General features: G+C 34.1%; 1 protein-coding gene across 2 annotated transcripts; it reads right to left on the reverse strand.

Annotated features, from left to right (window-relative positions):
* Positions 1-13288: 13288 nt before the first annotated feature.
* GABRG1 (gamma-aminobutyric acid type A receptor subunit gamma1) lies at positions 13289-98147 on the reverse strand. 2 transcript variants are annotated; one of them, XM_005554807.5, is made up of 9 exons: positions 97948-98147; positions 68750-68898; positions 55598-55665; positions 38829-39049; positions 37914-37996; positions 31145-31282; positions 30876-31028; positions 26282-26496; positions 13289-15867 (listed from the first exon to the last, which is right to left on the reverse strand). In XM_005554807.5, the coding sequence occupies exons 1-9, from the start codon at positions 98049-98051 to the stop codon at positions 15601-15603; spliced, it is 1398 nt and encodes a 465-aa protein (XP_005554864.1). In that variant the 5' UTR covers positions 98052-98147; the 3' UTR covers positions 13289-15600. The 2 variants fall into 2 exon arrangements, with proteins under 2 accessions (XP_005554864.1, XP_045248242.1); XM_045392307.3 differs by lacking the exons at positions 55598-55665; positions 68750-68898; positions 97948-98147 and adding an exon at positions 50810-50942.
* Positions 98148-144179: the final 46032 nt, after the last annotated feature.

The following is a 144179-nucleotide window of genomic DNA, read 5'->3' on the forward strand; positions in this document are numbered from 1 at the left end:
CTGAATAACAGAGAAGGGGAAGACCAAACCTGAAATTCCAAAGATTGATGTTACACACCAGCCTAGTATATTCCTTAAGAAGCAAGAAAAAAAAAAAGTGGTCTGTCTTTAACAGAAAGACCACTCAGACACTTTCTAATATCTTGTTCATTAGACCTGGGTCATATGATCACTTTTTGACTATATACAAATGTTTGGTACAATACTTTTTCTTCCTTTGCCTCTATAGTAGAGAAAAGCTAGGGACTGTGTGTATGTTAGCACCTTGCAGTGTCTGCTGCACATCCTCTATGATCAGGGCTTTTATTTTTATCCACATTTTACAGTTGGGAAGAGTGTGGCTTGGAGAGCTTAAGTAGTTTTCCCAGAGCTATATTGTCACTTACTAATGGAGCTGGACTAGAAACTGGGCTTGTGAATGTAGAGTCACATTTTCAATGGGTACACAGTATTGCTTGTTATTACTGTTGTGGATCCAAAAGTCATCATTACAAGAAAAAGGGTTGAAAAGTGCACTTCATGCAAATGGGTACCAAAAGAGAACAGGAGTAGGTATCCTTATTTCAGACAAAAAAAAACTTTAAGGCAACAGCAGTTAAAAGAGACAAAGAGTGACATTATACAATGGTAAAATGTCTTGGCCAACAGGAAAATATCACAATTCTAAACATATATGTACCTAACCCTGGCACTCCCAAATTTATAAACCAATTACTAATAGACCTAAGAAATGAGATAGCAACACAATAATAGAGGGTGTCTTCAGTACTCCATTGGCAGTACAAGACAGTTCATCAAGACAGGAACTCAACAAAGAAACAATGAATTTATAGTACACCTTGGAACAAATGGACTTAACGGATATATACAGAACATTTCATCCAACAACCGCAGAGCACACATTCTATTCAACAGTGCATGGAACGTTCTCTAAGGTAGGCTATATGATAGGTCACAAAATGAGCCTCAAAAATTTTAAGAAAATCAAAATTACATCAAGTGCTCTCTCTGACCACAGTGGAATAATACTGGAAATCAACTCCAAAAGAAAACTTTAAAACCATGCAAAGACCTGGAAATTAAATAACTTGCTTCCGAATGGCATTGGCTGAAAAATGAACTCGAGAAAGAAATTTAAAAGTTCTTCAAACTGAATGACAATAATGACACAACCTACTAAAACTTCTGAGGCCAGGCACAGTGGCTCACACCTGTAATCCCAGCCCTTTGGAGGCCGAGGCAGGTGGACAACCTGAGGTTGAGAGTTCAAGACCAGCCTGGCCAATATGGTGAAACCCATTCTCTAATAAAAATACAAAAACGTAGCCTGGTATGGTGGCAGATATCTGTAATCCCAGCTAGTTGGGAAGCTGAGGCAGGAGAATCGCTTGAACCCGGAGGTGGAGGTTGCAGTGAGCCAAGATCACACCATTACACTCCAGCCTGGACACAACAGAGTGAGACTACATCTCAAGAAAATAAATAAAAACAACAACAACAACAACAAAAAACTTCTGGGATACAGCAAAGCTAGTGCTAAGAGGAAAGTTCTTAGCCCTACACACGTATATAACAAAGACTGAAAGAGCACAAACTGAAATTCTAAGGCCACACCTCAAGGAACTAGAGAAGCAAGAACAAACCAAACCCAAACAAAGCAGAATAAAGGAAATAACCAAGATCCAAGCAGAACTAAATGAAATTGAAACAAAAAAAATTACACAAGATAAATGAAACAAAAAGCTGGTTCTTTGAAAAGAGAAATAAAATTGATAGACCATTAACAAGATTACCCAAGAAAAGAGAGAAAATGCAAATAACCTCACTAAGAAACGAAACAGGAAATATTACACTGACACCACTGCAATACAAAACATCATTTAAGGCTAGTATGAACACCTTTATGCACATAAACTAGAAAACCTAGAAGAGATGGATAAATTCTTGGGAAAATACAACCCTCCTAGCTTAAATCAGGAAGAGTTAGATACCCTAAACAGATCAATAACAAACAGCAAGATCGGAATGGTAATTAAAAATTAGCAACAAAAAAAGTCCAGGACTATACGGATTCACAGCAGAATTCTACCAGACTTTCATAGAAGAGTTGGTACCAATCCTTTTGACACTATTCCACAAGACAAAGAAAGAAGGAATCCTCCCTAATTTATTCTATGAAGCCAGCATCACTTTATTACCAAAACCAGGGAAGGACATAACAAAAAGAAAGAAAGAAAGAAAGAAAGAAAGAAAGAAAGAAAGAAAGAAAGAAAGAAAGAAAGAAAGAAAGAAAGAAAGAAAGAAAGAAAGAAAGAAAGAAAATTACAGACCAATTAATAATCTTGATGAACATAGATGCTAACATCCTTAACAAAATACTAGTTAACCAACCAAATCCAACAACATATCAAAAAGATAACTCACTATGATCAAGTGGGTTTCATACCAGGGATGCAGGGAGGGTTTAACACACACAAATCAGTAAATGTGATACGCCACATAAACAGAATTTAAAACAAAAATCACATGATCATCTCGATAGATAAAGAAAAAGCATTAGAGAAAATCAAGCATCCTTTATGATTAAAACTCTCAGCAAAATCAACATACAAGGGACATACCCTAATGTAATAAAAACCATCTATGACAAAGCAACAACCAGCATAATACTGAATGGGGAAAAGTTGAAAGCTTTCCCTCTGAAAACTGGAACAAGACAGGATGCCCACGTGCACCACTGACCTTCAACATAGTATTGGAAGCCCTTTTGAAAACTCTAAAGGTTCCTCCAGAAATCTCCTAGAACTGATTAAATAATTCAGCAAAGTTTCCAGAAATTAATGTATACAAATCAGTAGCTCTTCTATAAATCAACAGTGACCAAGTGGAGAATCAAATCAAGAACTTAACCCCTTTTATAAGAGCTGCAAAAAAACAAAAATACTTAGGAATATACCTAACCAAGCAGTCAAAAGATCTCTGCAAGAAAAACTACAAACACTGTTGAAAGACACAGATGACACAAACAAATGGAAACACATCCCATGCTCATGGATGGGTAAAACCAATATTGTGAAAATGACCATACTGCCAAAAGCAATCTACAATTTCAATACAATCCCCATCAATGTACTACTAACAGTCTTCACAGAATTAGAACAAACAATTCTAAAATTCATATGGAACCAAAAATGAGCCCACATATCCAAAGCAAGACTAAGCAAAGGAAGCATTACACTACCTGATTTCAAACTATACTATAAGGCCATAGTCACCAAAACAGCATGGTACTGGTATAAAAATAGGCACATAGACCAATGGAACAGAATCAGAGAACCTAGAAATAAGCCCAAATACTTACAGCCAACCAATTTTCAACAAAGCCAGCAAAAACATAAAGTTCAGAAAGAACACTCTTTTCAACAAATGGTACTGGGATTATTGGCTAGCCACGTGTAGGAGAATGAAACTGGATCCTTAACTCTCACCTTAAACAAAAATTAACTCAAGATGAATGAAGGACTTAAATCTAAGACCTGAATCTATACAAATTCTAGAAGATAACATTGGAAAAAAATCCTTCTAGACATTGGCTTAGGCAAGGATTTCACTACCAAGAACCCAAAAGCAAATGCAATAAAAACAAAGATAAATAACTGGGAACTAATTAAACTAAAGAACTTTTGCATGATAAAAGGGCAGTCAGCAAAGTAAACAGACAATCCACAGAGTAGGTGAGAGTCTTCACAATCTATACATCTGACAAAGGACTAATATGCAGAATTTACAACGAACTCAATCCAGTCAGTAAGAAAAAAAGAAACAATTCAATAAACAAGTGGGCTAATGACATGAATATAGACAATTCTCAAAATAAGATAAACAAATGACCAAAAAAATATGAAAAAATACTCACCATCACTAATGGTCAGGAAAATGCAAATCAAAACCACAATGCAATACCATTTGACTCCTGCAAGAATAGCCATAATAAAAAAAATCACAAAACATTAGATGTTGGCATGGATGTGGTGAACAGTGAACACTTCTACACTGCTGGTAAGATTGTAAAATAGTACAGCCACTATATAAAACAGTGTGGAGTTTCCTTAAATAACTAAAAGTAGAACTACCATTTGATCCAGCAATTCCACGACTGGTTATCTACCCAGAGGAAAAGAAGTAATTATTTGAAAAGTATACTTGCACATGCACGATTATAACAGCACAATTCACAATTGCAAAATTGTGAAACCAACCCAAATGTCCATCAATCAACAAGTGGTAAAAAGCCTGTGATTGCGATATATATATATATATATAAATATGAGAAGAACTACTAAGCCATAAAGAGGAATTAATTAACAGCATTTGCAGTGGCCTGAATGAGAATACTGGAGACTATTATTCTATGTGAAGTAACCCAGGGATAGAAAACCAAACATCGTATGTTCTCACTGATATATGGGGGCTAAGCTATGAGGATGCAAAGGCATAAAAATAGTACAATGGATTTTGGGGACTTGAGGGTAAAAGCAGGAGATGGGCGAGGGATAAAAGACTACAAATATGGTGCAGTGTATACTGCTCAGATGATGGGTGCATCAAAATCTCACAAATCACCACTAAAGAACATACCTATGTAACCAAATACCACCTGTACCCAATAACTTATGGATAAATAAATAAATAAATTAATTAATTAATTAATCTGTAGACCCAGTTTAGTGATTACCGCTTTGTCTCCAATTCATCCCTGCAATCTTGTGCTTGGGCATTTAACATGTGGCCTTTGATTTTCCAGTTATATGGATTAAAGTAAATAATGTTGTTTATCCAATTTTTCAGAACCTTAATTAAATATTCTGTTTTCAGTCTTATACTGGACATGTGTATGCTGCTGACTCTGCACTCCAATGTTAGTGACCACAACAAAATATGTTCATAATAATGCTTTAGGGCTTAGTCTGGGTATGTGGAACCTGGATTCGTAGAGAGGCAATTTGGTAGAGTGCTCATGAGAATAGGCTCAGTCTGGCATGCCTGGGTTTAAACCCAGTTGTACCACCACAATCGCTGTCTCTGTGTCCTTGGTAGGCATGTCAACCACTACGTCGCTATCTCTGTGTCCTTGGGTAGGCATGTCAACCACTCTGTGGCCCAGGTTTCTCCTGTGAAAATAATAATGGTAGCTATTTCTTAGAGATGTTGTAAGGATAAAACTGGTTAATATAAATACAGTCCTTAGGGCACTGTCACATTTTTATTCAGCACTGGCTATGATTATGTTTTCTTATTGTCATATTAATTTTTGTGTTCCCATTCTTTATTCCCAAAAACCATTCCCTCTCATAAGTCCTCATAGAAAAACATATCTAACATGACTTCTATTCCCATTTCAATTTCATGTATTACAGTTATTTGTTAAAAGTGGCCAAATTAAATTTAAACTAGGATGTGTGTATGTGGTAGGTAAATGTTCAATTGCAGGGCCAATCGATAATATCAGCACACTTTGGTACATGCCCAATTCTGTTTTCTAAATAATTTTGTGCATATAGTAAAAACTCAGTACATAATATTTTACTCTATAAAAATTAATGATTCTTCTCTCACTTGAGTGTCTGTGTGCACATGCCTCCATAGGAAAAATTGAATAACTATGCACCAAAGTGAGAAATGAGTTGTATTACATTTATACCGAACTACATAGTCATCTTAGTAATTCTAGAACTTTCCATAAACTTTTATGAAATGCATCAAAGTTTCTATTTTAGTGTCAAGACAAGAAAAAATTAAAAAGATTCTATTGTATTTAGTCCTATGATAGATCATAAGACTATTCATCAAAGTAAAATTACTAGGGCTAACGAAAGCCAACCTTTCAAGAAATGATCTGCCTACAGAGTTCAATCCAGTATCTATACACATAAAACCAGTTGCAAGATAAGCAATACAATTTAAAACAGTTGTTACAATTTCAAGTGAAATTGGTTGCTTCCAATAAGACTTCCTTTTGTATAGAGGGGAAACGTACAGTGTGGCAATAAATTCATATTCATTTAAATTAGTGCCTAAATATAATGTGAGTAGTCTGCCAAGCACTCTTTGTTGCAATATTGGCTAAGAGGTGTTTAGAAAGTCTGGGAGGGTGGGTAGTAATCATGGGTGATAGATACTGTCAAGAACTGAAGACAATAAGAAACACATACAGTTAAAGTTGTAGGGAGAATACATTTTTAAAGGAGTTTTTTGTAGGAAATAGTACAGAATGCCCAATTACACATTTAAAAATAAGGAATACTGCCTTTGAGACTCTGATGAAAGAGGATAAAGAAGCACTAAAATTAAAATTATCACTTTTTATACTCTAGAATATTCTCTTGCTTCCCGCCATACCATCACTTAAATGGCTTACTCCTAATAATCTTTTACATCTCAGGTTAGCTTCTGATTAGTTAAGCCTGGATTTTTTTTCACCCATTTGGGCTTCAATTAAGTTCCTCTGCATAGCTCATATCAGCTGGTTCATAATATTCTGGTTATTATTTGTTTTTTTATTTGATTCTAAATTATTTAACCAGAAACTATGCCACTGTTATTGTTATACTCCTAGCAAGAAAGGAACAGCCAGGAAGACCAGTTTTTTTTTTTCTTTCCTACAAATTGTCCAAGAAGGTATGTAATGTAGACCAAAATATATATTCTTGGCTAGCAGAACCTTTGGCAACACATGTAAACTTAAGAAATCTAGTTAATTAGTTTTTGGCTCTTACAACAAACATATGTCTCAAAATTTACTACATCAATGTGCCAAAAATTTTATTTGCCAGTATCCGAAAATACAGAGCCAGAGGGAAAAAGAACAGTCTTCTTTGATGCACCGGTCAAGCTTGCCAAGTCATCCTGGCTAAGCCATGGCTATAGGACCCTGTAACATGAAGCTGAGAATTGAGATTTGCTAGGGGTGCCTCTAGCTCCTGTTTTTCACGTAGGAGGAAAGTATATATGTGACCATAAAGTACACTAACTTTAATCTGTTCTGAATCCTAATAATATCCTGACATACTCTAAGTATTTCCATTTTCCCCTCCAAATCTTCTCTCCACCCTTCTGCCCTCTGTACTGTGTTCCAGAAAAGAGATGTATGGCTTAGATCAATGGTCCCCTTGCCATCTGGCTTCTGCTTAGGGTGTTCCAGTGGGAAGGACTAGCAGAAGAGCAGAGGGAGGAAATGAAGTCATGCCACTGGAATATTTGCTCCACAAGTTCCCTCCAGCAGCCTTATTGGAGCTGCCTATATCCTTAACTGATGAAGGCCACACTTCCTGTCAGATGTTGTTTTGCAGACAGAGTTTTTTGTTTTTGTTTTTGTTTTTTTTCCTGAGACTTAACTCTCCCTGACAATGGCTAGAGTGTAGTGGTGCAGTGGCGCACGATCTCGGGTCACTGAAACCTCTGCCCCCTGGGCTCAAGCGATTCTCCTGAGTCAGCCTCCAGAGTAGCTGGGACCACAGGTGTACACCACCACGCCCTCGGCTAATTTGTGTGCGTGTGTGTGTGTATTTTGTAGAAACGGATTTTCACCATGTTGGCCACACAGCGTTTTATAGGTTTTTACAACTACTCCCTTCCCTTGGTCCTTTATCTCTACCTCCTCCTTTTGTAATTTGCTTCAGGTTTCTGAAAGAGCCTAGGGGGATAACCCAACTGTAACTCTTTCCTATACTTTTGTTAAGTGTCCTTTCATTAAACCCTCCTCTAATTACATGACTTGCATGTCTGATTCTTCTGGGATCTTTACTAAAAAACACATAAAAAATATCTTGGGATGAAAACAAATTTTCATACCTTCTTTACTCATCCTTAAAGAGACAAAGTCAAGGAAGATGGGAGATATTATGCATGTGGTATAAATCATTTGAATTCTTTTATAATATGCCATAAAACCTGGGGTTTGCCTTGTAAACACAGAATATATAAGCAAAAGTCTTGGGCTTGCTATGCGTAATATGGTGTAGGTCACCCAAGTTCCGTGGCTCAATAGTTTCTTCTTTGTCAGATGGAGGGCTTAATATTGGTACCTCATATTCCATAGACTTTGATAGTGGCCAACTGATATCACTAATATGAAAATGTTTGTACAGTAAAACAATATGCTAATATTAGTTATCAATGTTAACACAAACAGAGATCTTCAGTTTCAAATCTTTTTTATTATGATAGTAATTTGAAAAAATGATAGACTAGGTAATAATTGAGATTTTAGCTCAAGTATTTGAAGGCAAAAAGTAAAGAGAATTAAATACTAAAAATCAAATTCTCAGTATGAATGTAAGAAAATTTTAGTAGTGACTTGAATCAACCTTCAGATATTTTATTTAAGGTAAACATTCAGTATAGCATGACTAAACTTCCTTACTCTATGGTGTTGACTTTAAGAGGCTCTCCTATTTTATTCAGAGTATACAATTTTTTTAAACAAACTACTCTTTATGACTATTTTAAATATAAATTTTAATAGTTGAAATGCACATGCTGAAATGCAAAAGGAAAGACTATAAGTAATGTACAAAGTGAATTAAATATTTATTCTGATGAAATTATTCATAAAGGGCTGCTTGGGTTTTAGTGCTGCATAAAAGTATTGTTAAAAGCAAGATTTCATATTGACACAAACAACTTTAATGGGAAAACATACCTTATGCTGCCTCAAGAGGGAAAACATTAAAATTACTTTAATATTTGCATTTCTCACTTTTCTTTCACTTAAAGTATCTTGTGTCAATTTTAGTGGTGACAACAACCTTCTCTCTAGATTAACCTATTTTATCTACTTCAAATAATATTGAAATAACTAGGAAGCGTATATTTTCATTAATGAAACAGATTTATAATAATTTTTTACAGGTCTTAAAAAAGAGGGCATAGCTTTAATTAATGTCTCTTTGAGAGAAGTTAAGAGTACAGTGGATTTTTAATTGCATTACTTCACACCTTCAACGATGATCTTTTTCTTTTAAAGTTAAAAATTAAAAATATTAAAAATGCACTTTAAATACGTGGTGCTTGTTAATTAGTATAGTAAAATTTTTCTAAAACAATAGTTGGCAAACTTTTTTCTGCAAAGTGACAATGTGTAAATATTTAGACTTTATGGGCCATTTAATTTCTGTTGAAACTACTCAGCTCTGTTGCGATAACAAAAAAGCAGCCATAGACAATAGTGAATGAACAAGGTGATTGTGTCCCATTAGTCACTGCTATGGCCATAGTTTGCCAATATCTTTCTTTAAAAGTGAGTTCTCTATATTTTGAGTGAATATCAGGAGTAATTTTTAAGAACAGATCTAGTATATGTTGAAAATGTTTCAGCTGAAATGAAATCCACTTTAGAAATAAAGGATGAAAAGAGCATGCTACTATGCTGTTACTGAATAATATCGTGTTTTATGCTTTAGGCAAATAGAGTGGTCTGTTTTTCAGGTCTTTGCTTCTCTTTTGTGAAGGAAAGATGTTCTAGTGTTGGAATAAGTGCAGTCACTCTACCATCAGAGTCCTTCCATGTAAATGAAAGAGAAGGTCTTTACGGCTACAGGTACCTAAATCTAATTTTAGGTTACAGGTATATGAGCTTGGAGAATGTGTCCACTATACTGAGTCTTGGTCTTTTCACCTGTTAAATAGTGTTCTCTGCTTTGAAAACTAAGTTATTAATATATAATGCATTTGTAGTTCCAGACGTACAGCAGGTACTGCAGAAACAGCAGTCATCCCCTGCCTTCTTCAGTGTTATGAAAATAGCATATCTGTTATTTTGGACCTGAGAGAAGAATCACAAACTTTTAAAAAATATTGTACTGTGGCAACAGGGAAGGGAGAACTAGGAGGATGAAGCAGAAAATATCTTATCTCTTGATTTTCTGACTTTTAATTTTCTTTCAGTAACTGTTCCTTCAAGTGGAATAGAGTTTTTTATAACATGGGATAGTTGGAATGATCTAGATATTCATCCTAACTAACATATATTGCTCTCACTGACACACCTACTGAAGAATACCTGGTCGTTCAAATCAGGGTAAAATCACAAATAGCTAGAGTAATCCATTCATAGAACAGTGAAAATCATGCATAAGCTTCAATTATCTTTACCTCAGATTTTCAAGTTAAATTCCTTTTCAAAAGTCTCAGTCAAGAAGAAACTTTTTAAGGCTCTTAATTGAAAAACAAATGTGAAATTACATGGATCAGAAATGAACTTCAATACGAAAGCTATGATCACATACTCTGAAACAGTGAAGGGATATATCTGTATGAAAGCTACCAAGAAAGACACAATTTAAGAGAATGTGACTCTTTATTTATAACAAGTTACTGTTATGTTTTTGTACTATGGATCATGAGAGTAAAGAACACTGAAAAATTGAGACACCTTTGCCACAAAATTACAAATGTTCCTCAAAACAATGATGCAGTAGCAGAATAACAGAAGCCATTATAATCACAAGCCATAAAACTTTATTATACGAAGTGACTACACGCACTTAATGGATGCAAATAAGTGTTATTACAGTGAAGGATTGAAAACCAAACTATTTCCATTTAGGTAAATCATGTCTTAAAAGTCCACTAATTAGCCCTTTTTGCTTAACTGCATTTCAGTTATCACAGCCTTTACTATTCACACACTCAAAGGGTCCAGGTATGTTTTATTGTCAAACAACAACAATTCTTTTATTTATTCTGACAGAAATATTTCAGAAATTGTTTGAGGATGAGAAATCAACTTTCTGGATTTGTCTACACACAGTAGACTATTTCTACCCGCAATTATCTTGTTCTCTTTGTCCATATATATATATATATATATATATATATATATATATATATATTTCTCACTTAGAAAACTGGAAAACGTTATTTGAATAGAAAACCGTTTTAGTGAGGAACATTTTTAAAAAATAAGAATCTAGACAGATCACTTATTATTTACATTTCAGATTATTCTTCTTCATCTTTTTTGTGTGGAAAAGATAAATCAATAGGAAAAAAGAAGCCTTTGATCAAAATGGAACAGGAAACAAGATTGTATGGCATCCAGAATTTCCTTGTGGTGTCTTTGTGCCCATCTCCATGCCAACAAGTGTCTACTACTGGATCCCTTCCACCCAATACACCATGTCTCTCAGTTATGTTATCTATTAGTCAAAGCTTAATATCTGCCACTTTTCTTTCTATTTGGGGCTATCTTCCCCCGTCTCCTCTGAAGACTTCTGTCATGAGAGTACTGATTTCATCCTCATATTAGCCACTATAAGCCTATATTTTTAACTGGCTTGTTATATTCCAAATGATCACACACAAATAAGATGAAACTTCTGCAGAAATTTTAATACTGTCTCTTTTGTACTCAAGTATCTCTGTGAACTTTTTATGACTTTATAATTTCCCCTAGTCTTCTGAAGTCCACATTTGTACTTCTCAGTTTACTGTTCTAACCTAACCTTTCATTGTCTTTAAATGAATCTTAACTTCCAATTACAATAGGATTTTCATTTGTGCCCATGCTTCTGTTTCTTTTTTCAAGCTGTTTACCCAACTGGAAATTGTGATCTCTGTCCCTCTCGCCTATTAATTAAATCTCCAACTCCCATCTCTGAACACATATCTTCCACAAAACCTTCCCAGAGTTATCCTCCCTTCCTTAAATTGTACAACTAATCCTCTCATCTTTCTGACTACATTATATGTTCCTTGAAAGTTCATCTTTATATTCCCTTTTGTATTTAGAACAGTACTTTGTACACAGAAAATGCTGTATAAATATTTGAATGAGGTTACCTCACTTCCGAAATGCAAACACAAAAAGTCAGAGCTGACCTTACATTAGCTAGAGCAATGTGGTCAATAGTGTTTGAAAACTCCATTTGGAAAGTCCTTGATAAAGATTTGGTGATGGTTTTTGTAACTGTATAGAAGCCTGGCAAGATCTCCCTAGCAGTAAAAAGCAATATAGAATGTCCAACAGAAATGGCAATACCAAGTATGTCTGGCCATCATACGGTATAGCACGGAGAAGCTGAATAAATTTGATGATATGAAGAAAACTAGGTAGGTCAGAAATAAATGTTTCTAATGAGACAAACAGTAAAGCCTTAAGAGTCTACTGGGTAACTTAAATCCCAGTGCTAAAACCAGCGAAATAATTTCAAATGTAGTATTTTGCTATAGGAAATTTTGCAAGAGTAAAAATAGGCACTGGTATAGAACTTTGAAAATATTATGCATGTACTTATTCATTTTGTTATACATTTACTTAAATACTGGTTGTTTATTTCAATCTACTAAAATCATCTTATTTAAAGCTCCTCTCTTGTAAAATCAAAGTATTTTGTTTATTTTTCACAAATTTTAACCTGGAACATAATTTCACATTTATAACTATGGGGCCCTTGGTGTGAGAGAACTGTAGCCCATTATTTTTGATGCTGAATTGGCATGAATGCAGATTTCAATTTTATTCTTGTTCTTGAGACACAAACGTTGTCTATTTTATGATGATATAGTAATGCCAGAATATAGAAACACAAACAAAAAAATCCTTATGATTGCCTTCATATTTATACACATTTATTGTGCTTTAATTTAAAGTTGATCAATTTTAAAAACTTATTAATGAAATATGTCTTTAACTTAAAATGCCTCCAATGAATTGTCTAATTCTCACTTATATCAAAACTTTAGACTTACCGGGAAATTTTTCCCTGACCCTGCTAAATTCTCAAGTATTTTATGTACTTTTTACTTTTTTTAGAACTTACTTGGGTTTACAAAAATTAATTTCAAATAAGCCTAATTTTGTCCGTGGAATTCAAAGATGAATAAAATGTTACCCTGTCATCATAAATCCAAAAGAATCAAACTATGCCAATCACATTTTCCCCTCTCAGAATTTCTAGATCCTGGTCACATATTTAGAGGTTAGGTTTATATGAACAAACAATTTTACAAATGATCCTATTTCTTGTGCTCCAGGTATCATTCCCATTTCTTTATATCTACTTTTGGGGTCTAAAAGTAAAAACATTTAAAGCATCCAGGAAATTCAAGTTCCAATTAATTCAAGAAATTATTATATAACTCCCCAGAGAAAAGAGGAAGATTTTTTAAAAATTATTTCTCAAGGTGGTGAAACTTATACTTGGAAGAGAGGAACAGGAAATGAACTGAATCAGCTTTGGAAAAAAAAAAAGCTGTATTTGATCTCTTGAAAAAGAAGTCTAAATGTAGTTTTACCTTTTTATTCTTATTTTTAGAAATAATAACATTTGTACACCATTCTTTCTGATCACACATTTAAATGAAACAGATCAAAGTACCACTTGCTTTGAAAACAAAGTGCTTTCTTGATGGTATATACAAGGAAAGGCATCTTTACAAATTTTATTTCCACTTGTAAATATTGTCAACATTTAAAACCAAGTTAATGAAACACCAATGAGAAAATCAAAGCTATTTTTTTTATATTACATAGAGTTGCGGTTCTGAAGGCAAAACTATTTATATCAAGCACTTTTAAGTATTTTAAAATATAGTCATGCTCAGATACACTTGAAAGAGTCCCAAAATCAAAACTGTCTCATGATAATGAGTAAGCTATAGCTTCAAACATGAAAATAGCCACACAATATTTTAGTAAAGTACTTTATTCTTTATGAGTACTTTATTTTTTATTTATCCTTAAATGAATGCTCACTTTAAAAACATCCATCAGTACTCAATGTTATTAAAATGAATGTATGGATAATCTGTAAATGAATATATACATGGCCAAAGTTTAATTTGGCTGTTCATTCAAGAAAAAGCAGGGTCAGTGGATATTGGGCATTACCATTTGATTCATGCTTTTTTTTTTTTTCAGAAGTTTATGAGCAAGTGAAAAAAATTAGAGTTAGCTGGGAACACACAGTAAACTATAAATAAATAAATAAATAAATAATTTAAAAACTATATATTTCTAATACATGTGTATAATCATGCCAGACATTCACTAACCATGTAGCAGAATTATAACATTAAAAACTAGAGTGACAATTGCAGAGGTGACAGGTTCCCTCTCAAACCTTAAGTAAGATAGGCTGTGATCATAAAACTCTTCATCATGATCATTGGTCTTGGCAACAGAAACAACATTTAAAGGTTATTTCCAGGCAAAACCTGTTTGTTCTCCAGAAATTTATGTGATGAATCTTATAAACAATTGCTATGTCAAGCTACTTACAGGATTATAATGATTGAAGCCTAAATTTAACTCTCTGTTTAAAAAAAGAGGCATTTTTAAAACTATTAACTGATAGATTTTACATCCAGTGAGATGCTAAGAATTTAGAGAGATCTCACACTCATGTTCATAAAGATGCCTCTAACAAAACTCCCTCTTTAAGATGATTTTGAGGCTGCCCCCAGTTTCTAGAAAAAAATAATATAATAATAATGTATAATGTAGTTGCAAAACTGACAGGGTCCAAAACTTTGGAGCTGGAAGAAGCAATATGTAATGCAGGCCAAAAACTGTTTTCTGAATATTACTAGTCTAAAAACAATGCTAATAGCACATATTTAAGATTTTGTCCTCAATATGACCTGCAATTCAGTTTTCCAGGTAATAATTTTTTAACCACATGAGTAAATACAAGCACCGTTCCTCAATATTTTTATTTTAGGGACTGCAACACTTTCATAAAACATAAAGAAAAGAAAATTTCTCTCTGCATTTAATTTGCATTAATTTGCATTTGCAGATTTTAATATTTCATTGTTAACCTCATTATACATTATAAATGCTATGAAGCAGAGAATAAAATGGTTAGATTTTACCTGATTTTTTCCATCTTACATTCTTAAAAAATGACTGGTGGCTTCTTTCCAAGTTTGCAAATCACCAAAGTAAATGTAACTGGAGTTCTGTTTAATATTGTGCCAGAAAATGGACTGGACTAAAAGACAGGTAAAAGTTGACCTTTTCATAAGTCTTCTGTAATTGATAGGTTAAAAATAAATCAATTTCTTCTTGGGAATACAGTATCTTGGAAGCAAATCCAAGAAAACTATGGCTTTATGTTATCAACTAACTGTATTTCAGGCAGGGCAAGCAAAGGAAAAGCAAGAAAAAACAAATTAACAATCTTTTTTCTGGCAAAAAAGTTGCTACATAAATATTAGTCATTAGTCTCACATTACAAAACAATTATAGTTTATATTTAAACAAAATATGTATTAAAATAATTCCATCTTTAAAACATGAATCATAGAACTTAAACATTCAAAATTATAACAACATAGAAGTAAATTAAAGAAAATTTAAATAAAAATAGGTGAGTATTTTAATCTACTGCATTTTGCAACTAATCAGTTTCATGTAAATTAGCCTGAAACCTGCTACTTTATTTACTTCTGAAGGCCTTAACATAGTTACAATACTACTCACATTTTAACCATTGTTTTCTCTGCATTTTAAATTTAAACTTCAAGTTACTGAAGGACAAAAGATTCTATTGAATTTAGTCAAACTTCTTTTGACTTTTGCTTATGAAGTAGATTTTATAAGTAAAGATAGCCAACCCAATAAACCAAGTTGAACAAGGCAAAAGCTGTTGGGAAAAATATTCTAGAATAAGAGTCAATTTTGGCAATGCGTATATGTATCCTTCCTTCCCTCCAAGATCCTGTTCTGCAGTCTTCAAAGCAACAGAAGAAGCTGGCACAATCTTTGCCCTCCAAACACTGATACCCATAATCTTCTTCTTGTGGCACAGAAACACTATTCATTGGAATCAGAGTGGATCCAGGATGGAGACCGGGAGTCATCTGGTCAAAATAATAAATGAATGTTTGACACCAAAAAAGTAGCATAAGGAAAGATCAATTTGCTCCCTTAACACAAACTCTGGGAGACTGATAGGTAATGAAAATAATCTTGATTTCAAAAAATCCAGTATTTTCAATTATAACAAGTTTTATATTATAATTTGCTTTGTAACAGAACATTTGCTACATTCTAGTATGCAGAAATGAAACACCTCTGAAAAATAAAATATATTTTTATACCTTTAGAAAGTTGACCCACCAACATATCATTTACCTTGGATCTGATTCTAAAATAAAAATGAACCGTATATTCTAGTTTACATTAAAACATTAACACTGCTATACACGTCTTTTTTTTGCTATTATATATTATTTGTTTTCTTGAATAAAAATGAGAATAAGTAGCAAAGAAAACATTTTGATAATGCAAAAGTTTTGTGAAGATATGAATGGACAAAAAAAAGTTATGGGGTTTGTGATGGGTAAGCACAAGGCACCATATTTGGGAAAGAGGGATGTGTAGTAATTAAAAGCTCAGACTTGGGAACAATTGGAGTTCAAATTCTGCTCATTCTACCAATGTAGCTGTCTTCACAGCTGGAATTATATTTGCACCTAATTTCTGTGACAGTTATGATAAGCAAATTTCATGGCTTATGTAAAATGATCAATGCTTCATCATGCTCAGTAATAACAGTTACTATTATTAACAGCTTTATTTGGAACATGTTAAATTTTTATAATACTTGATTTTGAATAATACTTAAATAATTAAAGAGTGAAAGTATTATTCTTTGACTTCTATGTTTTCTTCTGTACAAAAGTGGCATTAAAAATATTGTAGGTTTGCTTGATTGTTAAATTGGATGATGGACATAAAACACTAAGTAAAATACTTGAAACATAGCAAGTAATCACCTGCCAGTAGGTAACAACATTACTGTTGTAGTTGTTACTGTTTATTCCTGATGAGGCTATATCACAATTAATTATGAAATTCATGCTAAGATAAACATACAAACATTAATAATAGCAACAACAAAAAAGTCCTAGACCACATAAAAATGTTATTGGAAAAAAATTAATGACTCCTTTAATAAGCTGGCAAGTAATATATGAATATTTCAGCTTTAGTAATTCTTCATTTTTCAGAACTCAACATATTTTGAGGGTTATCTTAAGATGTGAATCTTACAACTTACTGTATTCAGCAATTTCACTATCTAAACACTAAATCAGTGCCAATTTTATAAAAATTGTTTTAACCGGATCTTACATCTTTTCTCATGCAAATGTGAGTTACATGCTCTCATCCTAAATTTTGAAATAGTCAGGTCAACAAAATTAAATATTTTCTGAAAAACATTTTTACATTTATATACGAAAGTTTAAAATTTCTTACAATGTGAACCTATATTCATGTCCATTTTATTTCTAAAAAGAAACATAGAATCCAAGTCACCAAATATTAAAAATCCAGTAGATGCAAAAGGAAGCAAATATTCACATCTAGTGATACTTTTAAAAGATTAAAACATCATGCGGGTCACAATATTCATATTAGAGACAAATGTGCACCTTGAGGATAAGGAGAAATGACCTAAACACAAAAAAGTTCATGATTAAACTTGCTTAGCTATATCATAAAGAGCAGAGGCAGTATCTTATTAAATGTTAATGACAGATCTTTTGTGGATGGAACTTGGGGATAGTTGACTACATCCCTAAGTTTTAATGGAGCACTAAAATCATGTAAAAAAAAAGGGGGGGGGGAGAGATGAATCGGTACCTATTTCCTTGTCACTTGATACTTGAATAGCATTGGCTCTTATGCTAATCAGAATGAAAATTAATTTTAAAAAATTGTTAGGAGGCAATTTTAAGATTATGTGGTAGAAAACACATTCCATATATGAAACAGCATAAATGGAAATATCGTGTGTTTTTCAGAGGATATTAGTTTTTCATGAGAGAAATTATGACATTTTTAAATGCACTAAAATGAAGAAAAACTGCAAGTGGTTTGTTTAAAAAAAGAACTAATCTCTGGTGAGCAGTGTCATGGAGAGTTCTATTGCAAATACATTTTAAATTAGCAGTTTTCTAGATTTTTGCCGCCTCCACCCCCATCCCCTCAAAATTCAAGTTCACGAATTGAAATAAACTACACATCAATGAATGATGAAAGTAAACAGAAATGGACATATAAATGCTGAGAAAAATAGCCAAAAATCTAACACAATATCAGTAAAACAAAATATTGATGAAACCCAGATTTCTGACCTTTAAAACACTGAGAAATTAATCAGAAAAATACATACATTCCAAGTCTTATTTATCTGAAATGCAACTATGCCACCCATCTTTTAATTCCTCAAGTATAGACTTGCTTTCCCCAAAAACATTAAAAAATTATAAATATTAAAAGATAATTAAATTTAAAATAAAAAAATAAACACTAAAAAATAATAAATCAGTTAAAGCAATTTAAAAAGTAACAACATAATTGAATAGAATATTCTACTTTAAATAAGTTTTTAAAATATACTTTTAAAAAATTTCAAAAATTACTAAGAATATAGCTTAGCTTGCTATTTTGAGAAATTCATCCCATTTCCACTATTAAGGATATATCTTAAAGCACCAAAATATACTAATATCAAACAAATGTGAAGTGATAAATAAATCAGTATTTACATACAATTACTTATGCCATCTGCTAATTATTATACCATCTGCTAAAATTACTAAATATTAGTAATATGAATAGCAAATATTATTTGATGATTATATTATTATGAAAGACTGACTATATAATATTACTAATTTCCCATTTAAAATACTGCACGTGAAAATGCCAAACTAAGCACTGTTTATTCCTCCTTCACAAAATCCTGTTTAAGTTGGATGTTCAAAAATTATAGATTATACCATTAACATTGAAAAATCAACAGGAGAAGGCTGGGCACATTGGCTCACATCTGTAATCCCAGCACTCTGGGAGGCTGAGGCGGGCAGATTTCTTGAACCCAGGAGTTTGAGACCAGCCTGGGCACCATGGCAAAACCCTGTATCTACAAAAAGAGGAAACAAAAGAAATTTAGCTGGGTGTAGTTGCATGTATTTGCAATCCCAGCTATTTGGGAGGCTGAGGTGGGAGGATGGCTTGATCTCAAGAGGATGAGGGTGTAGTGAGCTGTGATTGCACCACTGCATTCCAGCCTGGGTGATGGAGTGAAACTTTGTCTTAAAAAAAAAGAAAAAAATTCCAGGAGGTGAAACTTGGTGGTGAGGAGCTGCCAATCAGCATTTAGAATTTCTGATAAATTTCTGAAGTACCAAAAGCAGACGGAAATAGGCCAACGGATAAAGCAGACCGAAAGAAGATACATCTCACAAAGGCTCAGTAAATGAAAACCTGACTGTGAAATCTACTCTTCCCATCAAAATGTCAGAGACTCTTAATATAAGGAAGGAAGAATGGGAGTAATGAATAGGATGGAAAACATGGTGTTAGCTAAATGTCCACCTCCAGATCAGCTGCACTCCTTTGAACTATAGCTCACCTACTGTGCATGTAGAGAATAAAGATGACGATGGTTGGCGTTCACTCAGTCTAAACTCTATAACTTCTAAAAATGAGAAGAACCTTCCACTATCCCAGGAGAAAGGTTAGGGCTCTTGATGTTGGAACTGGAATGTCCTAGTATTGTGCCATCATCTTATTATTTAGAATGTATATGTGTATATTTGGAAGGAATCAGATGTCATGCCCCACAAACACATGTATGAAAGTAAAATCCAATGGCTACAAACTTGACAGTTACATACCAAACTTACTGGGCCTATTTGAGGAGCAATCGTGAAGACGTTTTGAGGTAAGTGAACAATACAAAGGAAAAAAGTGAAAATGAACAGCCGGAATTACTGATTCTAATATTTTAATAAATATGAGAATATATATCTAGTTAGTCCACTCAGAACTACTTGAGGAAGTAATACATCCACTTAAGGAAAAATGAACAAAAAACAGTTAGAAAATAAGACCTCTCTGAAATTCATAAAGTTATTGTAAATTTTTAATAAGCTAAAAATTTTAAAATGAAATCTTGAAAAAAACTGCTCATAGTATGGAAAAATGGCTTAAGATATGATAAAAAGAAAATCTGGAATATATGCTGAACCTAGGAAGTCTAAAATCTAACTACCAGCAGTTTCCAAGGAGAAAATAGAATTAAATTGGAATGAAGAATTGATAACATTCTCAAAAATAACACATACGAATATTAAGTAATGAGGAAATGAAAGAGGTCAAAACACAGAAAATATATGAATCCTTAAGAATTTTTTTACACTGTATAAAACGCGATGAAGAAAATTTTCAGGTAAGAAAAGAAAAAATTTTATCTGTAAAGAATAATAAAATTGGCACTACAATTAATCACAATAATGAATTCAGAAGTAGAGATTTAAATATATTATTTAAAGTTTTAAAATTAATCAAGTGCCAGACTAATTTTTTGTATTTCTGTAGAGATGGGTTTCACCATGTTGGCCAGGATGGACTCAATCTCCTGACCCTGTGGTCTGCCCACCTTGGCCTCCCAAAGTGCTGGGATTACAGGAGTGAGCCACCGTGCCAAGTCAGTAACTATTAATAGCAAGTTAAAATACTGAGAAGGTAATTATCACAAGAATGTGAAAACAGAAATGGTTACAATGTAGTTGCTTCTTAGATTTGGTTCAAAATGTTCTAGGTAGAATATTTTCTTTATTTGTACATTTATGAATTGTTCTATTTGTTTATTAGTTTCAACCGTGCTCCACTATTACTGTTAAAATTCATTTTTTTTAATGGGAATTTTACTCAATGATTAATCTGGTCCTTTTCGGCTGTAATAGTCTATGATGTTTTAAATAGAAATATAAATATTAAAGAGTGTTCTTTGGAAGCCAAGGTAGAAAAAAGAGCTGTTGTTGGTGGTATCTATACACTTCAGGGAAGCATCATGTGGCCATTGTCACAACTGGTACTAAATGATTATTCTATCTATTGAAAACATCCCACTATGCACCGACTCTTTACAATTGTTTAAGTAACCTTCTTGCTGTATTTCACATTTCACCAATATGACATAATCCTTCCTGGGAGCTTTGCCAAATATTATTATAAGAAAGAGTCTTTATAAGTTGTGAAACTGTGGATTGATACAGCTTTTCATTATTTTAGTACTCTGAGAGGTAGACAAATGTTTATTCAATAGGCATGCACTGACTGAAATGAAAATCTTCTCTGCTGAAAAGGAGCTGTGGGTGAGGACTGTGGTATGGGGCAGGGCCAGGGAGAACCAAACACTTGCTATGCATTATTTTCATCCCAATATCTTGATTTCAGCTTTTAGTATTATATTACTTCTGGAACAATTGCAATAGTCTTCAAATTTATCTCCCTGCCTCTTTTGTCATCCAAGTATATACTGTATACTACTTCTAATTATCCTCTGAAAACATACATAGAAATATACCATCCTGCTTAAAAACGTGTATAACTTGCCAGTGCTAACAAGACAAAATGTAAATTCCTAGCATGGCTTTAAAGATTTTGTAGTACCTGGCCGTAAACCACTCTTCTATCCTCAACATAGGTTATTTTCTTTCCTAAGATTCCTATTTTCAAGACAAAGATTACCCAATAGCACTTTCTGTGATGACAATGTTCTACATCTACACTCTTCAATATGATAGCCATAAGTCACATGTGTCTACTGAGCACTTGAAATGTGACTAGCGTTACTAAGATACCGAATATTATATTTTGTTTAATTTTAATTACTTTAACCCAACCTATCTATATGTGGTTAGTGGTTATTATATTGGACAACATAGCTTGGGACGTATACTAGTGTACTTTTTTGTTCTCACATGTAAGGCTCAGCCCAGCTGACATAGTTCCCTGTATCTTAAATGTTCTTCCTAATTTGCTATCTTAAAAACTGCAACTATTCTTCAAAAAATTACTTCAGTGAAGCCATACTTTCTCTGGAATTTTCCCTGCCAAACTTCCATTAGCTTACATGCTTTATGAATGAATTATTTACACATGAAATGAAAGGAATCCTCTCCTCTCCACAAGATTCTTTTCAACACTGTGTGCCTGTTCAGTGTTTCACAGGCCATATTACATGAAGTCTGAAGACTGCCTGGGATGCTAGGCATAGGCCACATAGGTCTGGGTTTATGATACTTGTCTGTTTCCACAAGAACAGTTCCTTTAAAAATACATTTTATGTTTTTATAAAAAATAAAAAAATAAAAATATTGTTATTTAAAAATAATAAAACATCATATATATATATATATGTTGTAAAAATACCCTGCTTCTGTAAAAGTATGAGACATTATTCATCTAATTGTTAATTCCCTCACAGAGTCTTTGTTTAATTTTGATTTTTATCTTGGACTGTTATTTATATTGCATCTTATTATATTTGTATTTGCGATGTATTTTTTCACAACTGGATGTAATCATCCCTCAAAGCAAAGAACACGTTCTCTTTTTTGTCTCCATAGTGTCTTAGCTGGAGAAATAAATTTCTATAATTTCACATCTTAATAAAATCAGGAAACTAAAAATAAGTAAGTTCCTCCTCAAATCGCTATAGCAGAACTGTGAAGTAGGTGCAACATGGTTTTCTGAGATTTCTGATAGCCTATGGGCTGAATATTCAAGTTTCAACATAAACTACTCTTCAATTGGCAATGGCTGGTTTATTACTAGTGCCTTTCTATGGCCTTTATCTCTTGCATAACATGTCTTGATTCCATAGTTCAACATATTTAAGTTAACTTTTTAGATTTTCTTGAAAATAAATGTTGACACAAATACACCTGAATTACATACTTACCAATTAGTAATAAAAATATATATTGGATGGGCGTATGAAACAATCCAAAATGTCATTGACATGTACAATAAAATAGAAGGAAGAAAAATATGATAACAGAATAGAGAAGGAAGGAAGGAAGAAAGGAAGGAAGGAAGACAAGAAGGTAGGAAAGAAGGGAAGAAAAGGGAAGGAAGAAAGGAAAGGCAAGGAAGGAAAAATAGAAAGCGAGCATAACAGACAAATGAAAGAAAGAATGAGAGAGAGAGAGCAAGAGAGAGAGAGCAAGCTGGTTCAATATTTCATGTGGAGAGTAAGTTTAAAAGGGTGTTTATCAATTTATATTTTAGGGTGTTCATTGAAGGTAAAAATCTATTTTGTTCAAGTATTATCTCTTCCAAAGAAAAAAATCTGAACATTCTGAGATTCTCCGTTAAGCAGTCAACAAGATGTCAGGAAAAGGATTTTAATTTTGCTTAATAACAGACATGTTGACCTTTCAACAGCTCTCTAGCCAAAATATTGCATCCCAGCCTGACTATAGCCCTAAACAATTTTTTTTTAAAAAAGAGAAAATGCTGGATTTTAAACTACTCTGAATTTTATTTTTTGTGTGTGCCATAAACTGTAGCTTTTATTTTTTATTTTTTATTTTTATTTTTATTTTTATTTTTTACTTTTGAAATCAATTTATACAAGCATTATTAAAATAGATTATTAAGCCTACAAGTGCAGACAAGGTTCAAATGAGATCACAGAAGGTCAGTAAAATTGCTGATGTTTTCTTGTTTTCTTACATTAAAAGAGTTTTTTTTCCAGTTATATGTGACATTCAGTATTTGAGGATTAGAGACAAGACTGTACACATTTTTTTTAAATTATTATTATTACACTTTAAGTTCTAGGGTACATGTGCATAACGTGCAGGTTTGTGTGCCATGTTGGTGTGCTGCACCCACCAACTCGTCAGCACCCATGAACTCGTCATTTACATCAGGTATAACACCCAATGCCATCCCTCCTCTCTTCCCCCTCCCCATAATAGGGCCCAGTGTGTGATGTCCTTTGTAGGGACATGGATGCAGTTGGAAACCATCATTCTCAGCAAACTATCACAAGAACAGAACACCAAACACCACATGTTCTCACTCATAGGTGGGAATTGAACAATGAGATCACTTGGACTCTGGAAGGGGAACATTATACTCTGAATTTTAATAAAGAAAATGGGGATATTAAAGAAAAGACAAAGAGGAAGAGAGAGAGAAAGCAGGGAAAGAGGGGGTGAAGTCACAAATATTTAACACAGGCTTAATGGCAAGATGCTACAACATCTTGCATCCAAAGAAAAATGTGGATTCCAGAAGCTCTTAAATAGAGAATTTGAGACAACAGCAAACAGAATTGCCTATTCCTTCTAAAAGTACATTCTGATTTACCTGATTAGCAATACCATATGGCTGTACACTGAACCATGCAAGGAGTCAGATTTGATTACTGATCCTGGTTTTTCACTCAAAATATCGTTTAGGACTTAAAGAGCTCATAAAGCACATAATTGAACAAAGAAAAGAGACTATGAAACTTCATTATGAATGGCAATAAATAAAATATTTTTGGTACTCAAGTAGTCAATTATAATATGTCAATTTAACTGTTGCTATTTGCCATTTAGTACTTCAATATTATCATTTGATTTTTGTTCTTTAGCTTTCCATAATTAGTAGTTTGCGACCTGGGCTTGATGCTAAATTTGAAAGACTTAACATATGGATTAAAAAAAATAACTCTTCTAGAGCAATTACTAGATTATGGAAGTCCTTAATAAATAGTTGATGAATGACTGAATGGCATCATAAATTTAAAGTCTACACTAGAATAATCCAGCTCTCTTGAGTACATGTGCCATTGGAACTGTGGCTGAGTGTACATGATCTGCAGTCAAACAGATTATCTACTGTCCTAGAGTAGCCATGTTTTGGTTGTGTCCCTCAGTAATATAATAGTAGTACCTAAATTATTTATTCTTAGAATTAAATTAGAGAATGGATGTGAGATTGTACATTGCCTGGCCTCTATCTTAGTTATTTTTATTCTAAACATTTCCATTGAAAATTTCCAGAAATAAAACTTTCAAGGCAATAATCCAACATAGATGTAGATGAGTAAATGATAAAATGGAAAATCCAGAGAAGATGCATAGCTTTCATGAAAGGAAAATAGTAGAAAGCATTCATTTTTCTTTATCTGAAAATTTAACAATAGATATTACAGTTGACTTCTGATTTGTCCATTCGGGAGACAAAACATCCTATGAACAAAAATGACGTGAAGTTGATGGAATCATGGGCTAATTCTACAATGCAAATTATCAAATTTGTACTGCTAGCAATGTGCTCTGCTTTCTTGGAATATTGTGGGTTTCTGAAAGAAAAATACACCAGGTTTATCTCTTGGAATATAACATGAAAAGTAAAACATAACTTAAAAGTATAGCAGAGTTTTATAAAGAAACCAATGAAAAAAGATTAGGGAAAAATGCATTGACTCCTAGAACTTTAAAAGCTAGATAATAGGGAAAATTCATTATATATATTAAGGGAGGCTTACAAGCTTGCCACTAATGCCTGGCTGTTTGATCCATTTCTCACTTATTTGAATATTTTGAAACAAATCTTTGAAAGAATTTACTGAAATTAAATGTTTTCTTGTTAATTTTAGAAAAATAAATGTCTACTTTTCTAAGCCCTATGAGAACAGGATATATAAAGGAAGGGTCACAAGCTTGAGCTCTGGTCTGTGTCTTGGATCTTTCGCTTACTAAGGCTGTTCTTGTGCAAATCATTGAACCTCTACTTAGAGGGTTGCTCTAAGCATACATGAAGTCATGCATGTAAAATGCTCTGCAGAGTGTCAGGAACATTCAACATGTGTTAGATATTACTTTCATGTTGCTATAATTGATAATATAAAGCATAATCATAGTCAATAATCCCATACATTAGTATATTAGAATCAGTAGAATCCATTATAACAAATTAAACTTGATGTAATATAAGTTAAGATAATCATTGGATTGAGATGGGAGATTAAAATAGTACAAATATACAAAAACAAAAAAAGAACGTTGTGATCATGACTTTTAAAAACAGCTGGATACTACCATTAAAGAGGAATCTTCATCACTAAAAGTAAGGTAAGTTTGTTAGAAATGCAAATCCTAACACAAAAATCGAATCAAAGGTAAATCACAAATAATGTTTGAGGTACAAAGAATCTACCACTGTGGGAAAATTTAGGCCATAATGAGCCACTCTGTACACAGGGGATCCAATGGGAGATATTTAAAAAACAGAAATACACTTTTTTTGGTGAGCGATGTTAGGTACTCCAGTTTCATCTTAACTTTATTTGTCTTTGGTTATGGGTCTCAAGTGTCCCTATTTCTGTAAACAAACACATAAATATTCAAAAGAGTATCTCTAAGTAAGTCAAGGTTTATAAAATAGAAATTTTTCTTTTTAACATACCGAGGCTTTATTTTTTAGCTTTCTGTCTTTAGTAGCAGTCTTTCCTTTTTTGTTGCTGGTAAAATAATGCAAGGTTCCATATTCCATCAAGGCTGCAAAAACAAAAATGAAACAAACAGAAACAAAGAGATCCATCGCAGTCACATAAGAAACCTTAGGTAAAGACTTCCTGGCAATTGTACTCAGGGTTGTCATAGTCAGAACTGTAGTGATACCTATGGAGAGAGGAAACAAAATAGGAAATGAAAAATAATAGACCACATTTATTATTCCATCTGATTTGGCAATTTTGTGAGTGAAATTAAACAATGGAAAAAAAATATGATTACTAGTAATTTACAGAAATAATTATTGGTAGCCATAGCTACATTGTGTCCAATGTGCTCTTTGTTTCTGTGAGTTCTAATCATTTAAATTACTGCGGAGAACAAGTTGACTCCCAATATCCTTTCTTCCCTTCCTTCATTGTAATAGAATATCAAATATTTAGCTGGCATGTGGTTGCCCAAAACAACTTTATTTGCCATCTCTCTGCAGCTGAGTGTGGCCACGGGCTGAGATCTAGTCAAAGGGAACCAAGTCAAGAATGTAAGCAACACACAATATCCTAAAGACAGCATTAAAGAAACAAGGAATGTCTTTCTTTCCTTCTCATTGCCTTCTGCTGGAATACAATCGCCAGACCAACCGCACTATCTGAAAACATTAGATAATATTGGGAATTTAAATGACTCACAATACAGGAGAAAGCTAGAAGGAGCCTGAATTTCTCATACTGTAATGCATTGTATCACCTTGAAATACCTACCCTTAGACTTCACATAAGCAACAGATATTCTTCTATCTAATTGAAGTGACAGTGACTTGGCATTTCCCACCATACATATGCAGTCAAAATTAATCCAAACTAACATAGCTTTTTGTTATATAATAACTTGAGTTAAACCTACTTTTTAATCTCAATGTTTAAGTGAGGAATACTGGCACAGTTATATCAAGGGAATACTGCTTTGAAAGCACAGAGTAAATCCTTTTATTTTTGAGAAGTCAGCATGTATAATTGGGATTTCCCCCAGGACCCCAACCCTGCATGTGTATCCTTGAAGGGATCTGTTTCTCATCAGTCTTCGTGTGGTTCTTACCACTATTAATCTTAGGTCTCCTACATTACAGATGCACATGCTATATTTCTTTTAGCCTAAACTTCCATAATCCTCATTCTTTTTCGCAGCAAATATGGTCCCATGAGCAGAATTGTTTACTCTCTTAAAAGTACTAAATATAATGCTAAATGCTTCTTAATTTGACCAATATTTATAGAGTGGCAACGTCTATGATGAAAAGTAAATCAAAAACAGCTGCAGCAACAGTCTCTTTGGTATAGTGAAAGCAATAACCACCTCTTCCCCTCATGTCTCCACTGAAACATACCCTAACAATTCTACTCACAAGCCTGTCGTTTCACTTTTATAATTTCTTACGATTGGAGAAAATATTAAAGTCAATACAGTTGTGATGAATTTGGAATTATGAGACAAATTTAGGTTTAATCTCTGACTCTTCTACCTATTAGCTCTCCGATCTTAACAGTTTTTCAACTCCTTTGTGCCTCTCATTAAAAAAACAAACAAACACACACAGTAATATCTTGCTTTGTACTTGTAGTAAATATACACAAAAGATACTTAATTTAATTATTTGTCTATTTTTTTAAATTTCCAAATATACAAAGCCATTATCAGTTATATTATTTTTATTAATTTTTAATTTACTTCCTTTTTGGTTAGAAAATATACTCTGAAAATTTTAGTGTTTTGAATTTTAGTAATATCTTGTTTAATGATCCATATGCACTTGAAAATATTGTGTGCTCTGAAGTTAGGTGTAGTAACCTATAAATATCAATCAGGTAATGTATTTATGATAATTTCAAAGTTTCTATATCCTAATTAACTTTTTCTTGTAATTCTGACAATGAATGAGAAAACATTAATGATTGCAGATTTGCTAATTTTTCCCACTATTCCTTACAGCTTTTACTTCAATTATTTTGAAACTAAATATATATTTTAAAGGCTTTGTTATGGAAAAGGCTTAAAAAATAACATATACAATTCTTCCTTTCCCTCATCTCCCACACAAGCTTATTAAATCACATTGTTACCATCGTCAGCCCAAATAGGTTTCCAAAGTGTTTCTTGCATCCACAATTATGTCTTCTATCTAAAAAGTCTTAAATCCTAAGCGTGGTTTCATGTTATTATCCATGACTGCAATAAATTTTACTTTATTAAGTTTCTGTTACATTCTTTTTTTAATAAGGCAAACAAAACTAACCAGAACTTTGCTTTCAGACATTTATTTAATTTAGTAATTATTATCACTGCCATTACCTTGAGAAGAACATGGTGGATTTTCTATGAAAATATTTCTGAGTCCATTAGAATAAAAAACATTTAGGATATTAGCAGGATATTGAGAAAACATTTTGGATATCATTGTTATTTTCTCCATGGCTTCCCCTACTCAAGATACTACAATAATCTCCCATCACATTTGAAATAAAATTTAAAGTCCTTAAAATGGCCGACAAAAATTTACATGATCAAACTATTGGCCACTTCTCCAAATTCATTTTCTGTGACTATTCATTCAGCTGCAACCATATTTGTCATCTTTCTGAACCCCAAAGCATGGCATAGCAGGAAGATCTGGCTTCAAAACCATACAGTTCCCACTGCCTGGAATATCTTTCTGCCCAATATCCACCAGGCGAGCACCACACTTCTTTGGGTCACTGCTCAAATGCCACATCATCGGAGGTATCTTGCAAGACTCCACGATATAACATAGCAAATATCACATCACTCACACCCTGTCATTTTCTAAACATTGATTTTGCTATCTCTTCACAGCCTTCATGACTCACTAAAATTTTATTGTATGACTTTTATATTTGAACATTACCTGTTTTCTCTACTAAAATGTAAACACCATAAACATGAACTTTTTAAAGTTTTTTCACTGTTAACACTGCAGCACCAAAAACATTGCTTGTTTTACAGAAAGCATTTGATATATTTTAGTAAAATGCAAGGTTGAGTTCATTGAGTTCAGGAAATTGTCCTTCAGTGATATGTGTGTGTATTTATATTTAAAGCAATTGTAATTCTCTATCTTAGGGTCCACAATTACAAAAGATATTTGTCAAGTTGCATCTGGCTGTGGTTATCTTTACAATTGATGTGCTAATATTGAATAAAAATAAATTTATGCAAAAATGACTTCACAGTTGGCTCTTCTCTTCATGACACTCTAGCTTATAGTTTTATACAAACCCAGTGGTATAAATAATCCATTCAAATTCTCTTTGAGAAACTTCCAAACTGTTATGCATAGTGATTATACTAATTTACATTCCCAGAAAAATATGGAAATAGAAACAAAAATACTCTGTTTAAGTTATACTTATAGTAGCATACAAACAACCTAAAATAATTTATATGACTTAGAATATAAAATAATTGTAAACAATGAAAGGAAACAAAATTAAGGTATGAATGGATTTTGTCCACTAGCTATTTCAATACCCCTGTTTAGATGCCCAAGAGAACTTCATTTTCAAGTATAGACCCATGTGCCTCAAGCATTGTTGTTGCCACTTTTATGTGACCTGCATTTTACTGTATTTATTAGATGGAATCATTTATGAGCTATCATAGAAACCACATAAAATCTTCTTTGTGGTTAAAAACAGAAACCGTCTCACCTTTCTTTACATATTTTTAAGACACAATTATGAGCAGTGCGATTCATGTGTCTTTCACTGATTTGGCGGGTGAGTCAATTGATTAATAAGTTTTCTTCATGCATCAATACCTGATTGCAGGTTATCATTTTCTTTTAAACAACTGTATCATAATTAGTCACTTATTTTGTTATATGATTTGATTATTACAATAGATTGCTGCAGAAAAAGAGTGAAAGTCTATTTTGTCAAGTATTAATCACAATTACCCTGTTAATCAACGTTATTGTACAGGCAACTCTCAAGCATTCACAGAATAAGTACACACTGTATACACGACAGAAGCCATAGAAGCCAGGGAGCTTCTTGTTCCTTTCAGCTGCTTGCCCTTTGGAACAACTGACTTCATTAGCAATGTTATAAAACAGGTTATTTTAAAGCCATCCACATACCCCAGCAAATAAAACAATGGTTATTAGTGACTCAGCTATAACATGAAATAAAATCTTGATGAAAAGTGATAGAAAAACTCAACCAAAATAAGATTTAGGAATTATGTATGATTTCAATGTATTAATTCTTGCTATGTATCTATGCTTCCTTTGGTCTTCATTAGCAGAAAAAAGAAGGAATTTTCTGAAATTTCAAGTTCTTTACAATTCCATTTTCTACTTTTCTTTTTTTACATATCTCTTTCAACATGGTTTTGTCCTTTAGTTTCTGTCAATTTTTTTCCTGACTGTATTCTAGAAGAATATATTTAATAAATGTGACTATAAATTTTTATTACATCAAAATGATTTTTTAAAGTTCTATGATATTATAGCATAATATTATGTGTCATACCCAGTGATGTTCTTGCAGGCACTGCATCTTTATTGATCCAAAAAGACACCCAAGAAAGAACAACTGTCAGAATGCATGGAATGTAGGTCTGAATAGTGAAATATCCCATTCTTCTGCTCAGGTCAAAAAAAATTGTCATAATAACATAATCCCCTGGAAGAAAAAAAATGTTTTATTTTGGCCATATAATATAAATCCCAATCCATATATTTAAAATAAAAAATGTCATTTAATAGTAGCATCATTCACTATTTGAGTATTCTCTTTACCAGAGATTGTGTGAGAGATTTCAGTTGAATTTCTCAACCCTACAAATGCAAACTGATATAATCTCCAATATTTAGGGTCAGCCACTTCTACGGAGGGCTTTTTCCACTTATACTCAATTTCATTTTTAGGGTATCCATCTATAGAAAAAAAAATACATAGATTAGCAAGATCCAAATTTGATACCATTACAATACCAACATTATCCAAAGGTAAATTCTTGGAACTTTTTCCTCCTTTTTTTATTATAAGATATGCCAAACATAGAACATTTGAATACAATAAATATTAATAAGCAGAGTTTAATGACTAATCATACATGGATCAAATAATGATAACCCATGTAATCTACTTAAATTAAGAAATAGAAACTTGCTAACATATAGAAAACTCCATATGTCCACCCCAAAATAGTACTCCCTCTACAATCTAGAGGTAATAACTATCCTGATTTCTGCAATGATTGTTTCTTTTTAATGTAGATTTTTCTTATGCATCTCTGAAAAGTATAGGATAGTTTGGGTTACTTTGAATTTTATTTGATCATTGCCATACCTAAGGCATTCTTTTGCATATTATTTTTTCTTCTTTTTCCTCATGCTACCTTGTCTAAGAATGTCTTTTTTAATATATCGTGATAGTCATCAATGTTGTATGTAGCTAAATTTCTTCCATTGTAAAAACACACCAAAATTTATCCATTATACTGTTTTAGACATTTGTGATATTTTCTGTTGGCTATCACCAACATTGCTACTAGTAATATTATTATACATGCCTCCCCAAACGTGTATATGCAAGGGTTACTCTAGGATATACATCTAGGTATGGAGTAGTTAGGTCATGGATTACACATAATATCAACTTTATGAGGTAGTGCCAATCTTTTGTCCGTGGAGAGTATACTAACATATTCTCTCTCTCTCTTTTTTTTTTTTTTTTTTTTTTTTTTTTTTTTTGAGACAGTGTCTCACTCTATTGTCCAGGCAGGAGTGCAGTGCGTGATCTTGGCTCACTGCCAATGTCTGCCGCCCAGGTTCAAGCAATTCTCATGCCTCAGCCTCCCGAGTAGCTGAGACTACAGGTGCTCACCAACACGCATGGCTACCTTTTTTTTTTTTTCTTTTTTTTTTTTTTTTTTTTTTTTTGTATTTTTAGTAGAGACAGGGCTTTACCATGTTGGCCAGGCTATTCTCAAACCCCTGACCTCAGGTGATCCGCTCCCGTCGGTCTCCCAGAGTGCTGAGATTATAGGCGTGAGCCAACATGCCTGGCCACTAACATATTCTCTTATCAGCCAGAGTGTGAAAGTTCACATGAATGCATATTCTCATTAATTTTGATATATGCAGTCTTCTTCAATTTTACTCGTCCATGAAGTGTATTTTATTTCACTTTCTCCCGATTAATAATAAAACCTAGCATTTAAAAAGTGTGCTTATCAGGAGGCTGAGTCAGGAGAATGGCGTGAACCCGAGAGGCGGAGCTTGCAGTGAGTGGAGCTCCCTCCACTGCACTCCAGCCTGGGCGACAGAGCGAGACTACGTCTCAAAAAAAAAAAAAAAAAAAGTATGCCTATTAGACTCTTGGATTGCTTCTTTGAGGAACTGCTTATTCAATTGCCCAGTATTTATTTTTTTACTTTCTCTTAATTTTCCTCTATTTTTATATTAATGATTTATGTATTCTAGATACCAGTCCTTTGTTAGTTATTTGTGTTGGAAATGTTTTTGTCTACTTTGCAGTTGTCTAGAACGGAAGTATATCCTTTCATCTTTCTAAAAAATATTTTTGTTTCTGCCTTGTGTCAGGAATATATTTGAGGACTTTTTGAAGCAACCAAGTGAAAGAAATTTGGGCTAAAAATCTATTTGAGGGTAGACATGTAATCAGATTCTCTCAAGAAGAATCATTTCACCCTGTATGCTGATTTCAGAGGGAGGCAACCTCCCTTTTAGCTTTTGGTGGTTTGTTTTTTTTTTTTTTTTTTTTTTGTGTGTGTGTGTGTGTGTGTGTGTGTGTGTGTGTGTGTGTGTAGCAGGTAATTCTTCATGTGCTCTCAACTGGTCAGGCTTTTGTATCCCAACTTTATGTGGAGATTATGTTATGCCATCTTACAATCCCATCAAAGCAGAACTTGAAGGAAATCAACCACGTTTTGTCAATGTCCTCAGGTCAAAATCGGCTGCAAATTTACCTTTCCGTTATATAGTTTTCATGTAGATGTTTGTAGCTAAAAAGTTCTTTCTATGTGTGGTCACATGCGTGTTTTAGAATATTTTAATGGTATAAAATTTTTGCTTTCAACAGATAGATTGGTAGCACATTACAGAAAGAGAATTCACTAACTTGAAATTTCAAAAATAGTATATCCAATATTTCCCAAAGAACATGTATGTTGCACCAGGATTTCTATTAGTCATGCAATGAAACAGTTATCATCTCTGCTGATCTATTTAAATCTTTCCTTTTCTCCATCTTCTTTCACTTGCTCTCTACAGTTGAAGCCATTTTGATTTCCATAGTTTCTATCTTTACTTTTAAAAAGTTTTAGAGTCAATAGAGTATAGGCATAGTATATAGTAGTGTGGGCACAAATAAACATGTTGGCTAAATTGTCACTCTGAATCTCATGATATTAATTTTTAAAATTGGGACTATAATGAAATCTCCCACACATATTTGTTGTGAAATATTAGATACAGAGAGCTTAATTCTCTACTGGACCCATGTAGAGTGCCTGAAAAAAAATAGCTACGATTATTATATGTTTGTTATTGACACCCAATTAAACTCACAAAGATAAATGATTAATTACCATTAACAACAATCAAAACCGGAGAGCTGTCACACCAAAATTTAAGAATGGCTTCTAGAATGAAGTACAACAACTGCTATATCAATTATTTACAATGAACTTTTCCTTGAGTTCCTTGAATTCTATCAATCAAGTATTTGTTGCTATTTGGCTGTTTAATTCATTACAAAGTTACTATTTAAAAATCAAAGCAGTGAGATAGATCATTAATATAAAAGAATGCTTTAATGAGAATATATCATTAAGAAAATTCAAGAACATCGTTAATAAAAGGCAAAAAATATGTGGAAATTTAGTAAGTGAAGAAGTAGAATTATACTTATGAATGAATTGTCATATTACACTCTACCACATTCTAGAATGCCATCTGTTAAAACAACAACTTTCAAAAGAAAAAGTTTGGCATTAGACAATTTGTGGGTAAAGGCAACCACGTTTTTATAAGCCATTGTATTTTTTAAGAAAATTGTGTGTATCTAGAAAAACACTGTTATAAAAATACCTGTGATGATACATATGTTAACAAATGTAAAATAAAATTAGTATAGCTATGGAAAGGTTATAATAATTTCCTTTAAAGAAAATGCCAGGTTTTTCCTAGAAGAAATGGATAATTTCCTGGCACTTACACTCTCCAAAGACTAAACCAGGAAGAAGTTGAATCCCTGAATAGACCAATAGCGGGCTCTGAAGTTGAGGCAATAATTAATAGCCTACCAACCAAAAAAAAAAAAAAAAAAAAAATCCAGGACCAGACGGATTCACAGCTGAATTCTACCAGAGGTACAAGGAGGAGTTGGTACCATTCCTTCTGAAACTATTCCAATCAATAGAAAAAGAGGAAATCCTCCCTAATTCATTTTATGAGGCCAACATCATCCTGATACCAAAGCCTGGCAGAGACACAACAAAAAAAGAGAATTTTAGACCAATATCACTGATGAACATTGATACAAAAACCCTTAATAAAATACTGGCAGACCGAATCCAGCAGCACATCAAAAACTTATCCACCATGATCAAGTGGGCTTCATCCCTGAGATGCAAGGCTGGTTCAACATTCACAAATCAGTAAACATAATCCAGCACATAAACAGAACCAAAGACAAAAACCACATGATTATCTCAATAGACGCAGAAAAGGCCTTTGACAAAATTCAACAGCCCTTCATGCTAAAAACGCTCAGTAAAATCGGTATTGATGGAACGTATCTCAAAATAATAAGAGCTATTTATGACAAACCCACAGCCAATATCATACTGAATGGGCAAAAACTGGAAGCATTCCCTTTGAAAACTGGCACAAGACAGGGATGCCCTCTCTCACCACACCTACTCAACATAATGTTGGAAGTTCTGGCTGGGGCAATCAGGCAAGAGAAAGAAATTAAGGGTATTCAGTTAGGAAAAGAAGAAGTCAAATTGTCCCTATTTGCAGATGACATGATTGTATACTTAGAAAACCCCATTGTCTCAGCCCCAAATCTCCTTAAGCTGATAAGCAACTTCAGCAAAGTCTCAGGATACAAAATTAATGTGCAAAAATCACAAGCATTCTTATACACTAGTAACAGAAAAACAGAGAGCCATATCAGGAATGAACTTCCATTCACAATTGCTTCAGAGAATAAAATACCTAGGAATCCAACTTACAAGGGATGTAAAGGACCTCTTCAAGGAGAACTACAAACCACTGCTCAGTGAAATAAAAGAGGATACAAACAAATGGAAAAACATATCATGCTCATGGATAGGAAGAATCAATATCGTGCAAATGGCCATACTGCCCAAGGTAATTTATAGATTCAATGCCATGCCCATCAAGCTACCAATGACTTTCTTCACAAAATTGGAAAAACTGCTTTAACGTTCATACAGAACCAATAAAGAGCCCACATTGCCAAGACAATCCTAAGTCAAAAGAACAAGGCTGGAGGCATCACGCTACCTGACATCAAACTATACTACAAGGCTACAGTAGCCAAAACAGCATGGTACTGGCACCAAAACAGAGATATAGACCAACGGAACAGAACAGAGTCCTCAGAAATAATACCACACATCTACAGTCATCTGATCTTTGATAAACCTGAGAAAAACAAGAAATGGGGAAAGGATTCCCTATTTAATAAATGGTGCTGGGAAAATTGGCTAGCCATGAGAAGAAAGCTGAAACTGGATCCTTTCCTTACTCCTTATACGAAAATTAATTCAAGATGAATTAGAGACTTAAGTGTCAGACCTAATACCATAAAAACCCTAGAAGAAAATCTAGGTAATACCATTCAGGACATAGGACTTCATGTCTAAAACACCAAAAGCAATGGCAACAAAAGCCAAAATTGACAAATGGGATCTAATTAAACTAAAGAGCTTCTGCACAGCAAAAGAAACTACCATCAGAGTAAACAGGCAACCTACAGAATGGGAGAAAATTTTTGCAATCTACTCATCTGACAAAGGGTTAATATCCAGAACCTACAAAGAACTCAAACAAATTTACAAGAAAAAACAAACAACCCCATCAAAAAGTGGGCAAAGGATATGAACAGACATTTCTCAAAAGATCACATGCATACAGCCAACAGACACGTGGAAATATGCTAGTCATCACTGGCCATCAGAGAAATGCAAATCAAAACCACAATGAGATACCATCTCACACCAGTTAGAATGGCAATCATTGAAAAGTCAGAAAACAACAGGTGCTGGAGAGGATGTGGAGAAATAGGAATACTTTTACACTGTTGGTGGGATTGTAAACTAGTTCAACCATTGTGGAAAATAGTATGGCGATTCCTCAAGGATCTAGAACTAGAAATACCATATGACCCAGGCATGCCATTACTGGGTATATACCCAAAGGATTATAAATCCTGCTGCTATAAAGACACATGAACACATATGTTTATTGCCACACTTTCACAATAGCAAAGACTTGGAATCAACCCAAATGTCCATCACTGGCAGACTGGATTAAGAAAATATGGCACATATACACCATGGAATACTATGCAGCCATAAAAAGGGATGAGTTTGTGTCCTTTGTAGGGACATGGATGCAGCTGGAAACCATCATTCTCAGCAAACTATCGCAAGAACAGAAAACCAAACACCACATGTTCTCACTCATAGGTGGGAATTGAACAATGAGATTACTTGGACTCGTGAAGGGGAACATCATACACAGGGGTCTATTATGGGGAGGGTGGAGGGGAGAGGGATGGCATTGGGAGTTATACCTGATGTAAATGACAAATTGATGGGTGCTGACGAATTGATGGGTGCAGCACACCAACATGGCACAAATATACATATGTAACAAACCTGCATGTTGTGCACATGTACCCTAGAACTTAAAGTATAATAATAAAAAAAAAAAAAAGAAAGAAAATGCCAGGTTTTTATACTCTAATTATTCACCTCTAACCACTTCTCTACGAATCAATCTTTTTTAATTAAGTCAACTTATTTCTACCTTTTTTTTTCTGAATTCTTAAAGTAGTCTCAAATATTTTCTATTCATATAGTAAATACTATTTGCCCAATGAATTTTTGAAACACATTTCAAAATCTAATATATTAAAGTTAAATCTTGCCTCCAGGAAGATGAATATAATTTGAATCACCTTTTTTTTTTGGTGGCTATGTAAAAACATTTGAATAAAAACCTATTTTCAATACTCCTTTATTTAATAAAAATAAGCAAATAGCATTGGAATAAAACTAAATGTTATAAAGAATGTTTTAATGAAACATATGCATTCACTACACATTTATTGTAATCTTTTAGTTTAAAAACAAGAAGCAAATATATTATTTGTAATTATTTTATCTAAAAGAATTGAACATAATGTACACTTTTGAAAATCTTATTTTCTTTCATTTCATTTTTAAATAAACAGCTTCTAAGGTTAAAATTCTATGAAATTATCAAGTGTTTTGTTACTTACAGCTTGAAAATTCCAGTGGACAGGAATGTTCATCCATAGGAAAGTTATGAAGCTGAAGATAACATTCTGCATTAATTGTCAATCTATTTAGATGGAAAAAAAAGTATTAAATAAAGATAAATAATTTGAAGCATTAAAAATTCCCTGTCTAATTTCAAAACAAGAATGTGTCTTATGATAATAGTTTGTGATGTATTAGAATATATTAATGATTCTAAAGTCTCAAAGTCTTAAATAGCGATATTACGTTTATATATGAGTATGAGAATTCTAACAATTTCCTCTTCATTCAACTAAGTTACCTCTGTATACATTTCAATATGATCTCTGCGTTTACACGTAATAATTCATACTTCAATATATCAACTAACACACATGTGCAAACACAGCAGATTAGCAGATTATAAATGGTTAAGTATGATAATTTTTCTCTTAATTTATTATGAATATATTTCCATGAAGAACGGTTCTTAATAAGCAGATATGTTCAAGGCAATGAGCTAAATAAACTTGAACCTTATACATCAACCTTCATTTAATCCTTTCTTAGGGATGTTTTACTATATCGTTGAAAATTAGAGTATTATAAAATTTTATAGCAGAGTGGGTTTTAGAGGAAATCTTACTCAATTATTTACATGGCAGGTTAAGAAAACAATAATATTTATGCTGCAACCTCTTCTGCTTCAAAGGAAGAAAATCAAAGAATTTTTTCTATTTGCTTTTAGTCCTTTTCACATAATAATAACTGAGCTTAAAAAAGTATTGCCAAAATATTTCACATTATATTTCAGCATGTGAAAGGAGCTCCATACTTTTGACTTTGCAACTTTGAGAAATAAAAAATTTAGAGTTGATTAAATATTAGTATGGAAAATAAATGAGAGCAACTACAGATTTTTAAACAAATATTACCTTAAAGTATATAGAACTCGACCATCATTCCAAATTCGAAGCAGACGATTAGGAGTTGTTATCCAGTGAGCATCAGATTTTCTTGAGTTTCTGAAGAAAGTGTCAGGAATCCAAATTTTTCCAACCATATTACTGTTAAGCATAAGCACTTTCATGGTACTATTGAATTTTAAACGACTGTCAAACCAGGTTTGGGCAAAAATTATATCTATTGTGTATTCCTAAAATATAAGAAGAGTAACAACATATTAATAAAGCTACTATTTTAGTTGTTTTTCTCAGAAGTTTGAATTTTTATATTGTAAAGTTTCTGCAAGTAACAGTTAAACTCAGTCTTTTTGGAGGAAAAAAAAAATGCCATTATTTTAAACTTTTTTTTTTTTTTTTCGAGACGAAGTCTGGCTCTGTCGCCCAGGCTGGAGTGCAGTAGCATGATCACGGCTCACTGCAGGCTCCGCCTCCCGGGTTCACGCCATTCTCCTGCCTCAGTCTACGGAGTAGCTTGGGACAACAGGCGCCCTCCACCACGCCCAGCTAATTTTTGTATTTTTAGTAGAGACGGGGTTTCACCGTGTTAGCCAGGATGGTCTTGATCTCCTGACATCGTGATCCTCCCGCCTCCCAAAGTGCTGGGATTACAGGCGTGAGCCACCGCACATGGGCTAAACTTTCTTTTTGTTTGCATGAATCGTGTAAAATAAAATCCAAGATTTCCAGTAGTTATTGTTGCCCAGTGTTACTTTATTCTTTTTAATTTTTTTGTGTGAATTTTACTCAAGATTTTGTAGTATGTAGGATGTACTTATTAAACGTAAAATCAAATTATCTTAATGTTAATAATTATATTAATTTATACAGAGCTTAAATCACAAAAATCATAAACAAAAGAAAATCTAGATGCAAAACCCAACCAAATTATTTAAGAGGCTTTACATTGTTTTTTGTCTAAAAAGTTAATTCCAATTATTTATATTTACTAGTTTTAAATGTTTTAAAGCAACCACAAACTAATTTACTGAGCTATTATAAGATGCCAAACATATTTAAGAGCTTTGCATGTGTCATGTCACTAAATCCTTATTGCAACTATGTGAAATATAACCATTATCTTTCAGTAACATGTATTAATAGAAATATAAAATAATAATTCTCACATCACAGAACTAATAAGCAGTTGATATGGAAACTGAGCCACTGCAGGCTACATCCCAAGTCCACACCCATAACAAATGCATATAATGGTGGTTATAGTGATGTCTGATGCGTTCCAAGGTTGGAGCAAAACCTTTGTCCATAGTAACTGTAATTAGGAAATTTCATTTTTAACAGAGAACCTTCAGGAGTAGATAATCGGATGTTATCTACCTTCGTATACTGACAAAAAGTCTGCCATATTATAGGCATTTAAAATAAATAAAATGAACAAGAATGCAGCAGTAATCAATGCCATGGGGGAAAGGAAGTAAATATACATATATATAAGATATATATATACATATATAAAATATATATACATATATAATATATACACAATATATATGAACTATGTGTGTGTGTGTATGTGTGTGTGTATATATGTGCGTGTATGTATGTTTGCATGTATATGGATATACTTTTGATATTTAAAAGAATAAGTAAATTGAAAAATATGAGGTATTATATAAGTTACTTCTGGTGAGAGAGATTGATTATTTGCACTTGATGTCATATTAGCAACTGGCCAATTTTCCTGAAGGAAAATATTTAATATAAGAAATAGAAGTATAATTGAGGATATGGTGAATAAATGAAAAATGGAAACAAATTATGAGAGATTAATAAGTAAACAAAGTAGATTCAACTTATTTATAGGGAAGTTGGATCAATTCCTAGGTTCCAGGCAGACTACTTAAAATTACAATTTGCTTAACTAGAATATAAAAATAAATTGAGAGGGTACCTCATTTTATCTATGTTGGATGAACAATGTTACAATTCTGGAAAAGCCTATATATAATAATTATTTAAAATACAATAGGGACCAGAAACTATGTAATTGAGTATGAAATGTATGTTTTATAAAGTGCTTAAAGTATATACACTTATAATTCTGAATAATTTATTTATATAATGAAGTAATGTGTGATCATTCAATAATCTACCTATTTAACATCTATATTATGTCAGTTGTTGTTTTTAATGGATTTAAAATACGAAGTTTTGTGCACAAAAATGCTTGCATCATCACCCTCTCTTTACATAATTTTGATTGCCGTGCTAGAGTAACTTAGGGAGATAAATAAAATTTTATTTTTTTCAACTTAATATGGGATGGCACGGATCAAACTGTGCTGTGGAATATAGACTGAAAGTACTTTTACAACCATGTAAGCCTTATAAATCTGATAGCCACAACCTTGCTTATATACTGTGTTTGTAGGTCAGGCTGAGTCATAAGGCAAACCACATCCCATAATACATAATAATTCATATTTATGCTATAGATGTTTAATCATCTTATTGAGTAATATTAATGGGGTAATGCGTAAATTGCGCAAGCATTTAGGAAGTCCTAGAGAACCTTATACACATTATCACTGGTGTATCCTTTATTCTTTAAACCTTGTGAAAAATTATTGAACACCTTCACTGAAGTTATCATTGATCCCCACTCTACCTGCCTGTATCTCAGGTCAGATGTCTTGTCTTTGGAATCAGTTATAATTTATCCAAGCAGCCTCTTCACCTGCCACAAATGACTAACTATTCAGTCTAACCATGTAACCTACGCTAATGACATGGTGTCTAATTTTAATGGCAAATACAAATAGACAGAAGTCTCATAATCCTTCTATGGTGAACTAAATGCCCTGGAAAGAGCATTTAGTCAACTTTATTCACCAGAATTATGTTGTACTTTTATGTGGGATCAAACAGCAGAAACTACTCAAGATACTAGTAAGGATTGCGGCTAGGCAAATATTCAACACTAGTTGGTAGAGGGAATGTAATGCTACCTGGCAGTTGTACTTAGCTGCAGTATTCCTAATTCACAGGACCTTAAAGGTGGCACTTGAGAACCAATTTGTCTAAGGCTGGGATTTCCAAAGCAGCTGTCAATACTGCTTAGCAGCTGCAGGACCTTTTTAAAATCCCTGATTCTGGAAGTGTTAATCACTGTTGGAAGGCTTATGATTTCCAAACGATCAGAAATGGAAAAAGTTTTCTACTCACAGTTGTTCCCTCAATCCAATATCAAGAAGAGAAAGACTCAGAGAATATGTCTTGATAATCCATCCATCCAAAGCCCTTTGCAGAAGCTAATACTTATAAGTCCTTTTAAATTGCTAATTGTTAATAAATGCCTCACTGAAATAAGAAGACCATTAAAATCTATGCCATGTTACACATAGTAAAAAAATCCAGTTTTGTTTGCCCATTTGTATTAGTATAATTTCCAGAAAACGACCAAACTACTCTCGTACTTCATGTTCCTGTTCACAGGTTATAATATCTACACAAGAAATAAGCAAAAGCAAAACATAAAATGGAACTTCTATTTACTCAGAACAACAAATACAACAGCTTCTAAGATAAACATTTTGAGATAAGAAACAGTGCATTTAAAATTTGACATCCAATGCATTTTACAAAATGTACTGTATCTCCTTGCAAGTTAGCTGACAAAACAGCATTAATGAATAAATGTGAAGTGAGCCATTTTGATTCCTAACTTAATAAAATCAAATCATAATTGATAAGGGTGTAGTGCAGTCTCATTACTACATTGTCAGTTTGCAATTAAGCACTATATCTCACATTTCAAATTACTAGTAAATTCAGTATTACTGTATTTCTAGTAATGGGAGAAACTTCACACAAAATTCAAGACCTGCCAAAGCAATTAACCTAGTTACATAATTTCATCACAAAATTTGATGGATCCTGATTTGTTCTTCCTATATTGGCATTAATCTCTTCCAAAACTGTCTAGTCACATGGCCAAAACAGAACGGTAGACCTAATAATTTTTAGCAGTAATGGAGCTATGGACATGTGGAGAAAAAGTACAAGTACAGCTAATCCACAGGACAAAGAAATACCTTTAGTGGTAAAATTTTACAAATATCAGCTCCAGTTTGCTTAATTATTGTAAAAGCACCAGCTTCTGAATTCTAGCAGGATGAGGTAAATAAAAAATTTGGTGTTATTCTAAGTTTGAAATATAAAAAAGAAATAGGGAGCAAAGAGGTTATGCCAATTGCTTAAATCATTGAAATCATCAGCAATACATGAGGGTGATTCAAAAATCAGACACATGTTCTAGATTTACCTACTAACCCTTTGTGCTCTCTTTTTATGTCTATGAATGTAGACTTCCAAAGGCACATAATATCATGTGCATTCATCAATTAATTTTTAGCAAATATTTTTTCAATGATCTTGTTACTTTTATAATGTACTGGATTCACAAAGATGAAAATGAAGCCTTCTTGGTATGAACATATACATAATAAAATTGGAAAGTAATAAAATGTAAAAGGGGTATAAAGAGAAATAGAAATAGTAGAGATTGTTTTAGTTAGGGGAAATTAAGAAAGACTTCATGACAGAAACTGCATTTAACCTGAAACCTGTAAGATTTGGAAATATTTTGATTTATGCATCAACTAGTAAATGGTGGAGGGAAGGGAGAGGGCAAAGAGGCAGTAAAGTGCAGGGCAGAATGGAAAATAAAGAATGCAAGTCATATACAATGAAAAAGTAGCACATTTTCTTTATGTCAGGGAATGTGCATTCCTCAAATATACAGGCTATCCTACATCTGGAAGAGCTTTTTGGCAACTATTATCTAAAATTACCAATTTCCAATGACTGACCCTGCAACCTAGAAACAGCTCTGAACACTGCACTGAGAATAATGAACTGAAAATCCTAGTACTTCATGTGTTAATTTTCTGCATCGTGCTCAATCAACATTTCCTTCTGGAAATACATAACTATATTTCCAGAATATATATTATATAATATTCTGTTTACAAGTTCAAAGAGTAAAATATCAAACATTATATTCACAGAACAGTTAAACTCTATAGAATAGAAGATGAAATAACACAATCCGTAGGGTTTTATAAACCCTATGAATGAACTCCCGGTTCTTAAGAAGTTACAATAAAATAGAGAGGACAAGGTCAGCTTCCAGAACTTGGAATAGATATAGTACATGCATACCTGAATTCTGGGGTGGGAGAAAGCTATTCTTGTGAGCTTGTATTAGTAAAGGTACTCCACAAAAACACAGCCAACAGGATAAATGGGTAGACGTATAGATGCTGACTGATAGCAGGATAGATAGATGAGAGAGAGAGAAAGGGAAAAGAGAGTCGAATCATATAATATGTAGGTGCTGGAAAGTGCAAAATGTGCAGGGAAGACTAGTAGGTAGTGAGTCAGGGAAGAGTTTACGTTTCAGTCTTCAAGCCAAAGGCAGGCTGGAGCCTGAGTCTCTTCTTCCTAGAGGGACCTCAGTCAATCTTTTTAGTGTTCATCTGATTGGTTGAGGCCCAACTACATTATAGAGGGTAATCTGCTTTACTCAAAATCTACTGATTTAAATGTGAATCACATCTAAATAATACCTTCAGAGCAACATCTCGACTGCAATTTAGCCAAATACAGTCATGCACTGCATGATGTTTTCAGTCAATGATGGGCCACATGTACAACGTTGGTCCCATAAAATTACAATGCAGTTGAAAAAATCCTATCACCTAGTGATGTTGTGGCCATCCTAACATCCTAGAACAACAGATTGTTTACATCTTTCTGGTGATGCTGATGTAAACAAACCTATTGTGCTGCCAGTTGTTTGAAAGTATAATACATACAATTATGCACAGTACATATTTGGTAATATTATAATATTATAATATTTTGGTAATAACTAACTTACTACTGGTTTACATGTTTACCGTACAATAATTTCTATCATTATTTCAGATTATACTTTTTCTACTTTATACACACACACCCAAAACAAATATATATGTTAACTGTATTATATATACACATAGCATGTATATATGTTAACTGTAAAATGACAGAGTATAGCATAATAAATACATAAACCAAAATACACACACATATTATATGTTATATATAATATTATATATAAATATATTGTAATGTATATTATATATTTATGCATTTCATGTATTTGTATACAATTTGTATATGTACCATTATATATGCTAACTGTAAAACAGCCTCAGGCAAGTCCTTCAGTAGGTCTTCCAGATGACGCATTGTTATCAGATCAGATGACAGCTTTATGCATGTTATTGTCCCTGAAGATCTTCTTGTGGGACAAGATGTGGAGGTGGAAGGCAGTAATGATAATGATTCTGACTATGTAGGCTAATGTGTAGGTTTTTTAGTTTTTAACAAAATGTTGAAAAAGCTTAAAAAAAAAAGGAAAAAGGAAAAAGAAAAGCTTACAAAATAATGACACGAAAATACTTTGTACAGCTGTAAAATATTTTTAAGTTGTTATTATGAAAATGTCAAATTTATAACAAATTGATAAAAAAAATCAGTAACCAAATAATAATTTGTTATGAAGAAAGAAATTTTAAAAATTAATTTAGTGTATTCTAAGTGCACAGTGTTTATAAGGTCTATAATAGTGCACAGTAATGTCCAGGCCTTCACATTCACTCACCACTCACTCACTGACTCACCCAGAGCAACTTCCCTGACTGCAAGCCTTCAGTAATAAGTCCCTTATACAGGTATACCATTTTTATCTTTTGTACCATATTTTTACTGTATTTTTCTGTGTTTAGGTATGTTTAGATATGCAAATGCTTATTGTGTTACAATTATCTACAACATTCAGTTCAATAATATTCTTAACAGGTTTGTGTCCTAGAAACATTAAGTTATATTATACAGCCTAGGTATGTAGTAGGCTATACCATGTAGGTTTGTGTAAGTACATTCCATGATGTTTCTACAATGATGAAATTGACTAAAGATGCATTTCTTATAATGTATCTCTGTCATTAAGTGATACATAACTGTATTTGGGGACCATAGCCTGACCGAGTTGACATGTAAAATTAACCATCACAGAGTTATTAACAGTAGGAATAGACACCCATGGATTCAGAGCACTTTTCAAAAATTACCCATGTGTTTCTTTTCCAGACAAGGGACAATTTATACTGCGGCAAGAAGGAACATATTCCTCCATCTCATGTTCTCTATGAAAATCTGTGTTCTTGTCATTTTGTCCCATCTCTTGGTCTGTCAGTGAAGTTTGCTTCATCATTTCTCAATTGAGTGGATGTAATATATTAAATATCCATTACGTACAGGTTATTGTCTCTATTTATTTCTCTGCACATTGAACTTGACCTGAATGACCATGAAATCTGGAAAGAAGTGATCTACACTGAAAACATGAGTATTGAGTGATGTTTCAAGAAAATAAGGACAAAAAATCCATTGTGATGCTAGCTTCGCATGTGCAATGAACTTCTTAATTAAATGAGATATGTGTTTACCTGGTTTTTATTTTTTTATTTTCTGACATTTAAGTGCATCTTTACTGTTTTTTTTTTATTATACTTTAAGTTCTAGGCTACATGTGCACAACGTGCAGTTTTGTTATACACGTGCCATCTTGGTGTGCTGCACCCGTTAACTCCTCATTTACATTAGGTATTAAACCTATTTTAAACTCCCTTTGCCTCCGCTGAGATTCAATACTGATTTGAAATGGAGCAGTTCTTAGTAAAAATACTAATATTTGACAGATTTTAGATATATTTATGATAATATAATTTTTATTTAAAATCTAGCAATCTGGCAACAGAGTAAAGTATTTCATGAAGTTAGTTTATGCTGAGTTGTCATATGCCATAACATAATTTTAAAAATAATTATCCAAAAACATGTAAATAACTGAGCCTAATATTTTTGATAAATTAGACATGTTTTCATAAACCTTTATTAAATTTAATTAAAATATATATTTGATAGCCTTTCATTTAAGCAGAGAAAGCTAATATTTTCCAGATTCCATCAAATTGTTTTTGCCCAGTGACTATTCTATACTGCCAAGCTCTATCTTCTCATTTCTTTTCCTGCTTTTCCCTGATTGTAATTGAGATAGAAAGAAGCTTTTTCAAGATCATACAAAGTGTAAGAGATTCTGATCATGTACTCCACAATATTAACTTCTTTACCATAACTCAGGTCATCCATATGAGGCAAAAATTTTTAAACCACAGAGATGAAATTTATATGTTGACAATTAGTAGTTTTGGTCACTTATTTCATACTTACCTTTCTTTCATCTTGCCTTTTACTTTCATGGCATTTGTATCTATGTTATCACTGTGGGGTATTTGGATGAATAAATGATTGAATAAGTCTAACCCGCATGGACCACGCTTCCTAAGTATGAAACATAGTATGATAACAAATATACAAGAGATCCCCTTTATTCATGAGTATGCATTCTAAGATTCCCATTGAATACCTGAAACCCTGAATAGTTGGGAAGCTTATATACTCTATGTTTTTCCTATACATACGTACCTATGATAATGTTCAACTGATAAATTAGGCACAGTAAGAGATTGACAACAATGAATGATACAATATAATTTTAATAACAAAATACTGTAATGAAGGTTCTATGAATGTGATCTCTACCTTCTTCTCAAAATAACTTATTGTACTGTACTCACCTATTTTTGGATCATTGTTGACCATGGATAACTGAAACCACAGAAAGCAAAACCACAGATAAGGAGGGACTGGTGTATAAACACACTCAAACTATACTTCCCCATTACAGTTTATTACCAGCTAACAGCATGGTAAGAAGTTCTCTGTGATAAATGATTGATATTCAGATGAAGGTTCTGCTTCCTAGAAAAGCTTCATCGCCAGTAGGCAAACATGCTTTCTATCCACATATGCAACATTTGTTATAGATTGGTTCAATGCTAAATAGCTAGATTAATTGCTGGATGAGCTGAGTGGGAAAAGTGTTTCTACATCTGTGACTGCCCTGTACTACAAATGTTGTATTGATGTCTGAATTAGCTTGTCTATCTGAGCAAGAGAGAACACTGTATTTGGAAATGATATATTCAGAAATAGTCCACATGACTCATGTTTTAAATTATTTATATTATTACCAGTTTATAAAATGCTTACTGTTGTCCATAGCCCAGCTGCAGAAAATGAAGAACTTTCCAACATTGTATCGTGCTAGTGGGGCATTATTTGCACTTGCTTCTTCTGTTTACCTCAGGAGTTTGAATCCTATTGCGCCTATCACAAAGCTAGGTACCTCTACCAGGAAATCCAAGGCTTATCATAAGAGTTTTAACAATTTCAATTATGGTAATTTGTTACAATTTTTATTATAACAAAATGTCAAAAGTCAAGACATTTACATAAGTTTTCTCTACTGCACTTTTTAATTAAACTGAAGAGCAGCTGGTGTTAGTTCAAATTCATTGTCAATCTAAGACGAAAACCTTTACTACATTATTTTAAGCCTTTGCTGTTCTAGATGTAAAAATAGCACATTGAATAAGGGATAAGGTATTGTCTTTTAATTACATACATAATTTTAAATAATTTCCAGATAATCAATATAACAAATACTAAATATATCTAAAGTATGCATAATAGTAAGAGTAATGTGTAGTACAAAGAACACTGACTGGATGGAATGGGAAAATTTTGTCATAATTCTGAGATTTACTAGAGTAGGGTGCTGACCAAGTCACTTATACACTCTTACTGGCAAAATGTGGGCACAAGGCAAGATCGTAATTACTATCTTTCCCAGCTCTAAGACTCTATGATCATGAAAACATTATAAAATATTAGATTAATGTATTTTTTAAAAAGTCCTACCTATAAGAGGGGTAAAGTCTGAGGTGAACATGGTTTCTTTCAATGACTTTTCCTCATAAAAATACTTTCAGTCTGTAAGTACCATTGGTACCTTCCTTTAATCCTGCCTAATCCCTACTAAATTTATAGGTGAAAATGGCTTGGACTAGTAACCTCCAAACCTGGTTGACTAGAGTTCTCTGATAAGCATTCTCACAATTCTTTTTATTAATTTTAATTTCTAATTTTATTTTTAACATTTTATTTTAAAATTTTACTTAAAATTTTATTTTAAAAAATTAGAGGCAAGAGCTCACTCTGTTGCCCAGGCTGGTTTTGAACTCCTGAGCGCAAGTGATCCTCCTGCTTCGGCCTCCTGAAGTGCTAGGAATACAGGCGTGAGCCACTGTGCCCAGCCAGCATTTTCAAAATTCAACGTGCAACTAATATATGTAGCTCTACACAATTTTACAATGTAATCTCCTAACATGAAAAAATATGAACTGCCTAAATGTGCCTTAGGTCATATTAATATATGTGTGTGTGTGTGTGTGTGTGTGTGTGTGTGTGTGTGTGTGTGTGTATGCTAAATTACTTTTTCTTAGATATGTATGTACTTTTTCTTAGATATATATGTTTTTATATTATTCTGTGTGTTTTTATATTATTAGCAAAGTCACTCTTCTCTGATTAATAAATGTGTAAATAAAGGTGTAAAAAATTAGGAATCATAAGAGTATGTTTGAATCAGCTATAACATGTGAGATTTGGAATAGTGACTTGGAGCAGCCGGTTAAAGGCCAAAAACCAAGTTTTAAGTACATTTATGATAGTCATGAGCTGAAGCAAACTAGACATTCATTTTGTCAGAACATTGGCCACAAACCTACCCTGAGGACAGAATTACCAAGCAGTACATTCTACAACACTCTATGATTGCTAACCCATAAAAAACTAAAAAAAATAGTAACCAATTCAAGACTGTCTACCTTGAGGTATCTATCTTGAAGTGTCAAAAAATTCAAACAATTTTTGAATTTGTTTTCTAAAAATTCAAAATTTTCACTTTCAATATTTGACCAAAATCTATGAGAGGTCTAGGGTATGTATACATATAGCCTGAAGAAATAATAATGGTGGCTAAAATATTTAATAATAATATTACTCAATTACAGCAAATTGGAAATATTCCACATGTAAAATAATTCATTACTAAATAATATGCAACATTTAATTAATTTTTTAAAAGTAATGACGCAGTATAACACATAGAAAAACATAATATTATAAAATAGTGAGGTTAAAAAAGCATTGGGTAAAACGGTTACGATCATAACAATGGTGACCACTAGATATAATATTTCAGTATATTTTAAATTTTTTTTTATCTAAGTTAAATTTCTAATTTTCCCAGATTGAGTATGTATTACTTTTATTATAAAAAACTCTTTTTATGGAAAACATTTTTAGAAGAAAATAGCATTAGGATCACCATTTACAATTTAAAATATGTATAGATTCGTACACAGCATTTTTCCTGCCTTTTCCCTTCTGTCTTGGTCTAATTTGCATTTTTAGTCATCTTCCCTGCTAGGTTTTATGCTCTTCTGAAGAAAGGATGACATATCTTTTCCGATATCTTTTTTAACAATGAACCAATTGTCACTATAATAAATGGTAAATAAATATACGACAGACAAATAAAACAATGAAATATATATATAATTGTATTTGAATTAAGAAATAAAATTATTTTGATAATTTTTAGAGATTCTAAGGTCAATTTAACATTAAGGTTGGATACTTGACCATTTCACTTAAGTGAATGAAAAATGATTATTACTGAGAAAAATCCATTATTTACATTCTATAATAAATAATAATTGTGATTTCTGTAGCTCTACATACATTTTTGTTTAAAAAGATATTTTTTCCTTGTGTAGAGAGCAATTAGATTTTTGTTTTCTGTTAAAAAAATTCTGAAAATGGACATTCCTGTTACATATTTCTGCGCAGGCCAGAAAGAAAGCATTCTGTCATTTGCTAAGTCTGCCTGATCCTCTTTGCCTACTGCTCACCCTCTTGTAGTCCTCTCCAGCAGGCAGTTATTTTGAAGCACAGCCCAGGTGACTTCCCAGCTCCTTTTTAAATTGTCGTCTTCGTAGCTGGTGCCCTTGTTCCTCAGCCCTGTCTCCATTACTAAGACAAATCAGAATTTCCAGCAGGAAGATCCTGTCCTGTTTCAATTCCCAGCAGGAAGATTCTATCCAGTTTCAGAAGTATATTCTAGGACTGTGTGACATATCACTCTTGCAGTTAGAAAATATTTAAATTAACTTCTGCAGGTGAGAACTGGGATCTAAGTAGTTTTTATTAGTTGTTCCTTGTCCCTTACTTTCAAAGTATCCATATTAGTCATCTCTTAATATTGGATTATATAAGGGTATACCAGTTCCTACAATTAAATTCATGTCCAAATTATACCTGGAATTTTTAGTTGTAGCTACTTTTGTACTTACTAATCTTATGCTGTAGCCTCCTGTTAGATACCCATAATATCATCTTGAATTTCCTGGAGCTCTTACTGATTTTGATTTGGCTTTAAAGAATTGCTATGGCCCTTGAGTGTTGTACTTGCTAGTCAGAGGGCAGCCAACATCGTGAGATATTTACTCAGAAGAGTAAAGATACATAATCTCCCCCAAATCTGAAAAGTTACGAGGTTATAACTATTTTATCTAATAATCTCTAGTAACATATTCTTCACTTCAATTCTGATTGCATATTTTTGTTCTGCTTATATTGAAGATAGTTTTAATCAAACCATATATAAAATTGAACAGCTTCTTTCCAAGTTACTCTATTTTCCCCATCTTCATTAGTGCATCTGTTACTCATTTTGACTGTAAAAAGAAAAGCATATTCCATTGTAGAATAATGTCATTTTAAGCATTATTCAGAAATCTATGGAAATGCTATTTTATGTATCTAAGTTTAAAAAGAAACACCCATTTTGCAGCAAAACAAATTTTGGCTAACTTAAAAAATTAAACTAATATATTAATTTTGTTTCTTACTAGTAAATTAAATTACATGAGTACTTAAGGCAGTGACACCCTCTTGCTTTCTTAATTATGCTTAAATCTGCTTCCTCGATTACACTCACATTCAAAACAATTTTGCTCATTTTATGAAAAGTGAATTCTAATTTTCCTGCATTGTTTAGTTAAAATAATCTTCTACATAACCTATTTCTTATTCATCCCTAGTATTACAATGCTTTTCTTTTTAATAAACATTATCAAGTGTTCCGTGGGGTTCTTTTATTTATTTATTTTCACCTGTTTTAGTATCACTAGTTTCAATAGTAATTTTATTTAATTAAGTTTTTTTTAAATGATCACTGTTGAAGGGTGTAAGTGTGTAATTTGCTCCACTGGGGAAACTAAATCATTAATACATTAATCTTTTATATAGGAAGATCATTGTAGAAGCCTGTTGATAGTCATTCTTGTCAAAGTGTTTCTAGAATACTAATATATCCTTGAATCATGTTTCTCTTTACTTTAATGACCATGTTTTTATTTAATGTATTCATGCAAATTGAAAACATAATCCCCAAACAAAAAATATACAATTCAGGAAAATGCAGATTTTCCCATATGCTCAGTCTTATTTTCTCTAGGCGTTGGTTACTTAGAAACTAAACATTACAATATTCCACCAAAAAAAAAATAACATTTTAGCAATGTATTACTTTATGAAATCTGATATTTGCATATTGTTAAAAAAATGCAACATATTACACATATATATTAAAAGTTTTCTGTTTGTAAAAATCAATTGATTATATACTACTTTGTTTTGGGTAGAACTAATACTAAAAAGATTTGTTGAAACTGCCTCTTCCCTTAGTTTCCACAGCATTGTTTTGTCACTTTCTTGTCAACCTTGATGTTTCATTTACTATCTCAGCTTTGTCTTTCAGGTCCTTAAATACATGCGTTCCCTAAGGTCTGCTATTTGTTTCTTTGTTCTTCTCTTTTCACTTTAAGGCTGTTTTCCCCATCTCACAGAGGTTTGGCAAATTCCTGACAAAGATTTGGCCCCAGCCTCGACTTTTCCCTGAATGTTAGCCCCTAATTTAAGACTAACTTCTAGGTCTTGGAACATTACTTTATCCTCTCAAATTCAATTTTATCCACAGCCAGTTCATATTTGCTTGTACTAAGGTGACAAAGATGTCACTTATGGCATGGCTAAAATGTTGTCACTACAATAATCAGTGCAGACAGCTGTAAAAGTTAATGAGAGTCATGTGAAGATTGCATCAAGTAAGAGAAAAACTGAGTGTGACTGTCACACCAGAGGAGTGAGCAGACATAGGTAACCGTTAGGCATACCAGAAAGGTTCCCCAGCTGTAAAGCAATAAAACCTGTAATAAAGAGAAGACTTAACTGTTGTAATATTGAATAGCTAAAATGAAGAAGAAAATCAGCAAAATACTTGAGAACTATCTTTAGATGTCTTACGGGCTGAAGGGTGTTACCCCCTAAATTCATATGTTGAAGACTTAATCCCAAGAACTTCAGAATGTGACTACATTTAAAGGCAGGGCCTTTAAAGTCAACATGCGGCTTTTAGGGTGGGCCCTAATACAATATGACTTGTGATAAGAAGAGAAAAGTTAGATACACAAAGAGACACCAGGGATGCACAGACACAGAGAAAAGACCATGTGAGGACATGGTGAGAAAGCAGCTGTCTGCAAGCCAATGAGATAGACCTAAGAAGAAACCAAACCAGCCAAGGCTTTGATCTTGGACCTCTGGCCTCAATATCTGCAAGAAATAGATTGTTGTTGTTTAAGCCACCAGTCTGTGCTACTTTTTTATGGCAACCCTAGCCAACTAATACCAAAGGCAAAAGCGAAGGAGAGGAGTACAAGACGTTATTGAATGCATTCAACGGGACTCAGTAGTCTGACTCACAGAAATGGGATCATTAGCGTTTGGAACTGAACATTGTAAAGTCTTTTTTAAAATAATGCCTGTTGCTTATATTGGCATTGTTAATTTTGTTCTTCATTAGTAATAAAATACTATTTATTCTATGTATATAACATAAAGAATGAATATTATACATTCTCAATTTTTATTCTAAATTGTTCTGTCTTGATATTTTCTCATATTCTCTCTCCCTTCCTTATTTCTCTTCTTCTCTCCTCTACCTTCTCTACCCCCATACTCTTATCTCATCTTCTAAGCCATGTTTCTCAAAATAGTAGTTTATAAAATTAAATCTACATTCCCACTCACTCCCTAGCTCCCAGAAATCAGCACTTGACTATATGACTATCCCTGAAAGAACCATATATATTCTCAGGGCTCCATGGCAAAAAGTTTGGACATGAGGCCACTTTTGAAGATGAAGGAGGGATGTACAATCCAGTTATCCCTTTCCTGCCTTGGCCATTCCAACTGAATTTCTCCTAACAAAGATAATTAACACCACCTACTTGCCAATGCCAGTTATCACAATCTAATCCATTTTATTGTATTTTCATGTGCATTTGTAATTCATTATGATTCCCTCCTTCTTTATCGTCTTTACTCTCTCAGATTTTGTAATACCATCTTCTCTCATTTTTGCTCCTACCCTTCTGACTTTTCTGAATATGTCCCCTTTCTGTGCTTCTCTTTCTGGCAACTATATTTCATATACATTCATCTCATTACACCATCTGGTCCTCAGATCTGCGATCGTCTTAATCTGAATCTTCTCTTAGATCATCTCACACATTCTTGATGTCTTAAGCTTTATTATATTCTTCTTGTCTTCTTTCTCTTTCTCATCTACATCTATATTTTGTGTTAACATCTTCCCTGATAGCAGATCTATAAGGCAAAATGCTGCTGGACAGTTCCTCCCGAATGCACCATGAGGATTTGGGGCACATAAGCCTACACTGTATTCCTACGTGGGATAATAACTCTACCATCTTCAAAGTATCTTCGTTTCTACACCTTGGAGCCAGGTTACACATAATAAGTCACCAAATTCTCAAAAAATTACCTATTTTTTTAATGTATTATTGTCATCTCCAACTTGATTGCAACTGCAGTAAGTAAGCCCTTGAAGATCTCTTGTCCGGACTAATACAATAAACTGTAATGGGTCTCTGTAACCCTAACTTGGACTCTTACCTCCATCTTCTATATTACTATAAGAGAAATGTATTAAGCAATGTAAATCTGCCTTTGACACTCCCCTGGTAAAATATTTCCTGTCATTTCTCTTATCCCAAGGGATATAATTTATACATAATACATTTTACAAGCTTCCTATTACGATGGCTTACAAGACTGTCCTTAATAGGATCCTTCAATATCCCTGTTGCCTCAATTTCTTACTTTGCACTTTGTATTCCAGTAACATCAAATTGCTGGAAGTTCCCCTGATCTTATGAGGCTGTTTCATTCCTCTGTGACTTTATGCATGCTGCTTTCTCTGCCAGTAAGTCCTTTGTTTTCTCTCTCTGATTGACTACTTTCCCCTCAGGCTTTCTGATTTTTTTCTTTCCAGATTTCTTCAGGGACCTCTTCTTGGTGGATCAGATGATAATCTGTTATGCCCTTGCATAGTTCTACCAAACACAGCACATTGGAATAACAAGACACTGATTCTTAGATACAGGTGTAGTTTAGCTCCAGTTGCCAATACCTGGCACAAAGTAATTGTACATGTTGATCTGAATTCATTCAGAATTAAGTATAAAAAATTACTCATATACAAATTCTATTTTGGAGGTATACACTTGAGAGATCTCAATGACAGATAATTATTTTTAGTATTTCTTACTCACCATATTAATTGGATCAACTGGTCCAATGCTGTTTACATAAACATCAGTTTCAATTACTGTGGGCCTCACTGCAAAATACCAACAAGAAGAATGGTCAAAGATATGATTAGACATTGTTTTAAATAAATCTTATTTTTAAAGAAATCTTAATAACTACTTACATCTTACCATTTCAATCATAAAACATATTTTATTATGAAATGTGAAAATGTAGCCATTATAAAAACAATCTTTACATTTTGCAGATCAGTCACAGATAATTATATAGAGATAAAGCACATTAGACAATGCAGAAAAATGACATTGTAGACTGAAAGTTTCTGTTATTGTGGCATGTTTTTAGTCATTCATGCTCAGTTATCTTTTTCAAACTTCATCCATGTTTCCTATATGACAGGGTACTTCTCACTCATAATCGCAACGCTGTGATTGACCAGGCAAGGTGTACTTATTCTTTAAATACACACACAAGTCTGCCAGACTGAATATCTACTCAGTCTCAGTCTCCAGATCTTGGCATTTTTCAATCTGACAGAGCCCTCAAGCTACCAAACTTCAGTGAAAAATGTGAAGCATTTTGCAAAACAATGTCTATCAAATTTTAGAATACTATTTTTACCCCTTGCAATTAAAAATACACTTAATAAAACACACGACACTTACAGAGTTTGTTTTTCCTCAAGCAAAAATTTTATTATATGGCATACATATTTAATAACACAGATTTAATTTTAGTATACAAAACTATGTTTCTAGATCTACACAATACTTGAAAATGCAATTCCTTTGCTAGCCATCAATTAGATATCTTAAATAAAAGTAGGTCATACGGTTTATGGAAGGTTTTACAATGTAACATAGACTGATGACTTCTGAGATGAGTTGCTTTAACTGTTTCTAATTTGTTTCTGACTAGCTATGAATTATAGCCAATAAATATAAAATTAAGCTAATTATAGTTAGATTAACAGAATGATTTTTATGAAAGTCAATTAAAAACAAGACAATAGATTTATTAGTTCCATTTGTAAGTATATTGATTATCACTTATAAGTGATTATAACTGATATAAACAATATACCATTCTTATATAATAAGACTTTTTTTTTCAGTTAAACTGATAAATCAGCAAATGTCAAGTGCCTACTTTTATTTTACATACTCAAAGCTGAACATTGTCTACATTGAGAGAGAAATTGTTCCTGGGACAATTTTCTTTAGAGTATAAATGTTTTCTACATTTATGATGTCGAAGGTTATAGATATAAGTTAACTGTCTTGGTTTCCTGATATCAACGTTTCTTAGCCAATTATAAGATAAACATATACGTTAGAAAAACATTAACTTTGGCATTTTGGCATGAGTTACATAGAACGAGAGACACTGAAGTATTTTATGATGTGCATACAGCAAGTGCACCCAGAATGAGACAAAAGAAGAATCACATCAGTAAGTCCAATACTGCTACTAATATAGATGATACTTAGTTAATAATTGTTAAATATGTATTTGAAAGCTCTGACAAATCTTTTTGAGTTATTCTGTTTACCATTTTGTAAACTTGACATGCTATTTGATCTGATCCTTGACTCTGCAGCACCAACCCACAAAGACGAATAAACCGGAAAGTAGACTAAAATATTTCGTATTAGTTTTGAAATCACGACTGGTGACATGCTTTAAAATATAATTAAGAAAAAAACCCAGAAATCTGTAATTGCTTCTTAATAATGACTCATTGTTGCTTTGATTCATAGTATGAACAATACTTACGAGTAATATTACATAAATATTCACTTCTTGGAAATGACTAAGTAATCTTTCTTAGTACTATCATTTTCTCAATCCAAAGTTTATTCAATTGCAAGATATGAGTGATGTTCAAAAACTAAAATATTATATTTTAATTTAAAACTAGAAAAATAAAACTAACAGAGAATTGTCATTCCAGACTCTAAATAACATCTTGAAAGTAAGCACAGACTATGTTTAATTCATCAACACACATGGAGATTAAAGATCTCTTTTTTGCAATAGCATAACAATGCATGGGAAAACCATGTACTGCCACGGCAAATCACACACACACACACACACACACACACACACATATGTGTGTGTGTGAAGGCAGGTAGAGATGGCACTGGATTATTTTTGCAAGGTTTCTTTCTGTGCTGTTATTCTAAGAACTTTGCTTTAAGTTGCTCCACAGGATATAAGTAGATATTCTCCCAGTGGGAGTCAGTATATAGAAAGAATAGAGGTTCAGGGCAATTTAAAGACCATCCAGAAAATAGAAACAGGTAGAAAAATTTAAAATTTTAAAAAGAGAAAAGCAGTGTGATCAATGAAGTTTCAGCATTCAAATTCCAAGTAGCAAAGGCAATAATTAGGAGAGCCAAATGTAGAGGTGGGTAATTGGTATATCAGTGAGAAAAGATAAACTACAATAGATTTAAAAAATATTTTCTTTCTAATTGATTTTAATCATGCTTTCTTGGACACACTATTCTAATTTAACTAAGATACCTTTAGCAGATTATGTAGATTTTCGGTCACTTTTGTATATTAAAATTAATTTAGGTCAATTAAAAACTCTAATCCTGTAGAGTTTTATAGGTTTTCTTACTGTCACAGAATAGGCCTTAAAAAAGAGAAATAGTCCCACTTATTCAGATATTGAAGTTATCATACATAATTTTTTTCTTTATTTTATGTTATATAAATTTTACTTCAAATTTAAATATTTCATTCAACCGAGTATATTATTGTTCGTAAATGACATACGTACAATTCCAAGAAAGGAAGCAACCACCTAGGTGAGCACTCTTACACAACTGGTTGTTTTTGAACCGTCTTCTGGTCCTTGCCCATATACAGATTACTTTTTATCTAACTACTCAAATTTCTATGAATATTTTCTTTTATTGTGAAAGCTAGTGTTTTTTGTTGTTGTTGTTGTTGTTGTTGTTTTTAAGAAAACAAAGGAATAAAAGAATGGCTACTCCATAGGCAGAGCAGCCTCTATGAAGATCTTCTGAAAGTTTATTCAGGGAGACAACTGTTTTTATCTGCAAATAATCACTTCTCATAAATGTACCAACTGTTTCCTTCAACTGATACATTCATGAGAGATATGAGTGTATAATTTTTCTTCTAGTAATATCCCTGTCTGGTTTAGTTATCAGGATTTTGCTGGTTTAATAAAATGAGTGGAGTATCCTTTCTCTATTTCTTTGAAAGAATTTGTGTAAGACTTATAGTAGTTCTTTCTTCTATATTTTTTGAAATTCACCAGTGTAGCAACAAAAATTTGGTATTATTTCTGAACTGAATCATCCTTCTGTGAATATGTTATTGAGACAATTGGGAAGTGGGGCCAAGTATTCACTGGTAGTAACATATCAATATTATCTTCCTGGTTTTGATTATTGTATCATGCTTATATAAGGTTGAAATAATATAAGTATATTCTCTGACCACAACGAAGTTAAAATAGAAATTATTAACAAAAAATATATATTTAAAAATCCCCAAATATTTAGATATTAGGTAACATTACAAAATAATCCATGAATCAGGAAAAAGTCAGTAGGAAATCAATTTTTCAAAAGTAAATAAAAATGAAAATAATGTTACAGGTTATAAAATTGAGAAAAATAAAATCTTGATCTAGTTAACAGAAAGGCTATAGTTATTAAATGGTAGAGCTTATAAACATGTCCCAAGAAGGAAAACTCCAGGCCCATATCACACATAGACTTTGAAATAAGTATGATTAACACATTCCAGTTTCCCTAGACTATACAGCAGAAGTCCTTGACCCAAAGATAGATGCCAAGCTTGAGTTTAGATACTTCTGAGGCCTTAAATAACAAGGAAATGTCAAACACCACTTGACAACCTTCCCAGGTTACATGTAGATATATATGGATGAAAAGGTGCATAGGGATAAGTAGATTCTTACGGCTGAGCTAATACTATAGCTAGTAGAAACATATGGCTGTTTAAATTTAAATAGAAATTAATTGCATTTAAATGAAATAAAAATATTTCATAAGCACACTGATCACATTTCAAGTACAGAACAGCCACTTGTGGCCAGAGATTACAAAAATGGGCAATGCAGAACAACATTTCTATCATTTCAGTAAGTTTTACTGAACAATGTTCACCAGTGGTTCTCAATGAGAACACCATGTCTCCTGTAAATTATTTTGAAAATTTCTGGGCAGCTGTTTGTGTTCGTCACAAAAATTGGGATTATTAGTAATAGTGTTTAGTGGATGAAGTCCTAGAACTTCATAAAACAGTCATATGCTATGAAAAATTGTCCCATATTTAACAAGATTTTGAATATCCTGTCTTGCATTCTTATAGGTAAAACAGTATAAAACAGTATGCCTTATAGTCTGAACCTAGAAGATAAGTTTCTTTACATGTAACCACGAAGTATTTTTGTGTTTGCCAGGAATTCCTGAAAAATAAAACACAGGAAGATGGTATTTATTTTGTTCTGAATTTTACAAAATGTTTTACACCATTTTACCTAGCCATATCACCAACTACAATGTTGCTCATAGTACTGGAGTCACTGATAAGACACACTTATATCTCTTGATTTATGTGGGCTTTCTAATATACAGTCATTCTTTGTATAAATGCAAGCATATGGCAGCTTCATAATTTCCTTCAGTGTAGTTAAACCTGAGCATTTTCATATAGAATGTCAAATATTTCATTATAAATTACTTTTTGCACCTTAAATACAGGTGTCATGTAGTGTATATCCCACTACAAAATACACACAAACAAACCCCATATATCTATATTTAAATGGCGTGTATGTGTGTGTGTGTGTGTGTGTGTACTCCCTAGAATGTCTTCTCAGGAAAATTGAAGACTGGTTTCTCATTCTCTACTTAAATATACATTTAAGCAGCAGATTTGGCAACCTGCTCTTGCTCCCATACCTGATCGGGGAAAAGGAAACCTAGAAGTGATAGGACTTAAAGAAGAATAAGCAGAGGAAGAGCTGCACATCTACTCTTCAGCACTTTTAGGATATTTTGTTTTCTTGTGGCTATAAAGCATGCCAAAAGAAAATAACTTGGTTAGCAGCATCTCACAGGATTTTTGACCTCAAGAGAGTTGTGCAGCAGCAGCACGTATCTTCCGACTAGATTGCTGCTGAAAGGAGTTAAGGCAGGTGGAAGATACAGATAAGCATCCAGATTTCCTAAGCCAGGGAATTGAGCCAATAAAATGCCTATGAAAAACAACAAAAATTATTTATACTTCCTAACCATAAAAGTCATTATTTACACATCTAGCCCTTAACTTACACCTAAGGCCAGTTGGCGTTATCCCAAAAAGAAGTAACGAGTAACAAGACTAAGGTTGCAACTATGCCCAGTTAAAACATGTAGACTAGTCTTCTTTATATCTCCCCCATGTCCCCATCACTAGAAACACAGAAGAGATAAAGAGATGGAATAAAACAACAGGCCACACTACTCCCTTTCTTACCATCCTCCGACTCCCACAGTGTCACCCTAGTGGGGCTTATCTTCCCTGCGTCTCAGGAGAGGATGTCTTTTAATCTGGATATTAAATTTTTTATATTAGGTTGAACTATTTAAATAACTGAAACTGTTTGGAAAGTCATAGAATCTACTTGAAAAGTTGTTAAGAAGTAGGAAAATAGGCTGGCCATGGTGGCTTACGCCAGTAATCACAGCACTTTGGGAGGCTGGGGCAGACAGATCACTTGAGCTCAGGAGTTTGATACCAGTCTGGGCAACATGGTGAAACCCCTTCTCTACAAAAAATACAAAAATTAGCTGTGCGGGCTGTGGCATGCTTCTAGTCCCAATTACTCCACAGGCTGAGGTGGGGGGATCAGCTAAGCTAAGCCCCAGGAGGTTGAAGCTGCAGTCAGCTGTGATCATGCCACTGCATGATATTCATCATATGATATTCATCATCATTTATGATATTCATCATAAAGCAATAGAAGCTTAACTGGATGAACAAAACCTTTTTATGTTAATTCTCCATTAAGTTTAGAAGACCTCAATAAGTTGGTTATATGAGTTTTCATAGCAACACCAAAGACAAAGGTTACTAAAACATATTTTGGACAGAAAGCTATACATACAAAAATTATTTCAACATTAAGTCACCTATGATGTATATACAGTCAGATGCACAGAAAAAAATGCCACTATGCATGATACAGTTATCAAGGTATCCAGGACATATTTAACTTAATGTATTAAACACAGTGATGCTATCCCAAGTGGATATAAAATTTGAACATTTATAGCTTGATCTGAAATAAATGTACTTAAACTGCAAAACTCATGGAGCAGGGCAACTATCAAAATACATACACATGGACTAAAAAAGACTATATACAATGGATTCTATTCTACAAATACTTGGTAAATATTAAGAGAACCTGGTTTATATTTTAAGCATTGATTTAGCAATTAAGAATACAGTGATTTATAGTTTTAGGGAACTTACATTAGAGAAAACAGACACAAAATAATTATAGTAGAGTATAAGGAGTAAAACAGAAATACAGACTTCTGATGCTTCCTTTGTTGTTTAATTGATATCAAAATATCCACCACCATAAAGACAACTATAAAATGCATTTTTTAAATAAAAACACACAGATAGTGAAGAAAGCACAGCAAACCAGATAGCTAGAATTTGATGTAACAGTTTCCCGAAAATAATGAAAATGAGATGAGTTCTACATTATTCTTTGGCCACTATTTCCCCTTGATATATTTGCTGTTTGACAGCACAGCAATAGTGACTGAACAGAACAGATCAGCTTAGAACTTTTAGCTCTTTTATTTGGCTAGAGAGACAAAACTTGAAATTAAGGGCTATCAAGACAGCTAGGATTTCCCTGGAATACACACACACACGCGCGCACACACACACACACACACAGAATTTAATCGAACATTCTACATGTGATTTCCCCTCAAGGCATTTTTTGTTTTCTAAATTGTACATATGTGATGTTGACAAACCAAATATAAGCAGCTCCTAAGCATCTAAAACAACATGAAGAGAGTTGAGCTATTTTAGGGATGTCTAGCCAACCAAGAAGAGAGGATCCTGGAACAAACCTCAGGCTGTCAGTCCATGTATCTCAAATGGTTGGGTCTTAGGCAAAATAAAAGTTTTAGCAAGGAACTTATGCTAGTTCTGACCAAATGACAGTGATTTTCTTTACTCAATCTCACTATCGAAACAACATTAAGTCCTCTCTGGAAGAAAATAATACCATGTAGAATCTCCATTATTTTTCACATACCCTACTCACATTCAACATGAAATTAAGAAACATTCCATGAAATACAACCACATAACCTTAAACAGAGAGATACAATGGAAAATAAAATTTTATAAAGTTACTCAAGTTATAAGACATTGTAATGATCAAAGATTTTAAAATAACTTCAGTTAATATATATATAAGAAAATAAATGAAAAGATTGCAAATATTATAGAATACCTGAAAATGATATAAAAATTGGGTGTAAATACTACAAATGAGAAACACTGAATGGGAAATGAGGTCTGTAATAAAGAGCAGATTGAAACACAAATAGAGTAGAGAGAAAACTATAGAAGAGCGTATGAGATGTAATGACACAGCAGAGGTCAAACATACCCGCAGTGGAGTTGCAGAGAAATTGAGACAGAAGAAAAATGTCTGACGAAATACAGGCCAAGAATTTCAAAAGCAGCTATGTTTCAACCCACAGATTCAAGAGGTCCTATAAACTCCTCAATATAAATATGAAACAAAACAAATCTAGGGACACTAAAATAAAACGGTAGAAAATCAAAGACTAAGAAAATGTTGAAGTTATCCAGAGATAAAATACATTTTATCTTCAAAATATCAAGATTAATGTTGAAATGTGACTCCCCAACAGAAATAGTAAAAGTCAGGAGAAAATTGAGTGATATTTATGAAGTTTGGAAAGGAGATAACAGGGTTTCCATATCCATTGGAAATATTCAAAATGAAGGCAATACAAAATAATTTTCATATGAAACTGAAATATTCCATTTCGAGAGACTCGCACCAAAAGAAATACTGCAGACAATATATTTATAAGTGGAAATAGGGTATTTAAGAAAGGAATTAACACCAGAAAGCATAATTTATTGGTATAAGTTAATTGCTTTTAAACACCTAAAACCAATAATAATCATGTCTTTTGGCATTTCAGATAAATATAGAATAAAATATATGGACATAATAGCAAAATGATTCTGTAGTTTATGGAAAAAGGTTTGAATTTTCTTTGAATTATGATAATTACTGATTTCTGATTAAATGTAATAAAGTGCATATTTTACTGACTAAAACTTATAAATGAATATGTATACAATGCAACGATAGAAGGATAAAATAAAACTACAAACATTTAATTAATTCAAAAAAGGGAAAAATAGAGAAAAATATAAGCAGTAGAGAATGAATTAAGCAGATTAACAAAACAGAAAACAATAGAAAGATAGTAGATTTAACACAAAATATTCAATTATTACCTTAAACATATCTGCATTAACCACTCTATTTAAAAGAAAGTAATTGTCAGACTTGATGACTAGGAAACGGAAGCAATATACATATTTCCTAAAAAGAAATTACTTAATGAAGGACACAAAAATGCTGAAAACTAAAATATGAAAAAAGATTAAAAAGTCAAATCGGCCAGGAGTGGTGACTCATGCCTGTAATCCCATTACATGCCTGTAATGCCAGCCTCTTTGGGAGGCTGAGGCGGGTGGGTCACCTGAGGTCAGGAGTTCGAGCCCAGCCTGACCAACATGGAGAAACCACGTCTCTACTAAAAATACAAAATTAGCTGGGCGTGGTGGTGCATGCCTATAATTCCAGCTACTCGGGAGGCTGGGACAGGAGAATTGCTTGAACCCGGAAGGAGGAGGTTGCGGTGAGCCAAGATTGCACCATTGCACTCCAGCCTGGGCAACAAGAGCGAAACTCCATCTTAAAAAAAATAAATAAATAAAAGTCAAATCATAACTCAAAGAAAACAAATGTAGATATATAATATCAATCAAATTAAATGTTACAGCAAAATGTATTCTACAGACCAGAATGATTGTTTTCTAATGATAAAACTGTTATTTAACAGAAGGTGTAACCATCCCAAAGAAAATGTGGTGTATGTATGCAATTGATTACTATTCAGCCACAAAAAAAGTATAAGAGTCTGTCATTTGCAACAACATGGATAGAACTGGATGACATTACGTTAAGTGAAACAAGCCAGGCACAGAAAAACAAACATCACATGTTCTCACTCATTCGTAGGGGTTAAAAATCAAAACAATTGAACTCATATAGTTAGAATAGAATGATGGTTACCAGAGAGTAGTGAGGTGGGGTAGCAGGGATGGTTAATGGGTATAAAAATATAGTCAAATAGAATAAATTAGATCTATTATTTGATAGCATAGCAGGATGACTACAATCAATAACAATATATCATACATTTAAAAATAACCAAAAGATTATAACTGGAATGTTCGTACCAAAAAGAAATTATAAACACTTGATGTGAATACCCCATTTATCCTGTTGTCATTATTACACATTGTATTTGTATATAAAAATACCTCACGTACCCCATAAATATAAACATCCACTATGTATCCATAAAAATAAAAGTTAAACTTCTTTTTTAAAAAGAGATATAACAGTCCTAAATTTGTGTGTACCTAAAACAATTTCAATATGTATAAAGCAAAATCTTACTGGGCTAAAAAAATTTTAAAAGGCTAACTCAACCATTGTAGTCAGAGATTTTTAACACAATTCTTTCAGTAGATGTATAGATTATTTGAGCAACAAGAATTACAAATCTGACTTAAGTATGTTTTCAGACCCAGATTAAATTAATGTAGAAATCAATAACAAAAATATACATAGAACACCGGCTAATTTTTAAAATTAAACAATATTCACTAACTACTGCATACGACAAAGTAGAAATTACAAAGAAATAAATTGTAAAACTCTAAAGCAGTACATGAGAAAATTTACATAAATTCCCTGTGTCTTCATCTCCCAATATTTCCTTCAAAAAGTATAAAAAAACAAAAAAACGGAAAAATAGAAGTAAACAAAAATTAAGTCTTCAGCATAACTTGAAGAAAAAAAATGCCCACACTTCAAAATGAGCATAAAAGTCAAATAAGCAAACAAATAAAATCCCAAATACCAAATCGTAGAAATAAATCTTTCAAACATTGTCTCACCTCTACTCTAAGGCAACAGTTTATGGTGGGCACAGCAGCCTGAAATAGGCTTTGTATAAGACAGAAGCAAGTCAGTGATGGACCTAAGGTAGATCCCAAAGTCCACTGAAGAAAGTAAGTATACCATTAATACGAAAGTATTTAAACATATTGGAGATCAGTACAAGAACTAAGAGGAAAAGGATCTACAAGTACGTGTGATATAAAAGAGTGATATTCAAAATAGGTTGTTTCTGGGCCACGAAAAATGTCAAAAACAAAAACAGAAGTGAGCTTAGGAAATTGTATAGTGACAAGGAAAAGTCAAGGGGACTACCTCATGCTTCTACAAGTAACAGAAGAATCAATGAATTGGAGGTAATAGAATTTCTGCCCGACCACAGTCAAATCCACAGTCTGAACTTTGCTATCATTACATTAAAATACATCAATAAGATAAGATCTTGTAGAACACCCACAAACCACAAAATTAAAAGGACAAAATAGTTATTGCAGAAATAAGATATCAAGATCTAATACAAATCAATTGTGGAAAATTCCTACACAAAATAATAAGCAGAAGAAACTGTAAGAAAATACTCCCCACAGTTAAGTATATTCAAACAAAAATTTAGGAATAAGAAAAAAATCACCTTGAATAAAATAATTCAGAAACTCAGCAAGATAAATACATTTCTCACCCACACACACATACACAAAAAGGAAAAAATAAATAAAGAATTGGTTGAACTTCAAAAAAACAGAAGAAAAAGACAAAATTATGATGGTCACCAATGAATCAACTAAAACAGCTTAATAATAGGCAGGAAAAAAATGAAGAGAATACAAATGACATAAAGAGAAGTCAGAAAGTCACAGAGAATATTGTGCAGATACAAAGCAGGCAAAGTGTGACTCACACACCTACAGTGGGAATTCATGAAGAAGAAAACCAAAACAATGTAACAGAACAAATATTCAACTTTATATTCCTAAATAAATACATACATACGTAAGTAAATGCCTTTTCCCAAGGTTGAAAAAAAAACCTGAAATTACATTTTGAAAAAATTTAACAGTGTCTAGAAAAACGGTTACCCAAATTGAACAACTCTGAAATATATACTAAGAAAATACTTCATTTGAAAGGTTTCTTAAAAAATCTTAAATGCTTGCAGGAGGAAAAAAAAAAGATTAAGTAAATTACAAGGACTGAATAACAGACTGGCATTAGACTTTTCAAAAATAACACACAAAGCAAGTTACCAGTGTGATTAGGCTATGAAAGTGAAAAGTCAGTGGAAGAAAACATAAATTGAGGATTTTCTATATAGCCACTAAGCCCTTCAAGTTTCAAATCAATAGAAAAATAATTTTTACATATAACAACTTTCTGAAAAATCTACTAAATAAAGAGCTGACTAAAATAACTTTAGCAAAATAGACCAATGATAAGAATTTTTTTTATTATTATTTAACTTGGATTTTAGGTTCGGGGTTACACATGAAGGTTTGTTACGTAGATGAATTCATGTCATAGGGGTTTGTTGTAAAGATTATTTTATCACCCAGGTATGAAGCCCATTACCCAATAGTTATCTTTTCTGCTCCTCCCCTCCTTCCCACCCTCCACCCAGTGTCTGCTATTCCCTTCTTAGTGTTCATGAATTCCCATCATTTAGCTCCCACTTATAAGTGAGAATGGGTGGTATTTGGTTTTGTGTTCTTGTGTTAGCTTCCTAAAGAATATAGCCTCCAGCATACATTGATAGAGCCCAAAGACTAAAACAAAGATTGGGAAAATGCTGTTAAACAAATTTGCAAATAGTACATATTGTGACAAATATGTAATTAAAAATAATAAAGCAAAGGAGAAGGAAAAAAAGAAAACAGAAAAAGATCATTAATTGTTGTATGGACAGTATGTGGGAGTTAAATAATATCAATAACAACTGAGAATCCTGAATAAAGAGCTAATAAATGAAAGACTAAGGCTATTAAAAGTACGAAGGTAAAACTAGAACAAAAACGTGAAACTTCCAAAATACTAAAATAAACCAAACATTAATTAAATGCAAGAAATTCACTGCCCATATAGATACATAGCAAATACTACTAATATATGATGCCAGGGTTGAGCACAAAATTCTCCCTTTTGTTTCTTTTCCCTATCACCGTTCAGTTTCTTAAACACATTTCTCTCTAGCTTTCTGACATTTTTATATACTCAGAAAAAAACCTGTTTTGAAGACTGTGTTTTCACATCACACATACTTGTAGATGTGTAGGGAAAGAAAGAACCCTAGCAAAATAAGAAGAGAATGTAACAAAAAAAAAGAAAAAAACTGTCCTTAAAAAAGACGTTTAAGCAAACATCATACCTACTAGGGAAATAGGGATTGCTTTACCAGGTATCAGAAACAATTTGAGACTATTCAACATTATACTCTAGTCTTACCCAGTGCAATATGGCATGAAAAATTATAATTTTGGAAATGAGAGTGTAAAATATTCATTATTTGTAAAAATGGTCATTATTCTATATCTTATCTTTCAAATATTAGCTCTTTTATGAAGTATTTCTCAGTCTTAGGCAGTTTTATCAAAACTCTGTCAGATATTGTTGTAGCAGTTGGAAAATAATTACATTTTTTTTCGTTCTTCTTATTTCAGACTGTGAACTCCTCAAAACATTAGTGACCATTCCAACCAATAATCCTCAAATTCAGCAGATTTTCTGACATACACCACACACTCAAAGAATAAGAAAAAATGATTAAAATAGTACCAGTAATGATATGTTTAATAGTCATCAAATTCCCAGAATGGTAACTCAAACTTACCTCCTATATCTGGACGAAGTTTATTGTCATAGCCTTGAAGCAATGAATTCAGAATTTGTGTGATATCTCCTTCATGAATTTTTGGAGCCAAGACCCAGGTTTTGTTCACTGTTAAATCCTCATCATCTTCATCATCTGCCTTATCAACACTAAATAATTCAAAGAAAAAATGGATGGTAGAAAGTTCATTCAAATCATGTATGAAAGTATAGTTTAAGGATATTAGAATTGAGTAGGAAAGTCATAATGGCAGACAAAAAGGTATTACACAATAACATTATATTTAGTAAGACCAACACATTTGTCATACAAAGTGCCCTGACATAATACTCAAAAAATGAGAATTCTGTGCCAGAAATACACAATATTAAAATAATAAAACACATTTTTAGCACTCCCACAACTGTCATTAACATTCATAAAAACTATTCCCCCAAAATATGACTGGTGTCCCCTAAATTTGCATAGCGTACAATCTGTACACCCATATGTGGTGACCTTAAACCATCACAACCAAAATAAAAATTAAAAGGTAAAGAGTTACAGGAAAAGATGTAATAATTAGTCTGGTAAAATGTATAGAAAATGGATGGGTAGAAAAGAAGACTTAAGAAAAATTGAGTAAAGACAGGTTTGAATAAAAAGGAAAACATTGTTGTACATACTGTTGCTCATTTCTTTTAAGTCGGAAGAACCCAGCCATCTTTTTCCAAGAACTTTGTCAAAGATTTTATGATCATCAAATTATCAATAGGTGACTCATCTTGCACATATATTTGGGAGGAAGCATAACTATCACATTTTACTAGAAGTGATAAACATCTCGGACTGGCCTGTTCTCTTGTATTCAAATGCTTGATGTATTTCTTAGCAATTCAAATCAGCTTGATAGGTTAAGGATAAAACGAGTGGGGGCTATATTTGCTAAGGTGTTTAGAGTCAAAGCAAAAGAGTTCTGAATAGGTACTGTAGAAAGCATTAGGTATTTACTGCTAGAGGGAAGCACATCTTTGAAATATATGCGAATAACCTGGAAAATTACAGATTTACTTGATTTTACCAATGTTATTTTTATAAATGAGAAAACCAAAGACCACAGAAAAATAGCAAAAACACAAATCTGTTTATCAGCAAAACTGAGACTCAAGTATTACCTCTCCAACGATTGCTTTCTTATACACCTGTGTGCTTAAAAGTGAAAAGATTCAGCTGACTTCTGAATTATGATAGAAACATCCAGTAATAAAGGAATTCATCAAAAGTAATAAATTACTCTTCTCTTTATTGCCCATATGTAACTCCATCTTCATTTGAGTAAGGTCATTCTAGACTTAACAACACACCTATTTTAGGAAATCTCTCATTCTCCAGTGAAAAGGGGTCCGAAAAACTAAACACTAACACTGGTAAAATCAAGTAAATCTGTAATTTTCCAGGTTATTCGCATATATTTCAAAGATGTGCTTCCCTCTAGCAGTAAATACCTAATGCTTTCTACAGTACCTATTCAGAACTCTTTTGCTTTGAATCTAAACACCTTAGCAAATATAGCCCCCACTCGTTTTATCCTTAACCTATCAAGCTGATTTGAATTGCTAAGAAATACATCAAGCATTTGAATACAAGAGAACAGGCCAGTCCGAGATGTTTATGTTGGACTACCCTGGCCTTGAGAGAAGTGTTATTACTTTTGATTGCCACCTCTTTGGTATTTTTTTAGTGCTGTCCTCTCATTTTGTGAAAGAAAGTGGAGTGGTCAAACAAATCCTGAATTCTCAGTTCCATTTCCCAGATATCAGCTGTAACAACCTGGGTATCACATCTGCTTTGTTGGCTATCTGTGCGATGGTTGGTGGACTTCATTGTATCATCAGATTCACATTGCCCTCTATTTGCTTTTTGTGAAGATGTTTTTGTTAAGATGCTTATGCAGATGCTTGTGAAGTTAAAATCTTTATATTGACATAAAAAATTTTATGAGATTTTAACAGCATAAATTAAAATTTTACTTTCAAAGAATTTACTATATTATTTCATCTTTATAATAATTATATTAATAGTTATCTTCCACAGATTAATAACTGTACTATTAACAATGTTTCTCCTCTTCTTGTGAAATAATTATGCTTGTCACCCCACTAACTTTTAACTTTCCTGTAATCGGTAATAATCCTTCCTGCAGGAGGATTATACATTCCTGTCCTGTTGAACTCAGGTCTCACCCTGTGATTGATTTGGGCTAATGGTATATAACTGACATGCATCACTCCCAAGCAGTGGGTTTAATAGCAGTGAAGTTTATTACATCTCTCTTGTCCTTCTGCCAGGTGATACGCAGTCATACTCAGAGGCTACTCCATTACTTCACTCTCAGAGTGAAGGTGACATGGACAGAGCCACAGCTGAACTAAAATGGACATGTAATCTGAGTGAGACATAAACATTTAGGGTTGGAAGCCACTGGGATTTGGAAGTAGTTTGTTACCACAGCACAACCTAATGTGTCTTGGCAGATAGCCTCCGGATGGTCAATTTTATTTGTAATGCTTTGAGAATACAAATCGAGAGATGTTAAGTAACGTATGCCTCAGTTCCGCTATTCCAAATTTCAGCAGTTTCTCCCACCACCAACACCTTAGTTAAACAATCTTAGCAAAATCTCTGCCAAAACAATTCTGGCCCCCTCAAGTAAATATATCACTAAAGCACATAGAATGTGCTATTTACGCAACCTCAAGAAAGCTTTCTAGTAGTCAGAGGCCAGCTCTCAGACCCCAAACCCTATGGTCCTTCTATTACCATATTGCATTACTTTGCAAATGAAGAAAAACTCTGTAAGAAGTGGATTAACTTGGTAAAATCAAGTAAACTCTGTAATTTTCCAGTTATTCACATATAATTCAAAGATATGTTTCCCTCTAGCAGTAAATACCTAATGCTTTCTACAGTATTTATTCAGAACTGGGATTCTGATACCTGGTAGAACTGGCGCTACTCTGGTGGAACTGGGGCTCTGATACCTACACTACACAATGAGCACACTATAATATTGTTTTCAATTTGAGATACACTTATATATGAGTAAAAATGCTTTGAGCTTGTACTTCTAAGGATGCATTATTATAAAGTAATTACAAAACTTCACTTATAACCCTATATAGATTCCTGGAGAACAGATCAGTTAACATATTTTTACTTAAGTACATCATTACAGTAATTATTTTGCTCTACTAAACTTGTGTATAGTATAGAAATGTTGTTATATTATTTCCTTCCAATAATTTCCTATTATTTTCTCTAAGTAAATAAGTACATATAAGCTGAGGAATTAGAAATACTGAGTTGTCACATATTCTCACTTATAAGTTGGAGCTAAATGATGAGAACACATGGACAAATGGAGAGGAACAACACACACTGTGGCATATCAGAGTGGGGAGGGTGGGAGGAGGGAGAGGATCAGGAAAAATAACTAATGGGGCCTGGGCTTAATACCTGGGTGATGAAATAATCTGTAAAACAAGCCACTATGACACAAGTTTATCTAACAAATCCTTACATGTACCCCTGAACTTAAAATAAAAGTAAAAAAAACCTGAAGTATTAAGAATCCCTGTTGGTGTGTGCTTCTGGAATGTTTGATTTCCTAATTGGACTTGTTGAGATATTGGCAATAACTTAAATTTTAGGTTTTCATTCACCTCCAAATTTCAGTTTTATGGAATGAAATATCTAGTAGGTATGGCAAACCACTGCACATATAAGCAGTTGATCTTTCCTTGAATAACGACTGAATCAAGTGGAAGATTTTAGAAAAAAAACAAAAGCCTTTTCTGTTTTTTTTTTAATACTAGCAATATTTTGGTAATCTAAAATCCACATGCTGATAGTAATTTATATTGCCCTCTTCTCAGGCAGTAGAGAATATGAAAATTGACCTCAATAATACTACAAAGTTATCTTTCCTCAGTTTTGACAATAACATAAGAGAAATTTCATTATAGATAATTTATCTACATCTTTTCTCTAAGCTATCTAAGTTATGTTCAGAATATTCATGAATTACTTTCAATATTACATTGGCGTTATTTTGGTGATTGAAAAGTACATCATAATTTTAAAAACATAGTACTTACAGTGTGTTTGATGTCCTGATTTTTTTTGGAAGCTGGGAGATTTTTGCAGCAGTTACACGTTTTGGATAACTATTTATTTGGAAAAAACAGGTATGATTTTTTAAAAAATAATAATTTGAGAATTTCTTAAAAATTAATATACCTACCTTAAAATGAGAAAATATAAGATTATAGAATTTCCAGGACACACAACTATTAAACAATAGACTCATAATTTAAAATAATGCTGATTTAATTTGAAGACATATTTTCTGCTTCCTTAAAGTTTTCCTGGCACAATGTATACTTTTATTGAATAATCTAGGGTGATTCAGTTTTGAATTTCCTAATTCACAAGACCACAACAAAACCTATAGTACATAGTCAGCAGACACATTTGGATTGTATGTGGCTAGGGTAGTCTCAGCTCTTGACTCCTGAGAAGGTAGAATAATAAACTCAAGGAGTTGCACACTGTATGACAAAAAGAGCACTGTGATATCAATCTCTGACCCAGTGTTTTTATCCATCTGTAGAGATAATACCGGGTACTAAAAATGTGCCAAGTGCTAGGACTACAAAGACAAATGAAATTATAATCTTGATCTAGATGGTCTCATTTTCTAATAAAGGAGAAAACATTTTCAATCAAATGACACAGAAAAGCATCAGACATTAAGATGCTTATCATAGTATTATCTATGATTGTACAATTTTTTTAACAATAAAAGCATGTTTAAATCACGATTTCTCAACAAAAAATACACACCTATTGTTTGTTGAGAGTCTGTAAAAACATCAAATTATTTTCATAATTTAATATTACATGAAAAATAACAGAAAACAATTTGTTTTAATTGTCATCTATGTATAAAGTGGCTTAAAAGATTTGATGGAAAAATAGAATAATGTATACACTCAATATTCTATACTAGTGAGACCATATAATTTTTTTGTATGTTAATAGTATCTGGAAATCTTCATGTACACATTGTATAACATAAATATGTGAAAAAGAGTTAATTTGACGTGAATGCCTAAGAATGAACTTCTTCTTATATACTAGATAGTGCTCTGAAATAAAGTTCTAATTATAAAATGAATAACTAAATCGAGTATTTTAGAGAGAGAGGTAGAATATCATATTCTCTTAAGAAAATTATTGTGGCAGTCCTGAAAATTTGCCACTTGGTTCTCCTGCTGTGAGAACATTAGCTGCCTGCCAATACTAAGGATGAGCCCCGAGTCTGCGCCAGACCCAAGCTGTCTCAGGCTGCTTTCTGTCAATAACTGAACACAGTAGGAATATTAATTCAGATCCATTCCTGCCAGACTAGGAACCCCTCTGAAGGACAATTTGTGTTGGAGGATTCCTACTTGCCTGGACAAAACTTTCTTAGAGGGTACTGCACTCAGATTCTTTTGATCCAAACTACTTCTCCCCCTGCCCTACTTTCATATGTTTCAAACATCTTTTTTTACCTGAAGCCTCTCTTGCTACTCCCTCCTCCTCTCATTTATCTTTCCCAAGCATTTCTCTTTTACATGTCTAAGGCCATCTTGACATCTGTTTCTCAAAGACTTCTTCTCACATTCAATTGCAACCTGTACTTATTTACTAAAGAAAATATTTGAGTCACTTAGTATATGATTATTATTTCCTTTTGTCTTACTAAACTCAGTTATTTTAATGTATCATACAGATTTCTTTGATGACACAGGAAATTACTATATGTGAAACAAAACCTTTAATAACTATATTACTCTTCTATATAACAAACAAGAGTTTCAAATTAATAACAAAGAGTTAATTTAAGTAATGACAAGGCATGCTTTGCCATAAAATTATGAAGAAAATCCATCTTTATTGCTAGAGAAAAAAAAAATATGCCTACAGAAAGTCAGTCAAATAATATAAATTATTTTTCATGCATAAAGTAAACATTCATTGAGGTTTGCCCAGGAAAATCTTGGTTTACACTTGTTGTCCTGAAATGATTTTTAATAGCAGCTTCTCATCACAAAATGGCCTACTTTAGATGATTATGCAGTCACCCTATATTTCATTCATATAAAGGTTACTACAAACATCCTGGTTCTGATACATGAGGGAGCTTCTTCTATTAATCTGTTAAGAAACCACACATGAAACTCAAAGTAGCTTACTAAGGTGCCTGAGGAATGTGAGTAAATCCTGAAGGAATAGTGATAGACTATTTTCCTCCACAGTGTGAAAAAAAGTTATAATTGCAAGTGAAAATGATTGATGAGGTCATTTACATAATTCATTGGAAAAAAAATGACAGTTGCTACTTGTACTGAGTATATGTATGGAAAATTCACTGGATAGTAAATATAATAAATATTTTGTCACCGGTACTTCCTCATAAACACTTCTGGGTTAATTGGTCATTATTTCCTCACAGGGAAAAAATCCACCATGTTTATTAAAATACTTATAAAATTTGGTTATTCATATTGTTACCATCTGAGGTTATCATATCCCTCTTTTTTAAAAGTAAGTGGGGCTAACAATATTTTAATAGCAAATTAATCAGTGAATCAATATAAAACCCAGATAACAGGCAGATATATTCAATGAAGAAATCCAAATTTTTGCCCTTTATAATTAGAAAATAAATAAATATGTTCAGAAATCATGACTACCACTATTATTCTTGTCATTTGAATGTGATTGATCAGACTTAATTTTGAGGGTCATTTTGCTACTCCTATTATTTTAATATTAATAAACATAATTGACTGCATGGTCTTGCTATCCGTATTCGTGCCAATTTAGATAGCTGAGAAAAAGCATAAGTGGTTAGAATGAAACAAAAAGTACAGGTACATTCTCAAAACTGATATTTTATGTATTTTTATATAGCAATCAGGAACCAAATTCAAGTTATGATTAGTTACATGTAATCTCTACCAAAGTTCTATATATGTTAAATTGTCAGCACCCACACCAAGCATTTCTAGCAGCATACAATGTTTGAAGTAAGAGCGTGTAGGTATCCTCATGTCCTACTCCTTACATTAAAAAATAAGGAAACTGGATTTCTAAACATATAAATGACTTCACTAAGGCCTCCCAGCTACTTAGTGCCAAAAATTCCATATAATTATTATATTCACATGTAAAATGATTACAATGATTCAAATGTATCAATGATCATACTTACCACATTATATATTAGTTACTTAGAGAAATGACTCCTACTCAAAACATACATAGAGGTTGTAGTAAAAGGAAGTTACGAAGTGTTTTAGAAACTCTTAAAAAGTAGATAATGATGTAACCATCAACTGTCTGTGAAACCAATACTCAGTTTAAGAAGCAAAACGCTCTACATTCTTCTCCATCCTCAGAGATTATGAATGTTATGATGAATTTATTGCCCTGTTGTAGTAAATGTAATAGCTAATATGTTACATTAATGAATGTTAGTTATTACATTTTAGCATATAACTATGTAACCCTGAATGACACAAAGTTACATATAGCCATAATATATTATTATGTGTAGTCACATAATCCCTTTTTCCAATCTGTTGGATATGAAATAGTATCTAATTTTCATTGCATTACACTCCTGTAGTTATTATAAAATAGAACACCTATTTATATGTATTGGGCATTTTGCCTTATGTAAACTACATTCTAGGTGGGATTTTAATACTTTTTAAACAAATATAACAAGTATTTTATTACATTTCATTTGATAGATATCTATTAGGTGCTTATTGTGGGCTGAGCATCCAGCATTTCTGGATGCTGGGGATGCAAAGATGACTAAAAGCAGCCCCCAGAGGAAAGCTCATGGAAAATAGAAGGCTTAAGTATTAGTATTAATCTTTTAATGGTAGTGTGGGATTTGAACAAATCATTACAAATCTTTGAGGCACAGTTTCCTCATCAAACTTTTAAGGCTTATATTTCTATAAACCCTTAGGTAATGAATATGTATATATATCAAACATTACTGTATTTATAAAAGGTAATTCAGAACTTCCTCCTGAAAATGGTAAAGTGGGCACGCTATCCTTCCTTTTTCAGAAATCAACCAAAAGTGGCATGGAGACAGAAAATCAAATTCCCAAACTCCATTTTTTATAAACAAGGAGACTTCAGAAATCCAAAGCTCAAACAAAGAGAAGGACCATAGATATCTGAGGAAGCTGGTAGAATGATCATTTCTAATTAGGGTCAGGGTAAATTATTGATACAAGATCAACAAACAGATGCACCATTGGCAGATGTAGGTCATCTCTAAAACTGGCTTGCAAAAGAAAATGAAAGTGAAAAAGAAAAAAAAGAAAATGAAACCAAACTGGCTTACAAAAGCAAACGAAGCAAAAGTCAATTTGCTGTGGCTGAAGGAAGAATGATACAGTCAAATATACACACTGCTGTTTTTTCATAATGTGGTAGAAGATAGTCCAAGCACTTTGAATAGCCCTATAACTGCCTATCTCGGCTGCCTGTACATTTAGGTGATTTGGAGAAAATGTGGAAATTATTTTAAGTTACTATATATGCAAAACAAAAGGGATGTTTTAAAAAGACAATTATTGATTTGAGGGAACATTTTTAAGTTCAGAAAAATTATTACACTATATAACATGATTAAACTGTAACTATATTTATACAGCCATAATTAATTTGAATGTCCAATATGGGTTTGATCAACATCACATTATCTCCAGACACATAATCTTCTAATTTTCTAAAATTACTTACCTGTATAGATAAATACGTAAGAGTTATACAGACAGATGATAGCTAGCTAGCTAGATAACTAGATAAATAGATAGATAGATAGATAGATAGATAGATAGATAGATAGATAGATGATAGATATTCTCTACAAGTTAATCTCTGTATGCTCTTTTCTTTGTATTGATTGTTTTTTTAATCATCAAAAAGCAAAACAAGTGAGGAAGCCGTATTCCAACCAATTAGATGGTTAGAATTGTTTTCTTCTCCAGGTTACAGTAGGTCTTTAATCTTCTTCCTGAAATCAGTAGTTTTATAGGCACATTTGAGTATGACCACCTACTGAACTATACTTTGACCTGGTATGAAAACAATCAACAGGCGGGTTCCTTAAGCAGGTGTGTTTATAGCCCCAGGTCCTTTCTCAGAACAGGGTAGACACCTGAGCCCCCAGAATTTAGCCAGCCTTTCATTCCTGACAGTGGAGAATTTTAACCAACAAATGCAGCAATAGCTAATTTGTAGTGCAGCCCGTTTAAAGGCATAACTAGAGAAAGAAGGATTTTCTGCCACCAAGAATGCCCCATCCCCAGCTTTCCTGATGTTTGGTTGATCAGTCCTTCATTGGGTCCCAGGTGATACCCCATAATTAGTCATTTATGTATTTACATTGGTTTGTTTGGTTTGTCTAAGTGCAGTTTTGTAATTTAAAATGAAAAGAATCTTATACTACAAAAGACTTTGACAAAGAGTTAGAAAAGCAAAACTTCTTCCCATTGTTTTATTTTGCATTGGAAGAAAATGAGATTTACTTCCTGATAATATAATATAGCAAGATCACTGTTAATAACTCAAATGTACATAAACACTCATAGCTTAAACACAACGAACGCTTGGTTCTACTGTGCTCAACTGAATTAAGCTCAGGATGGATAATACGTTAAGTTCAATAATTAGGTATATGAACTTCTCTTCTCTCACCTAACACCTTTCCTTGTGACCTATCCTGACCTTAGAAACAGTTCATTTTCAGTCTGGTTTTTTTTGTTTGTTTCTTTGTTTGTTTGTTTTGTTTTGTTTTTATAAATGAAATAAAACATGGCGCTTACTATAAAAATTTTTTCAGCTGGGTCATTAAGCTGGATATAAAAAAGAATCAGGAGTGAGGAAGAATCTGGCATGCATGGTCACCTAATTCATCCTTCCAGCTCCAAACGCAACTACATTTACATCATTTTTTTAATTAAAAAAATTGTGGGTACAAAGTAGGTGTACATATTTAAGGGGAATGTGAGATGTTTATATACAGGCATACAATGTGAAATAAGCACAGCATGGAGAATGACGTATTCATCCCCTCAAGCGTTTATCCTTGGATACACGTAATCCAATTACAGTCTTCAAGTTATTTTGACATATATAATTAAGTTATATTGACTACAGTCACCCTATTGTGCTATCAAGTAGTAGGTTTTATTCATTCATTTTATTTTTGTACCCATTATGTGGTTTTACAATTGTCTATTGATCTTTACTGTTGAATATTATTTTCTTTTCACTTGTCATTAGCTAGAAACTTATTATAGTTTGCCATTTATCAGCAAAAGCTTTATGAAATCATATAAATTGATTAATATACATGTTCCCGAGATAACACCTTATAATAATGTACACAATGCTTTAATTTTAACATGATTATAAATCTTACTATTTAGTATTTTAATGCAATCATTCTAAATTCTACACACACAAATGTACACATACACCATCCTCATTGTCACTCAGTTCCTTCCTTTCTTGTTTCCTTTCCTTCTCTTGTTCTTCCTCTCTCTCACCATTCCTCCCACCTCCTTTCCCAACCTCCTTCTTTTTCTTATTGCTTCCTATCTCCCTCCCTTTTTTCTCATATGTGAATTATGATGGTGATACTAAATTATATAATTTTGAATCATTAAATAGAAATGATGATTCTCTTGACATTGCCTTTGGAGATATCAGAAATCCTACCTTGTTTTAATTTATTTTCTTCAAATATTCTGTTAACTTGTTGTTACTCTACAAAAGTCTCATGTTCTATAAACTTTCCAACCAAACAATACTTCTACTGAAAGCTTTGACATTTAAAATAATTTATACCTATGATTATTTTTAAAATTAGATGATTATCAGTATACTATTCTACAAGTGGTGATGTAACTTAATTATAATAAGAGGAATCAATAATAGAATAAGTATTTACTTATGTATTTGGTAAAATGTTTATGTATATGTGATAGACAAAAATCTATTCTAGAGGAGATACGACAAAAAAATGGGAAGGGAAATCAATAGGTTTCCTAGCACGTTCTGCACATTTTAAATATTTATCAGAAGGAACATTACTGGATTAAGAAAATGTGGCACATATACACCATGGAATACTATGCAGCCATAAAAAAAAGATGAATTTGTGTCCTTTGTAGTGATGTAGATGCAGCTGGAAACCATCATTCTCAGCAAACTATCTCAAGAACAGAAAACCAAATACCGCATGTTCTCACTCATAGGTGGGAATTGAACAATGAGATCACTTGGACACAGGAAGGGGAACATCACACTCCGGGTCCTATTGTGGTGAGGGGGGAGGGGGGAGGGATAGCATTGGGAGATATACCTAATGTAAATGACGAGTTAATGGGTGCAGCACACCAACATGGCACATATATACATATGTAACAAACCTGCACGTTGTGCATATGTACACTAGAACTTAAAGTATAATTTTAAAAAAAAGAAGTATAGAAAAATTCTTATGTTACTAAATTGGAAATACTTGGGAAATATTCTGTATAAATGATGGTAATAAGTACGGAATGAAAAAATTCTAAGAAACATATAGTATTGGGGAATTTTTGGCTAGAAGGGAACATGAATGAATACTTTTTTCATACACATTTCTTAAGCCAGGAAACAAGACAGTTTATATGTCACTAAATCTCCCTGCGAGAAGTGGTGTTTTGCACAGTCACTTGAACCAGGAATTGATTTTGTTCAATTCACATTTGCTTTGCTTAATACAGTCCACTCATTCATCAGTCAAGTAGGAGCAAAAAGTTGAGTTTCTGTTGTCAAGAATCTTAAAATTTGTTCAAAAGTAAAGAAATTCACTCATTCACAATGATCTGGTAACAGAAGTTTTGTGCTAAGATTCTGAACATATTAATCCTTACCACTATCCATGAGTGCGTGGTCCTTTACCACTATCCTTAACACTCTCCATGAGTGTGAGATTTTTGTTTATGGATGCATCTCTAGTGACTAGAGAAGTGATGGGCACTAAGTTGGCACTCAATTATTATTTGTTGTATGAATGAAAACATGAACGTGGATTTTATAAGGTAAGCATTTTACCTTAATTTTATAAGTGAAGATCACTCAGTTTCTAAGAATTTTAAATAACTTGCCAAAGTTCTTACTATTAGTAAGTGGCAAAGGAAGAATTTATCACAGGTAAAATTCTTCAGGAAGACTCAAATTATTTTAAAAAGTCTCCTTTGGATCTCTCTAATTCTGCCCTTGCATTGATAACATAGTCTATTATCAAAACAACACCCATAGTGATGTTTTTAATATACAGATCATGTCATATCATATCTATGCTCAAAACCCTGGATCTTAGTTGGAGGGTTTTCCATATCTCATAGGATAAACAGTGTCTCCTCTAGTTTTTAGAATATTTTCAGTAGAATTCGTACCAGGTTTTCTTTGTATGACTAGTAGAATTTGGCTGTGAAAAGCCCAGGACTTTTTTTTTTTTTTTTTTTTTTTTTTGATTAGTAGTTTTTTTCTTCTTCTTTTTTAATACTGATTCAATTTTGAAACTCAATGTTGGTCTGTTCAGGGTTTTAATTTCTTCCTGATTCAATCTTGGAAGATTGTGTGTTTCCAGAAATTTATGCATTTCATCCAGATTTTCTAGTTTGTGTGCCTAAAGGTGTCCATAATAGTCTCTGAGGATCTTTTATATCTCTGTGAGTTTCGTTGCAATGTCACCATAGCCATTACTGATTGTGCTTATTTGGATCGTCTCTCTCTTTTTCTTCGTTAATCTAGCTTTCAGTCTATCAGTCTTGTTATCAGTTTAGAGAAGGTTTCATTGATTCTTTGTATAAATTTTTGGGTCTCAATTACATTCAGTTCTGTTCTGATATTAGTTACTTCTTTTCTTCTGCTAGTTTTTTGGTTGGATTGTTCTTATTTTTCTAGTTTCTCCAGGCACAATGTTAGATAATTAAATTGAGATTATTCTAACCTTTTCAGGTACACGGTTAGCATATAAACTTTCCTCTAAACACTCCTTTTTCAGCATAACAGAAACTTTAGTATATCTCTGTCTTCATTTATTTCAAAGAAAGACTTTTTTATTTATCTTTTAGTTTCATTGTTTACTCAAAAGGCATTCTGGAGCAAGTTGTTTAATTTCCATATAACTGTGTTGTTGTGAGAAATCTTCTTCATATTGATATCTATTTTTATTCCACTGTGGTTCAAGACTGTAGATGGTATGATTTTGGTCTTTTGGAATTTGTTGAGATGGTCTTTATGGCTGAGCATGTGGTTGATCTTGGAGTAGGTTCCATGTGCAGATGAGAAAAATGTGTATTCTGTGGTTGATGGGTAGAGTGTTCTACAGATATCTACTAGTTCCAGTTGGTCAAGTATCAAATTTAATTACAGAATTTCTTCGTTAGTATTCTCCTTTAATCTAGCTAATGCTTTCAGTGGGGTGTTGAAATCCTCAACTATGATTGGGTGACTGTCTAAATTTTTTTGTAGTTCTAGATGTACTTCTGTAAATGTAGGTGCTCCAATGTTGGGTGCATATACATGTAAGGCAGCTGAGTCTTCGTGTTGAATTGCACCCTTTATAATTATGCAATGACCTCCTTTGTCCATTTTTACTGTTGATGGTTTAACGTTGTTTTATCTGATGTAACATAGTGAACCCTGCTTTTTTTTGCTCTCTGTTTGTACAGTAAAACTGTCTCTAAACTTTATTTTGAGCCCATAGACATTATTACCTCTGAGACAGGTGTCTTGAAGACCGCAGATGGATGGGTCTTGTTAATTTATCCAACCTGCCACTCTGTGCCTTTTAACTCCTCTCTAACTAATTCTGAAAAGCCAGCACCACCCTGATACCAAAACCTACCAAAGACAATGAAAAAAGAAAACTACAGGAAAATACATTTGATGAACATAGATGTAAAAACCCTCAAAATAAATACTGGCAAACTGAACTCAACAGTACATCAAAAAGTTAATTTGTCACAATCAAATAAGTTCTTTCCTAGGATATAAAGTTGGTTCACCATACGCAAATCAATAAATGTGATTCATCATATGAGCATAATTTACAAAACACATAATCATCTCAATAGACATGGAAAAAGCTTTACATATAATCCCACATCCTTTCATGATAAACACCCTCAAGAAACTAGGACTTGAAGGAATATACCTCAAAATAATAAGAGCCATCTATGACAAATCACAGCCAACATCAAACTAAATGGTCAAAAGGTGGAAGCATCACCCTTGATAACCAAAACAGGACAAGGATGGCCACTCCTACCACTCCTATTCAACATAAGATTAGAAGTGCTAGCCAGAGCAATAAGGCAAGATAAAGAAATAAAAGGCATCAAATAGAAAAAGAAGAAATTGAACTATCTCTTTTTAGAGAGTTTATGATTCTATACCAAGAAAATCCTGAAGCACTCCACTGAAAGTCTCCTGGAACTGATAAACCACTTCAGTGTAATTCAGGATAAAAAAAATGTATAAAATTCAGTAGAATTTCTATAAAAAAAAATGTTCAAGCTATGAGTCAAATCAAGAATGTAATCCCATTTACAATAGCCACAAAAATAATACCTAGGAAAACATGCAACCAAGGAGGCGAAAGATCTCTACAAGCAGAACTACAAAACACTGCTAAAATAATTCACAGGTGACTCAAAGAAATGCAAAAACATTTCACATTCATGGATTGGAATAAACAATATTATTAAAATGGCCATATTAGGCAAAGCAATTTACACATTCAATGCTATTTCTATTAAGGTAACAAAATAGTTTTACACAGAACTAGGAAAAACTATTCTAAAATCCATATGGAACAAAAAAAGAGCCCAAATAGCCAAAGCAACTCTAAGGAAAAAAAGCAAAGCCAGAATCATCATATTATCTTATTTTAAACTATATGATAAGGCTATAGTAACCAAAACAGCATGGTACTGGTATGAAAACAGACACACAAGCAAATGGAACAGAAGAGAACACAGAAATATAGCTGCACACCTAAGACATATGATCTTCAACAAAGTTGACAAAAATAAGCAATGAGAAAAGGACTCTCTATTCAAGAAATGGTGCTGGAATAGTTGGCTAGTCATATGAAGAAGACTGAAACTGGACCCTTATCTTGCACCACATACAAAAATTGACTCAAGATAGATTAAAAGTTTAAATATAAAACTTCACACTGTAGTAATCCTAGAAGAAAACCTAGGAAACACTGTTCTGGATATCAGCCTTAGGAAAGCAATTATCGCTAAGTCCTCAAAAGAAATTTCAACAAAAACAAAAATGGACGTGTGAGATCTTATTAAACTAAAGGGCTTCTGCACAACCAAAACAGACAACTTACATAATGAGAGAAAATACTTGCAAACTATGCATCTGACAAAGATCTAATATCTGGAATCCATAAGGAACTTAAACAGTTGAAAATCCAACAAATAAATAGCCCCATTAAAAACAGGCAACAGACACGAGCAGACATTTTTCAGAAGACATAGAGGTGGCCAACAAACATAGCAAAAAATTTTCCAAACCTCTAATTGTCAGAGAAATGCAAATCAAAACCACAACAAGATATCTCACACCAATCAGAATGGCCATTACTAAAAAGAAAAAAAAAAAAAAAAACAGATATAGATTAGGCTGTGGAGAAAAGGAAATGCTTATATACTGTTGATGGTAATGCAAATTAGTTCTGCCAATGGGGAAACAAGTTTTGAGATTCCTCAAAAAACTTAAAACAGAACTATCATTCAACCCCAGCAATCCCATTACTGGGTATATATCCCAAAGAAAACAAATTATTCTACGAAGAAGACACATGCATTCACATGTTCCATGCAGCACTGTTCACAATAGCAAAGTGATAGAATCAACTGATAGGTGTCCATTAGTGGTGGATTGGATAAAGAAAATGTGGTACATATACACTACGCAGCCATAAAAAAGCCATAAAAAAAACAAGAAAATTGTGTTTTTTGCAGAACAGAAAAGTAAATGCCCCATGTTCTCATTTGTAAGTGTGAGCCTAACATTGGGTACTCATGAATATAAAGATGACAGCAAAAGACAATGGGGACTATTAGAGAAGGCAAGGAGGTATGGGGTAAGGGTGGAAATACTAACTATTGGGTACTATGATTCGTATGTGGCTGATGAATTTATTCCTACTTCAAAGCTCAGCATCATGCAATATATGCAGGTAACAAACCTGCACATGCATCCGTTGAATTTAAAATAAAAGTTGAAAATATAAAATAATAACTACAAGGACTACAAGCAATTACAAGGCCCCCATATTTGGTCTCCCACTTTAAATGCTTATCTCCCCAACCCTCACTTGGCATGACTGAAAGCTTCACTCACTTCTAGTATTTGTTCAAATATTATTTAATATTTGAAGCCTGTCTGATCACTATTTACTCTTCTATTCAAATTCCACACTTCCTTGCCCAGCTTATTTGTTTCCATATGTATTAGTCCGTTTTTATGCTGCTATAAGGAACTGCCCAAGACTGGGTAATTTATAAAGAAAATAGGTTTAATTAACTCACAGTTCAGTATAGCTGGGAAGACTTCAGTAAACTTACAATCATGGTGAAGGCAAAGGGGAAGCAAGATACCTTCTTCACAAGGCAAGAAGAAGGAAAACTGCTGAAAGGAGGGGGAAGAGCCCCTCATAAAACCATCAGATCTTATGAGAACTCACTATCACGAGAACAGCATAGGAGTAATTGCCCCCATGATTCAATTACATTCACCTGGTGTGTCTCTTGACAAGTGGGGATTATGGGGATTACAATTCAAGATGAGATTTGGGTGGGGATATGAAGCCTAACCATATCACCATAGCTCTAATTTAATTATAAAATCCTATACATAAATGATAAAGGATGAAATAGTTTTAACCCATTAAATTATATTTGCCCATTTGGACAAAAAGATAATTTTATAAGTTCCAATTTATATATTTATGCTTATTGTTTACTGTGTATTGCTCCCTCCTGAATGCCAATTCCAAAATGGTAGAAGGTGTTTTATCTCTAGTTCATGGACACATCAAAAGTTTCTAGAACAGCATCTGTCACACACAGGGTTTCAATAAATATTTGTTAGTAAATAAATATATGTTGTCTCCACAGGCCCTATCTGTGATCTGTTGTTCATGACAAGTTACGTAATATTTATTTACAACCATCAAACACATTTTCATAAACACAGTATTTCAGGGAAAAGTTCCAGAAAAGAAACGTATGATTCTAATCTTTCTGAGTAGAAGATACAAGATACTCTCATGTCAACAACTATAAGAACTAGTTTTTTAAAGGGTAGGAAAAATCACTGATTTTAGACTTAAAATCAAAAAGTAAATAAATTTTCTTTTTTGCCTTCATGTTTGAGCTACTAAATTCTTTTGTAGAAAAGTTCCTTTCTAGGGTTGTAGCTCTGAATAATTTTTACTGTACACAAAGCTGCAGGAAAGCAAAAAAGGTAAAAGAGTGATAAATAACAGCATTATAGATTCAAACTTGCAGAATTTTATTATATGTGCCGCTGAAGCAAGCACTAAACTTCCAGTGTTTTAAAGAGGTGAAATGATAATCCACTCAGTTCTATGATTATTTTATGAGCACAAAGAAAAATACAATGGAACCTATCACTTAACATACAGAGAGATGCTTTGAAAACTTGAAATGTTCTAGATCCTTGAGGAATCGCCATACTGTTTTCCATAATGGTTGAACTACCATCCCATTACTGGGTATATACCCAAAGGATTATAAATTATGCTGCTATAAAGACACATGCACACGTATGTTTATTGCAGCACTATTCACAATAGCAAAGACTTGGAATCAACCCAAATGTCCATCAGTGACAGATTGGATTAAGAAAATGTGGCACATATACACCATGGAATACTATGCAGCCATAAAAAAGGATGAGTTTGGGTCCTTTGTAGGGACATGGATGCAGCTGGAAACCATCATTCTTAGCAAACTATCACAAGAACAGAAAACCAAACACCGCATGTTCTCACTCATAGGTGGGAACTGAACAATGAGATCACTTGGACTCAGGAAGGGGAACATCATACACTGGGGCCTATCATGGGGAGGGGGGCGGTGGGAAGTGGGGAGGGATTGCATTGGGAGTTATACCTGATGTAAATGACGAGTTGATGGGTGCAGCACAGCAACATGGCACAAGTATACATATGTAACAAACCTGCACGTTATGCACATGTACCCTACAACTTAAAGTATAATCATAATAAATAAATTAAAAAAAAAAAAAAAAAGAAAACTTGAAATGGCAGAAGAGCACCAAGCCTAGAATACTAGGTAAGTGTGTCCCTGTATGCTTCCAATCTGTCCTGTGATTAACTCTACCATGCAGTTAATCATATTGTATCTTAATTACTTATTTATTTATGATCCTCTCTAAGCTTTAAGCAATTTGAATGTATTTAGGTATTTAAATACCTTAGAGCCTAAAGTATTTACTGTGATACCCCCAGCACCTACTCCTAAATCTGATACATAGTTTGTGCTCAATTTAATAAAAATCAATGAATAAGCAAATGAACAGAAAAAAAATTTAGAGCTTATTATGTTATTTTCAGATAAAATTATCATGAATCAAGAACATAACTAAAACTATAACTGTGGTCCTTGATTTAAAAATTAGGTAGATAACCTAACATAAAACTAATTTAAAAAACGTAACTTTCAGATTCTAATACTAAATCATCAAAAATAAAAACAGAAGAAAAAAACTTACTCATTTGACAATGACAACACAACATATGAAATGATTAAGCAGAACTATAACAGGGAAGGTATATGTCTTACGTGAAGAAGACTAAAGACTTTATTAAGGAACATAAGGACAGAAAAAATAAAGACAAAATAAATATTTTCGCCTATAAAAATATTGTTAACGTATGATTCCTAAATTTGTGATGCATTTAATATAGGTTTAGTCAGAATCTCATCTTTTGTGTTTAACAGGTTAAAACCACTAAAATTAAGTAGAATAATCAACATGAGAGTTTATAAGATATTATTTAAAAAGGGAATTCTTAGATGGAAATTTTCAGGCAAGAATAAAAAGAAAACAAAATAAAGTTTCTGTAATCAAAGCCTTATTGTAGCAATAAATAGTGAAAACAAAATTAAGCTTTCAAAATAAGATCCCAAATATATAGAAATATAATATATGATAAAAGTGAATTATCAGTTTAGAAATAAAAGAATTATTCAGTAAATTGTGTTGAAATGCTAATTAGCTCTTTTTGAAGAAAATAAAATTAGATTCCCAACTTACACAGTAAATTGCTATGTATTATGCATAAAAAGAAACTGAATAAAGAATAATATTACTAAATTATATTATTTAAATTATATTATTCAAATATATTGAATTTAAAATATATTTAAAATGTTTTTGACACTTGGGGTAAGAATGCCTTCCTAGGCAATATGTAATCAAACCAGCAAAAGAATAACTAACTGACACACAAAACTTTAAAGAGAACTTATGGTTGGAATAGGACACTTTGCATAAGTCTAGAGACAAAACATTAATTGGGAGAAAAATATGTATAAAATATTGATATATAACAATTTAAGAAAGAAAAAGGCCAATAAATATAAAAATGTATGCAAACATTTTTTGGTAGTAAGGGAAAATAAGTTTAAAATGTGACAACAATCTTTAGCCATCACATTGGCAAAATATTAAATGATCCGTTATATCTAGTACTGAGGATAATATGAATAAACGGCATTTTTATAACAATTAGTAGAAAATGGAATTTGCTTTACAGTAAATAATTTGGTAATATTGATCAAAATATTGAAATTAAAAGCACATATATATGGATATATGAACATAAAAATAATGTTAATGACAAAATATAACAAAATATATTAAGGAATAATTTCATGTTAAAATTTATCTATCATATAAAATATGACATAGTCATTCAAAAAAGAGGTAGAATAAGTATACTGATCTAGAAAGGTATCTTTGATATTAGTTACATAAAAAACTAGTTAGATTTTATTTGTGTTTTTAAGAATACACATGTATGGATGCACACAACACACACACACATGCATACATATACATCTGCCTAAATTATGGAAAATTCTGGAATTAAAGGCTATAAGTTCCTAAGTAGTTATTTTAAATCAATAAATCAGGTTCTATTTTTTCTCCCAAATCAATGAGTAGTGCCACCAAACACACTCTCCCCTTGCCTCAGGACCACACCAACTCACCAACCCCAGGAAAAAGAGATGTTATTCTAGGTCCTTCTCAGGAAAGAAACAAAAAAGAGAACTATCAAAGTAAAAGATGGGCTATTTCCTTCTGTCCTTTCACCATTGTTCTTTTGTTCTTCCTAGCTGCAGAAAGCCTACCAATATCTTTCTGGTAGACAGTACCAAACTGTATTATTAAACTTTCTCTAATTTTAGCTTTGTCCTTGTTAAAATTATAAAATTTAATCATATTTTCTTGTAAAAGCAAGGTAAATAACATGTAAAGTTAAATACCTAATGTCCCCATTGCCTTCTTACCTTTGATCCATTGATCCATGAAATCAAAAACTTTCTTAGGAGGCTGAGGCAGGATAATGGCATGAACCCAGGAGGCAGAGCTTGCAGTGAGCTGAGATCAAGCCACTGCACTCCAACCTGGGCAACAGGGCAAGACTCCGTCTCAGGAAAAACAAACAAACAAACAAACAAAAAAACACCACTTTCTTGTACTCCATCTAGAGGTAAACATTACTATTAATTTTGTGTATAGTCTAAATAACTTTTTTTTTGCTATTTTTTTTTTTGAGGACTGAAATGGAATAAGATAATTTAACATTTACAGTATGCAAGCAAAAATATTATGACATTAGGGAAAATCATTTTTTTTCACGTTTCAACAACAGCAACAACTTGAAAATGATTTTTGAAAAGCAAGTAAAATAAGGTTGAATAAAAAACTCAAACTGTAAAATAGAATTAATTTTCTGTCTGTAGACCAGAGCATGAATAAAAGTATACATCAATGATTTTATAATTTGAGATGTGGAAAATTGATTTAGGAGAAAGAAGTAAAATACAGCTTCATTTATGGTCTATTTTATATGGTTTCCTTGGTAAGGTTGAAGATATAGAACTCTTCAAAACTACATCTAAAATACGAAACAAGTAGCAATTTAAATTGCTTTTAGCACAGAGGGTTTCCCTGTTACTTTCAAAAAGGAGTCTGGAAAATTCCCAAACATATCAGAGCATAGTTTATTTATTTAGATTCAACATAAGATTAGACATAAGATAGCTAATTTAAAAAAAGAGTAATATCAGAATCCATTTTAAAAAATTAATTGCTATAGTGGCATGGTTTTAGAAAGAGGATAAAAACAGACAATTATAAAACAGATTTTTTTTGTAATGTCTTTGGTTATAAATTTGAAATTTTTGTAGTTTTTTGATTGATTTTTAATAAAAGAATAAATACTACAAATAAAACAGTATAGCTTGCCAACTTTTAGATTTTTGTATTTGTTGATTATTTGCTATGTTTAGCAGGCCAACTTTGTTCCTTAAAACAGAGTTTAGAAAACTACAAACCACCCAGCCAATTAAGTCTTCACCAAGGCTGGTGAGTGCCCAGAAATTGTAAATGTTCTTTTGTGGCCATTTCTATGTAAGTGCTTTTTGGAGTAAGAGAAAGAATATGTAATTTTTATTATAGTCTATTTAAAAAGTGAACACTGAAGAGACAATATATTGAAATTATCAGTGATTTCTCTATTGTTAAGTTCATTTTCATAGTGCCTGACAGAACGTAAGTTAGACTTAGAAAAAATACAAATCTTGGTGACATTCACACTTTTTAAGACTCTGGGGTATCTATGCTTCAGATACATTCTTCAAGGCTGCTAAACATTTTGCAACATGGAGGCATTATATTGAGCTTATTAAATTATAAAACATACTAAAAGACCTTAAAAGTGGAAGAAAGAAATGGGAATTCATACCTCTGAAGACAGAAACATATATATATTTTCTAAGTTTTGTGATCTTAAATGAGTGTCAAATATTTTAATTGACAAAAGATTGTCTTAGACTATTCACTTCAAAAACTAAGAGAATACAAGTAAGTGAATAGAAAAAGCAAAACAGTCCAGTCTATTCTAGTTATGACAATCTGATGATTTTCAAAATGAATTGTTACTAAGAAATTCCAGAGACAAATATACATTCATAAGCCACCTGCGCAGGGTAACAAATTAGTTTATAAAATACAGTCATCTGAATTAATACTTAAGTTCAATCCAGCCAAGTGGGCTACTCAGTGCTAGTAAATATGGCTCTTTTCTGGAACAGGTATTCTTTACTCAACACACTCTATTACATGTGCTGGAAAATTATTTTTATAATTATACCCATCTAGGATGATCAAGAGGTGAAAGATATCCCTGTACTTAAGCATACTGTACCTATTGTCTTGTTTACCATTATTACCATTACCATTACCTATTGTAATCATTAGTAACTGTTCTAGAAATCTACCCGAAGGTTAACCTAGTGGCTAGAACTCTTGATTCTAGCAGTCTTAAAGTTATCTAGGGAAACAAATCACACCTTGACATGAATATTAAAATATATATTAAATTCACTATTTTATAATCATAAACTTTCTGATCTGCCTATTGTAGCTATAGGTTGGAGAGCAGGGTCTATATTATATTTACTTCTATATGTCTATTGCATAGCACAATCTCTATTACTTCTTAGTCATGTAATGTTTGTCTAACAAATAAGGAGAAATGTCAAATCTCAGAATACATTGTTTCTGGGAGGTAACAATTTCTACATTTCAGGATTTCAAAATTAAACTAAATTATATAGCCTTCAATAGGATGCTTCTATTTCAATGCCACATCTTACACAACCAGAGTAAAGGCTCACCTAAAAGATATAGGAAATCTATATACAAAAAATTCTACCAAACTGTGAGAATCTACCTTTGGCACAAGATGGTAATGTTATCTCTCTCTCTCCCTCTCTCTTTCTTATTCTCTCTCTCTCCATCTCTGTCTGTCTCTCTCTCTGTCTATCTATCTATCTATCTATCTATCTATCTATCTATCTATCTATCCATCTAGCTAGCTAGCTACAGTATAATATGGCTTACCCTTATCCTCACCCCCCTAATAGAACATATAGCCTACCCCTTCCTCAGATGTAAGGATATCTATCTATCTGTCTATCTGTCTGTCTATCTATCTATCTATCTATCTATCTATCTATCTATCTATCTATCTATTTAATCTATATACCTATATCTATCTATATCTATCTATCTATCTTCTATCTATCTATCTATCTATCTATCTATCTATCTATCTATCTATCTATCTTTCACTCATACTGACCTGAACTTATGCCTATAACAGCTGAGAACATACAGTATTTTCCCAGAGTTGCAAGTAATGGCAACTTCTTTGTTGCCCCCACTATACCTCCTCTAGAATTCTGAGCAGCAATTACAGCATTTTATTGTGTTTACTTGTTTATGTTAATATGCTATCTCGACGCAAACGACCAGAGTTTGTGTTCATTGAGCAGGAATTCTGATTTCTGTATCCTGTTCATCTAGCATATAATATATGTCCTATTTATGCTACTTAAACACTATAGGGCAATGGCGTTGTCTTGTTTACCATTGTTACCATTGTATCTAGTTTCCAGAACCCTGCTTAACACACAATGGGCACTGAGTAAATATTCATGGAATGAATGGTGATGCTCAATGAGTATTTACTGAATGAATTAATAGCTAGTGCTATTTCTTGAAACATGGGACTTCAGTTGGCTAAACTATTTTAGTACTGATAGACTTAGATAATGAAATGTTTGAAAATGCAAAAAAAAAAAAAATCTACAAATTTCATCTGCCTCCTATGGAGTATGACAACTCACTAACAAGCTTCTGCTTGAACATGTCTAGTGATAAGGTTTCCATTACCATGTTAGAGAACTGTCGTATTGGGAGAAAATCTGCCTTCATGCAATTTTCACTACTTGGTTATGGTTTGTCTAGTACATCTATAAACAATAAATTCAAACATGATTATATATAGCATCTTTTAAAATAAGATAACCATTCAGTTCCTCAGTAAAGCTTATGTAAATTAAAAATTTTTGCTTTTAACTTTTTAACTTATAGTTTTTTTTTGTCTGCGTCAAGTACTTCATGTGTCAAAATTTTTTAAAAAATAATCTCGCACTACCCATAATACTCCAGAATGTATGTGATAGGTACAAAGTAGATTTTTCTACTGAATGTGATTTTGTCAATGAACTCACAATTTACTGTAGTAACTCTCTTCTCTTCTCTTTTTTTCTCCATTTCCTTTTTTTTTTTTTTTTAATTATCAACAGTAATGTTCATTGTTTTGACTTATATTGCATTCATCATCTGAGAGATGTGGTAGTTAAAAATGCAGGAGGGGTATAGAACACAGGGATTTAAGTCTTGGATTCAGCACCTATCAACAAGATGACCTTTAATAAGTTCACAAAAATGTCTGTTCCCCTGTTTTTCCATCCGTAAAATTGAGAAAATAACAATATCTAGGCATATTCTTCTTCTTCTTCTCGTTAGGTAATTTGGCTAAGTATAATCTTCTAGGCAGAGTACTTGACTTCAGATTTGAAGACATTTTCCCCATAGTCTTCTGGTATTGCTGATGAGAAATCTCTTGGCTCTTCAATTATTTTCCCTTGATTATGATCCATTCTTTCAGCAACTTCTATCTTCAAAAGTTTAGACTTCTCTGTTTATTTTTAGAGTTCCAGAGGTGTATTTTTTATTTTGGTTAAAATATATGTTTTTCTTTAATTCATGTCATAAATCTAGGTCTTGGCAATGAATAAGTATAAGCCCCATTTAAAAGACATTTAAGACTTAGAAGACATTTAAGAACACAAAAAGATCCAAATATTTCACTCTACTGCACTTAAAACCACTTTAACTAGGCTATATCATACTAGAATAACTATAATTCCACAGAATATCTGTTATGACTTTCTTTTCATATAAAATTTTAAGTGTCGGTTTCTTTGCACAGATTTTCTTTCTTGGAAATTTCGTTTCTGGAAATGCATATGACAACTCCACACTAATGGAGATTTTCTGCCTCAAAGAGTTGTCTGAAATCACTCCAGTGAGAAATGATGGAGCTGAAACTGGAATTTAGATCTGTTGGTAAAGGCCAGGATTCTCACTTGAAACCCTGCCCATATGTGAATTACTCTCTTGAAGCTCATTCTTCCTTTTATTTCATGGCAGTCATTTATCATATTTTGGTAATCACTTTCTCAGTATCTCCAGAGTCATTTTTCAGTTTTTTTTTTACTCTTTCTTTTCACTCCTCCTTTGGGCCTCCACCTTCATCATTATATTCTTACATTCAATTAATCTGTTTAATATTTGAAGAAATATCAAACATTTCTTCATGTTCCTTAATCATAAGGGTTCTTCATAGTATAGAATAGAAGAAAGATACTGATCATTTGGATAAAGTAAAAGACTCTGTACTCAGGGGGTTTATCAATTATGACGTTCGCATTTTAGCTTCAAAAATCTTTTTCCTCTCAGTCCTTTTCATATTTAACTATCATGGAATATCTTTACTTAGGCATTTGGTTCTCAAGTTTGGATGGTTATCATCAGCATTTTATTACAAAATTAAGCCAAAAATCTAGACACTTAAAAAATTATTCCTTCATTGCCACCCACACAAAAGATATTACTGAAATTACTTGAAAAAATTCATTTTAAACAGCAAGTTTATTTGCATATTTTCAACTGGGCAACTGAATGCCACATAGTATGATTATTGACTCATGGAAATTGTTTTGAAAAGAGAAAATTATGATTTTTTTCCTTGAGCTCTTTCAATATACAACTCTTAGTCAAGGCTTATTGTAGGTTACTTTTGGTAACAGCTAAAATCTCTTTTTAAACACTTTTTTTTAAAAAAACCGATTATAACTAGATTTTTTTTTCAACATTACAAAGAAGTTAAATCAAGCTGAAGAGATTCTACAGAACTTGTCAAGATGCCAAAGAATCTCCTAGAGAATGATACGCAGGAACCATGACTACAGTTTTAGTTACAATGATAGGATAGTTTTTCATAGTTCATCAATAAAAGGTAAAATGTGTCTCTCCTCCATACTCTTGATGGAAATTAATGAGGAAACGAAGCACTGCAACTGATTAAATTTAAAAAAAAATGCTTCCAATTTGGGGAGTCCCCAAAATAGATGACTTTCAAGATATATTTTGGAAATCATATAAAACACTAAAATGCTTACAAACTGAACTATTTATGGATAGTTTTGGAAAGGAAAACTAACCAAAAGAAAGGGAAAAGGAGAGAAAAATATGACAGTACATGATTTATACATGTTAGCATCTGTTATCGCCAACTAAATATTAAAAAGATAAAAAAGTTCACCCAACAGTAGCTACTTTATTTTACTTATTTTAAAAGAATGTTCATTGCAGCATTATTTTTTAAATTTGTTTTTTAGCAAAAGCATGCTTGTATTTCCTTTTAATTGCCGTATTTCCCAACTTGGTCTCATAGAATCCAATGGAGAAAGAAACTTGTTCTAATAACATTCTCCTGGTTTGCCTACAAAAGTGTTTCTGTGTCAAACTTTTTCCAGTCACTGAAGAAAACAGTTTACGATGCATCTTAAGGAAAGCACGCTCACATTTGGCTTTTATTGCTAGCTTTCTATCTCATTTTTAAAAATTATGGATTTAGGGGGTACTTTTAAAAGTATATCAGTATATCATGAACTCTCATAACTGAGGCCTTATGGGCTAATTAGAACAATGGCTTATAAATTTATCTTTTAATGTATATTTATTCACTGGACAAAATAATCCCAGTTACCTATATTACTATGATAATAGAAATTATGTGTTAACTGTACAATACCTTTCTCACTTATACATATGGTTACAAAGTCCATAGCATTCACACTTAGAATTTCCCTCTTGAAAACTACTTAGATAAAACAGTGAAGCAACCATTGACTTATTTCACTTTTCAGTTGAAATCATAGATGTGTTGAATGTGAAAATCTAAATAAGTCATATGTGGTCTACTACTCTCCTTCATTTCATAGATGAAACTGTGTTCAGAGAGGTTAAAGACCCCTTGCCACATGAGATCATGTCTCCAGGCTTCTAAGCCTGCCCTCTGTCCCTACAGCACACATCTCTTCAACTCTGAGAGCTTGATGAGAGTTCTGGAGCCAATTACAATGATCACAAATATTTCCCAAAACAAAACATGTTTATTTAAAATAAAACATCTCTTGGAATAGATAATATGCTCTTTACTAAGCAGCTTGCCTATTTGGTTGAAAGGAAAACTTGTATACAATGATAAAAGGTTGTTTCAGAAAACCACTGGTAAATCTGTTTTTACTTCGGTAATATTATGATATACTTGTCTACCTAAATATCTTCTATAAAATGCTATAATATATTCAAAGAATAAGCCATTATGGCAAAACATATATAAGAAATAATTCATCCAGTAGTATGTTTATGTTCGTGTCAAACATTTAAGAATCTAAGGGAACAGGGTAAAAAAAAAAAAAAAAAAAGAGAGAGAGAGAGAGAAAACTTTAATCCTAAAAAAGTACTATGTCAAAAACTTCTAATAAGTCTAATATTACTTAGCATACTTTAATCCAATCTCTATTTTCTGGAAGAAAAATATACACATTCTATATGCTGGTGTGGCAAAAAAAAATTCACTCTAGCTTTACACGTATGTTTATAATAATAATTCATTTTAGCAGTGATACAAGTAGTTATAAAGGCATGTTTCTATCTTCATAGTGATTGTATTTTACTTTTGAATTCTATACAGAATTACATTTATAATAATGTAATGTTAAAAGTACATTTATTTGAAACAAGTTGCATGGTATGAGTACCATGTCCCAGACCTTTATAAGTGTCTATATCTTAATCAACATATTTTAGCTCAAGTCATCCACTACTCCTACATTTAATCCATGAATGATACCTAAGCATTTGATTTTTCTACCAGAACGATTTAAAAATTTTACTGAAAGGTATTACAACCCAGTTTTGTTCCTGTTAAATTTGAGATTTGTGATTGGCGATACTCTCTTCTTTCTCTCTCTCTCTCTCTCTCTCTCTCTCTCTCTCTCTCTCTCTTCTCTCTCTCTCTTGCCTCTCTCTCCTCTCTCTCTCTCTCTCTCTCTCTCACACACACACACACACACACAGCCAAGACATTCATGCGGCCATACATTTTTAATTACTGATGGACAACCAATTAAAAGAAAACACTCAAACCTGGTTCAAATTAAATATACACGGTTATTTTTTACTTGGATACTATACATTTTTAATGCTGATAGATTTTTTTTTTAGCCAGATTTACAATCTTTCTTGATGTAAAACACTGGTTTGTTCCAGAAAGTTACCAAAAACCAGGAAAGGGGAAAAGCAATAGCAGTAGGTAGAAAAGCATCACACATATCACGCTGTTTAACAACAAGTTTCAGAAATAACTTTGTTTTTAAAATGCAGAATCATCCAGAAAGTTCATCGGTGGCATTCATTCAGCAAATTTACTGGCAAAGTCATTTCTACTCCCCCTCACTCTCTCCCAGTAAGTCAACCTTCACTAGTTCACTAATTTATACTCTGCTTGAAGTCAAAAACAACTGAACCAACCTCATGCTTCAAAAATATGTTACTTTCCTTCTATCTGAGAATGAATAGATCTAATCAGAAAATAAAACGATGGTAAATACCAAATATGTGTTAGGAAATACAAATTACTTAACGTAGAATAATTTTTAAAAGACAGAGGAATAAGGGGAAAGGAGTAGATAGCAAAAAAATAGTTTTAAGCCCCTGAATTTACTCACCAGTTTCCCAAATGCAGGGTCAGTAACAAGAAGACCAACCTCACCCCTCTACTTTGACTCCGCAGAAGAAAAGGGGAGAAGAGAAAAGCTTTCAAAGGACCCATCGGAATCGCTTTTTCTATGCGTGTGCTGCACTAGCTCAATTCTCCCAGCCAGGACTTTTCCTCCCACCTCAGCAGCAGCTGGCTGAGTACAAGAAGGGAGAGTGTGGAAAGGCAGTGCACCTCCCAACCAGGTAGGATGCGACTCCCATCAGAATTAAGCCAGCGAGCCAATCAGGCCGAGAGGATGCTGGCATAAATTATCTTAAAAAGAGTTGAGCCAATCGGTAGCCCAAGGAGGCGGGGTTCTCCTACTAGAAATTGAGCCCAGTAGGGAAAAGGGCTCCGTTTTTCTAAAAGAAAAACAAACCTCTTCTCCCTTGCAGCCGCGGAGAAACGTTTGAGTGGCCTTGACAGAATCCCTCCCTAGGAAGAGGCTGCTTTCTCCTTCCCTTCTGCTCTTCCTCTTGTCTGACTATTTCGGGGCCACTGCCTCTTTCCTCTCCCGCGTTCGGATTCTAAATCTGTCTTCCAAGAGAGACCCGTGGGAAGCAGGCAGTGCCTAATTGGTTTTCCCCAGGTTCGCGGGGATTCTGTTAATTTGTGCTAATCATCTTGTTAATTTTGTGGGTGGGGCGGTGTCTCCTTTCTCTTTGCAGATCCAGCACCTGGCAGGATGCCCCGCACAAATGAGCACTCAGGAGATGTTGAATATGTAATTGAATGAATGAACGAATGAATGAGCAGGCTCCGTGCATTCCTGGTTACCACTTTTGCTCGCTACATCCCCCTTCCACCGCCTTAATAGTGAGAGAGGATTTGCAGTCTTCTCCCGCCGGGCACCGAAAGATGACACTAATGAATGATGCCAGGCAAGAACTATCTCATCTTGCAAACACAAAAACAAAAGTCTGATTTTATAAAGGTTGTCTTAGCCATAGGAGCTGTAGACCTATTAGATGGGCAATCCTCTTTTGCATCTGTTAAGCCCCAGTGTTTGGACCTAACTTCAGAGGCTCTGCTTTGAGTTCCTAGCAGAGCCCGACAGTTGCCGTGGTAACCAGAAAGCCTCCGGCAGCTGGAACAACTGTACAGGCGAAGACGCTGGAGGTGGTGGAAGCAGGCGCTTTCTCTGCCCAGCCATCTTCTGTCTTAAAACGCCTTCCCAAGAACATGCTTCCCACGGAAGCTTCCTGGGGTTGGAGTCTTTAGCTGTTAATCCACCCCACAACTACCTGGAATTAGCCAGATTCTGGTTTGAACTGCAAATTACCACCCAGTTACCTGAGCATATTTGTCTGCATCAAACGGTTTAAGCCAGAAGTAACAGGGCTTGTGCACGGCCGTAAGGTAACTGTTGCTGCACTACCTACTGAAATCACTTAAAGAAACTGGATAGGGGTAATGAGGTTACTGATTCTTGTTCTCGCCCGAAATAACAAACAGTGTACTGCTAGGCATTTCTCCCCGTCTTTGATTGATTCTCCACCCTTTTAGTCTCCTCTGGAAATGCACATTGACCATCCTTGTTTTTCTTCTCACACTACACATTAATTAGGCAGTATTTTTCTCTTCCACAATGCATGTTAGTCAAGGTAGCCCATATCAAATAGCTTATAAAACAGCAAAGTTTAATTATAATAGATTTTAGGGTGAATAAATTTACGTAAAATGTGATGGCAATATAAATTTGAGGTTTTCTTTTCTTTTACTGGTTCAATTAAGAATGTGCTTTGGATAGCTATTTAACTGTTTCATTGAATGTACACACTAATTCACTGATCTGATTGGATAGAGAACTAGGAATTAATTCATTAGAAGTATGTCGTGAATAGCAAATACTTGTCTGATTACTCTTTGCATTTTGCTAACATTGGGTAAGGTTTGTAAACATTGATGGGAATATGATACTTTATAATATTGCATGAAACAGTAGATGTAATCCTTCCATCAATAATTTTTAACAAGATTTTACTCTTTAATTTTACATATACAACTGAAAGACACTGAGAACAGTTAAAAGAAATTAATGAGGAATGGTGAAGGATATCTCCTTGGGTAGTAAGAATTTGCCTGTTTATTCTTGTAAAAGATTTTTAAAAACTGGAGAGAATTTCCTGTATTCTCCAAAATCCAGGTTTTTGCAAGTTTTATGCTGAAACTTGCAACTTGATTCATTCATTTATTTCAAGTACTTTTATTTAATCATTTCTATGTTTCCTCCTTTGATAGATATTTTCTATTTTTATAATATATTTTATGGGAAACTGATCCTATTCTGCTGTAGTTAATTATAATTTCATATGGACTATTATATGTAAAGGGGGTTTGAATCCTGCAGAACCTGGCAAAAAGGAACGATAGTGTTAGATACCACCCATGTGTTGACCCTGACAGTCTGTCTCATTTGATTTGATAAACCAGCTGTACGTATGGTGGGGAGGAAAGTGGGGAAAGATACATACTGTCAATTCTGAATAAAGCAAATAAGGTCCATCATACTCATCAAATAAACTAGTGTCTTAGAGGGACACACTCATTGACTCATGGAGAAATAAGATCAGGTGTCTTACAGAATTCTAGGTTAGAATACTAGAAGTTGCTATAGGTAAGGAAGTGAAGAAAGCTCTCTTCCATTATGATAGTGGTTTTCAAGTGGTGACAACTTGACCCCATGGAACTTTTGTCAATGTCTAGAGATATTTTCAGTTAACACAATCTGGGGGTAAAGGCAGCTACTAGTATTGAGTGGGTAGAGGCTAGTGTTGCTGCTATATGTACTAAAATGCAAAAGAAGACTCTCCCACAGCAAAGAATTGCAGAGCTCAAACTGACAATAGCACCAAGGCTGAGAAGCCCAGACTTATGAGTGAAGAGAACAGTAAACAGAGTCTACTAAAACTGATGATTTCCTTATATTGTCATCGAAGTCACCATTTCCCTCCTCCTTCTTTGAATCACAGTCATTATCCACTAGGCTTATATCTAGTTATAATGACTATCAACACAGTGCACAACAATTTTTTCCCCCAAATTTGTTCAGGGATCATCTTAAAATAAATGGTGTACCTCTTTAAAATGCAGATTCATGGGCTTCTTCATTAAATATAGTTTTTAGCAAGAAATTCTGAAGATTTTTTATGCATCCAAGTTTGAGGACAAAGGTTCTACCATCATCTCACAAAATAACCAGCGAGACAGAGACCTGATCATATATGTTCAACCACGACCTTAGTAAAGCAGGGGTTCAGCATGATTCCTCTGTCCATTGTTAATTAATTAATTCAAAACTATTTATTAAGAAACTGTTATGTCAAGAACTAGGCCCGGAATTAGAAATACAATGGTGAACAAGTCTTACTGCCTTGGTTTCTTTGTCTATAAAAAAATAGGATAATAATTCTGCTTAGTTTATAAAGTTTTTTAAAGGATTAAATGAATTAATACACAGATATCACTTGAAACAGTGCCTGGATAATTAAAATTACTCAAAATTTTAATACTGTTACCTCACTGATGGTCGGTTTCAAACCTAATTATTCATTCCAGTCTCTAGTATAGCACCTGGTACAGAAGAGTTAATTTGTAAAATGTAGAGTCTATTAGAAAGAAATGAGATAATTAGGAGACACTGTTGTGCTCACCCTACCTTCAACATTATCTTGATATTGCTTTCTCCAGAACAAGGAGAAATTTTGAGTTGTATTCTACCTCTCCTGATACACTTTTCTTCACATGACCAAAACTCTATACTTCAACCAATGCATCAGTTTCAAGTTCCTAAACTTATCCCTCAAAATCATCCATTTTTGTTTTGTCACAAGCTATTCCTTAGGAGACCTTTCCCTCTTCGTCATCTATTTAATCCCTGTTCATTCTTTCTGGTTAATTTTATGGGCCTTTTTTTTTCAAAGAGCCCTTTACTGATTGTTCATTGCACTCTAGTCTGCGTTACAGAGATGTCCTATATATAATAATGTTTAATAATTTTGAGCATTAGCTGTGTTCTCAGGCATTGTTCACCAGTTCTAGGTTATGGGTGCACACTGTTATCTGTCCTCCTAAAGCAAATGCTTTATTTCTGCATCATGGAATGTATTACATTTTTGGGAACTGTCTGTATTTCTACCTAAACTTCTAGTTCTGTTTTAAAATTTCATATAGTAAGGATTGATACTGCTTATCAGATCTGGTATTATGTCATGTGCTTAACAGTATATGTGCATATTTGATTAGCACCTCTCTCTCCATAGAATGTAGCTCTATGAAGGTAGGGCCTTAATTTGCTTTCATCACCTGTGTATTCCTTTCATATGAAGCAGTGGCTAGAGGGTAATAGGCAGTCAATAAATATTTGTAGAATGAATATAGATTCAATGCATAATGTACTAAACAAGCAAATGAATAACTTTAACATATATGTTTTATATATATGACATACATATATATATATATGCTATGAAGGGATCTCTGTTCCTGTGTAGTGGTGTCTAATGTTCAGATCCAAGTAGACAAATTCCAGATTCTGATACTTGACTTATTCCTTCCCATGAGACCATGAGGAGCAATTATTTTTCTGATCCACTGCTTGTCAAGACCAAAATCAACAAACCCTGCCATTTCAGTTTATATAATCAGATTATTTTTTATAATGAAACAGAGGTGATGACCGGCACAAAGATATTTTAAAAGACTGAAAGCTTGCAGTCTTTCTTTGCCAACCTGTTCAATCTCCTTAATCCTGTACCTGGCCTCCAGAGTGCTGCCAAGATATAGTCCAGAAGTTAGTCCTTGATGTCAGATAGGAATGGATCTCTGGCTTCTAATTTAAAGACCAATGTTGTTTTAGCTTTTTTGTTTCTGTATTATAATTTCTGAATCTGAACTTTCATCACTGATTATCTCTACTCTTTCTTATGTCTTCTGTGTTTTCCTTTTACTTGATTTTCCCACAAACATGTAACTGTGCTCTCGTGTCTAATATTAAAGTACACATATACACCATCTTTTCCTTTTCCCCCCTCAGCCATCCATGCCTTTTTAAAGCCATCCTTCTCTTTTCACCAGCCACTCACTCACTAAACTCTCTGATCTAGCTTTTGCCCCTGTGACACTAATGCCTGCATGTTGCTAATCCAGTAGAAGTTTCTAATGCTCACCTGTGTGATCTCTCATCTGCATTTGGTCATCCCCTCTTTCTCAAAATATTCCTAGATGTTATTATATTATTTTTTCCCATTCATCTTTTGCTAATTCTTTCTAGGCTTCTTAACATGCTTTTTCTGCCTTGCCTCAACACTTTGGAGTTCCTCAAATATTAGACTGACCTCTTTTCTTTTTGCATCACACTATCATCATTGGCAATCTCATCTATTATCAAATATTTATATATTATTGAAAGAACTTAAAAATATCTCCTTAAATCATATTGCAAGTCAAAGAAGTTTTATTGGGCTTCATACACATAAATCTAAATAACACCAGCTAGCTAGCCCAACTAGAGATCTTACAGTTTTTTCTTTTCCCTTGACATATATGTCATCTAATTTATCACAAGCTTTTTAAAAAATATTTCCAAATCTTATCTTCAAACTATCCAGTGTAAATAGATTGTGTAACCATAGGTTCATACATAAGGTGGCCTTGGTTCAAAACCAAGATCTTCTATTTGCTTATTTTTTCAATGCCTTAGTTCTCATGTGGTTACTGTAAAAATTACATTAGTTAGTTTATATGAAACATGTAAAAGAGGGCCTAGCACATACTAAATGCTCAGTTAATCTTAGCAAGCATTACTACTGCTATTGTCAATACTCATCTTCCTTCTAGCTCTACTGCCAATTAATCTAAGTGGCCATCAAACCACTACAGTCACCTTCCATTTCTGATCTTGTCTACCTTTTACTTATTATTTATATAACTACTAGATTGCCCTTAAAAAAGGTGAAAACCTACAATTCTGTCCATTTTAAACCATTCAATTACTTCCTATTCTAGTTAGAACAAAATGCAATACTATTATCATGGCCTGTGAGATGCTGAAGCTTCTGGCCCCTACGTCTCTCTCCTGCTCCATCTTTACAGTTCTCTCCTCTTCTCAATATGTTCCAACCAGAATGACTTCCCTTTAGACTCTCATTGCCATGCCTCATTTTCACTCAATGGTTTTGTAGATGATTTTTCTATATCGTAATTATTTCACCTCACCTTTCACCCTTCCTCAGCTATTTCCTTGTCCTATTTCCACTTTCAGCTTCACTAGCCCATCCTTAAAGAAATCTCAGTTCTCCAATTTAAATTAACTCCACCATTATAACATCTAATAACACCCAGCACTTTTCGTTCCTGATATTTGATGTATTTTAAAATTAATTGATTCATTTAATTCAAGAGATAGTCACTGAGCACCTGGGTTTCAAGCACTCTTCTATGTACTAAGGATGCCATAAATGCAAAAAGCAGACGGATTTTTATGCTCTCATAAAAAGCATTCTATTGCATTCTGTTAAAATTTCTATGATATAAATTTTAGTTTTATTCTTAAAAATATTTTTACAACCAGTCTAATTTTCATCTCTTTTCTAAACTGTAACTCATTGATGGCCAGTTATTATTGTTTCTTTCTTTATTTACACTATCCCTAGTCTAGAATAGTCTCCATCACAGCCATTTATTGAATGAATAAATGAAGAAAGGGATGAACTGAAACATTTCTACATTACTATCTCTATAATTCGGGTATTATGTTCCATTTCTGTATACTCAAGTTTCTTTCCTATAAAAAGCTAGGATATTAATATGAAATGTGCAGAATTGAGGTAATATTATTATATAATTAAAAAAATTATCTACTAAATAACTGTCCCCAATAAATGGTAGGGGTGTGGAGTCAGGAGGGTAAACCCCTGCGAGCATAATGAATCATGCGGTTATGCTATCTTTGCAAAAAGAAGAAATGCAGAGTCAAGTAACATAAATTTATATTCTGCTTACACTAATTATTTTTGTGATCTTTGGCAGATCCTATCTCTCTGAACTTTAAATTTCTCAATTACAAAATGAAGTTAATGATTATTTTTATCATTACAGGTGAGTATGAAGATAAAATAATTTTAATGCAACTCCTTGTAAACTATTGTGATGCAGAAATATAGTTGTTAATATTATTGCTATTACTTTTTGATGATCAGTACAAAATGACAAGAATCAGAGAAGGCATAATAAAGAAACACAAAATATCAAGAGTTAACAATTACATAGTCCTTGTAGTTTGCTACATATCATATATCTTAATTGATTTGGATAACTTTGCTTATTTAAATCCCACAACAATCCTATCAGGCAGTCACCAGTAGTTTTCCTTTATTTTGTAAATAAGGAAACTGAAGAGAGGAGGTTTAGTAAGCTTCCCAGGTCACAAAGCAACTATATAATTAAGCTAAAATTTGAACCTAGAGAGTCAGGTTTCAGAGCCCAGGTTTCGAACTGCTACGTGAAAGTGTACTGAACAGCAGACGAGTCATGATATCTGCTTTAAAATAAATTGTTCATATTTCTGCCAAGGCCACCTTTTCCCCCTCAGATAAACCAACTTGGCTATTTCAGTGACTACATACCAGGATATCATTGTTGTGAAAACCTTTCATATTTCACTTTAAAGGGCCATGCCATAAAAATGTCAAAAGTGTGAAGAGTTTTTAAAGAATGGTCCTCATGCAGCCATGTTTCAAGAGAATATAATCCTGTTTAAGATATGAGACACTTACAGGAAAGATGTCCAGCACTGGGAGATTTATTGTAGCCTGACATTTAATGAAAACCCTAAAGGTTTTGATGGAGCTTTATTATATCAATTACTCACTTACCTCATATGTAGCCTAATATATTTTATTTTAAAAATGCCTTCCTTGCAGAACTGGCATTGAAATAATAGCCCCCAGGGCATCTTTGAATGGGTCCCATCCACTACCTAACTCCCTAGTCATCCAATTTATAGCCTGTGATGTGTCTATTTATGTGGCTTTGGCTAGCAGCTAAAGAATAATATAATTTCCTATGGTTGAAAGGGTCCAGAGAGAAAGAGAATCTTCTTATACTTGCATATTTTCACCCGCATTTGTCTCACTGTAGCTTCCGGTCCACCAAAATACTCAGCAACTACGTATAAATACCGCCAAATTATTTAGAGCCCCATGAGGAGGTACCATGCACGCCAAGAGAATTGCCAGTGTTTATTGATAGAAATCTGTGGAGCCCATATGGAAATGAGTTCTAAGTCAGTTGGATCAGATTGAAAAGACTATAAATGTGTTCAAATGATTGGTACACTAAACAAAGATTCTGAATTCAATATATTAAACCAAGAAGCTAAAGAGTGTTTCTGACACTTTGCTTCACTAGCTGACTAAACCTTTACTCAAAGGTAATCTATAATAATGAAGTTGAAATGCCCTTAGATCTGCAAAGCAGTTATCCAAAGTTTTAGGAAAAAATGGTGGTTAGAGTGGGTTGGTCATGTAAGACCTGTTAGCCAGCCCCACTAATGCATTTATGAGGCAAACTACAGCAGATTTAAAGAACTCTATGGTGGCTATTACGTAAAGGCCAGGGATGATAGTAGGAAATAGTATGATCAAACTGGATTCCTGAAATTCAATGGGAACAGTGGGATCTCAGGAATTCCCTGTATTCAATGAGCATAAGATTCCAGAATGGCAGGGGCCAATTGGCAACAATAATAAGAGATAAAATGAGCATCATCTTAAGAGTTAATGTGAGCACTAAATTTAATATTACCGTATTGGAAAGAAGAACCCTAGCAGTAGACAGTGAAGTTTGACGTGAAAATATCCTTGGCGTTAGTGTTATAGATCAAATGTTTGTATCCCTCCAAAATTCAGATGTGCAAATCCTAACTCCCAATTTGATGTTAAAAGAAGGTGGGGGATTTGGTAGGTAATATATCATAAAAATAGATCCCCTGTGAATAGAATTAGTGTTCTTACAAGAAGAAACATGAAAGTGATTTTTCTCTTGGTGACGTGAGAATACAACTAGAAGATCACCATCTGCAAACCAGGAAGAGTGCCCTCACCAGATACCAGATATGTTGGCCCCTTTATTCTTGGACTTCCCAGACTCCAGAAATGTGAGAAATAAACTTTTGTTTAAGCTGCTAAGTGTATGTTATTCTGTCATAGTAGTATGTAACTAAGAGAGTTAGCTAATTTATTATGTTGTCCTCAGAACTGAAGTAGGTGATTGTTCTACAAAGTCTTATTGATGTGTATAGGCAGAAAGGCAATAGATCTGATAATGAGAGATGTGATTTCAAGTACCACCGTGATGTCCAAACCTCCTATCCAATTTTAGTTGTGGACCAATTTATGGACCCAGACTATCTTAATAAAGGAGAGTGTAGGTTCCTTTAAGTAATGATGTGTCTATACAATCAAAGAATTGTACTGAAAATCTACTTCCTAGTCTTCCTCCAAGAAATTCTGCCACTATTTATTAGAGTGACTGAATATTTTAGAAAGGGAATAACCAGTCTTTTAGGGACTGTAATGCCCTGGCACAAGCTAACAGAAATGTTTGGGTACTCAAAATGCCACTGTGGTCTAGTTGTCATAGTAAGGACCTATGAATATCAGGTGATAACTGTGATTATGGTTGGGTCCACAGGAGGCCTATGTCTCTCTGCACATATCCTGTGGCTTTATCCTAATTAAAAATGTGCAGTGGTAAGAAACATAGAAACTGGCAGAACACAAAAGGTTTTTTGACCTATGGAGACAAAACCAAGTGGAAGCCATAATAACTACTGTCACCTACCAACATAATAAGAAACACATAAGACCACATGTTTGCCTCATCTAGGACTTGAAAGGTGAAGGAGTGGTATTTCTCATCAAATGTACATTCAGTTTTCTTATTTGTTTTGTATGGAAGGCAGATGGATAAAAGAAAATGATGGTGGATTAATAAAAAATGTAATTAGGTAATGATTTCACTTGTAGCTGCTATCCCAGATGTGGTTTTATTGCTGCAGTTAATTAACAATCCCCTGACACCTGGTATGTAGCAAACATTTAGTGACAAGACCCATTAGAAGAAGTCTACTTTCAGCTGAGAGAGTTAACAATACACTGCCAACTGACAGGCCTCAGTGTTAAATCAAACATCCAGCCCCATGACATAATCTAGACTAAAGGTACGTTTATTGGCTTTCTGTTTTATAAAACATCATACTGTTCCATTACAGGGATGACACCATGCTGATCGGATCTGGTGAACATGAAGAATGATATACTCTAGAACTTTCATAAGACACATACACACAGGGTAGAAAAAGAATCTCATAAAAAAATCAGGGGCCTGGTACCTCACGATATTTCTAGGGTTTCAATGGTCTGCACATGTCTAGATACACCTGTGAAGTTGAAGGGCGATTTGCTGCATCAAGCTCTTCCTATCATTAAGGAAGAAGCTTATCTCTTTCAATTTTGGAGGCAGTATATACTTTATCTAGGTTTATTACTCCAACCTATTTCCAAGTACGCTTAAACTCTGTTTTGCATTAGACTTTTATTCTTTTTATTAGGACTCAGAAAAAAAGAAAGCTTGCAATAAGTTCAGACTACTGCACAAGCTTCTCTCTCACTTGGGCCACAGGATACTGAAGATTCAATTATGTTTGGCATGATTGTAGCAGATAGGGTTACTGTATGCCCCTTTGGGGAAGATTCTTATTGATAAATCGCAAAATATACTTTTAAACGTTTAGAACAAAGCTATAAGCTAAACCTAAGATTATTATCCCCTTTTAAAGAAATAATTTCTGGCTTGCTACTGGTATCTAGTAGAGATTGAACACTTACTATAAGCCACCAAGTTGCCATATAACATGAGCTACTCATAATGAACTAATATTGTCTGATCAACAAATAATAAAATAAAAATTGACAGAAGTCAATCATAAAGGGCACGTGGTACATATATCAGGCTTGAGTGGTACCTGAAGATGTAGAAAAGCCCCATGAGCAAGTCAGCCAGATGTCCATGGACCTTACTCTAGCTTCATTTCACCACATATTAACCTTAACCCTTAAACTTAACTAGGAGTTTTCTAATACTGTTTAATTGAGGAAAGAAAAAAATCAGTCTTTGTCTACAAATGATTCTGTAGGATTGACTTGAACCACCCAAAAAGAAAACCATAGTTGTACAATTCTACTTCAGGGTATCTCTGAATAAAAGGGTAAGGAAAAAAATCTTCAGTAAGTTCAAAGAGTATACCTGTTTGCAGTTTTTTTCTTCCTGAAATGAGAGCTAGTCAGAGATAGCATCTACATCAATCCTAGACTATAGCCAAGGGTCAGATACTTGGAAGGGACACAGTTTAAACTTGATAAAAAGTAGGAGTAAGGGAGAAGAATTTGGACAGATCTCTATAAATGGGCAGGGAGTCAAGATATTATTTTTGTTCCATCTGTGAATTCTCACTAGATTAGCTTCAGCAGAGGAAGATACCCATAATCAGGTGAACAAGATCATCTGTTGTGTGGATATCAGTCACTCCCATTCACCAGCCACCCCTGTCCATATGGAATGTGCTCTTAAAGTAAACAAGGCAGCAGGGATGAAGGTTACACATAGATTCAACAACATGGAATTTTACTCACCAGGTATTGTCTGACTTGATGACTGTCTAGTCTATTTATAGCAGAACCTCATATTTAGCCCAATAATGGTTACATCCTCTAAGACTATCAGTCAGTCACTTTGTAGCAATGGAGAAAAGACTCCCTATTCAATAAATGGTGCTAGGATCACCAGCTAGCCATATGTAGGAGACTGAAACTGGACTCCATCTTTTCACCAAATGCAAAATCAATTGAATCTGGATTAAATACTTAAGTATAAAACCTAAAACTATGAAACCCTTAAAAGAATACCTGGAAATACAGTTCAGGACAGAGGCCCTTGCAAAGATTTCATGATGAAGACACTAAAAGCAATTGCAACAAAAACAAAAATTGACAAGTGGGACTTAATTAAACTAAAGAGTTTCTACACAGCAAAAGAAACTATCAACAGAGTAAACAGACAACCTACAGAATGACAGAAAATATTTGCAAACTATGCATATGACAAAGATCTATAAGGAACTGAAACAAATTAACAAGCAGAAAATGAACAACCCAATTTAAAACTTGGTAAAATAAATGAACAGATGCGTCTCAAAAAAAGACATACATGTGGCCAACAAGCATATGAAAGAAAATGTTCCACATCACTCATCATCAGAGAATTACAAATCAAAACCTATATAAGATACCATCTCATACCAGTCAGAATGGCTGTCATTAAAAAGTTTAAAAATAACAGATGTTGGTGAGGTTGTAGAGAAAAGGGAACACTTATACACTGTTGGTGAGAATGTAAATTAGTTTTAGCCACTGCAGAAAGAAGTTTGGAGAATTCTCAAAGAACTTAGAACTACTGTGTGACCCAGAAATCTCATTACTGGGTATATACCCAAAGGACTGTAAATTGTTCTACCATAAAGACACAAGTATATGTATGTTCACTGTACCACTATTCAAATAGCAAATACATTCAAACAACCTAGATGTTCCTCAAAAGTGGACTAGATAATGAAAATCTGGTACATATACACCATAAAATTCTGTACAGCCATAAAAAAGAACAAAATCACGTCCTCTGAAGCAATATGGATAGAGCTGGAGGTCATTAACTTCAACAGATTAACACAGGAACAGAAGACCAAATACCACATGTTCTCATTTATAAGTGGGAGCTAAACATTGAGTACACACGAACACAAAGAAGGAAACAATACACACCAAGGCCTACTTAAGGTGGGAGGGTGGGAGGAGGGTTAGAACTGAAAAATCAACATCTGTTTTTCTGTACTTCTACTACACTGTATATGTGGTCTATTTATAGCAATTTGTATTTTTATTATGGTGATATTTTTATTTTTATTTTATTTTATTTTACTAAATAGAAGACTGTGTCAGGAACTCATTTCTCTCTCTCTCTCTCTCTCTCTAAATTATTTATTTATTTATTTATTTATTTAAGATGGAGTCTCACTCTGTCACCAGGCTGGAGTCCAGTGACCCAATCTCAGATCACTGCAACCTCTGCCTCCTGCGTTCGAGCGATTCTCCTGCCTTAGCCTCCCGAGTAGCTGGGACTACAGGTAAACGCCACCATGCCCAGCTAATTTTTATATTTTTAGGAGAGATGGGGTTTCATCATGTTGGCCAGGATGGTCTCGAACTCCTGACCTCATGATCCACCCGCGTCAGCCTCCCAAAGTGCTGGGATCACAGGCATGAGCCACCGCGCCCAGCCAGGAACTCTCTCTTTTAATTTTGTGTCCCTAGTACCTAGCAACAACAGGCACACTCTTGTGTATGAAAAAATTGGATGAAAAAGAGAATGAAAATTTGTTGTCAATTATCTATTTATCTCTATTTACCCGTCTAATACAGCTTTGATGTTTCCTATAAATCTCACATTGAACTGTAATCCCCAATGCTAGAGGTGGGGCCTGCTGGGAGGTGTTTGGGTCACGGGGACAAATCCCTCATGGGTTGGTGCTGTCCTCATGATAGTGAGTGAGTTGTCATGAGATCTGGTTGTTTAAAAGTGTGTGGCACCTCTCCCAACCCTCTCTTGCTCCTGCTGTCATGTGATACACTGTTTCCCCCCTTTGCCTTCTTCTAAGAAGCCCAAGGCCTCATCAGAAGCTGAGCAGATGCTGGCACCATGCTTCTTGTACAGCCTGCAGGACCATGAGCCAATTAAAACTATTCTCTTTATAAATTACCCAGAGTCAATTATTTATTTACAGCAACACAAGAATGGTCTAACATAGTATCTACTTGACTATCATCTGCAAAATAACAAAATTTAAGTCATGAAAACATAGTAAAAATTAAAGACGTGTCAATTGATTTGAGTGCAAATGGTGAAATATGTAAGGGTTAATATGAGAAGAAATTACTCATTAGCAATTGAGATATTTCAAGGCTTTGCTACAAATTAGTTGTTCATAATTATGATATATTGCAGTATTGTTGGACAAAACCAGACTTGAAAGTTAATCAGGGAAATTGTGTCATATCTCATGGGTAAAAGAGAGGAATACATTTGTCTGGATATCTAGGGTAGTGACAAAGAACAAGAGTATGCCAATTAATCTCTGAAATATTATGAGGCACATAAACAAGGAATACAGAAACAAATGGGGGGAAATTCACACTAAAATGTTTTGCAAGTAGAGTAGCTGGAGAGGAGTAAGCCTCTACAGATTTATACGACATATATGCATAATATTTTAAGTATTTCTCCAAAATCAAATACTCGATTAATACTACAGATTTTTAGAGCCCGTTTCAGTGATCATACACAGTGATCATACACATACACATCATACACATTATGATCAGCTCTGTTATTCTCTGAAAATTGAATTTAATTTTAGCAATATGCTATTAGTTATTTGAAGTCAGTATTTCATTTAGTAATAGTCCTTTAATTACCGCTAAAAGTGCCTATGAATTATTCTGCCCAAAATAAATGGTTGAAATGGTTATAAAAACATGAAAATATCTGTCATAGTCTTCAAGAATAAATTTATAATCACTAATTTTATTAAAAATAAGGTTAAATTAAAGAATATGTTAGATAATGTATTACCTTTATAAACAATGAAAAGTAGACACAATAATTGTTTACTCTTGAACCAAAACCTGGCTGCTCCAAACTTGGCTGTTTAACAGAAAGACCTAGTGGAGCCTGTAAAAATAAAATTCCTCCACTTGGTGCAATCTGATGTAGAGTTTCAATAGGTGAAATCTTGAAATATGTACATTAAAGAAGCTTCTCAAGAGATTGTTATGTAAACATAGGCCTGCATTTGAAACTGCTGATACCAAATACAGTGGCAAGATGTAGTCACTATATATTTTTTCAGTGAATATATAAATGAATTATATGATTTTTAAATTTATCATTTTCTAAGAATGTTAAAATATTTCCTAGAATTTAAGTATTTATATGGCAATATAATCCTTCATACATGGGTGAACTACGACCTCTTAGAGCTGATGACCTCTTAATGAAGTGATGGATGAGATTCATAGTCTCTGAACTCCTCTATATAGAAATATTATGCATTCTTTTTTTTCTGAGATTAGATTCCATCTCATTATTGATGCAGAAAGTATTTGACTACATATAAAGCGCTCATTTAAAGGTTAAAAACTAATGCCATAGGTATTTATATAGCCATTTATTTGCCTGTATACTGATCTTTATTCTGGACACACAACCAACCTCATTTAAATTTCAAGTCTCAGTGCAATTATCACAAACCTGTAACCTTAGAATAAAAAAAAAAATACAGTATGAGTAAGAAACAAGATCAAATACTGCCATTTTCCCACATTACTTTACACATGTAATAGCCTTAGAGGTCTGGTTTTTAATTTTTTACATAATGGAATTCAAGACAGAGATTGTTATCTTGAGATAAGTTTATCAACCATTCATACAGCTCAACGGAGCACATTGCTAGAACTTGCTCCTGACAAGTATGCAGGAGGGCCATCATTTTGATGTCCTTGTAGTTTACATTCTTCACCCTGTTAGGTAGCAATACTTTGTATGAGATTCGAAGTTGGTAAATCAATCAAGCAAGGAGAGTACAGATTAACTTGAACAATGTCACCCTAAAGGGAGATTAAAAAGCATCTTCTTCAAGATAGTGAAAAACATGAGGCTAAGAGATAAAGTTTACTTATATGAGGGATTGATGAAATTGTTTTGAAAAATCATGATGTAATTAAAATGGAATCAGAATGGCTGTAAAAACTATTTAGGTATGTAAAATAATGGTTATTTAGGTACAATTTACAAAGGATAAAATTCATCCTTTTATGTATATGATTCCTTTGACTTTGACAGTTTGTAACCACTGTCACTGTGAAGATACAGAGCACTCCCCACAAATTTCACTATGCATCTTTATGGTCAGTTCATTCCAATAGCCAGTGTCTAGAAATTACTAACCTGAATTCTATTCCTACATTTTTGCCTTCTCCAGGATATAATATAAATGGAATCATAAATTCTGTAGTCTTATGTGTCTGTTTTTTAATTTAATATAATAAATTTGAGATTCTGCCTTATTATATATTATTAATATTTTGTTCCCTTTATTGCTGAACAGTCTTGTATTGTACAGATGTCCCAAGGTGTATTTATTCATTAAATAGTTAATGGATATTTACCTTGTTTCCAGTTACTGCTATAAACATATCCATTCTCTTGGGTAGATGCCTGGAAGAACAATTTCTGGGTTCATATTACATTATATACATATATACATTTCAGATATTATAAGTAAAGTATTAAACTGCTCTCCAAAGCAACTGTACCATTTTGCATTCCTAGCAGCAATGTATGAGAGTTGTTCCTCATCTTCATCACCAATTGATGCCACAGTCTTTAAAAACCATTCTTATTTATGTGTAATAAAATCTCATTTTGGTTTTTATTTAAGTTTCCCTGATAAATAATGATGATTTTGCATGTGCTTGTTTATCATCTATATCTCTTTTATAGTGAATAATCCATTCAATTTTAACTTTTAGTATTATTTTTTATATCTCTGTAGTTTTTAGGTTACCTGTGATTTTTGTTTACATGGATGGGTTCTTTACTGGTGAATTCTGAGATTTTAGTGCACTCATCACCTGAGGAGTGCACACTGTACCCAAAATGTAGTCTTTTATCACTCGCCCCACTCCTCCTCACCTCCAAAGTCTGTTATATCACTTTGTATGTCTCTGCATCCTCATAGTTTAGCTCCCACTTATAAGTGAGAATATATGGTATTTGGTTTTCCATTCCTAAGTTACTTCACTTAGAATAAAAGCCTCCAGTTCCATCCTAGTTGCTGCAAAAGACATTCTTTCATTCCTTTCAATGGCTGGATGGTAGTCCATGGTGTATATATACCACATTTTTTTTTATCCACTTGTTGGTTGATGAGCATTTAGCTTGGTTCCATATCTTTACAATTGTGAATTGTGATGCTATAAACATGCAAGCGCATGTGTCTTTTTCATATAATGATTTCTTTTCCTTTGGGTAGACATCTAGTAGTGGGATTGCTGGATTGAATGGTAGATCTACTTTTAGTTCTTTAAGGAATTTCTGTACTGTTTTCCACGGTGGTTTTACTAATTTACAATCCCACAAGGAGTGTACAAGTGTTCCCTTTTCACCAGTTCCATGCCAACATATATTGTTTTTTGACTTTTTAATTATGGCCATTCTTGTAGGAGTAAATTAGTATCTCATTGTGATTTTAATTTGCGTTTTTCTAATGATTCCTAATGATACTGATTCCTAATGATAATGATTCCTAATGATATTGAGCATTTTTCAAGTTTTATGACTTTTAATTCATCTTCCTTTGAGAAATGTCTGTTCATGTTCTTTGCCCACTTTTTGACGGGATTTTTTTTTTCTTGCTGATTTGTTTGAGTTTTTTGTAGATTTTGGATACTAGTCCTTTGGCACTTGCATAGGCTGTGAATATTTTCTCCCATTTTGTGGGTTGTCTGTTTATTCTGCTGATCATTTCTTTTGCTGTGCAAAAGATTTTTAGTTTAATTAGATCCCATTTGTCTATTTTTGTTTTTGATATCTTTTCTTTTTGGGTGTTGGTCATAAATGCTTTGCCTAGGGCAACGTCCAGAAGAGTTTTCCCAATGTTATCTTCTAAAGTTTGTATGGTTTGGGGTCTTAGATTTAAGTCTTTGATCCACCTTGAGTTGATTTTTGCACAAGATGAGAGATGGGGATCCAGTTTCAGTCTTCTACAAATGGCTTGCCGGTTTTGCCAGTATCATTTACTGAACAGGGTATCCTTTCCCAAATTTGTCTTTTTGTATGTTTTGTTGTAGATCAGTTGGCCATAAGTATTTGGCTTTATTTTGGGGTTCTCTATTCTATTTCATTGGCCTATGTGACCATTTTTATACCAGTACCTTGCTGTTTTGGCAACTATGGACTTGTAGTGTAATTTAAAGTCTGGTAATGTGATGCCTCCAGACTTGTTGTTTTTGCTTAGTATTTATTTGGCTATGTGTGCTGTCCTTTGTGATCCAGAAGAATTTTAGAATTGGTTTCCCTAGTCCTGTGAAAAATGATTTTTTTTTAGAAGGAGTCTTTCTCCATCACCCAGGCTGGAGTGCAGTGGCACAATCTCAGCTCACTACAACCTCTGCCTCCAAGGTTCAAGCAATTCTCCTGTCTCAACCTCCCAAGTAACTGGGACTACAGGCAGCTGCCACCATGTAGCACACAGCACCTGCTAATTTTTGTATTTTGGGTAGAGATGGGATTTCACCTTCTTGGTCAGGCTGGTCTCAAACTCCTGACCTTAGATGATCCACCCACCTCAGCCTCCCAAAGTGCTGGGATTACAGGCATGAGCCACTGTGTCTGGCTGATGATATTTTGATGGAAATTTCATTGAATCTGTAGATTGTTTTGGGCAGTATGATCATTTTCACAGTATTGATTATTCCCATCCATGAGCATGAAATATATGTTCATTTATTTGTGTCATCTATGATTTCTTTCAGCAGTGTTTTGTAGTTTTCCTTATAGAGATATTTCACCTCCTTGGTTAAATATATTCCTAGGTATTTTATTTTGTTCTGCAGTTGTTGTAAAAGGGATTGAGTTCTTGGTTTGACTTTCAGCTCGGTTGTTGGTGTACATTGATTTTGTGACCTGAGACTTAACTGAATTTGTTTATCAGATCTAGGAGCCTTTTGAATGAGTCTTTGGGGTTTTCTAAGTATATATCATCAGTGAATAGTGAAAGATTGACTTCCACATTTCCAAGTTGGATGCCGTTTCTTTCTTTCTCTTGCCTGATTGCTCTTGCTAGGGCTTCAAGTTCTATGTTGAATAGAAGTGGTGAAACTGTGCATCCTTGTCTTGTTCCAGTTTTCAGAGGAAATGCTTTCAACTTCTTCCCATTCAGAAAAATGTTGGCTCTGGGTTTGTCCTAGATGCTTTTATTACTTTGACTTAAATCCTTTCTATGCCTACTTTGTTGAGGATTTTTATCATAAAAGGTTGCTGGATTGTATCAAATGCTTTTTCTGCATTTATTGAGTTAATCATATGTGTTTTGTTTTTAATTCCGTTTATGTGATGTGTAACATTTATTGACTTACCTATGATAAACCATCACTTTATCCACTTAATTATGATGTGTTATCTCTTTGATGTGCCATTAGATTTGGTTGTATATTATTTTGTTGAGGATTTTTTTCATCTATGTTCATCAGGGATATTGGTCTATAGTTTTCTTTTTTTGTTATCTCATTTTTTGGCTTTGGTATCAGGGTGTTACTGCCTTCATAGAATGATTTAGGGAGGATTCTTTCTTTCTCTATCTTTTGGAGTATTATCAGTATGATTAGTACCAACTCTTCTTTGGATGTCTGATAGAATTCAGCTGTGAAGCCATCTGGTGCTGGACATTACTTGTTGGCATTTTTTTTTTATTACTGATTTAAACTCTCTGCTTGTTATTGGTCTGTTCGTGGTTTCTATTTCTTTCTGATTGAATCCAGGAAGTTTGTGTGTTTCCAGGAATGTATCCATTCCCTATAGATTTTCTAGTTTGTGCACATAAAGATGTTCATAATAGCCTTGAACTATCTTGGGTATTTCTGTGGTATCAGTGGTAACAGCTCTGGATTCATTTCTACTTGAGCTTATTTGGATCTTTTCTCTTCATTTCTTGGTTAATCTTGCAAATGATACATCAATGTTGTTTCTCTTTTCAAAGAACCAGCTATTTGTTTCATTTAACTTTTGTAATTTTGTTTCGATTTTATTTCATTCTGCTCCGATCTTTCTTATTTCTGTTTTTCTGCTGAGTTTGGGTTTAGTTTATTCTTGCTTCTCTAGTTCCCTGAGGTATGACATTAGGTTGTCAATTTGTGTTCTTTCAGACTTTTTCATGTCGGCATTTAAAGGAATGAACTTTCCTCCTAGTACTGTTTTTACTGTATCTCAAAGATTTTGTTAAGTTGTGTCAGCATTATTCATTTCAAAGATTTATTTTTAATTTCCATCTTGACTTCGTTAACTCCCAAATCATTCAAGAGATTACTGAATTTCCATGTATTTATATCTTTTTGAGGATTTCTTCTGTAGTTGATCTCAAGTTTTATTCTACTGTGATTTGAGAAGATACTTAATATAATTTTGATTTTCTTAAATTTATTGAGACTTGTTTTGTGGCCTACAATATGATATATCTTGAAAAATGTTCCACTTGCTGATGAGAAGAAAGTACTTTCTGCAGTTGTTGGGGGAAATGATATGTAAACATTTGTTACATCTATTTTTTTTCTGGGGTATAGTTTAAGTCCATAAATAATTTGTTGATCTTCTGGTTTGAAAATCTGTCTTGTGCTGTCAGTGCAGCATTGATGTCTTCCACTATTATTTTGTCGCTGTCTATCTCATTTCTTAAGTTCCGTAGTAATTGTTTTATAAATCTGGGAGCTCCCGTGTTAGGTGCGTAAAAGTTTAGGATTTGTGATAACTTCTTGTTGCGCCTAACTTTGTATCAGTTACATTAAAGTCTGTTTTATATGACATAAGACTAACTAATCCTCTTTGCTTTTGGTTTTCATTTGCATGGAATATCTTTTTCCACTTATTTACCTTGAGTTTATACGAATCCTTATGTGTTAGGTGAGTCTCGTGAAGACAGCAGATATTTGGTTGTTTTTTTTTATTCGTTCTGCCATTCTGTATCTTTTAAGGGGAACATTCAGGTGATTTATATTCAATGTTTATATTTAGGTATGAGATATTGTTCTATTTATCATATTATTTGTTACCTAGGACCTTTTATTTTTTTTTCCATTGCATTATTGTTTTATAGGCCCTGTAAGTTTTATGCTTTCAGGAGGTTCTGTTTTGGTGCATATTGATTTTTTTTCAAGATTTGGAGCTCTTTTTACCATTTCTTGTAATGCTGGTTTTGTAGTGAAAAAATTTCTCAGCATTTGTTTGTCTTAAAAATACTTTGTTGCTCCTTCATTTATGAAGTTTAGTTTTGCTGGATACAAAACTGGTGGTTGACAATTCTTCTGTTTAAGGAGACTAAAGATAAGGATACGTAAGAAGATAGTGTGATTCTTATGTACCTTGGTGTGATCTTTTTGCCATGAATTTCCTAGGAATTTTTTGAGTTTCTTAAATTTGGATATCTAAATAATCTCTAGCAAGGCCAGGATAGTTATCCTCAATTATTCCCTTAAATAAGTTTTCCAAACTTTTATCCTTCTCTACTCCCTCAGGAAAACCAATTATGTAAGTTTGGCCATTTTACATAATTCCGTATTTCTTGGAGAATCTATTCATGTTTTTGAATTTTTAAAAATTATTGTCTAATTGTGTTAATTTGAAAACCTTATCTTTGAGCTTTGAAATCTTTATCCTTGTTCTAGTCTATTGTTGAAGCTTTCCATTGAATTTTTATGTATTTATGTCTTTCATTTTCAGAGGTTCTGATTGATTTTTTTATCATATCTATCTTACTGGAAAATTTTATATTCATATCCCAAATTGTTTTCTTTTAAAATTTTGTTTATTTTGGCTTTTACCTTTCTCCGGCTTTTACCTTTCTGTGGCGTCTCTTTAAGTAGTTTAATAATCAAACTTCTGAATTCTTTATTTAGTATTTCAAATATTTCATCTTAGTTTGGATCTATTGTTGGGGAGCTAGTGTGATATTTGCAGAGGGTACCATAGAACCCTATTTTGTCATACTACCAGAACTACTTTTCTGGTTCCTTCCCATTTGAGTAGACTATTTTTTCAAACTTTTCTTGATTTTATTTTTGACTTGGCTATATATTTTTTTTAATTTCTCTTCTTCCCTCTTAACAACATGACTTTAATGTTTATAGTTTATTCTAGCCTATTTTGGTTCTTGGTGATTTTAGGGGTGAAGACTCTGTCTGAGTTCCTTAGTTATCGAGAGTCTTTGTTGGCTTTCTCACACATTGGGTGCAGTAGTTATGTCCTGCTACATCCACAGTATGTGTGTGTAGCAAGTTGACTGTTTCCTTTGGGGTTGAAATTGCAAGAATCCCTTGAAGTGTATCTCATTCCCCTATTGTGCATACTTTACTTATTGATTTGTTTTTTCCCCAGTACTTTATTTACTGAGTTGATGGATCATTCTTCAGGCCAGTATGGGTGGGATTCCTGGATAGGAACTAGTTGTAGCTAAAGCAGGTGGGTAGATGCAATGCCCCATGGTGGGCAGAAGTCCCAGCCTTGGTGAAAGTGGCTGGGAGAGCTCTCAATTTGATATACTGAGGTTTTATCAGGATAAAGGATGGAAATTACTTCATCTCCCCTGCCAGACAGGAAAGCTATCCACCTCCCAGTCTCACTGCTGTCTCAGTGTTCCAGCTATTGAAATAAAACAGATGTCTCTTTTTGTCTGTAGAAAAGTTAATGTTCCAAGTAGAGAGGAATTGTGATTCTGCTTCTCATGCAAGCCTGAACCTTTGGGGATGCAATCACCATGAATTGTTCCAGAAAGGCTCCCTATAAAGTGCATTCACACTGAGTACCCATGGGAGAAGCCTCAACTGTGTCTGCAGTGGTGGACTATGAGAGAACAAGCATCATTCTCCAAAATTCTTCATGAGCACAAAGGCTGTGTGCCTGTTGGAGTAGAAGTGCAGACTCGCCCTGCTGTGCCCAGCACTGCAATTGTGTCTCTGCTGTAAGAAACTTCTCACCAGCAGAAAAATATGAGACTCGAGACCTACCATCCATATTCTTTTGTTCCATTGGGTATTCCCTTGATATGGTGCTCTCTCCCTTCCCCTAAGAGTAGGAGTTCCTGAGAGCTTAACTACAGTGATTGTTATTGCTCTTTTGAATCTAGCCACCCAGAGGGACTGCCACATTCCAGGTTGGTGCTGAGGAATATCTGCAAAGCATCCAGTGATGTGACCTGTCTTCATGTCTCCCAGAAGTGGGTACCAGCATCAACTCTAATGGAAGTGTCAGAGTAGTGAGTTAGACTCTGTGCAATTCCTTGGTTATAGATTGGCTTAGTGTGCTGGCTTTCTTGAATGCTTGTTATAATTGCAGTGAATTTGTCACATGGACAGACTCAGGACCTCTGGTTAGCCAGGATGTTGCAAGCAGTGGTTATAGCTGAGGTTACACAGCAGTATTCTCCTGCATGGGCACAGTGTGATTCAACCTAGAGGTGCTGTAATGGATTGTCAGTTGGCCTCCAGCCAAGAAGTGGTGCTTGCATCAGCTGTGGTAGTAGCAGTGGGATTTGAGCTTGCCCTAAGTTTCCCTGGCAAAGTATTTTGGTTTCTCAGGTGATGGGTGGAGCTATAAAGCTCCCAAAGTTTATGTCCTTTATTTTAAGCTACCAGAGTGAGTGGAAAAGCAAAACTACTTGGGAGCAGAATCAGGAGGCTGTGTACTCTGACTCTCCTTGGCAGGGACAAGCAATGTCCCCAGTGAGGGTCAGGATGTCGTTCTTAGGCCACTGGGGTAATGTTCCAGAGGGAACTATAACTGTCTATTCTGCACAGAAGAGTTCTCAAAGGAAGTGGGGACTAACAGGTGTCAGTAAGCCTCACCCAGCTCCCATGCAGCTGGCAAGGCAGATCTCACTTCTGCAGTGCTCCCCTAACAGCACTGGGTTGAGATTCAGGCTGTCTATGGACAGAACTCAGACATGCCCCAGGCCATAAGCCTTCCCAACAGAGATAGCAATCACACCTTTCAGATCATGCCCTCCCTGTCTGCCTGCAAGGCCAGGTGCTCAGCTCTTGCACTAGTGTCTGCAGTTCACTTCCTGCTTGTTCCTCAGGTTCTGGTTAAGGGAGTTCATTCCCACTTGAGATTATATCACAAAATTCAATTGGGAGCTTCTTTCACCCTGCAACTCCTCCCTGAGATAGTTGACTGACTTCTCCAACGGCCCCTGTGAAATATAACCAGGAATGGCTTCCCTGGGTCCATACTGGAGACTGGAAATGCCTGCAAGGCACTTCCTACTGCTGCTTCTACTTTCATATTTCTCTTCACTTCCAAAATCAGTTTCAGCTCTGGATAGGAGTAAGGCCTTCTCCCATGATCTGAATTTTCCAATTCCTCAGTGGGGATTTGTATTCTGGAGGTAGACTCTCCCCCTCTTACACTTTGGCGACTTACATTTTTTTTTCCTTTCTTATGGAGTAGGCTATAGTCTGCTGCTTCTTTCAGAGGGTCTGTGGATTCTTTCAGTTTTCCTGTTAAGTTCCGGCATTGCTTCCTGGAATAAAGCTTACAGTGTGAATCTCTATGTGCTGTTCTGTCCTTTTGAATGAGGGAGGCATGCTAACACTGCCTCCAATCTGCTGTCCTGGAAAAAGTAACAATTTTTCATTTTTAATATGTGTATTTTTCTTATTATTGTTGTTATTATTATTATTACTACTAAATCATGAGAGTTCTTTATGGATTCAAGATAGAATACTTTTAATAAATATATAATTTGCCAATTTTTCCCCAAGTCCGTATCTCATCTTTTTATTTTCTTTACAGTACCTTTTGAAGGCCAAATGATTATCATTTTTATGAAGTATAGTTATCAATCTGTTTTTTTCATTTGCACTTAGTGTGTTTTGAAAACTATTTGCTTAATCCAAGGTCAGAAAGATTTCCTGTTACATCTTCTTCTAAAAGTTTTGTAGGTTTAAGGTTTAATTCGAAAGTCCAATTTATGTTGTTTCTATGTGTCAATCTGACTGCAACATAGAGTATGCAGATATTTGGTTAACCATTATCCTGGGTATGTCTGTGAGGGTGTTTCTGGATGAAATTAACATTTGAATCTGCAGACTGAGTAAAGCAGATTGCTCTCCTCTATGTGGGTCAGCCTCGTTGAATCTTTCAGAGGTCTAAATAGAACAAAAATGTGGAATAAGGAGAATTTGTTTTCTCTGATGTTATATTATATACAATAAATAATAAAGATAACATAAAACATTTACATTAAAAGTGAAAAGACACTAGAGAAAAATTCATGAAGCAAAAAGCAGATTCTTTAAACAGATCAATAAAATTTATAATCTTTAGCCAAACTGATTACAAAATCAAGAGATGATTCAAATGACTCAAAACTCAGGAAAGAGAGAAGATCTGTAGCTCCTACAGATGTTAAAGCAAACTTCGGCAAACTTTTTCCAAAAACAGATCAAAAGTAAGTATTTTAGACTTTTGAGGCCATACACAGTCTCTGTTGCATATTCTTGTAATTTTGTTTATTTTTAGAACTCTCTAGAATGTAAAATAATTTTTACCTCATTGAGTATGTAAAAGCAGGTAGTGAGACTGATCTGGCCAACCCCACATTAAAAAGATAATAAAGAATAGTTATGAACAGATTTAGGCCAATGAAAGTAGTAAATAAAATGCACAATGTATTTCTGATAGAAAAATGTCCAATGTTCATTCAAAAAGAAATTGATAACAGGATTGATTACATATTTATTACAAAGATGGAATTTGTAGTTAACAACCTTCGAGCAAAGAGAACTTTATGCCCAGATGACATCATTGGCAAACACTAGCAAACACCAAAAGAAGAAACAGCATCAGTGATACACAAATTCTTCCAGGAAATAAAATTTTGGAATTTCCAATTCATTTTACAGGAGGGGGAAAAAGGCCTACTGAAAAATATCCCTCAAGACTCTTACATTAGTTTCCTCTGGCTGCTATAGCAAATTACCACAAACATAATGAATTGCAGCAAAAGAAGTTATTCTCACAGTACTTGAGGTCAGAAGTATAAAATCCATATCGACAGGCCTAAATCATATTGTTGGCAGAGCTGTACTATCTCTGGAAGTTTTAGGGGAAATTCATTCATTGCCTCTTCCCAAAAGGTGAAGTCCTGTTAAGAAGAGCTTCCTGGTAAATGAATCTCATTTGTTTGGGGGTCCTCACCTATTCCACACTGACATGTTACTCTGAAATTAGCCTTTAATTACTTCTTAAACTTGTAATTGATTTTTCCTTATTCAATTGTATGCTGATGTCCTTTTTCTTCTGTGCTTTGCTAAAAGTGAAATAATTCTTATGTCTCATCTGTCCTTTTAGTTTACTTAGGAAATCAGTTTACTTAGTTGCCTTGTAACCTTAGCTCTCTGATAAGCTCAAGAAAAATACTGATTTTCAAATTATTCATCTTTTTTTGATTTTAGGATGGTGATGACATTCTTCACAGCTTCTTACCTACTAAGCAGAAACAAAAGTCTACACTTAGTTAAAAAAAAAAAGTCGGCCGGGCGCGGTGGCTCAAGCCTGTAATCCCAGCACTTTGGGAGGCCGAGACGGGTGGATCACGAGGTCAGGAGATCGAGACCATCTTGGCTAACACGGTGAAACCCCGTCTCTACTAAAACTACAAAAAAACTAGCCGGGCGAGGTGGCGGGCGCCTGTAGTCCCACCTACTCGGGAGGCTGAGGCAGGAGAATGGCGTGAACCCGGAAGGCAGAGCTTGCAGTGAGCTGAGATCCGGCCACTGCACTCCAGCCTGGGCGACAGAGCGAGACTCCGTCTCAAAAAAAAAAAAAAAAAAAAAAAAAAAAAAAAAGTCGGCCGGGCGCGGTGGCTCAAGCCTGTAATCCCAGCACTTTGGGAGGCCGAGACGGGTGGATCACGAGGTCAGGAGATCGAGACCATCCTGGGTAACACAGTGAAACCCCGTCTCTACTAAAAATACAAAAACTTAGCCGGGCGAGGTGGCAGGCGCCTGTAGTCCCAGCTACTCGGGAGGCTGAGGCAGGAGAATGGCGTGAACCCGGGAGGCAGAGCTTGCAGTGAGCTGAGATCCGGCCACTGCACTCCAGCCTGGGTGACAGAGCGAGACTCCGTCTCAAAAAAAAAAAAAAAAAAAAAAAAGTTGCTCTTTGTCACATGACTGAAGGGGAAAGAAAACAGAAAAGAAGAAAAAACAATTGCACAATTTCTGAAAGGAAGGGATTAGTGTAATTACATTCCATTTGAAGAAGTAAAAATACCATATGTTTTCTGCAATTACATATTCAAAATTATTTAACTTAATTCAATGGTGTAGTCTGAAAGTGAAGAACACCTATATAACTATCAAAATTTAAATTAACACAAATCTTATATAAGCATCAAGGAAAACAAAGTTTATATTGAATACAAGTAATTAAACTACATATGTACTATTTTAATCATGTGTGTCCCTACCTTAAGAACACTGACAAAGGCCGGGCGCGGTGGCTCAAGCCTGTAATCCCAGCACTTTGGGAGGCCGAGACGGGCGGATCACGAGGTCAGGAGATCGAGACCATCCTGGCTAACACGGTGAAACCCCGTCTCTATTAAGAAATACAAAAAACTAGCCGGGCGAGGTGGCGGGTGCCTGTAGTCCCAGCTACTCGGGAGGCTGAGGCCGGAGAATGGCGTGAACCCGGGAGGCGGAGCTTGCAGTGAGCTGAGATCCGGCCACTGCACTCCAGCCTGGGTGACAGAGCAAGACTCCGTCTCAAAAAAAAAAAAAAAGAAAGAAAAAAAAAAAAAAAAAGAACACTGACAAATAAAAATCTATGATGGTTGATCATCATCCAAGAGACAAAAGCATACATTTATGCAATTGAAGTTATTCGGAAAACAGATGACAAATCAAATTAAGTAGCAAAATACGGTAACGATCGCTGCAAAGCTCCCTGTGGAAAATAAACTGCTATTAACAAGTAGAAAAGAAAATTTGTTTTCTTTTAGCAATTATTAGAATGAGAAACGTTATTGAGAAAACGTTTTATAGTTTATATTCTCTGTTCTTGTACTTTTCTAGGCAGGTAAGTATAAACAAATTATTTAGCACCATAGAGTTCAAAATATAGAGGTGTAAAATTGTTAAAATACTTATTTCACATATTATTAATTGGTATGCAAAAACACTTTGCAATTTAAAACATGCTTTAAAACTGTAATTAAAAATAAGTAGAAATAAAAAATTAGTAATAAATACACATTTAAATACAAAATATTAGATTATCATGATAAAATTGAGAATACCAACAATGAAGGAATCTATGAATTAGTATATGCATATTATATGCCAATCACACTCTTATATATCTTATTTAAATTTTCCCATTTAAAATAAATGTATAAAGTTTGTCTGTGTTTTAACAACACTTCCATTTTCTATTCTGTTATATTTCTGATATCTACCTGCACTGAAATTCAGGGACCTCCCACTATGCCTTCATCAAATTGCTGTACCTTCATAAATATAACCTAGAATTTAATTATAAGATCAGAAATATACCTTGTGCCACCAGTCCCCTTTATTTGAGTTTATTAGTAATTTATTCTTCTTGCCATTAAGATCACAAAAATTAAAATGAGAGCTTTGAGTCTATTAGAAAGGAGTCAAGAAAGCAAATTGTTCTATTCAATGAGAACCATAGAAAAGGAATACATAGAGTCTTGTTGGGACAAGTATGTGTAGTCCAACCCTGTTCATCAAAGATCAAAACTCCACATAAGTGTTTAGTGTCAAAGCCTTATACCAGGATTTCCCAAAATGTTTTACAAAAAAAAAAAAAAAAAAAAAAAAATTCTATAAGATTTCCTTGATGTCAAAAATCATTGCAAAAATAATTATTTAATTTAAATAAATATAAATATCCAAGGAGACATGGATTCCTTTGCTATAGCAATTCTCAAAGCCTTGTGTGTTCTGTGAATCTCCAAGAAGTATAGATAGTATTTAGTATTAGTTACAGAATCTCCATCTCCATTTCATTATTGTTGCTTTATTTGTTTTCTTAGATATTTGTTTTCTTAGATTATCTCACATTTAAAACTCTACAGAACATGTTTTAGGAAAAGCATTTTATTATGATGCTTTTATGTATTCTAGCCATGTCTCCTTCACAAACATGTGGTAATTTGGAGACACTGGTTTAGCATTCACAGTTTGACTTATCAGTCATATATCTTTTCATATAGACAGAAAGGTGTAAACTTCACAGTTGAGAGAGAAAATTGAGACATAGAAAATAAAATTTGGTCTAAATGACCAATTGAAAATTTCTAGAATATTATAAATAAATAAAATAGTTGATAACATATTATTCTAAAATATTTGTATTTGCAAAGTAAGCCATTAAAATTGAGAATATATCAGAAGAAAAAATAATAATCATTACCACTAAATGAACAATTACTTTTTGGTAGAATTTGTGTTGTCTTTTTGTAGACTTATTATTTTATTTATCCCAAGAATTATTCCAGTCGAATATACTATATCTATTTTATGGATAGAGTCATGAAGACTCAAATAAGCTAACTTGCTCAAGGTTACACAGCTACTAAATGGAAAAGCTGATATTTGTTGCAAGAAGTCAGGGACCCCGAACGAAGGGACTGGCTGAAGCCATGGCTGAAGAATATAAATTGTGAAGAGTTCATGGACATTTATTTGTTCTCCAAATTAATAGTTTTATAACTTCTTACAACTGTCTTTATTGCAATCTCCGAACATAAATTGTGAAGATTTCATTGACATTTATCACTTCCCCAATTAATACTCTTGTGATTTCCTATGCTGTCTTTACTTTAATCTCGTAATCCTATCATCTTCATAAGCTGAGAATGTATGTTGCCTCAGGACTCTGTGATGATAGCACTAACTGCACAAATTGTTTAAACAATATGAAATCTGGGCACCTTGAAAAAAGAACAGGATAACAGTGATGTTCAGGGAACAAGTGAGATAACCATTATGTCTGGCTGCCCGAGAGCTGGGCAGAACGAGGCATATTTCTCTTGTTTCAAAAGCAAATGGGAGAAATATCACTGAATTCTTTTCCTCATCAAGGAACATCCCTGAGAAAGATAATGTGTGCCTAGGGGTAGGCCTCTAAAATGGCTGCTCTGGGGCATCTGTCTTTTACAGTTGTAGATAACGGACAAAATAAGCCCTGGTCTCCTGTAGCACTCCCAGACTTATTAGGATGAGGAAATTCCCACCTAATAAATTTTAGTCAGACCGGTTGTCTGCTCTCAAACCCTGTCTCCTAATTGCTAATGAGTGCCCGATGCTGCATTAGCAATTTTAATTTCATCCCGTCCTGTAATCTTGTGATCTCACCCTGCCGCCATTTGCTTTGTGATATTTTATTACCTTTTGAAGCATGTGATCTCTGTGACCCACACCCTATTCGTACACTCCCTGCCCTTTTGAAAATCGCTAATAAAAGCTTTTTGGTTATATGGCTCAGGGAGCATCACAGAACCTGCTGACATGTGATGTCTACCCCGGACACCTAGCTTTCAAATTTCTCTCTTTTGTACTCTTTCCCTTCATTTCTCAGACCAGCTGACACTTAGGGAAATAGAAAACAACCCATGTTGAATATCAGAGGTGGGGTTCCCCTGATGCATAATAATAACAGCAATACCTTCTACTTACTAAGCTTTAATTCTAAACTAGGCATTGCAATATGTAATATAAATGTGAAAAGAAAAGAAAGACAGAGAGAAATAGAAAGAGAAAAAGAGAGGAAGGAAGGAAGGAAGGAAGGAAGGAAGGAAGGAAGGAAGGAAGGAAGGAAGGAAGAAAGAAAGGAAAGGAGGAAGGGTTTCCCCAGTAGATATTAAAATCTCAGAATTTCCTAATTCTAATATTCTGCTGTTTTCCACTATACTTCAAAAAGATTTAAGTAGCTGCTTAAAGCTAAGAGCATATTTGTTTCATTTAAGTAACATGATGCTCTCAAAATATCAAAGAAGAAATTTGCAAATTGAATACCAATGGAAAAAATAATTGATTTCATTAATTACAAAGGAAATTTTAGACTTGAATAAACCAAACCAAATAAATAAAATTAATTTCCCACCTAAATTTAAATATATCTTCAACATGACTTTTCTTTGTTCTTTCTAATTTATTTATTGGATGCATGGCTTCTTTGACAACACTTTTATGATTACAACTAATACTCGGGGTATTCAAATTTATTAATGAAGAAGTCAGTCTTACAAACATCAGCTCAAGTGTCTTTATCATAATCTCTAATTAAAGACAATATGGGCTTACTCAAAGATTAGAAGATCACTGTGTTATTGAGGTGAACATAATTTATCAGGTAAGGAAATACAGGTTGAACATCTCTAATCCAAAAATCAAACCCCAAAATGTTCCAAAACTTGAGAAAACTTTTGACCTCTGACATGATGCTTCCAGCAGAAAATTTCACCCATGACCTTGTGTGATGGGTGAACACAGTCAAAGCTTTGTTTTATGCACAATGTTATTAAAACTTTTATGTAAATTACCTTTAGGCTGTGTGTATAAGGGAAATATGAAACATAAATAAATTTCTTGTTCAGACTTGGGCTCCAACCCCAAAATATCTTATTATGTATATGCAAATATTTCCAAATAAAAAATATTCCAAATCTGAAACACTTCTGGTCCCAAGCATTTTGAATAAGGAATACTAAACCTGTACAAAGAGTAAAAATTACTACAGAGGAATACTAGAAAGCAAAAATCTTTCATATGAGCAAATGTTGAGTCATGCTCTCTGAAGCCTGTCACCGCCTAGTAGTAAAATAGATGATTGGTAATATCTCAAAGATATTTGAAGTTAGTTTATAACTCAATATTGAGTTATATTTCATACAACTCAAAACAGAGGTAAACCTGTCAGTTAATAATATAATTTCTGGCAGGACACAGTTTCCAGTGAAACCTGGTGCAATTCTAATAATTTCAGCTTACATCAAGCTTCAACCTGTGTATGATTTATATGACATTGACTAGCATATGAGTAAATAGTCAGGTCCTGAGCTATTGTTAATGATGATTGGTCAGAGTTGAATCTGTGCAAATGAGGGCTCCATCTTAAGTTGAATAAAGGAAGTATTGTAGCTAACAGGACTTGAGTACAACCTATCTCCAGTAACCAGACTGAAATTCACTGTGGGAACACATTGATCCAATGGCAAGCCCAGAGACATAATTATTTAAATTAGAGACAGAGATCAAACATTACAGCAGGAAAAAAATACAAAATATTTTGTAGCAAAGGCCTTGAAGTGAAAAATAAACATTCTGGGATCAAAGAGAAGATGTGGAAAAGAACAACAGGCTGAACATCAGAAAAAGAAAACACAGATCGAATTAGAAATTCTCTTTTACAAAAGATTTTAATGTTATTATTGGTTACTTAATGGCGAAGAATGAGATATTGATAACCAAAGCCACTATTCTTTAGGGTTCTTTATGATAATGGTTTCTATGGTTAGGCTTGTGTTTTCACCCAAATCTCATCTTAAATTGCAATCCCCAGGTGTTGAGGGAAAGACCTGGTGAGGGGTGACTGGATCATGGGGGTGGTTTCCCCCATGCTGTTCTTGTGATAATGATCTTTCATGAAATCTGATGGTTTTATAAGGCAGGTTCCCTGATCTTGCTTGCTCGCTCTTTTGCCTGCCACCATGTAATATGTGAGTCTTCCCCCTCCACCACAATTGTAAGTTTTTAAAGCCTTCCCCAGCCATATGGAACTATGAGTCAATTAAACCTCTTTTCTTTATAAATTACCTAGTATTGAGTATGTCTTTATAGCAGTGTGAAAATGGACTAATACAAAAAATTCGTACTGCAGAGAGTAGGGTACTGCTATAAAGATGACTGAAAATGTGGAAGCAACTTTGGAACTAGGTGACAGACAGAGATTGAAACAGTTCAGAAGGCTCAAAACACAGTAAGATGTGGGAAACTTTGCAATTTCCTAGAGACCTGTTGAATGATTTTGATCAAAATGCTGATAATGATGTAGACAATGAAGTCAAGGCTGAGGTGGTCTCAGATGGAGATAAGATTGGGAACTGGAACAAATGTTACTCTTACTATGCTTTAGTGAAGAGACTGGCGACATTTTGTCCAGCGCCAATGATCTGCAGGAAATTGAAATTGAGAGAGATTATCTGAAATTGGAACTTATATTTAAAACGTAGACAGAGCATAAAAGTTTGGAAAATTTGCTTCCTGACCATATGGTAGAAAAGAAAAACCCATCTTCTGTAAAGGAATTCAAGCCACTTGCAGAAATTTGCAGAAATTTACAGAAATAACAAGAAGTCAAATGTTAATTGCCAAGACCATGCGGAAAATATCTCCAGGGCAGTCCCTCTCATCACACGCCTGGAGGCCTGTGAAAAACAGTTTCATGGGCTAGGCCCAGGGCCTCACTGCTGCTCTATGCAGAATTGGGACTTGATGCCCTGTGTCCCAGCCATGGCTAATAGGGACCAACATATAGTTCAAGCTGTTGCTTCAGAGGGTGCAAGCTTCAAGTCTTTGCTGCTTCCAAGTGGTATTGGGCCTGTGGGTGCACAGAAGTCACGAATGAACTTTGGGAACCTCCACCTAGATTTCAGAGGACATAAGAAAATGCCTGGATGTCCAGGCAGAAGTTTGCTACAGGGGTAGAGCCTTCATGGAGAACGTCTGCTGGGGCAGAGTGGAAGATAAATGTGGGCTTAGAGCCCCTACACAGAGTCCCCACTGGGGCACTGCCTAGTGGAGCTGTGAGAGGAGGTCCTCCAGACCCCACAATGGTATATCCACTGACAGCTTGCACAGTGCACCTGGAAAAACCATAGACATTCAATGCCAGCCCATGCAAAGCCATAGGGGCAGAACTGCCCAAGGTGGTGGGAGCCCACCTTTTGCATCAGTATGACCTGGATGTGAGTCATGGAGTCAAAGGAGATTATTTCAGAGCTTTAAGATTTAATGACTGCCCTGCTGGATTTTGGACTAGCATGAGGGCTGTAGCCCCTTCCTTTTGGCCAGTTTATCCCATTTGTAATGGGAGTATTTATCCAATACCTGTACCCTCATTGTACCTAGAAAGTAGTTAACTTGCCTATGATGTTACAGGCTCCTAGGCAGAAGAAACTTGCCTTGTCTCAGATGAGACTTTGGACTTTGACTTTTGGGTTAATGGTGGAATGAATTAAGAGTTGTGGGGACAGTTGGGAAGGCATGATTGTGTTTTGAAATGTGAAAAGACATGAGATTTGGGAGGGGCAGAATGATATGGTTAGGATTTGTTCCCCTACCCAAATCTCATCTTGAACTGTAATCCTCAGATGTTGGGGGAGAGACCTGGTAAGGGGTGTTTGGATCATGGGGATGGTTTCCCCTACGCTGTTCTTGTGATAGTGAATGATCTGTCATGAGATATGAGTACTTTATAAGGCACTTTTCCCAGCTCTTGTGCACTCTCTCTCTCTCTCTCTTCTTGCCTGTTGTTGTGTAAAACGTGCCTCTTCTCCTTCCAACATGATTGTAAGTGTCCTGAGGATTCCCCAGCCATGCAGAACTGTGAGTCAATTGAACTTATTTTCCTTATAAATTACGCCATCTCAGGTATGTCTTTATAGCAGTGTTATAGTGTTAAAATGGACTAGTAAAATGGTATAATAAATTCCATGCAGTTTTTATAAGTAAGCATGGATTTGGTTATGTTCAATAAATCCTTCTACACACTTCAAAAATTTTTACTGAAAACAGATATATAAATACTCAAATACTGTTCTATATTGATACATGAACCACGTGGATATTTTCTGAATATTAGAATTAAGATTCTGATACCTGGAGTGAACAAAACCTGGAATAATGGCCCTTTCTCAAATAATTTTGCCTTAACAAACCTTAATTCTATTTGGGTATGTTGTACATCACAGCAGCATTTATCCATGTATTTTTAGCATTTATATTGACTGTCTGTCCCTAAATGAACTGAGATTTTGGAGGGGAGGGAATTGTGTATTATTCATCTTCATGTCTCCAGTGCTTAACACTATTCATGGAATACTGGAGAGGCTCAATATTTTTGTTTACATAAAATGAACAAAGTCTGAATGAATAAAGACTAACAAAAATAAAAGCAATGTGTCATTCCTTAATGGGTACTGGATCATGGATGAGAAATTGGACTTAAGTTGTGTCTTTGGCATTAATCAAAGGATGTTTTCAGGCTTGAGTACCCTCATTTGAAAGTATAGAACTTGAACTACATCTATTGTTTAGAAATACTTGTTTTATTTTTCAAATTTTTGCATGTATTATTTTAATTATGGAGCCCTGTTCTCCAATGAAAACTGACCACAAATCTCAATATAAACAATGGATAAAAATAGACCTGAACTATGTGAAGGAGGGCACATACAGCCTCATCTTCTTTCATTGTTGTTTCATTCTTTTTCTCACATGATCCAAAAACAACAACCTCTTCTATGACATTTTGAAGAAACATAGAGAAACACTGCTCTAATATATGGTCTTAATCAATTAGTAGCCATAAAAATATACCATATTATAATTTGTGTTTAAGTAACAAAATATTTTACAGTTAACATGCCATAACAATATCCTCCTAGCATGCCTGTGTTGGTGTGATTGAGCTATTCTTGGGATTTTCTATATAAACTTATGTCTATCTAAAACAACTAAATTGATCATTAAGGTGTTAGGAATAAACACTTTTCTCAACTTATTTTTAAGTAAATTTGCTCTTGTTCTTACATTTTTCTATAACTCCTTTGAGAGCACCTTATTTTTAATGTTTAATGTAGTTGCAGCTACTAAAGACATATATAAAATAAGAAAGTTAATTAAATATTAAGGATTCTCTCTCAAGTGTGATTCATTTTATATTCCATATTTTACTCTTCGGTTGCTTTGAAAAGACAATTTTAATCTAATTAAAATATTGCCATACTCATGCTGCCAGTAATAAATTTAATGAATGCAAAGAGAAGTCATAGGGTAACTATTTTCTATTAAAAAACATCATCACACTATTAATAAAAATGATTTTTCATCTTCTACAACAGGTTTATTATTACTAAAAATGATATAGGTTGTGTGTTTCTTGATAATTTAGTATCCTTGGTTGAATATGATCATGCATATTTAGTTTCTCTCCATTAGTGCCCTTTATATTAATAGGGTGCATTGATGAATACATTTCAATATGTTGTTTCATTTTTATAGAAATGGAAAGCAAATATTCTTCCAAAGGTATTCACTCCTAAAGAAATAGAATGAAGTCTCTGTTGTATGTTTTAAATATACAATTTAAATCCAGCATAGGTTTTATAGCATAAATTTGTAAATAATAAAAATTATTCAGACTAAGATTTCCTATTTTTCTTTTGTACTTATATATTCTATTCACCAAGACAACATTTGTGTAAAATATTAAACCAGACTCAGTCCTAGCTTTCATACAGCCTAGGTATAGAGTAAGAAGAAGAAAAAATTTGATTAATAATAGTACTTTAAGTTTCTTGAGTACTTAACTTGTGCCAGGCATTGTTTTAATACTTTCAAGAATGATGAACAGAAAGAAATATAGAAACAGATTCATGGCAAAACCCTTGGGAGTGAGTCCCTAAACCTCTGTCACAATCAGAAAACTGAAAAAGCAGAAAGCAACCCCTGGAATTATTGGTCCCCAAACACACTGCTTTGCAGTAATAACCAGGAATCAAGAATCTTTTTCCAGAATGCTGAACTCTCAGCCATATCACTAATTCCTCAGCAGGGGGAAAAAGTGTGTACACTTCTCACTCCATTTAGATCATTTCTAAATTCAAATGTCATAGTAATTCATCTGGTGGGCAAGGCTGAAATCAGATCTAGAATCCTAGCTCCAAGGAAATCTAGAAAATATAGTTTTAACACAGTAGAAGGGATTTGGAATAGGCTTCCAAATGGGCCAATCTACTGTGTCCATCAAACCCAAATACCACTTTTGTGTAAAAAGATTGTACATTATTTTACATCAAGACAGAGAACCCAGAAAACCTTGGCACCTTCAAGCCTATACATCATGAATTTGTGGAAATGCTATTTTTTGTTTAAGAAAAGCAAAAGAAAGCAAAATCTGAAATAACATTGGAAAACAAAAGTGAATCATAAATACAGCATAAACGTGTTACAAATTCTGGAGATTGTCAATCTTTGTAATCATTATTATGAAGAAACAACATAGAAGAAAAAAATACTACAATGCAAAGTAATACCACAGCAAGTTACTGCACTGGTTATTATAATTTCAAAATATTCCAAAATTAGAGTCAAAAAAATGAGTAATAAAAAGAGTCCCCTTAGTCAATTCTCAAAATCATTATTTTGTTAATAATACACCTTCCCCTGAAATAAATTTATTACAGCAGCACAGCTGTCTAAAGAGGTATATTAGCATGTGTGTGTTGGAACCTAAAATATTATAATATGTAGAAAAGGGCTTCTAGAAATTAGGACTCCCAAAATAGTTAATAGTCAATACCACAAGAATAAAATCATCTTTACTTTGGCAATTAGGGGAGCACAAAACTGGGCTTCCTGCTCTCAAGCTATGTACTCTAAAGTGAAACTTTCCAAATAACATTTCACTCATTTACACAGAAAATGCAGACATAGATATAGCCCCTCCCACTTCAATTATGGGATGAGATTTCTTTGAGGAATCAGCTTATACCACTGCAATGGAAACCTACCCTAGGTAGCTATGTAAATAAATCTGCATTTTCCTTCAGTACTGTGAAACTTAATACTGAGTGCCAACTTGATTGGATTGAAGGATGCAAATTATTGATCCTGAGTGTGTCTGTGAGGGTGTTGCCAAAAAAAAAAGATGAACATTTGAGTCAGTGAGCTGGGGAAGGCAGACCCACCCTTAATCTGTGGCCACCATTTAATTGGCTGCCACTGAATATAACGTAGGCAGACAAACATGAAAAGGTGAGACTGGCCTAGCCTCCCAGTCTACATCTTTGTCCTGTGCTGGATGCTTCCTGCCCTGGAACATCAGACTCCAAGTTCTTCAGCTCTGAGACTCAGACCGGCTCTCCTTGCTCATCAAGCTTGCAGACAACCTATTGTGGGACCTTGTGATCCTGTGAGTTAATACGTATAAAACATATATACACACACACACACGTGTGTGTGTGTGTATAAAATTAGTTCTGTCCCTTTAGTGAAGCCTAATACAGATTTTGGTACCGGGAGTGGTTCTAGTGGAACACAATATTAAGGATGGAATTGTTTTGTTGATTTTAAAGTTTCTGGAGTTGGCTGCTTAATATGATTACACTCAAAAATGCTAAAGGCTCTACTTATAATAGTATGGAGAACACTGATAGTTCTTGGCATTAACTGTTTAGAGAGTTATGCAAAATAAATGCAATTGATGCTGCTGATCCACCAGTCATGAAAGGCAAGGAGTTTAGTGACCCTATACATAATACCTTTGACCATATGTGGAGAACCAAGGAACATAATGAAGCTGATTGGTTGCTCCTAAGTTCAGTGGACAAAGTGATAAAAGAAAATGAAGAACTCATAGATTCTGTCTTCTAGCTGCAGAAGCTGATACTGAGCCTCAAATCTGCTAAGATTGTCCTGAGTGATAGTCTTATCTCCTGTAGAGAAAGAGCTGAAATTGTGGAAAAAACAGACCCAAGCTCTTATCATGCAAGTGGCTGACCTGCAATGAAACGGGCATGCACAGCCTCACCAGGTGTCTGCTTATTTTTAAGTAAAATGAATAGTGCGATTGGAATAAATATTATAGAGAAGTAATCTAGTTTAAAGCTTAGTGTTAGGTCTAATGTTTGGGTTATTATTCAATGTCAACTCCAAATGGTCGTTTCTTGGTTTAAGAGGATGAATAAAGTTGTTGAGGGGAGGCTGGTAATAAAAGCACATATTACGGTTGTTTTTACGTAGTCTGGGTATGAGCGTTTTTTATAGGGGTTGATGAGGGTGGCAAAAATTGGAAGGGTCAGGGAGATGAGGGTTGTTATTATGATGGGGGTGTGCATGGTTATTACTTTTATTTGGAGTTGCACCAATGTTTTTGACTCCTAAGGTCAACGGATAGCTGTTATCCTTTAAAAGTTGAGAAAACCGTAGCTTTAGGTACGGAGGCATGGATTAGCAGTCCTTGTGAGTTTTCTCGGTAAATAAGAAGTGGTAAGCTTCTATAGTTAGACTCACAATCTAATGTTTTAGTTAAACTATATCTACAGGAAGTAAACCCCAGGATGATGTTGGGGTTGAGAGATAGAAGGATAATTGGAGCGAGGTGTATGAATATTAATATGTTTTCTCGTGTGAAGGGGGGTTTTATATTGATTATGTGGTGTGTGAGTGTTCCTCGTTGTATTGTAATGAATATGTGGAGAGAGTAGAGGGCTGTGATCAGCATATTAAGGCCCGTTAACACAATGGTGATATGGGATCAGGAGAATGAAGTTGTGATTACAAAGAGTTCGCCTAGTAGATTAATAGTGGGAGGTAGGGCAAGGTTAGTAAGGCTTGCTGTGAGCCATCAGAAGGCTATTAATGGAAGCAGAATTTGAAGTCCTCGGGATAGTAGTATGGTACGGTTATGAGTGCGTTCATAGTTTGAATTGGCCAAGCAGAAATACATGGAAGAGGTGAGCCCGTGGGCGATTATAAGGACGGTTGCGCCGGAGAAGCTTCAGGGGGTTTGGATGAGGGAGGCTACAATTACAAGGGCTATGTGGCTTACAGAAGAGTATGCGATAAGTGATTTTAGGTCTGTTTGTCGGAGGCATGTTAGGCTTGTTATGATTATACCCCATAGGGATAATATGAGGAATGGGTAGGCTATGTATTCTGTTAAGGGGTTGAGGATGGGAGTAAGCCGTATTATGCCATAGCCGCCTAATTTTAGGAGTACTGCGGCAAGGACTATTGATCCTGCAATGGGGGCTTCAACATGGGCCTTAGGGAGTCATAGGTGTAAACCATAGAGGGGTATTTTTGTCATAAAGGCTATTATGCATGCTAGTCAGGTAAAGTTGTGGGACCAGGTGGTTGTTAGTTTTTGGTCTGTGAGTGTTAGTAGTGTGATGTTTAATGAGCCTGTGTTGTTGTAGGTGTGACTTAGTATGATGAGTAGGGGTAGAGAGCCAGTTAGTGTGTAGAATAGAAAGTATGTGCTTGCGTTAAGGCGTTTTGCTTGGCTACCTCATTTAGTAATGATAATTAGGGTGGGGATAAGGGTGGTTTCAAATAGAATGTAGAATATAATTAGTTCTGTGGTCATGAATGTCAGAATTAAGGTGATTTGCAGGAGAATTATTGTGAAGAGGAAAAGTTTTTTTTGTGAGGGGGGTTCGTTGCACAGGTGATATTGGCTTGCTATAATTATGAGGGGTAGGAGTCAGATAGTTAGTGTTAGGAGGGGTGTTGTTAGTGGGTCAGAGGATAGGTAGGTTGAGTGATTGAGGAGGTTGGTGTTGGTTTGGTTGAAGAATAGTAAGGGAATGAGGCTGATAGCTAAGCTGTGTATAGTTAAGTTGATTCAAATCGTGTCGTTTTTAGAAAGTCATGTTATAGGTAGTAGTATGGTTGTGGGGATGATTATTTTTAGCATTGAAGCAGGCTTAGGTTGTGAACGTAATCTAGTCCGTATGTGTTGGAGATTGAGATTAGTAAAGCAAGACCTACTGCTGTTTCACAAGCAGCGAATACCAGCAAAATGATGGGTATAATGTTGATTAGGGGGAAGTGTATGTTTGAGGCAATAAGAGTGGCTATGATAAAGAGTGATATTATTATTCCTTCTAGGCAGAGGAGGGAAGCCACTAAGTGTGAGCGGTAGGTTAGTATGCCTAGGAGAGAGATAGTAAATGCTAGTATGATGTTTATATAGGTGGGGGTCATTTGGTTAGTATGGTTATCATAATCTAATGAGTCGAAATCATTTATTTTGTTTAAACTACTTACCAATTCGGCTCAGTCTAACCCCTTTTGAGTTCATTCGTAGGCTAGGCTGAGAATTAGGATAATAATAAAGGCGATGGTCGATTTGATTATTGTTGGGAGGTTTGTTGTTTGAATGGCTCATGGTAAGGATAGTAGTAGGGCGATCTCTAGGTCAAATAGTAGGAAGGTAATGGCAACTAGGAAGAATTTTATTGAGAATGGGATGCGAGCGGGGTTTAGGGGGTCAAACCCACATTCGTAGGGGCTAGTTTTTTCTGCGTAGGAGTTGAGTTGGGGTAACCAGAATATGATAATTATCAGTAGCGAGGTTAATAGGGTGTTGACTGTTAGGGCTAGCACTAGGTTAATTACTCTTTTTTGAATGTTGTCAAAACTGATTGATTGGAAGTCAATTGTACTTGTTATACTAAAAGAGTAGGATCCTCATCAATAGATAGAAATGTAGAGGAGTAGTCAGATAACATCTACAAAGTGTCAGTATCAAGCGGCAGCTTCAAAGCCGAAGTGATGGTTCGATGTGAAGTGGTATAGTAGTTGGCGGATGAGGCAAATAAAGAGAAATGTGGATCCAATGATAACGTGGAGCCCGTGGAAGCCTGTGGTAATGAAGAATGTTGAACCGTAGATGCCATCGGAGATAGTGAAGGGTGCTTCAAAGTACTCTGAGGCTTGTAGTAGGGTGAAATAGGTACCTAGTAGGATTGTGATGAGCAGGGCTTGGATTGTTTGTTTTCGGTTATTACTTATGAGGCTGTGATGAGCTCAGGTGATTGTAACTCCAGATGCAAGTAATACAGAGGTGTTTAGGAGGGGCACTTCTATGGGGTTTAGGGGGGTGATGCCTGTTGGTGGTCAATGGCCCCCTAAGCAGGGTGTTGGGGCGAGGCTTGAATGGTAAAACGCTCAGAAGAAGCCGATAAAAAAGAATACTTCTGAGATGATGAATAGTGTTATTCCGTACCGAAGGCTTTTTTGGACGGGTATTGTGTGGTGGCCTTGGTATGTGCTTTCTCGTACAATGTCACGTCATCATTGATATAAGGTTAGTATGTTGGTTAGTAGGCCTAGTGTTAGTAGGGTGATAGAGTAGAAGTGAAACCACATGACTAAGCCGGATGTTATTAAGAAAGCTGACAGAGCTCCTGTCAGCGGCCAGGGACTGGGTTTAACTATGTGATAGGCGTGAGTCTGGTGGGTCATTAGGTATTGTTATGTAGATAGAGGCTAACTAAGAGTGTGAAGACATAGGCTTGGATTAGGGCTACTGCAATTTCTAGAACAGTTAGTAGTGTCAGGAGTGTGGAAGTTAGTAGAGTTAGGGAGAAGTTGGTGGTTGATAGTGCTAGTGCAGCGTTTCCAATTAGGTGTATTAGTAGATGGCCGGCTGTGATGTTTGCGGTTAGTCGTACGGCTAGGGCTACCGGTTGAATAAGTAGGCTGATAGTTTCGATTACTACTAATATGGGGATGAGAGGTGTGGGTGTGCCTTGTGGTAGGAGGTGGGCTAGGGAGTTTTTGGTTTTAAAGCGAAGTCCTACTATTACAGTGCCTGCTCATAGGGGGATTGCTATGGCTAGGTTTATGGAAAGTTGGGTGGTTGGTGTGAATGAGTAAGGCAGAAGTCCTAAGAGGTTTGTTATAGCGATAAAGGTGATTAGGGATGTTAGTATTAAAGATCAGGTTTGTCCCTTAGCGTTGTGAGTTATTATTATTTGTTTTAGGGTGAGTTGAGTCAGGTTTTGTTGAATGGTGGCTAGTCGGTTATTAATGGGGTGTTTAGAGGTTAAGACCAGCATGGCGGGGAACAGGATAATTGGGATTGTGGCGGGTTGGTTTAGGATTGTTGGGGTTGAGAAAGGGGTAAACAAGTTTTCGTTCATTTTGGTTGTCAGCGGATACTGTGAGATTGTAGGTTGGAGTTTTTTGTGAGAGGCGGTTGGTAGTGGTTTGTGTTTAGTAGTTTTAGTTGTGTGATAAGATATAGTGTAGGAAGCATCGTCATAATAGTGGTGAATCATGTCGATGTGTCTAACTGGGGCATTTCACTGTAGGGGGTGTATCCCCCGTCTTTAACTTAAAAGGTTAATGCTGGGGTAGCTATACAGTGAGCTTGTAGGGTATTTTGAGAGGTTTTTGGGGTGGGAGTGCTAGGGGAAAGAGAGTAAGCGGGGTTATTTACAGAGTAAGTACAGGTCCTATTTCAAAGATTTTTAGTGGGATTAGTTCTGCGACAATTGGTATGAAGCTGTGATTTGCGCCACAGATTTCTGAGCATTGTCCGTAATAGACGCCTGGTCGTGTGGCTGTGAAAACGGTTTGATTTAGACGCCCGGGTACGGCATCTGTTTTTAGGCCTAGTGTGGGAATAGTTCACGAGTGTAGGACGTCTTGGGATGTGATTATTATGCGCACGGGAGCTTCAATTGGAAGGACTACCCGATTGTCAACTTCTAGGAGTCGAAGGTCTCCTGGGTTTAGGAATAGTGGGGGTAGTATGTATGAATTGAAAATTAGGCCTCCGTAGTCCGTGTATTCGTAGGTTCAGTATCACTGGTGTCCAATTGATTTGATGGTAAAGGATGGGTCGTTGACTTCGTCCGTTAGGTATAGGACGCGTAGGGATGGGAGAGCAATTAGGATTAGAATAATTGCGGGTAAGATAGTTCAGATAGTTTCTATTTCTTGAGCGTCTGTGATGTTAGTATTGGTTAGTTTTGTTGTGAGTGTTGAGAGTAGAGCATATAGTACTAGGAAGCTGATTAGAGATATGGCTATAAAAGCATGGTCGTGGAAGGTGATCAACTCCTCTATGATGGGGGATGTGGCGTCTTGCAGGCTTAGTTGAACTGGGTGGGCCATGTAAGATATATAGGATTTGGCCTATGATTTAGCTTTGACAAAGCTATGAAATGATTTTTCTAATATCTTGTTGAAAAAGTTATAGGGGCTATAAGACTGGCTTGAAACCGGTCCTAGGGGGTTCGACTCCCTCCTTTTTCATTTAGTTTAATATAGGCTGGTTCTTCGAATGTGTGATAAGGCGGGGGGCAGCCGTTTAGTCATTCCAGGTTAGTAAGGGGTTGTTCGATTAGTAGTACTTTACGTTTTGATGCAAAGGCTTCTCAGATCATGTAGATTATTAAAATTACTGCTACTAGTGAGATGAAGGAGCCCATAGATGATAGGATATTTCATGTAGTGTAGGCATCGGGATAGTCAGAGTAGCGTCGGGGTATTCCGGACAGGCCAAGGAAGTGCTGTGGAAAGAAAGTAAGATTTACACCCACGAATATAATGATGAAGTGGGTTTTGGCATAGGTTTGGTCCAGTGTATAGCCTGAGAATAAAGGGAATCAATGCATAAAGCCCCCTAAATTGATAATATTTAGGACCTAAATTGATAATATTTAATATTCTGGAATAGAAACCTTTGTAATATAAAGAAGTCAAATTTTCTCAAATTAATTTGAAACCTGAAAAACAAAAAAAACAAAAAGACAATCACAAACTATTAGAAAATACTTGAAATACATGAAATACAGTAGTGGCAGAATGTATAAAGAGCTAAATAATTGTTTTAAATAGGTCAATGGACACAGAAAACTTGCCAAAGAAATAATATATCTGTATGCTTATATTTCTGTAAGTATACTGAGAAACTCTCAAATTGAAAGGTCATAAAAGAGGAAATGTAAATTGAAATGACAATGGGCATCACTTTTCACAACTGAGAGTGGAAAAAAAAAATTGAAAGTTTGTTGATACTTTTTACAGGTGAAGCCATGAAAAGAAGAATTCCAGCATGAAACCTACAGGTATTTATGCCAGATGTCACACACTAAGGCTGTGATATAAGTTAAGAAATGAGAAAGAAAGGCAGACATAGCATGTATGGATCGAAGGGAAAATGGGGGGCCAGATATACCCAGAACAATGAAAACAGACAAAATTCAAATATATACATACCAGAAAGATACTAAAAAGTGAACAGAATTCATGTTTTTGGCATAGAAATGTTCTTGCATATTCCAAAGAAATATTTTGTGTAGATAATATAGCTTCAGTACAAAGTGGTAATGTGTCACTGGAACACAGGAGAAAATAATTTTTCTTGTCTAGATACTATCAATATGGCACCCATATAAATAACAGAAGTAAAAACAGACTTAAGACTAAAGGGGAGAATCTATGGCTAAACACAAAAAAGTATGTGGTCCAGAGAGATAATATGTTAATGGAAATCTAGGGACTTGGAACTACTAAAATGAGACCAATCCTGGGACTGATCATGAAAGGTAAGTCACAAAAATCATATACTTAGGCTGAAAACGAAGAAACGTTTTGAAAATATATATAGATGTTAATGTTTTTTAAGTTATAAAAACAGAAACAAATATAAATATGTTTCATATCTGTAAACTCACTCTGTTAAAAAAATAAAAATTTCCTACCAAGGATCTGATTTAAAAAACAAAAGAAGAGAGAAAGGAGAAATCAGGAGAGAAAGAGAGACTGATTTTCTGAGAGTAAATCTCCAATATAAATATTTGTATCACATGAACAACAACTTGGTGGGCCAAGGGCATCAACGCTTAGTCTTCTCTACACCATCTGGTACTTAATATACACTGTTAACTACTGATACCACCATTTGTAAACATGAGAACTTAATTAGACTCTTTCCAGCTATTGTCCACACAGCTATAGTGACCAGTATTCTCTAGGGATTGTATTATCTCTATGTTTTGAGAGCAACTGGAAAGTAATTAAAGCCACTTTTTATTTTGGACTTTTGCACATCATCAGCATAAACATTAATCTTGCTGCTGCTATTATCATATTTTAATATTTTTTAAATCAAAGATGTATGGAAACTATGGGAAATGTGGAGCTCTTTCACAGCAGTGTGTTGTTCTTCCCTTCTTTAAAAGAGAATGAAAAGGTGTAGTGGCCCAAGCCTATAATCACAGCTTTTGGGAGGCCAAGGTGGAAGGATTGCTTGAGCCCAGGAGTTCAAGACCAGTCAGGGCAATATAAGGAGACTTCATCATTATAAATGTTTTAAAAATTTAGCAGGACATGGTCGCACACACCTGTCTAAGTTACTGGGGAGGCTAGCGCATGAGGGAATGCTTCAATGTGGGAAGTCAAAGCTGCAGTGAGCCGTGAT

The sequence above is a fragment of the Macaca fascicularis genome, chromosome 5 (genome assembly GCF_037993035.2).
Source record: "Macaca fascicularis isolate 582-1 chromosome 5, T2T-MFA8v1.1".
Classification (NCBI taxonomy): Eukaryota; Metazoa; Chordata; class Mammalia; order Primates; family Cercopithecidae; genus Macaca; species Macaca fascicularis.

Coding starts and splice junctions, on each gene's coding strand:
- GABRG1 (XM_005554807.5), bottom strand. CDS start 98,051: ATGGGTCCTTTGAAAGCTTTTCTCTTCTCCCCTTTTCTTCTGCGGAGT. Junction 55,666..68,749: donor ACTTCGTCCAGATATAGGAG/GTAAGTTTGAGT, acceptor GGTATTTTGCAG/TGAGGCCCACAGTAATTGAA. Junction 15,868..26,281: donor AGCTAAAAAATAAAGCCTCG/GTATGTTAAAAA, acceptor TATTTTGACCAG/ATGACTCCCGGTCTCCATCC.